Here is a 144,179-nt window from a genome sequence, read left to right on the forward strand (position 1 = left end):
TTGCTCTAGTCTACTATAGTCCACCCTAGTCTACCCTACTCAAACTTACTCTACCTTATTCCGTTCAAATCTATTCCATTGGTTCCGATTCAAAGCCATTCAATGTGATTGGACGGCATTTCATGGGAATCGACGGGATTTGACAGGTATCGAAGCGATTCAACACGATTTGACACGATTAGAGGCAATCCGACAGGATTCAACGTGATTCGACAAGATTCGACGGGATTCCATGCCATTCGACTTGATTCGACCCAATTCGACGGCACTCGACTTTCTTTGAAGGGATTCAGTGCAACATGACACAGATTGACACGATTCAACAAACTGAATGAGATGCGATGGGATGTGACAGGAATCGACCCGACCAGACGCCAATCGAAGCCATTTGATGCGATTCAATGGAATTCAACGGGTTTGGAACCGACTTGAAGCGATTCGATGCCATTGATGCAATTTGACAGGAATCGAAGCATTTCGACGTGTTGTGATGGAACTCAATACGATTTGACACGATTCAACAGGATTCGACAAGAATCGACAGGGTTCAATGGGGTTTGAAGAGATTCGTCGTGATTTGACGAAATTCAATGCGATTCAAAGGCGTGTGACGGGATTCGACGCGATTGGATGGAATTCGATGCGATTCGATGTGATTTGTTGGAATTTGTTGGGATTCGATGGCATTCAACGAGATTCGTTCGAGCTGATTCGATCCGGTTGGAATCGGATGGAACCGGTTGGATTCGCTTGGAATAGGAGGGATCAGGTTGGATCTGGTTGGATCCAGATGGAACCGATAGCAACCGGTTGGAACTGGATGGAACGGGATGGATCCAGTTGGAACCGGATGGACCCAATTGGAACCTGTTGGATCTGGATGGAAGTGTTTGGAGACAGATGGATACGGTTGGAGCTGGATGGATCCGGTTGGAAGCGTATGGATCCGGATGGAACCGGTGGGAAGCAGATAGTTCCAGAATGAACCGGTTGGAACCAGATGGATCCAGTTGGAACCGGTTGGATCCAGCTGGAAGCAGTTGAAACTTGATTGATCTGGCTGCATCCGGATGGGACCGGTTTGAACTGGATAGTTCCAGGAGGAACCGGTTGGAACTGGATGGATCCATTTGGAACCGGCTGGAACGGGTTGGATCCAGCTGGAACCAGTTGAAACCTGATTGATATGGCTGGATCTCGATGGATCCGGTTGGAAGCGGATGGATCTGGATGGAACCGGTTGGAACCGGATAGTCCCGGAAGGAACAGATTGGAGCCGGATGGATCCAGTTGGAACCGACTGGAACCGGTTGGATCCAGCTGGAACCAGTTGAAACCTGATTGCTCTGGCTGGATCTGGATGGATCCGGTTGGAAGCTGATTGATGCGGATGGAACAGGTTGGGACCAGATCGATCCAGATGGGACTGGTTGGAACCGGATAGTTCCGTAAGGATACGGATGGATTCAGTTCCAACAGGTTGGAACCGGTTGGATTCTGCTAGAACCAGTTCAAACCTGATGGATCCGGCTGGGTCCACAGGGAACCAGTTGGAACCGGACGGATCCGGTTCCAATCCGTTGGATCCGGTTGGAACCAGATGGGAAAGACTGGAACCGGATGGATCCGGTTGGAAGTGGTTGGGACTGGTTGGATCCAGGTGTATCTGTTTAGAACTGGTTGAATCCATTCGGATCTGACTGGATCCTTTTATGTCTGGCTGGATCCGGTTGTACTCGGCTGGATCTGCTTCTATCCACCTGCATTCGATTGGATCCACTTGGATCCATTAGGCCCGGTTGGATCTGGCTTGATGCGGTTGGGTCTAGTTCGACCTGGTTTGATCTGGTTATGCCCGGCTGCATCTGGTCATATCCAGCTTGGTCTGACTGGGTCCCGTTTGATCCTTGCCTTGCTTTGCTCCATTCAGGTCCTTTCGGCTCCATTCGGCTCGAATCGTGTGGATTCAGCTTGATTAGGCTCGATTCGGCTGGATTCGGCTCCATTCAGCTTGATTCGGCTCAGTTAGGCTCGATTTGACTCACGTTGGCTCTATTTGGCCTTATTCAGCCCTATTCCGCTCTATTTGGCTCTATTCGACTCTTTTCTACTCTGTTCGTATCTATTCCACTCCATTTGACTCCATTCCAAACAATTCCACTCTATTCTACACTATCCTACTCTATTCCTTTCTACCCTACCCTAACAAACTCTAATCGGTTCGATTCTATTTGACGCGATTTGTCTTATTTCCTATGCATTTGGATTGATTCGGCTCGATTCGGCTCTATCGGACTCTATTCTACTCTACACTACTCTATTCTACCCTGCTCTACTCTCCTTACCCTATTCTGTTTTATTCTGTTCCGTTGTATTCTCTTCTCTTCTACCCTAATCGACCCTACTCTATTCAATTCGATTTGTCGCATTGCAACACTCTTCGACGCGATTCGATGTGACTAGGCTCGAATCGGCTCCAACGGGGTCCATTCGGTTCAAATCGGTTTGATTTGGCTCAGTTCAGCTCGATTTGGCTCGATTTGGCTCTAATCAGCTCTATTCGACTCAACTTCTGTATTCGATGCCATTCGACTCCATTCAAAAACATTCAGCTCCACTCCAGCATTCTACTCCATTCTAATCTCTTCTACTCTATCCTATTGTAATCTGCTGTACCCTATCCTACTCTACTATAATCCATTCTAATAGATTTGATTCGATGCAACACGATTCAACACGAATTGCAGGGATTCGACGCCATTCAAAGTGATTCGACACCATACGATGAGATTGGGCACGATTTGTCTCCATTTGGTTCTATTCGTCTCTACTCGACTCGACTCTATTCTTTCTCTTTTGTTCTGTCCTCTTCTATTCTAGTCTACTCTACCCTACCTTAACCTACCCTACTCTAATCTATACAATTTGATTTGAGAGATTTTGACGCGATTCGGCACCATTCGGTTCAAATCAGCTCAGTTGGGTCAGTTCAGCTCGATTCGGCTCGATTTGGTGGAATTTGGCTCGATTCGGCCCTATTCTGCCCTATTTGGCTCTAGTCAACTCTTTTCTACTCCATTCATCATTATTCGACTCCACTCGATTCCATTCTACTCCATTCTGGTCTACTCTATTCTACCCTACCCTACCCTGCTCTAGTTCACTCGAATTGATTCTCTTCGACGCCATTCAAAGCAATTTGTCTCGTTTCATCTCCATTTGGCTCTATTCGCCTCTATTCAACTCTATTCTGCTTTACTCTATTCTACTCGACTCTATTCTATTGTATTCTTTCTGTTCAGTTCTATTTTACTCTATTCTATTTTTCTACCCTACTCTACTCCATTGGATTCGACTTGACACATTTCGACACGATTCGACGCGATTCAGCTCAAATACAATTCGATTTGATTCGATGCAATTCGACACGATTTGACGGGATGCGACACGATTCTCCGTGATACAATGCGATTAGGCGCAATTCGGCTCGATTTGTCTCGATTCATCTCGTTTCATCTTGATTCAGCTCAGTTCGGCTCCATTCGGCTCTAATCAGCTCTATTTGGCTCTTTTCGACTCTATTCAACTCCACTCTTCCCTATTCTACTCTCTGCTATGCTTTCTTTTGTGTTCTGTTCTATGCCATTCTATTCTACCCTCCCCTCCCCTACTCTGTCCAATTCTAATCTATTCGACTCTTTTCAATTGTATTCTCTTCTCTTCTATTCTTCTACTCTCTATTCCACCCTGTGCTACCCTACCCTACCCTAATCTATTCTATTCCATTCTATTTGACTCTACAGTACCCTACTCAATTCTACCCTGCCCTACCCTGTTCTGTTCCTTTCAGTTGTGTTCTATGCCGTTCTGGTCTATTCTGTTCCTTTCCAGTCTATCCTTCCCTACCCTACTCTAATCTATTCTATTCCATGTGATTTCATGCGATTCCACGAAATTTGATACAATTCGACTCTATTCTCTTTTATTCTATTCTATTCTCCCCATCCTAACCTACTGTACGCTAATCTATCCTTTTCTATTCTGCTCTGTTCTGTTCTATTCTAGTCTTCTATTCTCTCTATTCCAACCTACCCTACCCTAATCGATTCTATTCTATTCTGTTCTCTTCTACTCGATTCTACTCTGCACGACCCTACACTACCGTAATCTATACTATTCTATTCTGTTCTGTTGTATTGTATTCTATTCTACTCTTTCCTGTCCTAGTCTATTCTATCCTACACTACCCTGCTCTAATAGACTCTATTCAATGCGATTCGATATGATTTGATGATATTCGATGCAACTCGAGGCAATTCAACACAATTCAACTCTCTTCTCTTCTCTTCTCTTCTTCTACTGTCTCTATTCCACCCTTCGCTCCCCTACCCTACGCTATCCCACATTACCCTACTCTTGTCTACTCATCTAGGCTACTAGCCTAGGGTAATAGTCTAGACTACTAGTCTAGTTTGCTCTAGTCTACTATAGTCCACCCTAGTCTACCCTACTCAAACTTACTCTACCTTATTCCGTTCAAATCTATTCCATTGGTTCCGATTCAAAGCCATTCAATGTGATTGGACGGCATTTCATGGGAATCGACGGGATTTGACAGGTATCGAAGCGATTCAACACGATTTGACACGATTAGAGGCAATCCGACAGGATTCAACGTGATTCGACAAGATTCGACGGGATTCCATGCCATTCGACTTGATTCGACCCAATTCGACGGCACTCGACTTTCTTTGAAGGGATTCAGTGCAACATGACACAGATTGACACGATTCAACAAACTGAATGAGATGCGATGGGATGTGACAGGAATCGACCCGACCAGACGCCAATCGAAGCCATTTGATGCGATTCAATGGAATTCAACGGGTTTGGAACCGACTTGAAGCGATTCGATGCCATTGATGCAATTTGACAGGAATCGAAGCATTTCGACGTGTTGTGATGGAACTCAATACGATTTGACACGATTCAACAGGATTCGACAAGAATCGACAGGGTTCAATGGGGTTTGAAGAGATTCGTCGTGATTTGACGAAATTCAATGCGATTCAAAGGCGTGTGACGGGATTCGACGCGATTGGATGGAATTCGATGCGATTCGATGTGATTTGTTGGAATTTGTTGGGATTCGATGGCATTCAACGAGATTCGTTCGAGCTGATTCGATCCGGTTGGAATCGGATGGAACCGGTTGGATTCGCTTGGAATAGGAGGGATCAGGTTGGATCTGGTTGGATCCAGATGGAACCGATAGCAACCGGTTGGAACTGGATGGAACGGGATGGATCCAGTTGGAACCGGATGGACCCAATTGGAACCTGTTGGATCTGGATGGAAGTGTTTGGAGACAGATGGATACGGTTGGAGCTGGATGGATCCGGTTGGAAGCGTATGGATCCGGATGGAACCGGTGGGAAGCAGATAGTTCCAGAATGAACCGGTTGGAACCAGATGGATCCAGTTGGAACCGGTTGGATCCAGCTGGAAGCAGTTGAAACTTGATTGATCTGGCTGCATCCGGATGGGACCGGTTTGAACTGGATAGTTCCAGGAGGAACCGGTTGGAACTGGATGGATCCATTTGGAACCGGCTGGAACGGGTTGGATCCAGCTGGAACCAGTTGAAACCTGATTGATATGGCTGGATCTCGATGGATCCGGTTGGAAGCGGATGGATCTGGATGGAACCGGTTGGAACCGGATAGTCCCGGAAGGAACAGATTGGAGCCGGATGGATCCAGTTGGAACCGACTGGAACCGGTTGGATCCAGCTGGAACCAGTTGAAACCTGATTGCTCTGGCTGGATCTGGATGGATCCGGTTGGAAGCTGATTGATGCGGATGGAACAGGTTGGAACCAGATCGATCCAGATGGGACTGGTTGGAACCGGATAGTTCCGTAAGGATACGGATGGATTCAGTTCCAACAGGTTGGAACCGGTTGGATTCTGCTAGAACCAGTTCAAACCTGATGGATCCGGCTGGGTCCACAGGGAACCAGTTGGAACCGGACGGATCCGGTTCCAATCCGTTGGATCCGGTTGGAACCAGATGGGAAAGACTGGAACCGGATGGATCCGGTTGGAAGTGGTTGGGACTGGTTGGATCCAGGTGTATCTGTTTAGAACTGGTTGAATCCATTCGGATCTGACTGGATCCTTTTATGTCTGGCTGGATCCGGTTGTACTCGGCTGGATCTGCTTCTATCCACCTGCATTCGATTGGATCCACTTGGATCCATTAGGCCCGGTTGGATCTGGCTTGATGCGGTTGGGTCTAGTTCGACCTGGTTTGATCTGGTTATGCCCGGCTGCATCTGGTCATATCCAGCTTGGTCTGACTGGGTCCCGTTTGATCCTTGCCTTGCTTTGCTCCATTCAGGTCCTTTCGGCTCCATTCGGCTCGAATCGTGTGGATTCAGCTTGATTAGGCTCGATTCGGCTGGATTCGGCTCCATTCAGCTTGATTCGGCTCAGTTAGGCTCGATTTGACTCACGTTGGCTCTATTTGGCCTTATTCAGCCCTATTCCGCTCTATTTGGCTCTATTCGACTCTTTTCTACTCTGTTCGTATCTATTCCACTCCATTTGACTCCATTCCAAACAATTCCACTCTATTCTACACTATCCTACTCTATTCCTTTCTACCCTACCCTAACAAACTCTAATCGGTTCGATTCTATTTGACGCGATTTGTCTTATTTCCTATGCATTTGGATTGATTCGGCTCGATTCGGCTCTATCGGACTCTATTCTACTCTACACTACTCTATTCTACCCTGCTCTACTCTCCTTACCCTATTCTGTTTTATTCTGTTCCGTTGTATTCTCTTCTCTTCTACCCTAATCGACCCTACTCTATTCAATTCGATTTGTCGCATTGCAACACTCTTCGACGCGATTCGATGTGACTAGGCTCGAATCGGCTCCAACGGGGTCCATTCGGTTCAAATCGGTTTGATTTGGCTCAGTTCAGCTCGATTTGGCTCGATTTGGCTCTAATCAGCTCTATTCGACTCAACTTCTGTATTCGATGCCATTCGACTCCATTCAAAAACATTCAGCTCCACTCCAGCATTCTACTCCATTCTAATCTCTTCTACTCTATCCTATTGTAATCTGCTGTACCCTATCCTACTCTACTATAATCCATTCTAATAGATTTGATTCGATGCAACACGGTTCAACACGAATTGCAGGGATTCGACGCCATTCAAAGTGATTCGACACCATACGATGAGATTGGGCACGATTTGTCTCCATTTGGTTCTATTCATCTCTACTCGACTCGATTCTATTCTTTCTCTTTTGTTCTGTCCTCTTCTATTCTAGTCTACTCTACCCTACCTTAACCTACCCTACTCTAATCTATACAATTTGATTTGAGAGATTTTGACGCGATTCGGCACCATTCGGTTCAAATCAGCTCAGTTGGGTCAGTTCAGCTCGATTCGGCTCGATTTGGTGGAATTTGGCTCGATTCGGCCCTATTCTGCCCTATTTGGCTCTAGTCAACTCTTTTCTACTCCATTCATCATTATTCGACTCCACTCGATTCCATTCTACTCCATTCTGGTCTACTCTATTCTACCCTACCCTACCCTGCTCTAGTTCACTCGAATTGATTCTCTTCGACGCCATTCAAAGCAATTTGTCTCGTTTCATCTCCATTTGGCTCTATTCGCCTCTATTCAACTCTATTCTGCTTTACTCTATTCTACTCGACTCTATTCTATTGTATTCTTTCTGTTCAGTTCTATTTTACTCTATTCTATTTTTCTACCCTACTCTACTCCATTGGATTCGACTTGACACATTTCGACACGATTCGACGCGATTCAGCTCAAATACAATTCGATTTGATTCGATGCAATTCGACACGATTTGACGGGATGCGACACGATTCTCCGTGATACAATGCGATTAGGCGCAATTCGGCTCGATTTGTCTCGATTCATCTCGTTTCATCTTGATTCAGCTCAGTTCGGCTCCATTCGGCTCTAATCAGCTCTATTTGGCTCTTTTCGACTCTATTCAACTCCACTCTTCCCTATTCTACTCTCTGCTATGCTTTCTTTTGTGTTCTGTTCTATGCCATTCTATTCTACCCTCCCCTCCCCTACTCTGTCCAATTCTAATCTATTCGACTCTTTTCAATTGTATTCTCTTCTCTTCTATTCTTCTACTCTCTATTCCACCCTGTGCTACCCTACCCTACCCTAATCTATTCTATTCCATTCTATTTGACTCTACAGTACCCTACTCAATTCTACCCTGCCCTACCCTGTTCTGTTCCTTTCAGTTGTGTTCTATGCCGTTCTGGTCTATTCTGTTCCTTTCCAGTCTATCCTTCCCTACCCTACTCTAATCTATTCTATTCCATGTGATTTCATGCGATTCCACGAAATTTGATACAATTCGACTCTATTCTCTTTTATTCTATTCTATTCTCCCCATCCTAACCTACTGTACGCTAATCTATCCTTTTCTATTCTGCTCTGTTCTGTTCTATTCTAGTCTTCTATTCTCTCTATTCCAACCTACCCTACCCTAATCAATTCTATTCTGTTCTCTTCTACTCGATTCTACTCTGCACGACCCTACACTACCGTAATCTATACTATTCTATTCTGTTCTGTTGTATTGTATTCTATTCTACTCTTTCCTGTCCTAGTCTATTCTATCCTACACTACCCTGCTCTAATAGACTCTATTCAATGCGATTCGATATGATTTGATGATATTCGATGCAACTCGAGGCAATTCAACACAATTCAACTCTCTTCTCTTCTCTTCTCTTCTTCTACTGTCTCTATTCCACCCTTCGCTCCCCTACCCTACGCTATCCCACATTACCCTACTCTTGTCTACTCATCTAGGCTACTAGCCTAGGGTAATAGTCTAGACTACTAGTCTAGTTTGCTCTAGTCTACTATAGTCCACCCTAGTCTACCCTACTCAAACTTACTCTACCTTATTCCGTTCAAATCTATTCCATTGGTTCCGATTCAAAGCCATTCAATGTGATTGGACGGCATTTCATGGGAATCGACGGGATTTGACAGGTATCGACGCGATTCAACACGATTTGACACGATTAGAGGCAATCCGACAGGATTCAACGTGATTCGACAAGATTCGACGGGATTCCATGCCATTCGACTTGATTCGACCCAATTCGACGGCACTCGACTTTCTTTGAAGGGATTCAGTGCAACATGACACAGATTGACACGATTCAACAAACTGAATGAGATGCGAGGGGATGTGACAGGAATCGACCCGACCAGACGCCAATCGAAGCCATTTGATGCGATTCAATGGAATTCAACGGGTTTGGAACCGACTTGAAGCGATTCGATGCCATTGATGCAATTTGACAGGAATCGAAGCATTTCGACGTGTTGTGATGGAACTCAATACGATTTGACACGATTCAACAGGATTCGACAAGAATCGACAGGGTTCAATGGGGTTTGAAGAGATTCGTCGTGATTTGACGAAATTCAATGCGATTCAAAGGGGTGTGACGGGATTCGACGCGATTGGATGGAATTCGATGCGATTCGATGCGATTTGTTGGAATTTGTTGGGATTCGATGGCATTCAACGAGATTCGTTCGAGCTGATTCGATCCGGTTGGAATCGGATGGAACCGGTTGGATTCGCTTGGAATAGGAGGGATCAGGTTGGATCTGGTTGGATCCAGATGGAACCGATAGCAACCGGTTGGAACTGGATGGAACGGGATGGATCCAGTTGGAACCGGATGGACCCAATTGGAACCTGTTGGATCTGGATGGAAGTGTTTGGAGACAGATGGATACGGTTGGAGCTGGATGGATCCGGTTGGAAGCGTATGGATCCGGATGGAACCGGTGGGAAGCAGATAGTTCCAGAATGAACCGGTTGGAACCAGATGGATCCAGTTGGAACCGGTTGGATCCAGCTGGAAGCAGTTGAAACTTGATTGATCTGGCTGCATCCGGATGGGACCGGTTTGAACTGGATAGTTCCAGGAGGAACCGGTTGGAACTGGATGGATCCAGTTGGAAAAGGCTGGAACGGGTTGGATCCAGCTGGAACCAGTTGAAACCTGATTGATATGGCTGGATCTCGATGGATCCGGTTGGAAGCGGATGGATCTGGATGGAACCGGTTGGAACCGGATAGTCCCGGAAGGAACAGATTGGAGCCGGATGGATCCAGTTGGAACCGACTGGAACCGGTTGGATCCAGCTGGAACCAGTTGAAACCTGATTGCTCTGGCTGGATCTGGATGGATCCGGTTGGAAGCTGATTGATGCGGATGGAACAGGTTGGAACCAGATCGATCCAGATGGGACTGGTTGGAACCGGATAGTTCCGTAAGGATACGGATGGATTCAGTTCCAACAGGTTGGAACCGGTTGGATTCTGCTAGAACCAGTTCAAACCTGATGGATCCGGCTGGGTCCACAGGGAACCAGTTGGAACCGGATGGATCCGGTTCCAATCCGTTGGATCCGGTTGGAACCAGATGGGAAAGACTGGAACCGGATGGATCCGGTTGGAAGTGGTTGGGACTGGTTGGATCCAGGTGTATCTGTTTAGAACTGGTTGAATCCATTCGGATCTGACTGGATCCTTTTATGTCTGGCTGGATCCGGTTGTACTCGGCTGGATCTGCTTCTATCCACCTGCATTCGATTGGATCCACTTGGATCCATTAGGCCCGGTTGGATCTGGCTTGATGCGGTTGGGTCTAGTTCGACCTGGTTTGATCTGGTTATGCCCGGCTGCATCTGGTCATATCCAGCTTGGTCTGACTGGGTCCCGTTTGATCCTTGCCTTGCTTTGCTCCATTCAGGTCCTTTCGGCTCCATTCGGCTCGAATCGTGTGGATTCAGCTTGATTAGGCTCGATTCGGCTGGATTCGGCTCCATTCAGCTTGATTCGGCTCAGTTAGGCTCCATTCGACTCACGTTGGCTCTATTTGGCCTTATTCAGCCCTATTCCGCTCTATTTGGCTCTATTCGACTCTTTTCTACTCTGTTCGTATCTATTCCACTCCATTTGACTCCATTCCAAACAATTCCACTCTATTCTACACTATCCTACTCTATTCCTTTCTACCCTACCCTAACAAACTCTAATCGGTTCGATTCTATTTGACGCGATTTGTCTTATTTCCTATGCATTTGGATTGATTCGGCTCGATTCGGCTCTATCGGACTCTATTCTACTCTACACTACTCTATTCTACCCTGCTCTACTCTCCTTACCCTATTCTGTTTTATTCTGTTCCGTTGTATTCTCTTCTCTTCTACCCTAATCGACCCTACTCTATTCAATTCGATTTGTCGCATTGCAACACTCTTCGACGCGATTCGATGTGACTAGGCTCGAATCGGCTCCAACGGGGTCCATTCGGTTCAAATCGGTTTGATTTGGCTCAGTTCAGCTCGATTTGGCTCGATTTGGCTCGATTTGGCTCTAATCAGCTCTATTCGACTCAACTTCTGTATTCGATGCCATTCGACTCCATTCAAAAACATTCAGCTCCACTCCAGCATTCTACTCCATTCTAATCTCTTCTACTCTATCCTATTGTAATCTGCTGTACCCTATCCTACTCTACTATAATCCATTCTAATAGATTTGATTCGATGCAACACGGTTCAACACGAATTGCAGGGATTCGACGCCATTCAAAGTGATTCGACACCATACGATGAGATTGGGCACGATTTGTCTCCATTTGGTTCTATTCGTCTCTACTCGACTCGACTCTATTCTTTCTCTTTTGTTCTGTCCTCTTCTATTCTAGTCTACTCTACCCTACCTTAACCTACCCTACTCTAATCTATACAATTTGATTTGAGAGATTTTGACGCGATTCGGCACCATTCGGTTCAAATCAGCTCAGTTGGGTCAGTTCAGCTCGATTCGGCTCGATTTGGTGGAATTTGGCTCGATTCGGCCCTATTCTGCCCTATTTGGCTCTAGTCAACTCTTTTCTACTCCATTCATCATTATTCGACTCCATTCGATTCCATTCTACTCCATTCTGGTCTACTCTATTCTACCCTACCCTACCCTGCTCTAGTTCACTCGAATTGATTCTCTTCGACGCCATTCAAAGCAATTTGTCTCGTTTCATCTCCATTTGGCTCTATTCGCCTCTATTCAACTCTATTCTGCTTTACTCTATTCTACTCGACTCTATTCTATTGTATTCTTTCTGTTCAGTTCTATTTTACTCTATTCTATTTCTCTACCCTACTCTATTCCATTGGATTCGACTTGACACATTTCGACACGATTCGACGCGATTCAGCTCAAATACAATTCGATTTGATTCGATGCAATTCGACACGATTTGACGGGATGCGACACGATTCTCCGTGATACAATGCGATTAGGCGCAATTCGGCTCGATTTGTCTCGATTCATCTCGTTTCATCTTGATTCAGCTCAGTTCGGCTCCATTCGGCTCTAATCAGCTCTATTTGGCTCTTTTCGACTCTATTCAACTCCACTCTTCCCTATTCTACTCTCTGCTATGCTTTCTTTTGTGTTCTGTTCTATGCCATTCTATTCTACCCTCCCCTCCCCTACTCTGTCCAATTCTAATCTATTCGACTCTTTTCAATTGTATTCTCTTCTCTTCTATTCTTCTACTCTCTATTCCACCCTGTGCTACCCTACCCTACCCTAATCTATTCTATTCCATTCTATTTGACTCTACAGTACCCTACTCAATTCTACCCTGCCCTACCCTGTTCTGTTCCTTTCAGTTGTGTTCTATGCCGTTCTGGTCTATTCTGTTCCTTTCCAGTCTATCCTTCCCTACCCTACTCTAATCTATTCTATTCCATGTGATTTCATGCGATTCCACGAAATTTGATACAATTCGACTCTATTCTCTTTTATTCTATTCTATTCTCCCCATCCTAACCTACTGTACGCTAATCTATCCTTTTCTATTCTGCTCTGTTCTGTTCTATTCTAGTCTTCTATTCTCTCTATTCCAACCTACCCTACCCTAATCGATTCTATTCTGTTCTCTTCTACTCGATTCTACTCTGCACGACCCTACACTACCGTAATCTATACTATTCTATTCTGTTCTGTTGTATTGTATTCTATTCTACTCTTTCCTGTCCTAGTCTATTCTATCCTACACTACCCTGCTCTAATAGACTCTATTCAATGCGATTCGATATGATTTGATGATATTCGATGCAACTCGAGGCAATTCAACACAATTCAACTCTCTTCTCTTCTCTTCTCTTCTTCTACTGTCTCTATTCCACCCTTCGCTCCCCTACCCTACGCTATCCCACATTACCCTACTCTTGTCTACTCATCTAGGCTACTAGCCTAGGGTAATAGTCTAGACTACTAGTCTAGTTTGCTCTAGTCTACTATAGTCCACCCTAGTCTACCCTACTCAAACTTACTCTACCTTATTCCGTTCAAATCTATTCCATTGGTTCCGATTCAAAGCCATTCAATGTGATTGGACGGCATTTCATGGGAATCGACGGGATTTGACAGGTATCGACGCGATTCAACACGATTTGACACGATTAGAGGCAATCCGACAGGATTCAACGTGATTCGACAAGATTCGACGGGATTCCATGCCATTCGACTTGATTCGACCCAATTCGACGGCACTCGACTTTCTTTGAAGGGATTCAGTGCAACATGACACAGATTGACACGATTCAACAAACTGAATGAGATGCGAGGGGATGTGACAGGAATCGACCCGACCAGACGCCAATCGAAGCCATTTGATGCGATTCAATGGAATTCAACGGGTTTGGAACCGACTTGAAGCGATTCGATGCCATTGATGCAATTTGACAGGAATCGAAGCATTTCGACGTGTTGTGATGGAACTCAATACGATTTGACACGATTCAACAGGATTCGACAAGAATCGACAGGGTTCAATGGGGTTTGAAGAGATTCGTCGTGATTTGACGAAATTCAATGCGATTCAAAGGGGTGTGACGGGATTCGACGCGATTGGATGGAATTCGATGCGATTCGATGCGATTTGTTGGAATTTGTTGGGATTCGATGGCATTCAACGAGATTCGTTCGAGCTGATTCGATCCGGTTGGAATCGGATGGAACCGGTTGGATTCGCTTGGAATAGGAGGGATCAGGTTGGATCTGGTTGGATCCAGATGGAACCGATAGCAACCGGTTGGAACTGGATGGAACGGGATGGATCCAGTTGGAACCGGATGGACCCAATTGGAACCTGTTGGATCTGGATGGAAGTGTTTGGAGACAGATGGATACGGTTGGAGCTGGATGGATCCGGTTGGAAGCGTATGGATCCGGATGGAACCGGTGGGAAGCAGATAGTTCCAGAATGAACCGGTTGGAACCAGATGGATCCAGTTGGAACCGGTTGGATCCAGCTGGAAGCAGTTGAAACTTGATTGATCTGGCTGCATCCGGATGGGACCGGTTTGAACTGGATAGTTCCAGGAGGAACCGGTTGGAACTGGATGGATCCAGTTGGAAAAGGCTGGAACGGGTTGGATCCAGCTGGAACCAGTTGAAACCTGATTGATATGGCTGGATCTCGATGGATCCGGTTGGAAGCGGATGGATCTGGATGGAACCGGTTGGAACCGGATAGTCCCGGAAGGAACAGATTGGAGCCGGATGGATCCAGTTGGAACCGACTGGAACCGGTTGGATCCAGCTGGAACCAGTTGAAACCTGATTGCTCTGGCTGGATCTGGATGGATCCGGTTGGAAGCTGATTGATGCGGATGGAACAGGTTGGAACCAGATCGATCCAGATGGGACTGGTTGGAACCGGATAGTTCCGTAAGGATACGGATGGATTCAGTTCCAACAGGTTGGAACCGGTTGGATTCTGCTAGAACCAGTTCAAACCTGATGGATCCGGCTGGGTCCACAGGGAACCAGTTGGAACCGGATGGATCCGGTTCCAATCCGTTGGATCCGGTTGGAACCAGATGGGAAAGACTGGAACCGGATGGATCCGGTTGGAAGTGGTTGGGACTGGTTGGATCCAGGTGTATCTGTTTAGAACTGGTTGAATCCATTCGGATCTGACTGGATCCTTTTATGTCTGGCTGGATCCGGTTGTACTCGGCTGGATCTGCTTCTATCCACCTGCATTCGATTGGATCCACTTGGATCCATTAGGCCCGGTTGGATCTGGCTTGATGCGGTTGGGTCTAGTTCGACCTGGTTTGATCTGGTTATGCCCGGCTGCATCTGGTCATATCCAGCTTGGTCTGACTGGGTCCCGTTTGATCCTTGCCTTGCTTTGCTCCATTCAGGTCCTTTCGGCTCCATTCGGCTCGAATCGTGTGGATTCAGCTTGATTAGGCTCGATTCGGCTGGATTCGGCTCCATTCAGCTTGATTCGGCTCAGTTAGGCTCCATTCGACTCACGTTGGCTCTATTTGGCCTTATTCAGCCCTATTCCGCTCTATTTGGCTCTATTCGACTCTTTTCTACTCTGTTCGTATCTATTCCACTCCATTTGACTCCATTCCAAACAATTCCACTCTATTCTACACTATCCTACTCTATTCCTTTCTACCCTACCCTAACAAACTCTAATCGGTTCGATTCTATTTGACGCGATTTGTCTTATTTCCTATGCATTTGGATTGATTCGGCTCGATTCGGCTCTATCGGACTCTATTCTACTCTACACTACTCTATTCTACCCTGCTCTACTCTCCTTACCCTATTCTGTTTTATTCTGTTCCGTTGTATTCTCTTCTCTTCTACCCTAATCGACCCTACTCTATTCAATTCGATTTGTCGCATTGCAACACTCTTCGACGCGATTCGATGTGACTAGGCTCGAATCGGCTCCAACGGGGTCCATTCGGTTCAAATCGGTTTGATTTGGCTCAGTTCAGCTCGATTTGGCTCGATTTGGCTCGATTTGGCTCTAATCAGCTCTATTCGACTCAACTTCTGTATTCGATGCCATTCGACTCCATTCAAAAACATTCAGCTCCACTCCAGCATTCTACTCCATTCTAATCTCTTCTACTCTATCCTATTGTAATCTGCTGTACCCTATCCTACTCTACTATAATCCATTCTAATAGATTTGATTCGATGCAACACGGTTCAACACGAATTGCAGGGATTCGACGCCATTCAAAGTGATTCGACACCATACGATGAGATTGGGCACGATTTGTCTCCATTTGGTTCTATTCGTCTCTACTCGACTCGACTCTATTCTTTCTCTTTTGTTCTGTCCTCTTCTATTCTAGTCTACTCTACCCTACCTTAACCTACCCTACTCTAATCTATACAATTTGATTTGAGAGATTTTGACGCGATTCGGCACCATTCGGTTCAAATCAGCTCAGTTGGGTCAGTTCAGCTCGATTCGGCTCGATTTGGTGGAATTTGGCTCGATTCGGCCCTATTCTGCCCTATTTGGCTCTAGTCAACTCTTTTCTACTCCATTCATCATTATTCGACTCCATTCGATTCCATTCTACTCCATTCTGGTCTACTCTATTCTACCCTACCCTACCCTGCTCTAGTTCACTCGAATTGATTCTCTTCGACGCCATTCAAAGCAATTTGTCTCGTTTCATCTCCATTTGGCTCTATTCGCCTCTATTCAACTCTATTCTGCTTTACTCTATTCTACTCGACTCTATTCTATTGTATTCTTTCTGTTCAGTTCTATTTTACTCTATTCTATTTCTCTACCCTACTCTATTCCATTGGATTCGACTTGACACATTTCGACACGATTCGACGCGATTCAGCTCAAATACAATTCGATTTGATTCGATGCAATTCGACACGATTTGACGGGATGCGACACGATTCTCCGTGATACAATGCGATTAGGCGCAATTCGGCTCGATTTGTCTCGATTCATCTCGTTTCATCTTGATTCAGCTCAGTTCGGCTCCATTCGGCTCTAATCAGCTCTATTTGGCTCTTTTCGACTCTATTCAACTCCACTCTTCCCTATTCTACTCTCTGCTATGCTTTCTTTTGTGTTCTGTTCTATGCCATTCTATTCTACCCTCCCCTCCCCTACTCTGTCCAATTCTAATCTATTCGACTCTTTTCAATTGTATTCTCTTCTCTTCTATTCTTCTACTCTCTATTCCACCCTGTGCTACCCTACCCTACCCTAATCTATTCTATTCCATTCTATTTGACTCTACAGTACCCTACTCAATTCTACCCTGCCCTACCCTGTTCTGTTCCTTTCAGTTGTGTTCTATGCCGTTCTGGTCTATTCTGTTCCTTTCCAGTCTATCCTTCCCTACCCTACTCTAATCTATTCTATTCCATGTGATTTCATGCGATTCCACGAAATTTGATACAATTCGACTCTATTCTCTTTTATTCTATTCTATTCTCCCCATCCTAACCTACTGTACGCTAATCTATCCTTTTCTATTCTGCTCTGTTCTGTTTTATTCTAGTCTTCTATTCTCTCTATTCCAACCTACCCTACCCTAATCGATTCTATTCTGTTCTCTTCTACTCGATTCTACTCTGCACGACCCTACACTACCGTAATCTATACTATTCTATTCTGTTCTGCTGTATTGTATTCTATTCTACTCTTTCCTGTCCTAGTCTATTCTATCCTACACTACCCTGCTCTAATAGACTCTATTCAATGCGATTCGATATGATTTGATGATATTCGATGCAACTCGAGGCAATTCAACACAATTCAACTCTCTTCTCTTCTCTTCTCTTCTTCTACTGTCTCTATTCCACCCTTCGCTCCCCTACCCTACGCTATCCCACATTACCCTACTCTTGTCTACTCATCTAGGCTACTAGCCTAGGGTAATAGTCTAGACTACTAGTCTAGTTTGCTCTAGTCTACTATAGTCCACCCTAGTCTACCCTACTCAAACTTACTCTACCTTATTCCGTTCAAATCTCTTCCATTGGTTCCGATTCAAAGCCATTCAATGTGATTGGACGGCATTTCATGGGAATCGACGGGATTTGACAGGTATCGACGCGATTCAACACGATTTGACACGATTAGAGGCAATCCGACAGGATTCAACGTGATTCGACAAGATTCGACGGGATTCCATGCCATTCGACTTGATTCGACCCAATTCGACGGCACTCGACTTTCTTTGAAGGGATTCAGTGCAACATGACACAGATTGACACGATTCAACAAACTGAATGAGATGCGAGGGGATGTGACAGGAATCGACCCGACCAGACGCCAATCGAAGCCATTTGATGCGATTCAATGGAATTCAACGGGTTTGGAACCGACTTGAAGCGATTCGATGCCATTGATGCAATTTGACAGGAATCGAAGCATTTCGACGTGTTGTGATGGAACTCAATACGATTTGACACGATTCAACAGGATTCGACAAGACTCGACAGGGTTCAATGGGGTTTGAAGAGATTCGTCGTGATTTGACGAAATTCAATGCGATTCAAAGGGGTGTGACGGGATTCGACGCGATTGGATGGAATTCGATGCGATTCGATGCGATTTGTTGGAATTTGTTGGGATTCGATGGCATTCAACGAGATTCGTTCGAGCTGATTCGATCCGGTTGGAATCGGATGGAACCGGTTGGATTCGCTTGGAATAGGAGGGATCAGGTTGGATCTGGTTGGATCCAGATGGAACCGATAGCAACCGGTTGGAACTGGATGGAACGGGATGGATCCAGTTGGAACCGGATGGACCCAATTGGAACCTGTTGGATCTGGATGGAAGTGTTTGGAGACAGATGGATACGGTTGGAGCTGGATGGATCCGGTTGGAAGCGTATGGATCCGGATGGAACCGGTGGGAAGCAGATAGTTCCAGAATGAACCGGTTGGAACCAGATGGATCCAGTTGGAACCGGTTGGATCCAGCTGGAAGCAGTTGAAACTTGATTGATCTGGCTGCATCCGGATGGGACCGGTTTGAACTGGATAGTTCCAGGAGGAACCGGTTGGAACTGGATGGATCCAGTTGGAAAAGGCTGGAACGGGTTGGATCCAGCTGGAACCAGTTGAAACCTGATTGATATGGCTGGATCTCGATGGATCCGGTTGGAAGCGGATGGATCTGGATGGAACCGGTTGGAACCGGATAGTCCCGGAAGGAACAGATTGGAGCCGGATGGATCCAGTTGGAACCGACTGGAACCGGTTGGATCCAGCTGGAACCAGTTGAAACCTGATTGCTCTGGCTGGATCTGGATGGATCCGGTTGGAAGCTGATTGATGCGGATGGAACAGGTTGGAACCAGATCGATCCAGATGGGACTGGTTGGAACCGGATAGTTCCGTAAGGATACGGATGGATTCAGTTCCAACAGGTTGGAACCGGTTGGATTCTGCTAGAACCAGTTCAAACCTGATGGATCCGGCTGGGTCCACAGGGAACCAGTTGGAACCGGACGGATCCGGTTCCAATCCGTTGGATCCGGTTGGAACCAGATGGGAAAGACTGGAACCGGATGGATCCGGTTGGAAGTGGTTGGGACTGGTTGGATCCAGGTGTATCTGTTTAGAACTGGTTGAATCCATTCGGATCTGACTGGATCCTTTTATGTCTGGCTGGATCCGGTTGTACTCGGCTGGATCTGCTTCTATCCACCTGCATTCGATTGGATCCACTTGGATCCATTAGGCCCGGTTGGATCTGGCTTGATGCGGTTGGGTCTAGTTCGACCTGGTTTGATCTGGTTATGCCCGGCTGCATCTGGTCATATCCAGCTTGGTCTGACTGGGTCCCGTTTGATCCTTGCCTTGCTTTGCTCCATTCAGGTCCTTTCGGCTCCATTCGGCTCGAATCGTGTGGATTCAGCTTGATTAGGCTCGATTCGGCTGGATTCGGCTCCATTCAGCTTGATTCGGCTCAGTTAGGCTCCATTCGACTCACGTTGGCTCTATTTGGCCTTATTCAGCCCTATTCCGCTCTATTTGGCTCTATTCGACTCTTTTCTACTCTGTTCGTATCTATTCCACTCCATTTGACTCCATTCCAAACAATTCCACTCTATTCTACACTATCCTACTCTATTCCTTTCTACCCTACCCTAACAAACTCTAATCGGTTCGATTCTATTTGACGCGATTTGTCTTATTTCCTATGCATTTGGATTGATTCGGCTCGATTCGGCTCTATCGGACTCTATTCTACTCTACACTACTCTATTCTACCCTGCTCTACTCTCCTTACCCTATTCTGTTTTATTCTGTTCCGTTGTATTCTCTTCTCTTCTACCCTAATCGACCCTACTCTATTCAATTCGATTTGTCGCATTGCAACACTCTTCGACGCGATTCGATGTGACTAGGCTCGAATCGGCTCCAACGGGGTCCATTCGGTTCAAATCGGTTTGATTTGGCTCAGTTCAGCTCGATTTGGCTCGATTTGGCTCGATTTGGCTCTAATCAGCTCTATTCGACTCAACTTCTGTATTCGATGCCATTCGACTCCATTCAAAAACATTCAGCTCCACTCCAGCATTCTACTCCATTCTAATCTCTTCTACTCTATCCTATTGTAATCTGCTGTACCCTATCCTACTCTACTATAATCCATTCTAATAGATTTGATTCGATGCAACACGGTTCAACACGAATTGCAGGGATTCGACGCCATTCAAAGTGATTCGACACCATACGATGAGATTGGGCACGATTTGTCTCCATTTGGTTCTATTCGTCTCTACTCGACTCGACTCTATTCTTTCTCTTTTGTTCTGTCCTCTTCTATTCTAGTCTACTCTACCCTACCTTAACCTACCCTACTCTAATCTATACAATTTGATTTGAGAGATTTTGACGCGATTCGGCACCATTCGGTTCAAATCAGCTCAGTTGGGTCAGTTCAGCTCGATTCGGCTCGATTTGGTGGAATTTGGCTCGATTCGGCCCTATTCTGCCCTGTTTGGCTCTAGTCAACTCTTTTCTACTCCATTCATCATTATTCGACTCCATTCGATTCCATTCTACTCCATTCTGGTCTACTCTATTCTACCCTACCCTACCCTGCTCTAGTTCACTCGAATTGATTCTCTTCGACGCCATTCAAAGCAATTTGTCTCGTTTCATCTCCATTTGGCTCTATTCGCCTCTATTCAACTCTATTCTGCTTTACTCTATTCTACTCGACTCTATTCTATTGTATTCTTTCTGTTCAGTTCTATTTTACTCTATTCTATTTCTCTACCCTACTCTATTCCATTGGATTCGACTTGACACATTTCGACACGATTCGACGCGATTCAGCTCAAATACAATTCGATTTGATTCGATGCAATTCGACACGATTTGACGGGATGCGACACGATTCTCCGTGATACAATGCGATTAGGCGCAATTCGGCTCGATTTGTCTCGATTCATCTCGTTTCATCTTGATTCAGCTCAGTTCGGCTCCATTCGGCTCTAATCAGCTCTATTTGGCTCTTTTCGACTCTATTCAACTCCACTCTTCCCTATTCTACTCTCTGCTATGCTTTCTTTTGTGTTCTGTTCTATGCCATTCTATTCTACCCTCCCCTCCCCTACTCTGTCCAATTCTAATCTATTCGACTCTTTTCAATTGTATTCTCTTCTCTTCTATTCTTCTACTCTCTATTCCACCCTGTGCTACCCTACCCTACCCTAATCTATTCTATTCCATTCTATTTGACTCTACAGTACCCTACTCAATTCTACCCTGCCCTACCCTGTTCTGTTCCTTTCAGTTGTGTTCTATGCCGTTCTGGTCTATTCTGTTCCTTTCCAGTCTATCCTTCCCTACCCTACTCTAATCTATTCTATTCCATGTGATTTCATGCGATTCCACGAAATTTGATACAATTCGACTCTATTCTCTTTTATTCTATTCTATTCTCCCCATCCTAACCTACTGTACGCTAATCTATCCTTTTCTATTCTGCTCTGTTCTGTTTTATTCTAGTCTTCTATTCTCTCTATTCCAACCTACCCTACCCTAATCGATTCTATTCTGTTCTCTTCTACTCGATTCTACTCTGCACGACCCTACACTACCGTAATCTATACTATTCTATTCTGTTCTGCTGTATTGTATTCTATTCTACTCTTTCCTGTCCTAGTCTATTCTATCCTACACTACCCTGCTCTAATAGACTCTATTCAATGCGATTCGATATGATTTGATGATATTCGATGCAACTCGAGGCAATTCAACACAATTCAACTCTCTTCTCTTCTCTTCTCTTCTTCTACTGTCTCTATTCCACCCTTCGCTCCCCTACCCTACGCTATCCCACATTACCCTACTCTTGTCTACTCATCTAGGCTACTAGCCTAGGGTAATAGTCTAGACTACTAGTCTAGTTTGCTCTAGTCTACTATAGTCCACCCTAGTCTACCCTACTCAAACTTACTCTACCTTATTCCGTTCAAATCTCTTCCATTGGTTCCGATTCAAAGCCATTCAATGTGATTGGACGGCATTTCATGGGAATCGACGGGATTTGACAGGTATCGACGCGATTCAACACGATTTGACACGATTAGAGGCAATCCGACAGGATTCAACGTGATTCGACAAGATTCGACGGGATTCCATGCCATTCGACTTGATTCGACCCAATTCGACGGCACTCGACTTTCTTTGAAGGGATTCAGTGCAACATGACACAGATTGACACGATTCAACAAACTGAATGAGATGCGAGGGGATGTGACAGGAATCGACCCGACCAGACGCCAATCGAAGCCATTTGATGCGATTCAATGGAATTCAACGGGTTTGGAACCGACTTGAAGCGATTCGATGCCATTGATGCAATTTGACAGGAATCGAAGCATTTCGACGTGTTGTGATGGAACTCAATACGATTTGACACGATTCAACAGGATTCGACAAGAATCGACAGGGTTCAATGGGGTTTGAAGAGATTCGTCGTGATTTGACGAAATTCAATGCGATTCAAAGGGGTGTGACGGGATTCGACGCGATTGGATGGAATTCGATGCGATTCGATGCGATTTGTTGGAATTTGTTGGGATTCGATGGCATTCAACGAGATTCGTTCGAGCTGATTCGATCCGGTTGGAATCGGATGGAACCGGTTGGATTCGCTTGGAATAGGAGGGATCAGGTTGGATCTGGTTGGATCCAGATGGAACCGATAGCAACCGGTTGGAACTGGATGGAACGGGATGGATCCAGTTGGAACCGGATGGACCCAATTGGAACCTGTTGGATCTGGATGGAAGTGTTTGGAGACAGATGGATACGGTTGGAGCTGGATGGATCCGGTTGGAAGCGTATGGATCCGGATGGAACCGGTGGGAAGCAGATAGTTCCAGAATGAACCGGTTGGAACCAGATGGATCCAGTTGGAACCGGTTGGATCCAGCTGGAAGCAGTTGAAACTTGATTGATCTGGCTGCATCCGGATGGGACCGGTTTGAACTGGATAGTTCCAGGAGGAACCGGTTGGAACTGGATGGATCCAGTTGGAAAAGGCTGGAACGGGTTGGATCCAGCTGGAACCAGTTGAAACCTGATTGATATGGCTGGATCTCGATGGATCCGGTTGGAAGCGGATGGATCTGGATGGAACCGGTTGGAACCGGATAGTCCCGGAAGGAACAGATTGGAGCCGGATGGATCCAGTTGGAACCGACTGGAACCGGTTGGATCCAGCTGGAACCAGTTGAAACCTGATTGCTCTGGCTGGATCTGGATGGATCCGGTTGGAAGCTGATTGATGCGGATGGAACAGGTTGGAACCAGATCGATCCAGATGGGACTGGTTGGAACCGGATAGTTCCGTAAGGATACGGATGGATTCAGTTCCAACAGGTTGGAACCGGTTGGATTCTGCTAGAACCAGTTCAAACCTGATGGATCCGGCTGGGTCCACAGGGAACCAGTTGGAACCGGACGGATCCGGTTCCAATCCGTTGGATCCGGTTGGAACCAGATGGGAAAGACTGGAACCGGATGGATCCGGTTGGAAGTGGTTGGGACTGGTTGGATCCAGGTGTATCTGTTTAGAACTGGTTGAATCCATTCGGATCTGACTGGATCCTTTTATGTCTGGCTGGATCCGGTTGTACTCGGCTGGATCTGCTTCTATCCACCTGCATTCGATTGGATCCACTTGGATCCATTAGGCCCGGTTGGATCTGGCTTGATGCGGTTGGGTCTAGTTCGACCTGGTTTGATCTGGTTATGCCCGGCTGCATCTGGTCATATCCAGCTTGGTCTGACTGGGTCCCGTTTGATCCTTGCCTTGCTTTGCTCCATTCAGGTCCTTTCGGCTCCATTCGGCTCGAATCGTGTGGATTCAGCTTGATTAGGCTCGATTCGGCTGGATTCGGCTCCATTCAGCTTGATTCGGCTCAGTTAGGCTCCATTCGACTCACGTTGGCTCTATTTGGCCTTATTCAGCCCTATTCCGCTCTATTTGGCTCTATTCGACTCTTTTCTACTCTGTTCGTATCTATTCCACTCCATTTGACTCCATTCCAAACAATTCCACTCTATTCTACACTATCCTACTCTATTCCTTTCTACCCTACCCTAACAAACTCTAATCGGTTCGATTCTATTTGACGCGATTTGTCTTATTTCCTATGCATTTGGATTGATTCGGCTCGATTCGGCTCTATCGGACTCTATTCTACTCTACACTACTCTATTCTACCCTGCTCTACTCTCCTTACCCTATTCTGTTTTATTCTGTTCCGTTGTATTCTCTTCTCTTCTACCCTAATCGACCCTACTCTATTCAATTCGATTTGTCGCATTGCAACACTCTTCGACGCGATTCGATGTGACTAGGCTCGAATCGGCTCCAACGGGGTCCATTCGGTTCAAATCGGTTTGATTTGGCTCAGTTCAGCTCGATTTGGCTCGATTTGGCTCGATTTGGCTCTAATCAGCTCTATTCGACTCAACTTCTGTATTCGATGCCATTCGACTCCATTCAAAAACATTCAGCTCCACTCCAGCATTCTACTCCATTCTAATCTCTTCTACTCTATCCTATTGTAATCTGCTGTACCCTATCCTACTCTACTATAATCCATTCTAATAGATTTGATTCGATGCAACACGGTTCAACACGAATTGCAGGGATTCGACGCCATTCAAAGTGATTCGACACCATACGATGAGATTGGGCACGATTTGTCTCCATTTGGTTCTATTCGTCTCTACTCGACTCGACTCTATTCTTTCTCTTTTGTTCTGTCCTCTTCTATTCTAGTCTACTCTACCCTACCTTAACCTACCCTACTCTAATCTATACAATTTGATTTGAGAGATTTTGACGCGATTCGGCACCATTCGGTTCAAATCAGCTCAGTTGGGTCAGTTCAGCTCGATTCGGCTCGATTTGGTGGAATTTGGCTCGATTCGGCCCTATTCTGCCCTGTTTGGCTCTAGTCAACTCTTTTCTACTCCATTCATCATTATTCGACTCCATTCGATTCCATTCTACTCCATTCTGGTCTACTCTATTCTACCCTACCCTACCCTGCTCTAGTTCACTCGAATTGATTCTCTTCGACGCCATTCAAAGCAATTTGTCTCGTTTCATCTCCATTTGGCTCTATTCGCCTCTATTCAACTCTATTCTGCTTTACTCTATTCTACTCGACTCTATTCTATTGTATTCTTTCTGTTCAGTTCTATTTTACTCTATTCTATTTCTCTACCCTACTCTATTCCATTGGATTCGACTTGACACATTTCGACACGATTCGACGCGATTCAGCTCAAATACAATTCGATTTGATTCGATGCAATTCGACACGATTTGACGGGATGCGACACGATTCTCCGTGATACAATGCGATTAGGCGCAATTCGGCTCGATTTGTCTCGATTCATCTCGTTTCATCTTGATTCAGCTCAGTTCGGCTCCATTCGGCTCTAATCAGCTCTATTTGGCTCTTTTCGACTCTATTCAACTCCACTCTTCCCTATTCTACTCTCTGCTATGCTTTCTTTTGTGTTCTGTTCTATGCCATTCTATTCTACCCTCCCCTCCCCTACTCTGTCCAATTCTAATCTATTCGACTCTTTTCAATTGTATTCTCTTCTCTTCTATTCTTCTACTCTCTATTCCACCCTGTGCTACCCTACCCTACCCTAATCTATTCTATTCCATTCTATTTGACTCTACAGTACCCTACTCAATTCTACCCTGCCCTACCCTGTTCTGTTCCTTTCAGTTGTGTTCTATGCCGTTCTGGTCTATTCTGTTCCTTTCCAGTCTATCCTTCCCTACCCTACTCTAATCTATTCTATTCCATGTGATTTCATGCGATTCCACGAAATTTGATACAATTCGACTCTATTCTCTTTTATTCTATTCTATTCTCCCCATCCTAACCTACTGTACGCTAATCTATCCTTTTCTATTCTGCTCTGTTCTGTTTTATTCTAGTCTTCTATTCTCTCTATTCCAACCTACCCTACCCTAATCGATTCTATTCTGTTCTCTTCTACTCGATTCTACTCTGCACGACCCTACACTACCGTAATCTATACTATTCTATTCTGTTCTGCTGTATTGTATTCTATTCTACTCTTTCCTGTCCTAGTCTATTCTATCCTACACTACCCTGCTCTAATAGACTCTATTCAATGCGATTCGATATGATTTGATGATATTCGATGCAACTCGAGGCAATTCAACACAATTCAACTCTCTTCTCTTCTCTTCTCTTCTTCTACTGTCTCTATTCCACCCTTCGCTCCCCTACCCTACGCTATCCCACATTACCCTACTCTTGTCTACTCATCTAGGCTACTAGCCTAGGGTAATAGTCTAGACTACTAGTCTAGTTTGCTCTAGTCTACTATAGTCCACCCTAGTCTACCCTACTCAAACTTACTCTACCTTATTCCGTTCAAATCTCTTCCATTGGTTCCGATTCAAAGCCATTCAATGTGATTGGACGGCATTTCATGGGAATCGACGGGATTTGACAGGTATCGACGCGATTCAACACGATTTGACACGATTAGAGGCAATCCGACAGGATTCAACGTGATTCGACAAGATTCGACGGGATTCCATGCCATTCGACTTGATTCGACCCAATTCGACGGCACTCGACTTTCTTTGAAGGGATTCAGTGCAACATGACACAGATTGACACGATTCAACAAACTGAATGAGATGCGAGGGGATGTGACAGGAATCGACCCGACCAGACGCCAATCGAAGCCATTTGATGCGATTCAATGGAATTCAACGGGTTTGGAACCGACTTGAAGCGATTCGATGCCATTGATGCAATTTGACAGGAATCGAAGCATTTCGACGTGTTGTGATGGAACTCAATACGATTTGACACGATTCAACAGGATTCGACAAGAATCGACAGGGTTCAATGGGGTTTGAAGAGATTCGTCGTGATTTGACGAAATTCAATGCGATTCAAAGGGGTGTGACGGGATTCGACGCGATTGGATGGAATTCGATGCGATTCGATGCGATTTGTTGGAATTTGTTGGGATTCGATGGCATTCAACGAGATTCGTTCGAGCTGATTCGATCCGGTTGGAATCGGATGGAACCGGTTGGATTCGCTTGGAATAGGAGGGATCAGGTTGGATCTGGTTGGATCCAGATGGAACCGATAGCAACCGGTTGGAACTGGATGGAACGGGATGGATCCAGTTGGAACCGGATGGACCCAATTGGAACCTGTTGGATCTGGATGGAAGTGTTTGGAGACAGATGGATACGGTTGGAGCTGGATGGATCCGGTTGGAAGCGTATGGATCCGGATGGAACCGGTGGGAAGCAGATAGTTCCAGAATGAACCGGTTGGAACCAGATGGATCCAGTTGGAACCGGTTGGATCCAGCTGGAAGCAGTTGAAACTTGATTGATCTGGCTGCATCCGGATGGGACCGGTTTGAACTGGATAGTTCCAGGAGGAACCGGTTGGAACTGGATGGATCCAGTTGGAAAAGGCTGGAACGGGTTGGATCCAGCTGGAACCAGTTGAAACCTGATTGATATGGCTGGATCTCGATGGATCCGGTTGGAAGCGGATGGATCTGGATGGAACCGGTTGGAACCGGATAGTCCCGGAAGGAACAGATTGGAGCCGGATGGATCCAGTTGGAACCGACTGGAACCGGTTGGATCCAGCTGGAACCAGTTGAAACCTGATTGCTCTGGCTGGATCTGGATGGATCCGGTTGGAAGCTGATTGATGCGGATGGAACAGGTTGGAACCAGATCGATCCAGATGGGACTGGTTGGAACCGGATAGTTCCGTAAGGATACGGATGGATTCAGTTCCAACAGGTTGGAACCGGTTGGATTCTGCTAGAACCAGTTCAAACCTGATGGATCCGGCTGGGTCCACAGGGAACCAGTTGGAACCGGACGGATCCGGTTCCAATCCGTTGGATCCGGTTGGAACCAGATGGGAAAGACTGGAACCGGATGGATCCGGTTGGAAGTGGTTGGGACTGGTTGGATCCAGGTGTATCTGTTTAGAACTGGTTGAATCCATTCGGATCTGACTGGATCCTTTTATGTCTGGCTGGATCCGGTTGTACTCGGCTGGATCTGCTTCTATCCACCTGCATTCGATTGGATCCACTTGGATCCATTAGGCCCGGTTGGATCTGGCTTGATGCGGTTGGGTCTAGTTCGACCTGGTTTGATCTGGTTATGCCCGGCTGCATCTGGTCATATCCAGCTTGGTCTGACTGGGTCCCGTTTGATCCTTGCCTTGCTTTGCTCCATTCAGGTCCTTTCGGCTCCATTCGGCTCGAATCGTGTGGATTCAGCTTGATTAGGCTCGATTCGGCTGGATTCGGCTCCATTCAGCTTGATTCGGCTCAGTTAGGCTCCATTCGACTCACGTTGGCTCTATTTGGCCTTATTCAGCCCTATTCCGCTCTATTTGGCTCTATTCGACTCTTTTCTACTCTGTTCGTATCTATTCCACTCCATTTGACTCCATTCCAAACAATTCCACTCTATTCTACACTATCCTACTCTATTCCTTTCTACCCTACCCTAACAAACTCTAATCGGTTCGATTCTATTTGACGCGATTTGTCTTATTTCCTATGCATTTGGATTGATTCGGCTCGATTCGGCTCTATCGGACTCTATTCTACTCTACACTACTCTATTCTACCCTGCTCTACTCTCCTTACCCTATTCTGTTTTATTCTGTTCCGTTGTATTCTCTTCTCTTCTACCCTAATCGACCCTACTCTATTCAATTCGATTTGTCGCATTGCAACACTCTTCGACGCGATTCGATGTGACTAGGCTCGAATCGGCTCCAACGGGGTCCATTCGGTTCAAATCGGTTTGATTTGGCTCAGTTCAGCTCGATTTGGCTCGATTTGGCTCGATTTGGCTCTAATCAGCTCTATTCGACTCAACTTCTGTATTCGATGCCATTCGACTCCATTCAAAAACATTCAGCTCCACTCCAGCATTCTACTCCATTCTAATCTCTTCTACTCTATCCTATTGTAATCTGCTGTACCCTATCCTACTCTACTATAATCCATTCTAATAGATTTGATTCGATGCAACACGGTTCAACACGAATTGCAGGGATTCGACGCCATTCAAAGTGATTCGACACCATACGATGAGATTGGGCACGATTTGTCTCCATTTGGTTCTATTCGTCTCTACTCGACTCGACTCTATTCTTTCTCTTTTGTTCTGTCCTCTTCTATTCTAGTCTACTCTACCCTACCTTAACCTACCCTACTCTAATCTATACAATTTGATTTGAGAGATTTTGACGCGATTCGGCACCATTCGGTTCAAATCAGCTCAGTTGGGTCAGTTCAGCTCGATTCGGCTCGATTTGGTGGAATTTGGCTCGATTCGGCCCTATTCTGCCCTGTTTGGCTCTAGTCAACTCTTTTCTACTCCATTCATCATTATTCGACTCCATTCGATTCCATTCTACTCCATTCTGGTCTACTCTATTCTACCCTACCCTACCCTGCTCTAGTTCACTCGAATTGATTCTCTTCGACGCCATTCAAAGCAATTTGTCTCGTTTCATCTCCATTTGGCTCTATTCGCCTCTATTCAACTCTATTCTGCTTTACTCTATTCTACTCGACTCTATTCTATTGTATTCTTTCTGTTCAGTTCTATTTTACTCTATTCTATTTTTCTACCCTACTCTATTCCATTGGATTCGACTTGACACATTTCGACACGATTCGACGCGATTCAGCTCAAATACAATTCGATTTGATTCGATGCAATTCGACACGATTTGACGGGATGCGACACGATTCTCCGTGATACAATGCGATTAGGCGCAATTCGGCTCGATTTGTCTCGATTCATCTCGTTTCATCTTGATTCAGCTCAGTTCGGCTCCATTCGGCTCTAATCAGCTCTATTTGGCTCTTTTCGACTCTATTCAACTCCACTCTTCCCTATTCTACTCTCTGCTATGCTTTCTTTTGTGTTCTGTTCTATGCCATTCTATTCTACCCTCCCCTCCCCTACTCTGTCCAATTCTAATCTATTCGACTCTTTTCAATTGTATTCTCTTCTCTTCTATTCTTCTACTCTCTATTCCACCCTGTGCTACCCTACCCTACCCTAATCTATTCTATTCCATTCTATTTGACTCTACAGTACCCTACTCAATTCTACCCTGCCCTACCCTGTTCTGTTCCTTTCAGTTGTGTTCTATGCCGTTCTGGTCTATTCTGTTCCTTTCCAGTCTATCCTTCCCTACCCTACTCTAATCTATTCTATTCCATGTGATTTCATGCGATTCCACGAAATTTGATACAATTCGACTCTATTCTCTTTTATTCTATTCTATTCTCCCCATCCTAACCTACTGTACGCTAATCTATCCTTTTCTATTCTGCTCTGTTCTGTTTTATTCTAGTCTTCTATTCTCTCTATTCCAACCTACCCTACCCTAATCGATTCTATTCTGTTCTCTTCTACTCGATTCTACTCTGCACGACCCTACACTACCGTAATCTATACTATTCTATTCTGTTCTGCTGTATTGTATTCTATTCTACTCTTTCCTGTCCTAGTCTATTCTATCCTACACTACCCTGCTCTAATAGACTCTATTCAATGCGATTCGATATGATTTGATGATATTCGATGCAACTCGAGGCAATTCAACACAATTCAACTCTCTTCTCTTCTCTTCTCTTCTTCTACTGTCTCTATTCCACCCTTCGCTCCCCTACCCTACGCTATCCCACATTACCCTACTCTTGTCTACTCATCTAGGCTACTAGCCTAGGGTAATAGTCTAGACTACTAGTCTAGTTTGCTCTAGTCTACTATAGTCCACCCTAGTCTACCCTACTCAAACTTACTCTACCTTATTCCGTTCAAATCTCTTCCATTGGTTCCGATTCAAAGCCATTCAATGTGATTGGACGGCATTTCATGGGAATCGACGGGATTTGACAGGTATCGACGCGATTCAACACGATTTGACACGATTAGAGGCAATCCGACAGGATTCAACGTGATTCGACAAGATTCGACGGGATTCCATGCCATTCGACTTGATTCGACCCAATTCGACGGCACTCGACTTTCTTTGAAGGGATTCAGTGCAACATGACACAGATTGACACGATTCAACAAACTGAATGAGATGCGAGGGGATGTGACAGGAATCGACCCGACCAGACGCCAATCGAAGCCATTTGATGCGATTCAATGGAATTCAACGGGTTTGGAACCGACTTGAAGCGATTCGATGCCATTGATGCAATTTGACAGGAATCGAAGCATTTCGACGTGTTGTGATGGAACTCAATACGATTTGACACGATTCAACAGGATTCGACAAGAATCGACAGGGTTCAATGGGGTTTGAAGAGATTCGTCGTGATTTGACGAAATTCAATGCGATTCAAAGGGGTGTGACGGGATTCGACGCGATTGGATGGAATTCGATGCGATTCGATGCGATTTGTTGGAATTTGTTGGGATTCGATGGCATTCAACGAGATTCGTTCGAGCTGATTCGATCCGGTTGGAATCGGATGGAACCGGTTGGATTCGCTTGGAATAGGAGGGATCAGGTTGGATCTGGTTGGATCCAGATGGAACCGATAGCAACCGGTTGGAACTGGATGGAACGGGATGGATCCAGTTGGAACCGGATGGACCCAATTGGAACCTGTTGGATCTGGATGGAAGTGTTTGGAGACAGATGGATACGGTTGGAGCTGGATGGATCCGGTTGGAAGCGTATGGATCCGGATGGAACCGGTGGGAAGCAGATAGTTCCAGAATGAACCGGTTGGAACCAGATGGATCCAGTTGGAACCGGTTGGATCCAGCTGGAAGCAGTTGAAACTTGATTGATCTGGCTGCATCCGGATGGGACCGGTTTGAACTGGATAGTTCCAGGAGGAACCGGTTGGAACTGGATGGATCCAGTTGGAAAAGGCTGGAACGGGTTGGATCCAGCTGGAACCAGTTGAAACCTGATTGATATGGCTGGATCTCGATGGATCCGGTTGGAAGCGGATGGATCTGGATGGAACCGGTTGGAACCGGATAGTCCCGGAAGGAACAGATTGGAGCCGGATGGATCCAGTTGGAACCGACTGGAACCGGTTGGATCCAGCTGGAACCAGTTGAAACCTGATTGCTCTGGCTGGATCTGGATGGATCCGGTTGGAAGCTGATTGATGCGGATGGAACAGGTTGGAACCAGATCGATCCAGATGGGACTGGTTGGAACCGGATAGTTCCGTAAGGATACGGATGGATTCAGTTCCAACAGGTTGGAACCGGTTGGATTCTGCTAGAACCAGTTCAAACCTGATGGATCCGGCTGGGTCCACAGGGAACCAGTTGGAACCGGACGGATCCGGTTCCAATCCATTGGATCCGGTTGGAACCAGATGGGAAAGACTGGAACCAGATGGATCCGGTTGGAAGTGGTTGGGACTGGTTGGATCCAGGTGTATCTGTTTAGAACTGGTTGAATCCATTCGGATCTGACTGGATCCTTTTATGTCTGGCTGGATCCGGTTGTACTCGGCTGGATCTGCTTCTATCCACCTGCATTCGATTGGATCCACTTGGATCCATTAGGCCCGGTTGGATCTGGCTTGATGCGGTTGGGTCTAGTTCGACCTGGTTTGATCTGGTTATGCCCGGCTGCATCTGGTCATATCCAGCTTGGTCTGACTGGGTCCCGTTTGATCCTTGCCTTGCTTTGCTCCATTCAGGTCCTTTCGGCTCCATTCGGCTCGAATCGTGTGGATTCAGCTTGATTAGGCTCGATTCGGCTGGATTCGGCTCCATTCAGCTTGATTCGGCTCAGTTAGGCTCCATTCGACTCACGTTGGCTCTATTTGGCCTTATTCAGCCCTATTCCGCTCTATTTGGCTCTATTCGACTCTTTTCTACTCTGTTCGTATCTATTCCACTCCATTTGACTCCATTCCAAACAATTCCACTCTATTCTACACTATCCTACTCTATTCCTTTCTACCCTACCCTAACAAACTCTAATCGGTTCGATTCTATTTGACGCGATTTGTCTTATTTCCTATGCATTTGGATTGATTCGGCTCGATTCGGCTCTATCGGACTCTATTCTACTCTACACTACTCTATTCTACCCTGCTCTACTCTCCTTACCCTATTCTGTTTTATTCTGTTCCGTTGTATTCTCTTCTCTTCTACCCTAATCGACCCTACTCTATTCAATTCGATTTGTCGCATTGCAACACTCTTCGACGCGATTCGATGTGACTAGGCTCGAATCGGCTCCAACGGGGTCCATTCGGTTCAAATCGGTTTGATTTGGCTCAGTTCAGCTCGATTTGGCTCGATTTGGCTCGATTTGGCTCTAATCAGCTCTATTCGACTCAACTTCTGTATTCGATGCCATTCGACTCCATTCAAAAACATTCAGCTCCACTCCAGCATTCTACTCCATTCTAATCTCTTCTACTCTATCCTATTGTAATCTGCTGTACCCTATCCTACTCTACTATAATCCATTCTAATAGATTTGATTCGATGCAACACGGTTCAACACGAATTGCAGGGATTCGACGCCATTCAAAGTGATTCGACACCATACGATGAGATTGGGCACGATTTGTCTCCATTTGGTTCTATTCGTCTCTACTCGACTCGACTCTATTCTTTCTCTTTTGTTCTGTCCTCTTCTATTCTAGTCTACTCTACCCTACCTTAACCTACCCTACTCTAATCTATACAATTTGATTTGAGAGATTTTGACGCGATTCGGCACCATTCGGTTCAAATCAGCTCAGTTGGGTCAGTTCAGCTCGATTCGGCTCGATTTGGTGGAATTTGGCTCGATTCGGCCCTATTCTGCCCTGTTTGGCTCTAGTCAACTCTTTTCTACTCCATTCATCATTATTCGACTCCATTCGATTCCATTCTACTCCATTCTGGTCTACTCTATTCTACCCTACCCTACCCTGCTCTAGTTCACTCGAATTGATTCTCTTCGACGCCATTCAAAGCAATTTGTCTCGTTTCATCTCCATTTGGCTCTATTCGCCTCTATTCAACTCTATTCTGCTTTACTCTATTCTACTCGACTCTATTCTATTGTATTCTTTCTGTTCAGTTCTATTTTACTCTATTCTATTTTTCTACCCTACTCTATTCCATTGGATTCGACTTGACACATTTCGACACGATTCGACGCGATTCAGCTCAAATACAATTCGATTTGATTCGATGCAATTCGACACGATTTGACGGGATGCGACACGATTCTCCGTGATACAATGCGATTAGGCGCAATTCGGCTCGATTTGTCTCGATTCATCTCGTTTCATCTTGATTCAGCTCAGTTCGGCTCCATTCGGCTCTAATCAGCTCTATTTGGCTCTTTTCGACTCTATTCAACTCCACTCTTCCCTATTCTACTCTCTGCTATGCTTTCTTTTGTGTTCTGTTCTATGCCATTCTATTCTACCCTCCCCTCCCCTACTCTGTCCAATTCTAATCTATTCGACTCTTTTCAATTGTATTCTCTTCTCTTCTATTCTTCTACTCTCTATTCCACCCTGTGCTACCCTACCCTACCCTAATCTATTCTATTCCATTCTATTTGACTCTACAGTACCCTACTCAATTCTACCCTGCCCTACCCTGTTCTGTTCCTTTCAGTTGTGTTCTATGCCGTTCTGGTCTATTCTGTTCCTTTCCAGTCTATCCTTCCCTACCCTACTCTAATCTATTCTATTCCATGTGATTTCATGCGATTCCACGAAATTTGATACAATTCGACTCTATTCTCTTTTATTCTATTCTATTCTCCCCATCCTAACCTACTGTACGCTAATCTATCCTTTTCTATTCTGCTCTGTTCTGTTTTATTCTAGTCTTCTATTCTCTCTATTCCAACCTACCCTACCCTAATCGATTCTATTCTGTTCTCTTCTACTCGATTCTACTCTGCACGACCCTACACTACCGTAATCTATACTATTCTATTCTGTTCTGCTGTATTGTATTCTATTCTACTCTTTCCTGTCCTAGTCTATTCTATCCTACACTACCCTGCTCTAATAGACTCTATTCAATGCGATTCGATATGATTTGATGATATTCGATGCAACTCGAGGCAATTCAACACAATTCAACTCTCTTCTCTTCTCTTCTCTTCTTCTACTGTCTCTATTCCACCCTTCGCTCCCCTACCCTACGCTATCCCACATTACCCTACTCTTGTCTACTCATCTAGGCTACTAGCCTAGGGTAATAGTCTAGACTACTAGTCTAGTTTGCTCTAGTCTACTATAGTCCACCCTAGTCTACCCTACTCAAACTTACTCTACCTTATTCCGTTCAAATCTCTTCCATTGGTTCCGATTCAAAGCCATTCAATGTGATTGGACGGCATTTCATGGGAATCGACGGGATTTGACAGGTATCGACGCGATTCAACACGATTTGACACGATTAGAGGCAATCCGACAGGATTCAACGTGATTCGACAAGATTCGACGGGATTCCATGCCATTCGACTTGATTCGACCCAATTCGACGGCACTCGACTTTCTTTGAAGGGATTCAGTGCAACATGACACAGATTGACACGATTCAACAAACTGAATGAGATGCGAGGGGATGTGACAGGAATCGACCCGACCAGACGCCAATCGAAGCCATTTGATGCGATTCAATGGAATTCAACGGGTTTGGAACCGACTTGAAGCGATTCGATGCCATTGATGCAATTTGACAGGAATCGAAGCATTTCGACGTGTTGTGATGGAACTCAATACGATTTGACACGATTCAACAGGATTCGACAAGAATCGACAGGGTTCAATGGGGTTTGAAGAGATTCGTCGTGATTTGATGAAATTCAATGCGATTCAAAGGGGTGTGACGGGATTCGACGCGATTGGATGGAATTCGATGCGATTCGATGCGATTTGTTGGAATTTGTTGGGATTCGATGGCATTCAACGAGATTCGTTCGAGCTGATTCGATCCGGTTGGAATCGGATGGAACCGGTTGGATTCGCTTGGAATAGGAGGGATCAGGTTGGATCTGGTTGGATCCAGATGGAACCGATAGCAACCGGTTGGAACTGGATGGAACGGGATGGATCCAGTTGGAACCGGATGGACCCAATTGGAACCTGTTGGATCTGGATGGAAGTGTTTGGAGACAGATGGATACGGTTGGAGCTGGATGGATCCGGTTGGAAGCGTATGGATCCGGATGGAACCGGTGGGAAGCAGATAGTTCCAGAATGAACCGGTTGGAACCAGATGGATCCAGTTGGAACCGGTTGGATCCAGCTGGAAGCAGTTGAAACTTGATTGATCTGGCTGCATCCGGATGGGACCGGTTTGAACTGGATAGTTCCAGGAGGAACCGGTTGGAACTGGATGGATCCATTTGGAACCGGCTGGAACGGGTTGGATCCAGCTGGAACCAGTTGAAACCTGATTGATATGGCTGGATCTCGATGGATCCGGTTGGAAGCGGATGGATCTGGATGGAACCGGTTGGAACCGGATAGTCCCGGAAGGAACAGATTGGAGCCGGATGGATCCAGTTGGAACCGACTGGAACCGGTTGGATCCAGCTGGAACCAGTTGAAACCTGATTGCTCTGGCTGGATCTGGATGGATCCGGTTGGAAGCTGATTGATGCGGATGGAACAGGTTGGAACCAGATCGATCCAGATGGGACTGGTTGGAACCGGATAGTTCCGTAAGGATACGGATGGATTCAGTTCCAACAGGTTGGAACCGGTTGGATTCTGCTAGAACCAGTTCAAACCTGATGGATCCGGCTGGGTCCACAGGGAACCAGTTGGAACCGGACGGATCCGGTTCCAATCCGTTGGATCCGGTTGGAACCAGATGGGAAAGACTGGAACCGGATGGATCCGGTTGGAAGTGGTTGGGACTGGTTGGATCCAGGTGTATCTGTTTAGAACTGGTTGAATCCATTCGGATCTGACTGGATCCTTTTATGTCTGGCTGGATCCGGTTGTACTCGGCTGGATCTGCTTCTATCCACCTGCATTCGATTGGATCCACTTGGATCCATTAGGCCCGGTTGGATCTGGCTTGATGCGGTTGGGTCTAGTTCGACCTGGTTTGATCTGGTTATGCCCGGCTGCATCTGGTCATATCCAGCTTGGTCTGACTGGGTCCCGTTTGATCCTTGCCTTGCTTTGCTCCATTCAGGTCCTTTCGGCTCCATTCGGCTCGAATCGTGTGGATTCAGCTTGATTAGGCTCGATTCGGCTGGATTCGGCTCCATTCAGCTTGATTCGGCTCAGTTAGGCTCCATTCGACTCACGTTGGCTCTATTTGGCCTTATTCAGCCCTATTCCGCTCTATTTGGCTCTATTCGACTCTTTTCTACTCTGTTCGTATCTATTCCACTCCATTTGACTCCATTCCAAACAATTCCACTCTATTCTACACTATCCTACTCTATTCCTTTCTACCCTACCCTAACAAACTCTAATCGGTTCGATTCTATTTGACGCGATTTGTCTTATTTCCTATGCATTTGGATTGATTCGGCTCGATTCGGCTCTATCGGACTCTATTCTACTCTACACTACTCTATTCTGCCCTGCTCTACTCTCCTTACCCTATTCTGTTTTATTCTGTTCCGTTGTATTCTCTTCTCTTCTACCCTAATCGACCCTACTCTATTCAATTCGATTTGTCGCATTGCAACACTCTTCGACGCGATTCGATGTGACTAGGCTCGAATCGGCTCCAACGGGGTCCATTCGGTTCAAATCGGTTTGATTTGGCTCAGTTCAGCTCGATTTGGCTCGATTTGGCTCGATTTGGCTCTAATCAGCTCTATTCAACTCAACTTCTGTATTCGATGCCATTCGACTCCATTCAAAAACATTCAGCTCCACTCCAGCATTCTACTCCATTCTAATCTCTTCTACTCTATCCTATTGTAATCTGCTGTACCCTATCCTACTCTACTATAATCCATTCTAATAGATTTGATTCGATGCAACACGATTCAACACGAATTGCAGGGATTCGACGCCATTCAAAGTGATTCGACACCATACGATGAGATTGGGCACGATTTGTCTCCATTTGGTTCTATTCGTCTCTACTCGACTCGACTCTATTCTTTCTCTTTTGTTCTGTCCTCTTCTATTCTAGTCTACTCTACCCTACCTTAACCTACCCTACTCTAATCTATACAATTTGATTTGAGAGATTTTGACGCGATTCGGCACCATTCGGTTCAAATCAGCTCAGTTGGGTCAGTTCAGCTCGATTCGGCTCGATTTGGTGGAATTTGGCTCGATTCGGCCCTATTCTGCCCTGTTTGGCTCTAGTCAACTCTTTTCTACTCCATTCATCATTATTCGACTCCATTCGATTCCATTCTACTCCATTCTGGTCTACTCTATTCTACCCTACCCTACCCTGCTCTAGTTCACTCGAATTGATTCTCTTCGACGCCATTCAAAGCAATTTGTCTCGTTTCATCTCCATTTGGCTCTATTCGCCTCTATTCAACTCTATTCTGCTTTACTCTATTCTACTCGACTCTATTCTATTGTATTCTTTCTGTTCAGTTCTATTTTACTCTATTCTATTTTTCTACCCTACTCTATTCCATTGGATTCGACTTGACACATTTCGACACGATTCGACGCGATTCAGCTCAAATACAATTCGATTTGATTCGATGCAATTCGACACGATTTGACGGGATGCGACACGATTCTCCGTGATACAATGCGATTAGGCGCAATTCGGCTCGATTTGTCTCGATTCATCTCGTTTCATCTTGATTCAGCTCAGTTCGGCTCCATTCGGCTCTAATCAGCTCTATTTGGCTCTTTTCGACTCTATTCAACTCCACTCTTCCCTATTCTACTCTCTGCTATGCTTTCTTTTGTGTTCTGTTCTATGCCATTCTATTCTACCCTCCCCTCCCCTACTCTGTCCAATTCTAATCTATTCGACTCTTTTCAATTGTATTCTCTTCTCTTCTATTCTTCTACTCTCTATTCCACCCTGTGCTACCCTACCCTACCCTAATCTATTCTATTCCATTCTATTTGACTCTACAGTACCCTACTCAATTCTACCCTGCCCTACCCTGTTCTGTTCCTTTCAGTTGTGTTCTATGCCGTTCTGGTCTATTCTGTTCCTTTCCAGTCTATCCTTCCCTACCCTACTCTAATCTATTCTATTCCATGTGATTTCATGCGATTCCACGAAATTTGATACAATTCGACTCTATTCTCTTTTATTCTATTCTATTCTCCCCATCCTAACCTACTGTACGCTAATCTATCCTTTTCTATTCTGCTCTGTTCTGTTTTATTCTAGTCTTCTATTCTCTCTATTCCAACCTACCCTACCCTAATCGATTCTATTCTGTTCTCTTCTACTCGATTCTACTCTGCACGACCCTACACTACCGTAATCTATACTATTCTATTCTGTTCTGCTGTATTGTATTCTATTCTACTCTTTCCTGTCCTAGTCTATTCTATCCTACACTACCCTGCTCTAATAGACTCTATTCAATGCGATTCGATATGATTTGATGATATTCGATGCAACTCGAGGCAATTCAACACAATTCAACTCTCTTCTCTTCTCTTCTCTTCTTCTACTGTCTCTATTCCACCCTTCGCTCCCCTACCCTACGCTATCCCACATTACCCTACTCTTGTCTACTCATCTAGGCTACTAGCCTAGGGTAATAGTCTAGACTACTAGTCTAGTTTGCTCTAGTCTACTATAGTCCACCCTAGTCTACCCTACTCAAACTTACTCTACCTTATTCCGTTCAAATCTCTTCCATTGGTTCCGATTCAAAGCCATTCAATGTGATTGGACGGCATTTCATGGGAATCGACGGGATTTGACAGGTATCGACGCGATTCAACACGATTTGACACGATTAGAGGCAATCCGACAGGATTCAACGTGATTCGACAAGATTCGACGGGATTCCATGCCATTCGACTTGATTCGACCCAATTCGACGGCACTCGACTTTCTTTGAAGGGATTCAGTGCAACATGACACAGATTGACACGATTCAACAAACTGAATGAGATGCGAGGGGATGTGACAGGAATCGACCCGACCAGACGCCAATCGAAGCCATTTGATGCGATTCAATGGAATTCAACGGGTTTGGAACCGACTTGAAGCGATTCGATGCCATTGATGCAATTTGACAGGAATCGAAGCATTTCGACGTGTTGTGATGGAACTCAATACGATTTGACACGATTCAACAGGATTCGACAAGAATCGACAGGGTTCAATGGGGTTTGAAGAGATTCGTCGTGATTTGATGAAATTCAATGCGATTCAAAGGGGTGTGACGGGATTCGACGCGATTGGATGGAATTCGATGCGATTCGATGCGATTTGTTGGAATTTGTTGGGATTCGATGGCATTCAACGAGATTCGTTCGAGCTGATTCGATCCGGTTGGAATCGGATGGAACCGGTTGGATTCGCTTGGAATAGGAGGGATCAGGTTGGATCTGGTTGGATCCAGATGGAACCGATAGCAACCGGTTGGAACTGGATGGAACGGGATGGATCCAGTTGGAACCGGATGGACCCAATTGGAACCTGTTGGATCTGGATGGAAGTGTTTGGAGACAGATGGATACGGTTGGAGCTGGATGGATCCGGTTGGAAGCGTATGGATCCGGATGGAACCGGTGGGAAGCAGATAGTTCCAGAATGAACCGGTTGGAACCAGATGGATCCAGTTGGAACCGGTTGGATCCAGCTGGAAGCAGTTGAAACTTGATTGATCTGGCTGCATCCGGATGGGACCGGTTTGAACTGGATCGTTCCAGGAGGAACCGGTTGGAACTGGATGGATCCATTTGGAACCGGCTGGAACGGGTTGGATCCAGCTGGAACCAGTTGAAACCTGATTGATATGGCTGGATCTCGATGGATCCGGTTGGAAGCGGATGGATCTGGATGGAACCGGTTGGAACCGGATAGTCCCGGAAGGAACAGATTGGAGCCGGATGGATCCAGTTGGAACCGACTGGAACCGGTTGGATCCAGCTGGAACCAGTTGAAACCTGATTGCTCTGGCTGGATCTGGATGGATCCGGTTGGAAGCTGATTGATGCGGATGGAACAGGTTGGAACCAGATCGATCCAGATGGGACTGGTTGGAACCGGATAGTTCCGTAAGGATACGGATGGATTCAGTTCCAACAGGTTGGAACCGGTTGGATTCTGCTAGAACCAGTTCAAACCTGATGGATCCGGCTGGGTCCACAGGGAACCAGTTGGAACCGGACGGATCCGGTTCCAATCCGTTGGATCCGGTTGGAACCAGATGGGAAAGACTGGAACCGGATGGATCCGGTTGGAAGTGGTTGGGACTGGTTGGATCCAGGTGTATCTGTTTAGAACTGGTTGAATCCATTCGGATCTGACTGGATCCTTTTATGTCTGGCTGGATCCGGTTGTACTCGGCTGGATCTGCTTCTATCCACCTGCATTCGATTGGATCCACTTGGATCCATTAGGCCCGGTTGGATCTGGCTTGATGCGGTTGGGTCTAGTTCGACCTGGTTTGATCTGGTTATGCCCGGCTGCATCTGGTCATATCCAGCTTGGTCTGACTGGGTCCCGTTTGATCCTTGCCTTGCTTTGCTCCATTCAGGTCCTTTCGGCTCCATTCGGCTCGAATCGTGTGGATTCAGCTTGATTAGGCTCGATTCGGCTGGATTCGGCTCCATTCAGCTTGATTCGGCTCAGTTAGGCTCCATTCGACTCACGTTGGCTCTATTTGGCCTTATTCAGCCCTATTCCGCTCTATTTGGCTCTATTCGACTCTTTTCTACTCTGTTCGTATCTATTCCACTCCATTTGACTCCATTCCAAACAATTCCACTCTATTCTACACTATCCTACTCTATTCCTTTCTACCCTACCCTAACAAACTCTAATCGGTTCGATTCTATTTGACGCGATTTGTCTTATTTCCTATGCATTTGGATTGATTCGGCTCGATTCGGCTCTATCGGACTCTATTCTACTCTACACTACTCTATTCTGCCCTGCTCTACTCTCCTTACCCTATTCTGTTTTATTCTGTTCCGTTGTATTCTCTTCTCTTCTACCCTAATCGACCCTACTCTATTCAATTCGATTTGTCGCATTGCAACACTCTTCGACGCGATTCGATGTGACTAGGCTCGAATCGGCTCCAACGGGGTCCATTCGGTTCAAATCGGTTTGATTTGGCTCAGTTCAGCTCGATTTGGCTCGATTTGGCTCGATTTGGCTCTAATCAGCTCTATTCAACTCAACTTCTGTATTCGATGCCATTCGACTCCATTCAAAAACATTCAGCTCCACTCCAGCATTCTACTCCATTCTAATCTCTTCTACTCTATCCTATTGTAATCTGCTGTACCCTATCCTACTCTACTATAATCCATTCTAATAGATTTGATTCGATGCAACACGATTCAACACGAATTGCAGGGATTCGACGCCATTCAAAGTGATTCGACACCATACGATGAGATTGGGCACGATTTGTCTCCATTTGGTTCTATTCGTCTCTACTCGACTCGACTCTATTCTTTCTCTTTTGTTCTGTCCTCTTCTATTCTAGTCTACTCTACCCTACCTTAACCTACCCTACTCTAATCTATACAATTTGATTTGAGAGATTTTGACGCGATTCGGCACCATTCGGTTCAAATCAGCTCAGTTGGGTCAGTTCAGCTCGATTCGGCTCGATTTGGTGGAATTTGGCTCGATTCGGCCCTATTCTGCCCTATTTGGCTCTAGTCAACTCTTTTCTACTCCATTCATCATTATTCGACTCCATTCGATTCCATTCTACTCCATTCTGGTCTACTCTATTCTACCCTACCCTACCCTGCTCTAGTTCACTCGAATTGATTCTCTTCGATGCCATTCAAAGCAATTTGTCTCGTTTCATCTCCATTTGGCTCTATTCGCCTCTATTCAACTCTATTCTGCTTTACTCTATTCTACTCGACTCTATTCTATTGTATTCTTTCTGTTCAGTTCTATTTTACTCTATTCTATTTTTCTACCCTACTCTATTCCATTGGATTCGACTTGACACATTTCGACACGATTCGACGCGATTCAGCTCAAATACAATTCGATTTGATTCGATGCAATTCGACACGATTTGACGGGATGCGACACGATTCTCCGTGATACAATGCGATTAGGCGCAATTCGGCTCGATTTGTCTCGATTCATCTCGTTTCATCTTGATTCAGCTCAGTTCGGCTCCATTCGGCTCTAATCAGCTCTATTTGGCTCTTTTCGACTCTATTCAACTCCACTCTTCCCTATTCTACTCTCTGCTATGCTTTCTTTTGTGTTCTGTTCTATGCCATTCTATTCTACCCTCCCCTCCCCTACTCTGTCCAACTCTAATCTATTCGACTCTTTTCAATTGTATTCTCTTCTCTTCTATTCTTCTACTCTCTATTCCACCCTGTGCTACCCTACCCTACCCTAATCTATTCTATTCCATTCTATTTGACTCTACAGTACCCTACTCAATTCTACCCTGCCCTACCCTGTTCTGTTCCTTTCAGTTGTGTTCTATGCCGTTCTGGTCTATTCTGTTCCTTTCCAGTCTATCCTTCCCTACCCTACTCTAATCTATTCTATTCCATGTGATTTCATGCGATTCCACGAAATTTGATACAATTCGACTCTATTCTCTTTTATTCTATTCTATTCTCCCCATCCTAACCTACTGTACGCTAATCTATCCTTTTCTATTCTGCTCTGTTCTGTTTTATTCTAGTCTTCTATTCTCTCTATTCCAACCTACCCTACCCTAATCGATTCTATTCTGTTCTCTTCTACTCGATTCTACTCTGCACGACCCTACACTACCGTAATCTATACTATTCTATTCTGTTCTGCTGTATTGTATTCTATTCTACTCTTTCCTGTCCTAGTCTATTCTATCCTACACTACCCTGCTCTAATAGACTCTATTCAATGCGATTCGATATGATTTGATGATATTCGATGCAACTCGAGGCAATTCAACACAATTCAACTCTCTTCTCTTCTCTTCTCTTCTTCTACTGTCTCTATTCCACCCTTCGCTCCCCTACCCTACGCTATCCCACATTACCCTACTCTTGTCTACTCATCTAGGCTACTAGCCTAGGGTAATAGTCTAGACTACTAGTCTAGTTTGCTCTAGTCTACTATAGTCCACCCTAGTCTACCCTGCTCAAACTTACTCTACCTTATTCCGTTCAAATCTCTTCCATTGGTTCCGATTCAAAGCCATTCAATGTGATTGGACGGCATTTCATGGGAATCGACGGGATTTGACAGGTATCGACGCGATTCAACACGATTTGACACGATTAGAGGCAATCCGACAGGATTCAACGTGATTCGACAAGATTCGACGGGATTCCATGCCATTCGACTTGATTCGACCCAATTCGACGGCACTCGACTTTCTTTGAAGGGATTCAGTGCAACATGACACAGATTGACACGATTCAACAAACTGAATGAGATGCGAGGGGATGTGACAGGAATCGACCCGACCAGACGCCAATCGAAGCCATTTGATGCGATTCAATGGAATTCAACGGGTTTGGAACCGACTTGAAGCGATTCGATGCCATTGATGCAATTTGACAGGAATCGAAGCATTTCGACGTGTTGTGATGGAACTCAATACGATTTGACACGATTCAACAGGATTCGACAAGAATCGACAGGGTTCAATGGGGTTTGAAGAGATTCGTCGTGATTTGATGAAATTCAATGCGATTCAAAGGGGTGTGACGGGATTCGACGCGATTGGATGGAATTCGATGCGATTCGATGCGATTTGTTGGAATTTGTTGGGATTCGATGGCATTCAACGAGATTCGTTCGAGCTGATTCGATCCGGTTGGAATCGGATGGAACCGGTTGGATTCGCTTGGAATAGGAGGGATCAGGTTGGATCTGGTTGGATCCAGATGGAACCGATAGCAACCGGTTGGAACTGGATGGAACGGGATGGATCCAGTTGGAACCGGATGGACCCAATTGGAACCTGTTGGATCTGGATGGAAGTGTTTGGAGACAGATGGATACGGTTGGAGCTGGATGGATCCGGTTGGAAGCGTATGGATCCGGATGGAACCGGTGGGAAGCAGATAGTTCCAGAATGAACCGGTTGGAACCAGATGGATCCAGTTGGAACCGGTTGGATCCAGCTGGAAGCAGTTGAAACTTGATTGATCTGGCTGCATCCGGATGGGACCGGTTTGAACTGGATAGTTCCAGGAGGAACCGGTTGGAACTGGATGGATCCATTTGGAACCGGCTGGAACGGGTTGGATCCAGCTGGAACCAGTTGAAACCTGATTGATATGGCTGGATCTCGATGGATCCGGTTGGAAGCGGATGGATCTGGATGGAACCGGTTGGAACCGGATAGTCCCGGAAGGAACAGATTGGAGCCGGATGGATCCAGTTGGAACCGACTGGAACCGGTTGGATCCAGCTGGAACCAGTTGAAACCTGATTGCTCTGGCTGGATCTGGATGGATCCGGTTGGAAGCTGATTGATGCGGATGGAACAGGTTGGAACCAGATCGATCCAGATGGGACTGGTTGGAACCGGATAGTTCCGTAAGGATACGGATGGATTCAGTTCCAACAGGTTGGAACCGGTTGGATTCTGCTAGAACCAGTTCAAACCTGATGGATCCGGCTGGGTCCACAGGGAACCAGTTGGAACCGGACGGATCCGGTTCCAATCCGTTGGATCCGGTTGGAACCAGATGGGAAAGACTGGAACCGGATGGATCCGGTTGGAAGTGGTTGGGACTGGTTGGATCCAGGTGTATCTGTTTAGAACTGGTTGAATCCATTCGGATCTGACTGGATCCTTTTATGTCTGGCTGGATCCGGTTGTACTCGGCTGGATCTGCTTCTATCCACCTGCATTCGATTGGATCCACTTGGATCCATTAGGCCCGGTTGGATCTGGCTTGATGCGGTTGGGTCTAGTTCGACCTGGTTTGATCTGGTTATGCCCGGCTGCATCTGGTCATATCCAGCTTGGTCTGACTGGGTCCCGTTTGATCCTTGCCTTGCTTTGCTCCATTCAGGTCCTTTCGGCTCCATTCGGCTCGAATCGTGTGGATTCAGCTTGATTAGGCTCGATTCGGCTGGATTCGGCTCCATTCAGCTTGATTCGGCTCAGTTAGGCTCCATTCGACTCACGTTGGCTCTATTTGGCCTTATTCAGCCCTATTCCGCTCTATTTGGCTCTATTCGACTCTTTTCTACTCTGTTCGTATCTATTCCACTCCATTTGACTCCATTCCAAACAATTCCACTCTATTCTACACTATCCTACTCTATTCCTTTCTACCCTACCCTAACAAACTCTAATCGGTTCGATTCTATTTGACGCGATTTGTCTTATTTCCTATGCATTTGGATTGATTCGGCTCGATTCGGCTCTATCGGACTCTATTCTACTCTACACTACTCTATTCTGCCCTGCTCTACTCTCCTTACCCTATTCTGTTTTATTCTGTTCCGTTGTATTCTCTTCTCTTCTACCCTAATCGACCCTACTCTATTCAATTCGATTTGTCGCATTGCAACACTCTTCGACGCGATTCGATGTGACTAGGCTCGAATCGGCTCCAACGGGGTCCATTCGGTTCAAATCGGTTTGATTTGGCTCAGTTCAGCTCGATTTGGCTCGATTTGGCTCGATTTGGCTCTAATCAGCTCTATTCAACTCAACTTCTGTATTCGATGCCATTCGACTCCATTCAAAAACATTCAGCTCCACTCCAGCATTCTACTCCATTCTAATCTCTTCTACTCTATCCTATTGTAATCTGCTGTACCCTATCCTACTCTACTATAATCCATTCTAATAGATTTGATTCGATGCAACACGATTCAACACGAATTGCAGGGATTCGACGCCATTCAAAGTGATTCGACACCATACGATGAGATTGGGCACGATTTGTCTCCATTTGGTTCTATTCGTCTCTACTCGACTCGACTCTATTCTTTCTCTTTTGTTCTGTCCTCTTCTATTCTAGTCTACTCTACCCTACCTTAACCTACCCTACTCTAATCTATACAATTTGATTTGAGAGATTTTGACGCGATTCGGCACCATTCGGTTCAAATCAGCTCAGTTGGGTCAGTTCAGCTCGATTCGGCTCGATTTGGTGGAATTTGGCTCGATTCGGCCCTATTCTGCCCTATTTGGCTCTAGTCAACTCTTTTCTACTCCATTCATCATTATTCGACTCCATTCGATTCCATTCTACTCCATTCTGGTCTACTCTATTCTACCCTACCCTACCCTGCTCTAGTTCACTCGAATTGATTCTCTTCGACGCCATTCAAAGCAATTTGTCTCGTTTCATCTCCATTTGGCTCTATTCGCCTCTATTCAACTCTATTCTGCTTTACTCTATTCTACTCGACTCTATTCTATTGTATTCTTTCTGTTCAGTTCTATTTTACTCTATTCTATTTTTCTACCCTACTCTATTCCATTGGATTCGACTTGACACATTTCGACACGATTCGACGCGATTCAGCTCAAATACAATTCGATTTGATTCGATGCAATTCGACACGATTTGACGGGATGCGACACGATTCTCCGTGATACAATGCGATTAGGCGCAATTCGGCTCGATTTGTCTCGATTCATCTCGTTTCATCTTGATTCAGCTCAGTTCGGCTCCATTCGGCTCTAATCAGCTCTATTTGGCTCTTTTCGACTCTATTCAACTCCACTCTTCCCTATTCTACTCTCTGCTATGCTTTCTTTTGTGTTCTGTTCTATGCCATTCTATTCTACCCTCCCCTCCCCTACTCTGTCCAACTCTAATCTATTCGACTCTTTTCAATTGTATTCTCTTCTCTTCTATTCTTCTACTCTCTATTCCACCCTGTGCTACCCTACCCTACCCTAATCTATTCTATTCCATTCTATTTGACTCTACAGTACCCTACTCAATTCTACCCTGCCCTACCCTGTTCTGTTCCTTTCAGTTGTGTTCTATGCCGTTCTGGTCTATTCTGTTCCTTTCCAGTCTATCCTTCCCTACCCTACTCTAATCTATTCTATTCCATGTGATTTCATGCGATTCCACGAAATTTGATACAATTCGACTCTATTCTCTTTTATTCTATTCTATTCTCCCCATCCTAACCTACTGTACGCTAATCTATCCTTTTCTATTCTGCTCTGTTCTGTTTTATTCTAGTCTTCTATTCTCTCTATTCCAACCTACCCTACCCTAATCGATTCTATTCTGTTCTCTTCTACTCGATTCTACTCTGCACGACCCTACACTACCGTAATCTATACTATTCTATTCTGTTCTGCTGTATTGTATTCTATTCTACTCTTTCCTGTCCTAGTCTATTCTATCCTACACTACCCTGCTCTAATAGACTCTATTCAATGCGATTCGATATGATTTGATGATATTCGATGCAACTCGAGGCAATTCAACACAATTCAACTCTCTTCTCTTCTCTTCTCTTCTTCTACTGTCTCTATTCCACCCTTCGCTCCCCTACCCTACGCTATCCCACATTACCCTACTCTTGTCTACTCATCTAGGCTACTAGCCTAGGGTAATAGTCTAGACTACTAGTCTAGTTTGCTCTAGTCTACTATAGTCCACCCTAGTCTACCCTACTCAAACTTACTCTACCTTATTCCGTTCAAATCTATTCCATTGGCTCCGATTCAAAGCCATTCAATGTGATTGGACGGCATTTCATGGGAATCGACGGGATTTGACAGGTATCGACGCGATTCAACACGATTTGACACGATTAGAGGCAATCCGACAGGATTCAACGTGATTCGACAAGATTCGACGGGATTCCATGCCATTCGACTTGATTCGACCCAATTCGACGGCACTCGACTTTCTTTGAAGGGATTCAGTGCAACATGACACAGATTGACACGATTCAACAAACTGAATGAGATGCGAGGGGATGTGACAGGAATCGACCCGACCAGACGCCAATCGAAGCCATTTGATGCGATTCAATGGAATTCAACGGGTTTGGAACCGACTTGAAGCGATTCGATGCCATTGATGCAATTTGACAGGAATCGAAGCATTTCGACGTGTTGTGATGGAACTCAATACGATTTGACACGATTCAACAGGATTCGACAAGAATCGACAGGGTTCAATGGGGTTTGAAGAGATTCGTCGTGATTTGACGAAATTCAATGCGATTCAAAGGGGTGTGACGGGATTCGACGCGATTGGATGGAATTCGATGCGATTCGATGCGATTTGTTGGAATTTGTTGGGATTCGATGGCATTCAACGAGATTCGTTCGAGCTGATTCGATCCGGTTGGAATCGGATGGAACCGGTTGGATTCGCTTGGAATAGGAGGGATCAGGTTGGATCTGGTTGGATCCAGATGGAACCGATAGCAACCGGTTGGAACTGGATGGAACGGGATGGATCCAGTTGGAACCGGATGGACCCAATTGGAACCTGTTGGATCTGGATGGAAGTGTTTGGAGACAGATGGATACGGTTGGAGCTGGATGGATCCGGTTGGAAGCGTATGGATCCGGATGGAACCGGTGGGAAGCAGATAGTTCCAGAATGAACCGGTTGGAACCAGATGGATCCAGTTGGAACCGGTTGGATCCAGCTGGAAGCAGTTGAAACTTGATTGATCTGGCTGCATCCGGATGGGACCGGTTTGAACTGGATAGTTCCAGGAGGAACCGGTTGGAACTGGATGGATCCAGTTGGAAAAGGCTGGAACGGGTTGGATCCAGCTGGAACCAGTTGAAACCTGATTGATATGGCTGGATCTCGATGGATCCGGTTGGAAGCGGATGGATCTGGATGGAACCGGTTGGAACCGGATAGTCCCGGAAGGAACAGATTGGAGCCGGATGGATCCAGTTGGAACCGACTGGAACCGGTTGGATCCAGCTGGAACCAGTTGAAACCTGATTGCTCTGGCTGGATCTGGATGGATCCGGTTGGAAGCTGATTGATGCGGATGGAACAGGTTGGAACCAGATCGATCCAGATGGGACTGGTTGGAACCGGATAGTTCCGTAAGGATACGGATGGATTCAGTTCCAACAGGTTGGAACCGGTTGGATTCTGCTAGAACCAGTTCAAACCTGATGGATCCGGCTGGGTCCACAGGGAACCAGTTGGAACCGGACGGATCCGGTTCCAATCCGTTGGATCCGGTTGGAACCAGATGGGAAAGACTGGAACCGGATGGATCCGGTTGGAAGTGGTTGGGACTGGTTGGATCCAGGTGTATCTGTTTAGAACTGGTTGAATCCATTCGGATCTGACTGGATCCTTTTATGTCTGGCTGGATCCGGTTGTACTCGGCTGGATCTGCTTCTATCCACCTGCATTCGATTGGATCCACTTGGATCCATTAGGCCCGGTTGGATCTGGCTTGATGCGGTTGGGTCTAGTTCGACCTGGTTTGATCTGGTTATGCCCGGCTGCATCTGGTCATATCCAGCTTGGTCTGACTGGGTCCCGTTTGATCCTTGCCTTGCTTTGCTCCATTCAGGTCCTTTCGGCTCCATTCGGCTCGAATCGTGTGGATTCAGCTTGATTAGGCTCGATTCGGCTGGATTCGGCTCCATTCAGCTTGATTCGGCTCAGTTAGGCTCCATTCGACTCACGTTGGCTCTATTTGGCCTTATTCAGCCCTATTCCGCTCTATTTGGCTCTATTCGACTCTTTTCTACTCTGTTCGTATCTATTCCACTCCATTTGACTCCATTCCAAACAATTCCACTCTATTCTACACTATCCTACTCTATTCCTTTCTACCCTACCCTAACAAACTCTAATCGGTTCGATTCTATTTGACGCGATTTGTCTTATTTCCTATGCATTTGGATTGATTCGGCTCGATTCGGCTCTATCGGACTCTATTCTACTCTACACTACTCTATTCTACCCTGCTCTACTCTCCTTACCCTATTCTGTTTTATTCTGTTCCGTTGTATTCTCTTCTCTTCTACCCTAATCGACCCTACTCTATTCAATTCGATTTGTCGCATTGCAACACTCTTCGACGCGATTCGATGTGACTAGGCTCGAATCGGCTCCAACGGGGTCCATTCAGTTCAAATCGGTTTGATTTGGCTCAGTTCAGCTCGATTTGGCTCGATTTGGCTCGATTTGGCTCTAATCAGCTCTATTCGACTCAACTTCTGTATTCGATGCCATTCGACTCCATTCAAAAACATTCAGCTCCACTCCAGCATTCTACTCCATTCTAATCTCTTCTACTCTATCCTATTGTAATCTGCTGTACCCTATCCTACTCTACTATAATCCATTCTAATAGATTTGATTCGATGCAACACGGTTCAACACGAATTGCAGGGATTCGACGCCATTCAAAGTGATTCGACACCATACGATGAGATTGGGCACGATTTGTCTCCATTTGGTTCTATTCGTCTCTACTCGACTCGACTCTATTCTTTCTCTTTTGTTCTGTCCTCTTCTATTCTAGTCTACTCTACCCTACCTTAACCTACCCTACTCTAATCTATACAATTTGATTTGAGAGATTTTGACGCGATTCGGCACCATTCGGTTCAAATCAGCTCAGTTGGGTCAGTTCAGCTCGATTCGGCTCGATTTGGTGGAATTTGGCTCGATTCGGCCCTATTCTGCCCTGTTTGGCTCTAGTCAACTCTTTTCTACTCCATTCATCATTATTCGACTCCATTCGATTCCATTCTACTCCATTCTGGTCTACTCTATTCTACCCTACCCTACCCTGCTCTAGTTCACTCGAATTGATTCTCTTCGACGCCATTCAAAGCAATTTGTCTCGTTTCATCTCCATTTGGCTCTATTCGCCTCTATTCAACTCTATTCTGCTTTACTCTATTCTACTCGACTCTATTCTATTGTATTCTTTCTGTTCAGTTCTATTTTACTCTATTCTATTTTTCTACCCTACTCTATTCCATTGGATTCGACTTGACACATTTCGACACGATTCGACGCGATTCAGCTCAAATACAATTCGATTTGATTCGATGCAATTCGACACGATTTGACGGGATGCGACACGATTCTCCGTGATACAATGCGATTAGGCGCAATTCGGCTCGATTTGTCTCGATTCATCTCGTTTCATCTTGATTCAGCTCAGTTCGGCTCCATTCGGCTCTAATCAGCTCTATTTGGCTCTTTTCGACTCTATTCAACTCCACTCTTCCCTATTCTACTCTCTGCTATGCTTTCTTTTGTGTTCTGTTCTATGCCATTCTATTCTACCCTCCCCTCCCCTACTCTGTCCAACTCTAATCTATTCGACTCTTTTCAATTGTATTCTCTTCTCTTCTATTCTTCTACTCTCTATTCCACCCTGTGCTACCCTACCCTACCCTAATCTATTCTATTCCATTCTATTTGACTCTACAGTACCCTACTCAATTCTACCCTGCCCTACCCTGTTCTGTTCCTTTCAGTTGTGTTCTATGCCGTTCTGGTCTATTCTGTTCCTTTCCAGTCTATCCTTCCCTACCCTACTCTAATCTATTCTATTCCATGTGATTTCATGCGATTCCACGAAATTTGATACAATTCGACTCTATTCTCTTTTATTCTATTCTATTCTCCCCATCCTAACCTACTGTACGCTAATCTATCCTTTTCTATTCTGCTCTGTTCTGTTTTATTCTAGTCTTCTATTCTCTCTATTCCAACCTACCCTACCCTAATCGATTCTATTCTGTTCTCTTCTACTCGATTCTACTCTGCACGACCCTACACTACCGTAATCTATACTATTCTATTCTGTTCTGCTGTATTGTATTCTATTCTACTCTTTCCTGTCCTAGTCTATTCTATCCTACACTACCCTGCTCTAATAGACTCTATTCAATGCGATTCGATATGATTTGATGATATTCGATGCAACTCGAGGCAATTCAACACAATTCAACTCTCTTCTCTTCTCTTCTCTTCTTCTACTGTCTCTATTCCACCCTTCGCTCCCCTACCCTACGCTATCCCACATTACCCTACTCTTGTCTACTCATCTAGGCTACTAGCCTAGGGTAATAGTCTAGACTACTAGTCTAGTTTGCTCTAGTCTACTATAGTCCACCCTAGTCTACCCTACTCAAACTTACTCTACCTTATTCCGTTCAAATCTCTTCCATTGGTTCCGATTCAAAGCCATTCAATGTGATTGGACGGCATTTCATGGGAATCGACGGGATTTGACAGGTATCGACGCGATTCAACACGATTTGACACGATTAGAGGCAATCCGACAGGATTCAACGTGATTCGACAAGATTCGACGGGATTCCATGCCATTCGACTTGATTCGACCCAATTCGACGGCACTCGACTTTCTTTGAAGGGATTCAGTGCAACATGACACAGATTGACACGATTCAACAAACTGAATGAGATGCGAGGGGATGTGACAGGAATCGACCCGACCAGACGCCAATCGAAGCCATTTGATGCGATTCAATGGAATTCAACGGGTTTGGAACCGACTTGAAGCGATTCGATGCCATTGATGCAATTTGACAGGAATCGAAGCATTTCGACGTGTTGTGATGGAACTCAATACGATTTGACACGATTCAACAGGATTCGACAAGAATCGACAGGGTTCAATGGGGTTTGAAGAGATTCGTCGTGATTTGACGAAATTCAATGCGATTCAAAGGGGTGTGACGGGATTCGACGCGATTGGATGGAATTCGATGCGATTCGATGCGATTTGTTGGAATTTGTTGGGATTCGATGGCATTCAACGAGATTCGTTCGAGCTGATTCGATCCGGTTGGAATCGGATGGAACCGGTTGGATTCGCTTGGAATAGGAGGGATCAGGTTGGATCTGGTTGGATCCAGATGGAACCGATAGCAACCGGTTGGAACTGGATGGAACGGGATGGATCCAGTTGGAACCGGATGGACCCAATTGGAACCTGTTGGATCTGAATGGAAGTGTTTGGAGACAGATGGATACGGTTGGAGCTGGATGGATCCGGTTGGAAGCGTATGGATCCGGATGGAACCGGTGGGAAGCAGATAGTTCCAGAATGAACCGGTTGGAACCAGATGGATCCAGTTGGAACCGGTTGGATCCAGCTGGAAGCAGTTGAAACTTGATTGATCTGGCTGCATCCGGATGGGACCGGTTTGAACTGGATAGTTCCAGGAGGAACCGGTTGGAACTGGATGGATCCAGTTGGAAAAGGCTGGAACGGGTTGGATCCAGCTGGAACCAGTTGAAACCTGATTGATATGGCTGGATCTCGATGGATCCGGTTGGAAGCGGATGGATCTGGATGGAACCGGTTGGAACCGGATAGTCCCGGAAGGAACAGATTGGAGCCGGATGGATCCAGTTGGAACCGACTGGAACCGGTTGGATCCAGCTGGAACCAGTTGAAACCTGATTGCTCTGGCTGGATCTGGATGGATCCGGTTGGAAGCTGATTGATGCGGATGGAACAGGTTGGAACCAGATCGATCCAGATGGGACTGGTTGGAACCGGATAGTTCCGTAAGGATACGGATGGATTCAGTTCCAACAGGTTGGAACCGGTTGGATTCTGCTAGAACCAGTTCAAACCTGATGGATCCGGCTGGGTCCACAGGGAACCAGTTGGAACCGGACGGATCCGGTTCCAATCCATTGGATCCGGTTGGAACCAGATGGGAAAGACTGGAACCAGATGGATCCGGTTGGAAGTGGTTGGGACTGGTTGGATCCAGGTGTATCTGTTTAGAACTGGTTGAATCCATTCGGATCTGACTGGATCCTTTTATGTCTGGCTGGATCCGGTTGTACTCGGCTGGATCTGCTTCTATCCACCTGCATTCGATTGGATCCACTTGGATCCATTAGGCCCGGCTGGATCTGGCTTGATGCGGTTGGGTCTAGTTCGACCTGGTTTGATCTGGTTATGCCCGGCTGCATCTGGTCATATCCAGCTTGGTCTGACTGGGTCCCGTTTGATCCTTGCCTTGCTTTGCTCCATTCAGGTCCTTTCGGCTCCATTCGGCTCGAATCGTGTGGATTCAGCTTGATTAGGCTCGATTCGGCTGGATTCGGCTCCATTCAGCTTGATTCGGCTCAGTTAGGCTCCATTCGACTCACGTTGGCTCTATTTGGCCTTATTCAGCCCTATTCCGCTCTATTTGGCTCTATTCGACTCTTTTCTACTCTGTTCGTATCTATTCCACTCCATTTGACTCCATTCCAAACAATTCCACTCTATTCTACACTATCCTACTCTATTCCTTTCTACCCTACCCTAACAAACTCTAATCGGTTCGATTCTATTTGACGCGATTTGTCTTATTTCCTATGCATTTGGATTGATTCGGCTCGATTCGGCTCTATCGGACTCTATTCTACTCTACACTACTCTATTCTACCCTGCTCTACTCTCCTTACCCTATTCTGTTTTATTCTGTTCCGTTGTATTCTCTTCTCTTCTACCCTAATCGACCCTACTCTATTCAATTCGATTTGTCGTATTGCAACCCTCTTCGACGCGATTCGATGTGACTAGGCTCGAATCGGCTCCAACGGGGTCCATTCGGTTCAAATCGGTTTGATTTGGCTCAGTTCAGCTCGATTTGGCTCGATTTGGCTCGATTTGGCTCTAATCAGCTCTATTCGACTCAACTTCTGTATTCGATGCCATTCGACTCCATTCAAAAACATTCAGCTCCACTCCAGCATTCTACTCCATTCTAATCTCTTCTACTCTATCCTATTGTAATCTGCTGTACCCTATCCTACTCTACTATAATCCATTCTAATAGATTTGATTCGATGCAACACGGTTCAACACGAATTGCAGGGATTCGACGCCATTCAAAGTGATTCGACACCATACGATGAGATTGGGCACGATTTGTCTCCATTTGGTTCTATTCGTCTCTACTCGACTCGACTCTATTCTTTCTCTTTTGTTCTGTCCTCTTCTATTCTAGTCTACTCTACCCTACCTTAACCTACCCTACTCTAATCTATACAATTTGATTTGAGAGATTTTGACGCGATTCGGCACCATTCGGTTCAAATCAGCTCAGTTGGGTCAGTTCAGCTCGATTCGGCTCGATTTGGTGGAATTTGGCTCGATTCGGCCCTATTCTGCCCTGTTTGGCTCTAGTCAACTCTTTTCTACTCCATTCATCATTATTCGACTCCATTCGATTCCATTCTACTCCATTCTGGTCTACTCTATTCTACCCTACCCTACCCTGCTCTAGTTCACTCGAATTGATTCTCTTCGACGCCATTCAAAGCAATTTGTCTCGTTTCATCTCCATTTGGCTCTATTCGCCTCTATTCAACTCTATTCTGCTTTACTCTATTCTACTCGACTCTATTCTATTGTATTCTTTCTGTTCAGTTCTATTTTACTCTATTCTATTTTTCTACCCTACTCTATTCCATTGGATTCGACTTGACACATTTCGACACGATTCGACGCGATTCAGCTCAAATACAATTCGATTTGATTCGATGCAATTCGACACGATTTGACGGGATGCGACACGATTCTCCGTGATACAATGCGATTAGGCGCAATTCGGCTCGATTTGTCTCGATTCATCTCGTTTCATCTTGATTCAGCTCAGTTCGGCTCCATTCGGCTCTAATCAGCTCTATTTGGCTCTTTTCGACTCTATTCAACTCCACTCTTCCCTATTCTACTCTCTGCTATGCTTTCTTTTGTGTTCTGTTCTATGCCATTCTATTCTACCCTCCCCTCCCCTACTCTGTCCAATTCTAATCTATTCGACTCTTTTCAATTGTATTCTCTTCTCTTCTATTCTTCTACTCTCTATTCCACCCTGTGCTACCCTACCCTACCCTAATCTATTCTATTCCATTCTATTTGACTCTACAGTACCCTACTCAATTCTACCCTGCCCTACCCTGTTCTGTTCCTTTCAGTTGTGTTCTATGCCGTTCTGGTCTATTCTGTTCCTTTCCAGTCTATCCTTCCCTACCCTACTCTAATCTATTCTATTCCATGTGATTTCATGCGATTCCACGAAATTTGATACAATTCGACTCTATTCTCTTTTATTCTATTCTATTCTCCCCATCCTAACCTACTGTACGCTAATCTATCCTTTTCTATTCTGCTCTGTTCTGTTTTATTCTAGTCTTCTATTCTCTCTATTCCAACCTACCCTACCCTAATCGATTCTATTCTGTTCTCTTCTACTCGATTCTACTCTGCACGACCCTACACTACCGTAATCTATACTATTCTATTCTGTTCTGCTGTATTGTATTCTATTCTACTCTTTCCTGTCCTAGTCTATTCTATCCTACACTACCCTGCTCTAATAGACTCTATTCAATGCGATTCGATATGATTTGATGATATTCGATGCAACTCGAGGCAATTCAACACAATTCAACTCTCTTCTCTTCTCTTCTCTTCTTCTACTGTCTCTATTCCACCCTTCGCTCCCCTACCCTACGCTATCCCACATTACCCTACTCTTGTCTACTCATCTAGGCTACTAGCCTAGGGTAATAGTCTAGACTACTAGTCTAGTTTGCTCTAGTCTACTATAGTCCACCCTAGTCTACCCTACTCAAACTTACTCTACCTTATTCCGTTCAAATCTCTTCCATTGGTTCCGATTCAAAGCCATTCAATGTGATTGGACGGCATTTCATGGGAATCGACGGGATTTGACAGGTATCGACGCGATTCAACACGATTTGACACGATTAGAGGCAATCCGACAGGATTCAACGTGATTCGACAAGATTCGACGGGATTCCATGCCATTCGACTTGATTCGACCCAATTCGACGGCACTCGACTTTCTTTGAAGGGATTCAGTGCAACATGACACAGATTGACACGATTCAACAAACTGAATGAGATGCGAGGGGATGTGACAGGAATCGACCCGACCAGACGCCAATCGAAGCCATTTGATGCGATTCAATGGAATTCAACGGGTTTGGAACCGACTTGAAGCGATTCGATGCCATTGATGCAATTTGACAGGAATCGAAGCATTTCGACGTGTTGTGATGGAACTCAATACGATTTGACACGATTCAACAGGATTCGACAAGAATCGACAGGGTTCAATGGGGTTTGAAGAGATTCGTCGTGATTTGACGAAATTCAATGCGATTCAAAGGGGTGTGACGGGATTCGACGCGATTGGATGGAATTCGATGCGATTCGATGCGATTTGTTGGAATTTGTTGGGATTCGATGGCATTCAACGAGATTCGTTCGAGCTGATTCGATCCGGTTGGAATCGGATGGAACCGGTTGGATTCGCTTGGAATAGGAGGGATCAGGTTGGATCTGGTTGGATCCAGATGGAACCGATAGCAACCGGTTGGAACTGGATGGAACGGGATGGATCCAGTTGGAACCGGATGGACCCAATTGGAACCTGTTGGATCTGGATGGAAGTGTTTGGAGACAGATGGATACGGTTGGAGCTGGATGGATCCGGTTGGAAGCGTATGGATCCGGATGGAACCGGTGGGAAGCAGATAGTTCCAGAATGAACCGGTTGGAACCAGATGGATCCAGTTGGAACCGGTTGGATCCAGCTGGAAGCAGTTGAAACTTGATTGATCTGGCTGCATCCGGATGGGACCGGTTTGAACTGGATAGTTCCAGGAGGAACCGGTTGGAACTGGATGGATCCATTTGGAACCGGCTGGAACGGGTTGGATCCAGCTGGAACCAGTTGAAACCTGGTTGATATGGCTGGATCTCGATGGATCCGGTTGGAAGCGGATGGATCTGGATGGAACCGGTTGGAACCGGATAGTCCCGGAAGGAACAGATTGGAGCCGGATGGATCCAGTTGGAACCGACTGGAACCGGTTGGATCCAGCTGGAACCAGTTGAAACCTGATTGCTCTGGCTGGATCTGGATGGATCCGGTTGGAAGCTGATTGATGCGGATGGAACAGGTTGGAACCAGATCGATCCAGATGGGACTGGTTGGAACCGGATAGTTCCGTAAGGATACGGATGGATTCAGTTCCAACAGGTTGGAACCGGTTGGATTCTGCTAGAACCAGTTCAAACCTGATGGATCCGGCTGGGTCCACAGGGAACCAGTTGGAACCGGACGGATCCGGTTCCAATCCGTTGGATCCGGTTGGAACCAGATGGGAAAGACTGGAACCGGATGGATCCGGTTGGAAGTGGTTGGGACTGGTTGGATCCAGGTGTATCTGTTTAGAACTGGTTGAATCCATTCGGATCTGACTGGATCCTTTTATGTCTGGCTGGATCCGGTTGTACTCGGCTGGATCTGCTTCTATCCACCTGCATTCGATTGGATCCACTTGGATCCATTAGGCCCGGTTGGATCTGGCTTGATGCGGTTGGGTCTAGTTCGACCTGGTTTGATCTGGTTATGCCCGGCTGCATCTGGTCATATCCAGCTTGGTCTGACTGGGTCCCGTTTGATCCTTGCCTTGCTTTGCTCCATTCAGGTCCTTTCGGCTCCATTCGGCTCGAATCGTGTGGATTCAGCTTGATTAGGCTCGATTCGGCTGGATTCGGCTCCATTCAGCTTGATTCGGCTCAGTTAGGCTCCATTCGACTCACGTTGGCTCTATTTGGCCTTATTCAGCCCTATTCCGCTCTATTTGGCTCTATTCGACTCTTTTCTACTCTGTTCGTATCTATTCCACTCCATTTGACTCCATTCCAAACAATTCCACTCTATTCTACACTATCCTACTCTATTCCTTTCTACCCTACCCTAACAAACTCTAATCGGTTCGATTCTATTTGACGCGATTTGTCTTATTTCCTATGCATTTGGATTGATTCGGCTCGATTCGGCTCTATCGGACTCTATTCTACTCTACACTACTCTATTCTGCCCTGCTCTACTCTCCTTACCCTATTCTGTTTTATTCTGTTCCGTTGTATTCTCTTCTCTTCTACCCTAATCGACCCTACTCTATTCAATTCGATTTGTCGCATTGCAACACTCTTCGACGCGATTCGATGTGACTAGGCTCGAATCGGCTCCAACGGGGTCCATTCGGTTCAAATCGGTTTGATTTGGCTCAGTTCAGCTCGATTTGGCTCGATTTGGCTCGATTTGGCTCTAATCAGCTCTATTCGACTCAACTTCTGTATTCGATGCCATTCGACTCCATTCAAAAACATTCAGCTCCACTCCAGCATTCTACTCCATTCTAATCTCTTCTACTCTATCCTATTGTAATCTGCTGTACCCTATCCTACTCTACTATAATCCATTCTAATAGATTTGATTCGATGCAACACGGTTCAACACGAATTGCAGGGATTCGACGCCATTCAAAGTGATTCGACACCATACGATGAGATTGGGCACGATTTGTCTCCATTTGGTTCTATTCGTCTCTACTCGACTCGACTCTATTCTTTCTCTTTTGTTCTGTCCTCTTCTATTCTAGTCTACTCTACCCTACCTTAACCTACCCTACTCTAATCTATACAATTTGATTTGAGAGATTTTGACGCGATTCGGCACCATTCGGTTCAAATCAGCTCAGTTGGGTCAGTTCAGCTCGATTCGGCTCGATTTGGTGGAATTTGGCTCGATTCGGCCCTATTCTGCCCTATTTGGCTCTAGTCAACTCTTTTCTACTCCATTCATCATTATTCGACTCCATTCGATTCCATTCTACTCCATTCTGGTCTACTCTATTCTACCCTACCCTACCCTGCTCTAGTTCACTCGAATTGATTCTCTTCGACGCCATTCAAAGCAATTTGTCTCGTTTCATCTCCATTTGGCTCTATTCGCCTCTATTCAACTCTATTCTGCTTTACTCTATTCTACTCGACTCTATTCTATTGTATTCTTTCTGTTCAGTTCTATTTTACTCTATTCTATTTTTCTACCCTACTCTATTCCATTGGATTCGACTTGACACATTTCGACACGATTCGACGCGATTCAGCTCAAATACAATTCGATTTGATTCGATGCAATTCGACACGATTTGACGGGATGCGACACGATTCTCCGTGATACAATGCGATTAGGCGCAATTCGGCTCGATTTGTCTCGATTCATCTCGTTTCATCTTGATTCAGCTCAGTTCGGCTCCATTCGGCTCTAATCAGCTCTATTTGGCTCTTTTCGACTCTATTCAACTCCACTCTTCCCTATTCTACTCTCTGCTATGCTTTCTTTTGTGTTCTGTTCTATGCCATTCTATTCTACCCTCCCCTCCCCTACTCTGTCCAATTCTAATCTATTCGACTCTTTTCAATTGTATTCTCTTCTCTTCTATTCTTCTACTCTCTATTCCACCCTGTGCTACCCTACCCTACCCTAATCTATTCTATTCCATTCTATTTGACTCTACAGTACCCTACTCAATTCTACCCTGCCCTACCCTGTTCTGTTCCTTTCAGTTGTGTTCTATGCCGTTCTGGTCTATTCTGTTCCTTTCCAGTCTATCCTTCCCTACCCTACTCTAATCTATTCTATTCCATGTGATTTCATGCGATTCCACGAAATTTGATACAATTCGACTCTATTCTCTTTTATTCTATTCTATTCTCCCCATCCTAACCTACTGTACGCTAATCTATCCTTTTCTATTCTGCTCTGTTCTGTTTTATTCTAGTCTTCTATTCTCTCTATTCCAATCTACCCTACCCTAATCGATTCTATTCTGTTCTCTTCTACTCGATTCTACTCTGCACGACCCTACACTACCGTAATCTATACTATTCTATTCTGTTCTGCTGTATTGTATTCTATTCTACTCTTTCCTGTCCTAGTCTATTCTATCCTACACTACCCTGCTCTAATAGACTCTATTCAATGCGATTCGATATGATTTGATGATATTCGATGCAACTCGAGGCAATTCAACACAATTCAACTCTCTTCTCTTCTCTTCTCTTCTTCTACTGTCTCTATTCCACCCTTCGCTCCCCTACCCTACGCTATCCCACATTACCCTACTCTTGTCTACTCATCTAGGCTACTAGCCTAGGGTAATAGTCTAGACTACTAGTCTAGTTTGCTCTAGTCTACTATAGTCCACCCTAGTCTACCCTACTCAAACTTACTCTACCTTATTCCGTTCAAATCTCTTCCATTGGTTCCGATTCAAAGCCATTCAATGTGATTGGACGGCATTTCATGGGAATCGACGGGATTTGACAGGTATCGACGCGATTCAACACGATTTGACACGATTAGAGGCAATCCGACAGGATTCAACGTGATTCGACAAGATTCGACGGGATTCCATGCCATTCGACTTGATTCGACCCAATTCGACGGCACTCGACTTTCTTTGAAGGGATTCAGTGCAACATGACACAGATTGACACGATTCAACAAACTGAATGAGATGCGAGGGGATGTGACAGGAATCGACCCGACCAGACGCCAATCGAAGCCATTTGATGCGATTCAATGGAATTCAATGGGTTTGGAACCGACTTGAAGCGATTCGATGCCATTGATGCAATTTGACAGGAATCGAAGCATTTCGACGTGTTGTGATGGAACTCAATACGATTTGACACGATTCAACAGGATTCGACAAGAATCGACAGGGTTCAATGGGGTTTGAAGAGATTCGTCGTGATTTGACGAAATTCAATGCGATTCAAAGGGGTGTGACGGGATTCGACGCGATTGGATGGAATTCGATGCGATTCGATGCGATTTGTTGGAATTTGTTGGGATTCGATGGCATTCAACGAGATTCGTTCGAGCTGATTCGATCCGGTTGGAATCGGATGGAACCGGTTGGATTCGCTTGGAATAGGAGGGATCAGGTTGGATCTGGTTGGATCCAGATGGAACCGATAGCAACCGGTTGGAACTGGATGGAACGGGATGGATCCAGTTGGAACCGGATGGACCCAATTGGAACCTGTTGGATCTGGATGGAAGTGTTTGGAGACAGATGGATACGGTTGGAGCTGGATGGATCCGGTTGGAAGCGTATGGATCCGGATGGAACCGGTGGGAAGCAGATAGTTCCAGAATGAACCGGTTGGAACCAGATGGATCCAGTTGGAACCGGTTGGATCCAGCTGGAAGCAGTTGAAACCTGATGGATCCTGCTGGATCTGGTTGGAGGCGGAGGGATCCGGTTGGAACCGGTTGGAACCGGTTGGATCCAGCTGGAACCAGTTGAAACTTGATTGATCTGGCTGCATCCGGATGGGACCGGTTTGAACTGGATAGTTCCAGGAGGAACCGGTTGGAACCGGATGGATCCATTTGGAACCGGCTGGAACGGGTTGGATCCAGCCGGAACCAGTTGAAACCTGATTGATATGGCTGGATCTCGATGGATCCGGTTGGAAGCGGATGGATCTGGATGGAACCGGTTGGAACCGGATAGTCCCGGAAGGAACAGATTGGAGCCGGATGGATCCAGTTGGAACCGACTGGAACCGGTTGGATCCAGCTGGAACCAGTTGAAACCTGATTGCTCTGGCTGGATCTGGATGGATCCGGTTGGAAGCTGATTGATGCGGATGGAACAGGTTGGAACCAGATCGATCCAGATGGGACTGGTTGGAACCGGATAGTTCCGTAAGGATACGGATGGATTCAGTTCCAACAGGTTGGAACCGGTTGGATTCTGCTAGAACCAGTTCAAACCTGATGGATCCGGCTGGGTCCACAGGGAACCAGTTGGAACCGGACGGATCCGGTTCCAATCCGTTGGATCCGGTTGGAACCAGATGGGAAAGACTGGAACCGGATGGATCCGGTTGGAAGTGGTTGGGACTGGTTGGATCCAGGTGTATCTGTTTAGAACTGGTTGAATCCATTCGGATCTGACTGGATCCTTTTATGTCTGGCTGGATCCGGTTGTACTCGGCTGGATCTGCTTCTATCCACCTGCATTCGATTGGATCCACTTGGATCCATTAGGCCCGGTTGGATCTGGCTTGATGCGGTTGGGTCTAGTTCGACCTGGTTTGATCTGGTTATGCCCGGCTGCATCTGGTCATATCCAGCTTGGTCTGACTGGGTCCCGTTTGATCCTTGCCTTGCTTTGCTCCATTCAGGTCCTTTCGGCTCCATTCGGCTCGAATCGTGTGGATTCAGCTTGATTAGGCTCGATTCGGCTGGATTCGGCTCCATTCAGCTTGATTCGGCTCAGTTAGGCTCCATTCGACTCACGTTGGCTCTATTTGGCCTTATTCAGCCCTATTCCGCTCTATTTGGCTCTATTCGACTCTTTTCTACTCTGTTCGTATCTATTCCACTCCATTTGACTCCATTCCAAACAATTCCACTCTATTCTACACTATCCTACTCTATTCCTTTCTACCCTACCCTAACAAACTCTAATCGGTTCGATTCTATTTGACGCGATTTGTCTTATTTCCTATGCATTTGGATTGATTCGGCTCGATTCGGCTCTATCGGACTCTATTCTACTCTACACTACTCTATTCTACCCTGCTCTACTCTCCTTACCCTATTCTGTTTTATTCTGTTCCGTTGTATTCTCTTCTCTTCTACCCTAATCGACCCTACTCTATTCAATTCGATTTGTCGCATTGCAACACTCTTCGACGCGATTCGATGTGACTAGGCTCGAATCGGCTCCAACGGGGTCCATTCGGTTCAAATCGGTTTGATTTGGCTCAGTTCAGCTCGATTTGGCTCGATTTGGCTCTAATCAGCTCTATTCGACTCAACTTCTGTATTCGATGCCATTCGACTCCATTCAAAAACATTCAGCTCCACTCCAGCATTCTACTCCATTCTAATCTCTTCTACTCTATCCTATTGTAATCTGCTGTACCCTATCCTACTCTACTATAATCCATTCTAATAGATTTGATTCGATGCAACACGGTTCAACACGAATTGCAGGGATTCGACGCCATTCAAAGTGATTCGACACCATACGATGAGATTGGGCACGATTTGTCTCCATTTGGTTCTATTCGTCTCTACTCGACTCGACTCTATTCTTTCTCTTTTGTTCTGTCCTCTTCTATTCTAGTCTACTCTACCCTACCTTAACCTACCCTACTCTAATCTATACAATTTGATTTGAGAGATTTTGACGCGATTCGGCACCATTCGGTTCAAATCAGCTCAGTTGGGTCAGTTCAGCTCGATTCGGCTCGATTTGGTGGAATTTGGCTCGATTCGGCCCTATTCTGCCCTATTTGGCTCTAGTCAACTCTTTTCTACTCTATTCATCATTATTCGACTCCATTCGATTCCATTCTACTCCATTCTGGTCTACTCTATTCTACCCTACCCTACCCTGCTCTAGTTCACTCGAATTGATTCTCTTCGACGCCATTCAAAGCAATTTGTCTCGTTTCATCTCCATTTGGCTCTATTCGCCTCTATTCAACTCTATTCTGCTTTACTCTATTCTACTCGACTCTATTCTATTGTATTCTTTCTGTTCAGTTCTATTTTACTCTATTCTATTTTTCTACCCTACTCTATTCCATTGGATTCGACTTGACACATTTCGACACGATTCGACGCGATTCAGCTCAAATACAATTCGATTTGATTCGATGCAATTCGACACGATTTGACGGGATGCGACACGATTCTCCGTGATACAATGCGATTAGGCGCAATTCGGCTCGATTTGTCTCGATTCATCTCGTTTCATCTTGATTCAGCTCAGTTCGGCTCCATTCGGCTCTAATCAGCTCTATTTGGCTCTTTTCGACTCTATTCAACTCCACTCTTCCCTATTCTACTCTCTGCTATGCTTTCTTTTGTGTTCTGTTCTATGCCATTCTATTCTACCCTCCCCTCCCCTACTCTGTCCAATTCTAATCTATTCGACTCTTTTCAATTGTATTCTCTTCTCTTCTATTCTTCTACTCTCTATTCCACCCTGTGCTACCCTACCCTACCCTAATCTATTCTATTCCATTCTATTTGACTCTACAGTACCCTACTCAATTCTACCCTGCCCTACCCTGTTCTGTTCCTTTCAGTTGTGTTCTATGCCGTTCTGGTCTATTCTGTTCCTTTCCAGTCTATCCTTCCCTACCCTACTCTAATCTATTCTATTCCATGTGATTTCATGCGATTCCACGAAATTTGATACAATTCGACTCTATTCTCTTTTATTCTATTCTATTCTCCCCATCCTAACCTACTGTACGCTAATCTATCCTTTTCTATTCTGCTCTGTTCTGTTTTATTCTAGTCTTCTATTCTCTCTATTCCAACCTACCCTACCCTAATCGATTCTATTCTGTTCTCTTCTACTCGATTCTACTCTGCACGACCCTACACTACCGTAATCTATACTATTCTATTCTGTTCTGCTGTATTGTATTCTATTCTACTCTTTCCTGTCCTAGTCTATTCTATCCTACACTACCCTGCTCTAATAGACTCTATTCAATGCGATTCGATATGATTTGATGATATTCGATGCAACTCGAGGCAATTCAACACAATTCAACTCTCTTCTCTTCTCTTCTCTTCTTCTACTGTCTCTATTCCACCCTTCGCTCCCCTACCCTACGCTATCCCACATTACCCTACTCTTGTCTACTCATCTAGGCTACTAGCCTAGGGTAATAGTCTAGACTACTAGTCTAGTTTGCTCTAGTCTACTATAGTCCACCCTAGTCTACCCTACTCAAACTTACTCTACCTTATTCCGTTCAAATCTCTTCCATTGGTTCCGATTCAAAGCCATTCAATGTGATTGGACGGCATTTCATGGGAATCGACGGGATTTGACAGGTATCGACGCGATTCAACACGATTTGACACGATTAGAGGCAATCCGACAGGATTCAACGTGATTCGACAAGATTCGACGGGATTCCATGCCATTCGACTTGATTCGACCCAATTCGACGGCACTCGACTTTCTTTGAAGGGATTCAGTGCAACATGACACAGATTGACACGATTCAACAAACTGAATGAGATGCGAGGGGATGTGACAGGAATCGACCCGACCAGACGCCAATCGAAGCCATTTGATGCGATTCAATGGAATTCAATGGGTTTGGAACCGACTTGAAGCGATTCGATGCCATTGATGCAATTTGACAGGAATCGAAGCATTTCGACGTGTTGTGATGGAACTCAATACGATTTGACACGATTCAACAGGATTCGACAAGAATCGACAGGGTTCAATGGGGTTTGAAGAGATTCGTCGTGATTTGACGAAATTCAATGCGATTCAAAGGGGTGTGACGGGATTCGACGCGATTGGATGGAATTCGATGCGATTCGATGCGATTTGTTGGAATTTGTTGGGATTCGATGGCATTCAACGAGATTCGTTCGAGCTGATTCGATCCGGTTGGAATCGGATGGAACCGGTTGGATTCGCTTGGAATAGGAGGGATCAGGTTGGATCTGGTTGGATCCAGATGGAACCGATAGCAACCGGTTGGAACTGGATGGAACGGGATGGATCCAGTTGGAACCGGATGGACCCAATTGGAACCTGTTGGATCTGGATGGAAGTGTTTGGAGACAGATGGATACGGTTGGAGCTGGATGGATCCGGTTGGAAGCGTATGGATCCGGATGGAACCGGTGGGAAGCAGATAGTTCCAGAATGAACCGGTTGGAACCAGATGGATCCAGTTGGAACCGGTTGGATCCAGCTGGAAGCAGTTGAAACTTGATTGATCTGGCTGCATCCGGATGGGACCGGTTTGAACTGGATAGTTCCAGGAGGAACCGGTTGGAACTGGATGGATCCATTTGGAACCGGCTGGAACGGGTTGGATCCAGCTGGAACCAGTTGAAACCTGATTGATATGGCTGGATCTCGATGGATCCGGTTGGAAGCGGATGGATCTGGATGGAACCGGTTGGAACCGGATAGTCCCGGAAGGAACAGATTGGAGCCGGATGGATCCAGTTGGAACCGACTGGAACCGGTTGGATCCAGCTGGAACCAGTTGAAACCTGATTGCTCTGGCTGGATCTGGATGGATCCGGTTGGAAGCTGATTGATGCGGATGGAACAGGTTGGAACCAGATCGATCCAGATGGGACTGGTTGGAACCGGATAGTTCCGTAAGGATACGGATGGATTCAGTTCCAACAGGTTGGAACCGGTTGGATTCTGCTAGAACCAGTTCAAACCTGATGGATCCGGCTGGGTCCACAGGGAACCAGTTGGAACCGGACGGATCCGGTTCCAATCCGTTGGATCGGTTGGAACCCGATGGGAAAGACTGGAACCGGATGGATCCTGTTGGAAGTGGTTGGGACTGGTTGGATCCAGGTGTATCTGTTTAGAACTGGTTGAATCCATTCGGATCTGACTGGATCCTTTTATGTCTGGCTGGATCCGGTTGTACTCGGCTGGATCTGCTTCTATCCACCTGCATTCGATTGGATCCACTTGGATCCATTAGGCCCGGTTGGATCTGGCTTGATGCGGTTGGGTCTAGTTCGACCTGGTTTGATCTGGTTATGCCCGGCTGCATCTGGTCATATCCAGCTTGGTCTGACTGGGTCCCGTTTGATCCTTGCCTTGCTTTGCTCCATTCAGGTCCTTTCGGCTCCATTCGGCTCGAATCGTGTGGATTCAGCTTGATTAGGCTCGATTCGGCTGGATTCGGCTCCATTCAGCTTGATTCGGCTCAGTTAGGCTCCATTCGACTCACGTTGGCTCTATTTGGCCTTATTCAGCCCTATTCCGCTCTATTTGGCTCTATTCGACTCTTTTCTACTCTGTTCGTATCTATTCCACTCCATTTGACTCCATTCCAAACAATTCCACTCTATTCTACACTATCCTACTCTATTCCTTTCTACCCTACCCTAACAAACTCTAATCGGTTCGATTCTATTTGACGCGATTTGTCTTATTTCCTATGCATTTGGATTGATTCGGCTCGATTCGGCTCTATCGGACTCTATTCTACTCTACACTACTCTATTCTACCCTGCTCTACTCTCCTTACCCTATTCTGTTTTATTCTGTTCCGTTGTATTCTCTCCTCTTCTACCCTAATCGACCCTACTCTATTCAATTCGATTTGTCGCATTGCAACACTCTTCGACGCGATTCGATGTGACTAGGCTCGAATCGGCTCCAACGGGGTCCATTCGGTTCAAATCGGTTTGATTTGGCTCAGTTCAGCTCGATTTGGCTCGATTTGGCTCGATTTGGCTCTAATCAGCTCTATTCGACTCAACTTCTGTATTCGATGCCATTCGACTCCATTCAAAAACATTCAGCTCCACTCCAGCATTCTACTCCATTCTAATCTCTTCTACTCTATCCTATTGTAATCTGCTGTACCCTATCCTACTCTACTATAATCCATTCTAATAGATTTGATTCGATGCAACACGGTTCAACACGAATTGCAGGGATTCGACGCCATTCAAAGTGATTCGACACCATACGATGAGATTGGGCACGATTTGTCTCCATTTGGTTCTATTCGTCTCTACTCGACTCGACTCTATTCTTTCTCTTTTGTTCTGTCCTCTTCTATTCTAGTCTACTCTACCCTACCTTAACCTACCCTACTCTAATCTATACAATTTGATTTGAGAGATTTTGACGCGATTCGGCACCATTCGGTTCAAATCAGCTCAGTTGGGTCAGTTCAGCTCGATTCGGCTCGATTTGGTGGAATTTGGCTCGATTCGGCCCTATTCTGCCCTATTTGGCTCTAGTCAACTCTTTTCTACTCCATTCATCATTATTCGACTCCATTCGATTCCATTCTACTCCATTCTGGTCTACTCTATTCTACCCTACCCTACCCTGCTCTAGTTCACTCGAATTGATTCTCTTCGACGCCATTCAAAGCAATTTGTCTCGTTTCATCTCCATTTGGCTCTATTCGCCTCTATTCAACTCTATTCTGCTTTACTCTATTCTACTCGACTCTATTCTATTGTATTCTTTCTGTTCAGTTCTATTTTACTCTATTCTATTTCTCTACCCTACTCTATTCCATTGGATTCGACTTGACACATTTCGACACGATTCGACGCGATTCAGCTCAAATACAATTCGATTTGATTCGATGCAATTCGACACGATTTGACGGGATGCGACACGATTCTCCGTGATACAATGCGATTAGGCGCAATTCGGCTCGATTTGTCTCGATTCATCTCGTTTCATCTTGATTCAGCTCAGTTCGGCTCCATTCGGCTCTAATCAGCTCTATTTGGCTCTTTTCGACTCTATTCAACTCCACTCTTCCCTATTCTACTCTCTGCTATGCTTTCTTTTGTGTTCTGTTCTATGCCATTCTATTCTACCCTCCCCTCCCCTACTCTGTCCAATTCTAATCTATTCGACTCTTTTCAATTGTATTCTCTTCTCTTCTATTCTTCTACTCTCTATTCCACCCTGTGCTACCCTACCCTACCCTAATCTATTCTATTCCATTCTATTTGACTCTACAGTACCCTACTCAATTCTACCCTGCCCTACCCTGTTCTGTTCCTTTCAGTTGTGTTCTATGCCGTTCTGGTCTATTCTGTTCCTTTCCAGTCTATCCTTCCCTACCCTACTCTAATCTATTCTATTCCATGTGATTTCATGCGATTCCACGAAATTTGATACAATTCGACTCTATTCTCTTTTATTCTATTCTATTCTCCCCATCCTAACCTACTGTACGCTAATCTATCCTTTTCTATTCTGCTCTGTTCTGTTCTATTCTAGTCTTCTATTCTCTCTATTCCAACCTACCCTACCCTAATCGATTCTATTCTATTCTGTTCTCTTCTACTCGATTCTACTCTGCACGACCCTACACTACCGTAATCTATACTATTCTATTCTGTTCTGTTGTATTGTATTCTATTCTACTCTTTCCTGTCCTAGTCTATTCTATCCTACACTACCCTGCTCTAATAGACTCTATTCAATGCGATTCGATATGATTTGATGATATTCGATGCAACTCGAGGCAATTCAACACAATTCAACTCTCTTCTCTTCTCTTCTTCTACTGTCTCTATTCCACCCTTCGCTCCCCTACCCTACGCTATCCCACATTACCCTACTCTTGTCTACTCATCTAGGCTACTAGCCTAGGGTAATAGTCTAGACTACTAGTCTAGTTTGCTCTAGTCTACTATAGTCCACCCTAGTCTACCCTACTCAAACTTACTCTACCTTATTCCGTTCAAATCTATTCCATTGGCTCCGATTCAAAGCCATTCAATGTGATTGGACGGCATTTCATGGGAATCGACGGGATTCGACAGGTATCGAAGCGATTCAACACGATTTGACACGATTAGAGGCAATCCGACAGGATTCAACGTGATTCGACAAGATTCGACGGGATTCCATGCCATTCGACTTGATTCGACCCAATTCGACGGCACTCGACTTTCTTTGAAGGGATTCAGTGCAACATGACACAGATTGACACGATTCAACAAACTGAATGAGATGTGAGGGGATGTGACAGGAATCGACCCGACCAGACGCCAATCGAAGCCATTTGATGCGATTCAATGGAATTCAACGGGTTTGGAACCGACTTGAAGCGATTCGATGCCATTGATGCAATTTGACAGGAATCGAAGCATTTCGACGTGTTGTGATGGAACTCAATACGATTTGACACGATTCAACAGGATTCGACAAGAATCGACAGGGTTCAATGGGGTTTGAAGAGATTCGTCGTGATTTGACGAAATTCAATGCGATTCAAAGGGGTGTGACGGGATTCGACGCGATTGGATGGAATTCGATGCGATTCGATGCGATTTGTTGGAATTTGTTGGGATTCGATGGCATTCAACGAGATTCGTTCGAGCTGATTCGATCCGGTTGGAATCGGATGGAACCGGTTGGATTCGCTTGGAATAGGAGGGATCAGGTTGGATCTGGTTGGATCCAGATGGAACCGATAGCAACCGGTTGGAACTGGATGGAACGGGATGGATCCAGTTGGAACCGGATGGACCCAATTGGAACCTGTTGGATCTGGATGGAAGTGTTTGGAGACAGATGGATACGGTTGGAGCTGGATGGATCCGGTTGGAAGCGTATGGATCCGGATGGAACCGGTGGGAAGCAGATAGTTCCAGAATGAACCGGTTGGAACCAGATGGATCCAGTTGGAACCGGTTGGATCCAGCTGGAAGCAGTTGAAACCTGATGGATCTGGCTGGATCTGGTTGGAGGCGGAGGGATCCGGTTGGAACCGGTTGAAACTTGATTGATCTGGCTGGATCCGGATGGGACCGGTTTGAAGTGGATAGTTCCAGGAGGAACCGGTTGGAACCGGATGGATCCATTTGGAACCGGCTGGAACGGGTTGGATCCAGCCGGAACCAGTTGAAACCTGATTGATATGGCTGGATCTCGATGGATCCGGTTGGAAGCGGATGGATCTGGATGGAACCGGTTGGAACCGGATAGTCCCGGAAGGAACAGATTGGAGCCGGATGGATCCAGTTGGAACCGACTGGAACCGGTTGGATCCAGCTGGAACCAGTTGAAACCTGATTGCTCTGGCTGGATCTGGATGGATCCGGTTGGAAGCTGATTGATGCGGATGGAACAGGTTGGAACCAGATCGATCCAGATGGGACTGGTTGGAACCGGATAGTTCCGTAAGGATACGGATGGATGCAGTTCCAACAGGTTGGAACCGGTTGGATTCTGCTAGAACCAGTTCAAACCTGATGGATCCGGCTGGGTCCACAGGGAACCAGTTGGAACCGGACGGATCCGGTTCCAATCCGTTGGATCCGGTTGGAACCAGATGGGAAAGACTGGAACCGGATGGATCCGGTTGGAAGTGGTTGGGACTGGTTGGATCCAGGTGTATCTGTTTAGAACTGGTTGAATCCATTCGGATCTGACTGGATCCTTTTATGTCTGGCTGGATCCGGTTGTACTCGGCTGGATCTGCTTCTATCCACCTGCATTCGATTGGATCCACTTGGATCCATTAGGCCCGGTTGGATCTGGCTTGATGCGGTTGGGTCTAGTTCGACCTGGTTTGATCTGGTTATGCCCGGCTGCATCTGGTCATATCCAGCTTGGTCTGACTGGGTCCCGTTTGATCCTTGCCTTGCTTTGCTCCATTCAGGTCCTTTCGGCTCCATTCGGCTCGAATCGTGTGGATTCAGCTTGATTAGGCTCGATTCGGCTGGATTCGGCTCCATTCAGCTTGATTCGGCTCAGTTAGGCTCCATTCGACTCACGTTGGCTCTATTTGGCCTTATTCAGCCCTATTCCGCTCTATTTGGCTCTATTCGACTCTTTTCTACTCTGTTCGTATCTATTCCACTCCATTTGACTCCATTCCAAACAATTCCACTCTATTCTACACTATCCTACTCTATTCCTTTCTACCCTACCCTAACAAACTCTAATCGGTTCGATTCTATTTGACGCGATTTGTCTTATTTCCTATGCATTTGGATTGATTCGGCTCGATTCGGCTCTATCGGACTCTATTCTACTCTACACTACTCTATTCTACCCTGCTCTACTCTCCTTACCCTATTCTGTTTTATTCTGTTCCGTTGTATTCTCTTCTCTTCTACCCTAATCGACCCTACTCTATTCAATTCGATTTGTCGCATCGCAACACTCTTCGACGCGATTCGATGTGACTAGGCTCGAATCGGCTCCAACGGGGTCCATTCGGTTCAAATCGGTTTGATTTGGCTCAGTTCAGCTCGATTTGGCTCGATTTGGCTCGATTTGGCTCTAATCAGCTCTATTCAACTCAACTTCTGTATTCGATGCCATTCGACTCCATTCAAAAACATTCAGCTCCACTCCAGCATTCTACTCCATTCTAATCTCTTCTACTCTATCCTATTGTAATCTGCTGTACCCTATCCTACTCTACTATAATCCATTCTAATAGATTTGATTCGATGCAACACGATTCAACACGAATTGCAGGGATTCGACGCCATTCAAAGTGATTCGACACCATACGATGAGATTGGGCACGATTTGTCTCCATTTGGTTCTATTCGTCTCTACTCGACTCGACTCTATTCTTTCTCTTTTGTTCTGTCCTCTTCTATTCTAGTCTACTCTACCCTACCTTAACCTACCCTACTCTAATCTATACAATTTGATTTGAGAGATTTTGACGCGATTCGGCACCATTCGGTTCAAATCAGCTCAGTTGGGTCAGTTCAGCTCGATTCGGCTCGATTTGGTGGAATTTGGCTCGATTCGGCCCTATTCTGCCCTATTTGGCTCTAGTCAACTCTTTTCTACTCCATTCATCATTATTCGACTCCACTCGATTCCATTCTACTCCATTCTGGTCTACTCTATTCTACCCTACCCTACCCTGCTCTAGTTCACTCGAATTGATTCTCTTCGACGCCATTCAAAGCAATTTGTCTCGTTTCATCTCCATTTGGCTCTATTCGCCTCTATTCAACTCTATTCTGCTTTACTCTATTCTACTCGACTCTATTCTATTGTATTCTTTCTGTTCAGTTCTATTTTACTCTATTCTATTTTTCTACCCTACTCTACTCCATTGGATTCGAGTTGACACATTTCGACACGATTCGACGCGATTCAGCTCAAATACAATTCGATTTGATTCGATGCAATTCGACACGATTTGACGGGATGCGACACGATTCTCCGTGATACAATGCGATTAGGCGCAATTCGGCTCGATTTGTCTCGATTCATCTCGTTTCATCTTGATTCAGCTCAGTTCGGCTCCATTCGGCTCTAATCAGCTCTATTTGGCTCTTTTCGACTCTATTCAACTCCACTCTTCCCTATTCTACTCTCTGCTATGCTTTCTTTTGTGTTCTGTTCTATGCCATTCTATTCTACCCTCCCCTCCCCTACTCTGTCCAATTCTAATCTATTCGACTCTTTTCAATTGTATTCTCTTCTCTTCTATTCTTCTACTCTCTATTCCACCCTGTGCTACCCTACCCTACCCTAATCTATTCTATTCCATTCTATTTGACTCTACAGTACCCTACTCAATTCTACCCTGCCCTACCCTGTTCTGTTCCTTTCAGTTGTGTTCTATGCCGTTCTGGTCTATTCTGTTCCTTTCCAGTCTATCCTTCCCTACCCTACTCTAATCTATTCTATTCCATGTGATTTCATGCGATTCCACGAAATTTGATACAATTCGACTCTATTCTCTTTTATTCTATTCTATTCTCCCCATCCTAACCTACTGTACGCTAATCTATCCTTTTCTATTCTGCTCTGTTCTGTTTTATTCTAGTCTTCTATTCTCTCTATTCCAACCTACCCTACCCTAATCGATTCTATTCTGTTCTCTTCTACTCGATTCTACTCTGCACGACCCTACACTACCGTAATCTATACTATTCTATTCTGTTCTGCTGTATTGTATTCTATTCTACTCTTTCCTGTCCTAGTCTATTCTATCCTACACTACCCTGCTCTAATAGACTCTATTCAATGCGATTCGATATGATTTGATGATATTCGATGCAACTCGAGGCAATTCAACACAATTCAACTCTCTTCTCTTCTCTTCTCTTCTTCTACTGTCTCTATTCCACCCTTCGCTCCCCTACCCTACGCTATCCCACATTCCCCTACTCTTGTCTACTCATCTAGGCTACTAGCCTAGGGTAATAGTCTAGACTACTAGTCTAGTTTGCTCTAGTCTACTATAGTCCACCCTAGTCTACCCTACTCAAACTTACTCTACCTTATTCCGTTCAAATCTATTCCATTGGCTCCGATTCAAAGCCATTCAATGTGATTGGACGGCATTTCATGGGAATCGACGGGATTCGACAGGTATCGAAGCGATTCAACACGATTTGACACGATTAGAGGCAATCCGACAGGATTCAACGTGATTCGACAAGATTCGACGGGATTCCATGCCATTCGACTTGATTCGACCCAATTCGACGGCACTCGACTTTCTTTGAAGGGATTCAGTGCAACATGACACAGATTGACACGATTCAACAAACTGAATGAGATGCGATGGGATGTGACAGGAATCGACCCGACCAGACGCCAATCGAAGCCATTTGATGCGATTCAATGGAATTCAACGGGTTTGGAACCGACTTGAAGCGATTCGATGCCATTGATGCAATTTGACAGGAATCGAAGCATTTCGACGTGTTGTGATGGAACTCAATACGATTTGACACGATTCAACAGGATTCGACAAGAATCGACAGGGTTCAATGGGGTTTGAAGAGATTCGTCGTGATTTGACGAAATTCAATGCGATTCAAAGGGGTGTGACGGGATTCGACGCGATTGGATGGAATTCGATGCGATTCGATGCGATTTGTTGGAATTTGTTGGGATTCGATGGCATTCAACGAGATTCGTTCGAGCTGATTCGATCCGGTTGGAATCGGATGGAACCGGTTGGATTCGCTTGGAATAGGAGGGATCAGGTTGGATCTGGTTGGATCCAGATGGAACCGATAGCAACCGGTTGGAACTGGATGGAACGGGATGGATCCAGTTGGAACCGGATGGACCCAATTGGAACCTGTTGGATCTGGATGGAAGTGTTTGGAGACAGATGGATACGGTTGGAGCTGGATGGATCCGGTTGGAAGCGTATGGATCCGGATGGAACCGGTGGGAAGCAGATAGTTCCAGAATGAACCGGTTGGAACCAGATGGATCCAGTTGGAACCGGTTGGATCCAGCTGGAAGCAGTTGAAACCTGATGGATCCTGCTGGATCTGGTTGGAGGCGGAGGGATCCGGTTGGAACCGGTTGGAACCGGTTGGATCCAGCTGGAAGCAGTTGAAACTTGATTGATCTGGCTGCATCCGGATGGGACCGGTTTGAACTGGATAGTTCCAGGAGGAACCGGTTGGAACCGGATGGATCCATTTGGAACCGGCTGGAACGGGTTGGATCCAGCCGGAACCAGTTGAAACCTGATTGATATGGCTGGATCTCGATGGATCCGGTTGGAAGCGGATGGATCTGGATGGAACCGGTTGGAACCGGATAGTCCCGGAAGGAACAGATTGGAGCCGGATGGATCCAGTTGGAACCGACTGGAACCGGTTGGATCCAGCTGGAACCAGTTGAAACCTGATTGCTCTGGCTGGATCTGGATGGATCCGGTTGGAAGCTGATTGATGCGGATGGAACAGGTTGGAACCAGATCGATCCAGATGGGACTGGTTGGAACCGGATAGTTCCGTAAGGATACGGATGGATTCAGTTCCAACAGGTTGGAACCGGTTGGATTCTGCTAGAACCAGTTCAAACCTGATGGATCCGGCTGGGTCCACAGGGAACCAGTTGGAACCGGACGGATCCGGTTCCAATCCGTTGGATCCGGTTGGAACCAGATGGGAAAGACTGGAACCGGATGGATCCGGTTGGAAGTGGTTGGGACTGGTTGGATCCAGGTGTATCTGTTTAGAACTGGTTGAATCCATTCGGATCTGACTGGATCCTTTTATGTCTGGCTGGATCCGGTTGTACTCGGCTGGATCTGCTTCTATCCACCTGCATTCGATTGGATCCACTTGGATCCATTAGGCCCGGTTGGATCTGGCTTGATGCGGTTGGGTCTAGTTCGACCTGGTTTGATCTGGTTATGCCCGGCTGCATCTGGTCATATCCAGCTTGGTCTGACTGGGTCCCGTTTGATCCTTGCCTTGCTTTGCTCCATTCAGGTCCTTTCGGCTCCATTCGGCTCGAATCGTGTGGATTCAGCTTGATTAGGCTCGATTCGGCTGGATTCGGCTCCATTCAGCTTGATTCGGCTCAGTTAGGCTCGATTCGACTCACGTTGGCTCTATTTGGCCTTATTCAGCCCTATTCCGCTCTATTTGGCTCTATTCGACTCTTTTCTACTCTGTTCGTATCTATTCCACTCCATTTGACTCCATTCCAAACAATTCCACTCTATTCTACACTATCCTACTCTATTCCTTTCTACCCTACCCTAACAAACTCTAATCGGTTCGATTCTATTTGACGCGATTTGTCTTATTTCCTATGCATTTGGATTGATTCGGCTCGATTCGGCTCTATCGGACTCTATTCTACTCTACACTACTCTATTCTACCCTGCTCTACTCTCCTTACCCTATTCTGTTTTATTCTGTTCCGTTGTATTCTCTTCTCTTCTACCCTAATCGACCCTACTCTATTCAATTCGATTTGTCGCATTGCAACACTCTTCGACGCGATTCGATGTGACTAGGCTCGAATCGGCTCCAACGGGGTCCATTCGGTTCAAATCGGTTTGATTTGGCTCAGTTCAGCTCGATTTGGCTCGATTTGGCTCTAATCAGCTCTATTCGACTCAACTTCTGTATTCGATGCCATTCGACTCCATTCAAAAACATTCAGCTCCACTCCAGCATTCTACTCCATTCTAATCTCTTCTACTCTATCCTATTGTAATCTGCTGTACCCTATCCTACTCTACTATAATCCATTCTAATAGATTTGATTCGATGCAACACGGTTCAACACGAATTGCAGGGATTCGACGCCATTCAAAGTGATTCGACACCATACGATGAGATTGGGCACGATTTGTCTCCATTTGGTTCTATTCGTCTCTACTCGACTCGACTCTATTCTTTCTCTTTTGTTCTGTCCTCTTCTATTCTAGTCTACTCTACCCTACCTTAACCTACCCTACTCTAATCTATACAATTTGATTTGAGAGATTTTGACGCGATTCGGCACCATTCGGTTCAAATCAGCTCAGTTGGGTCAGTTCAGCTCGATTCGGCTCGATTTGGTGGAATTTGGCTCGATTCGGCCCTATTCTGCCCTATTTGGCTCTAGTCAACTCTTTTCTACTCCATTCATCATTATTCGACTCCATTCGATTCCATTCTACTCCATTCTGGTCTACTCTATTCTACCCTACCCTACCCTGCTCTAGTTCACTCGAATTGATTCTCTTCGACGCCATTCAAAGCAATTTGTCTCGTTTCATCTCCATTTGGCTCTATTCGCCTCTATTCAACTCTATTCTGCTTTACTCTATTCTACTCGACTCTATTCTATTGTATTCTTTCTGTTCAGTTCTATTTTACTCTATTCTATTTTTCTACCCTACTCTATTCCATTGGATTCGACTTGACACATTTCGACACGATTCGACGCGATTCAGCTCAAATACAATTCGATTTGATTCGATGCAATTCGACACGATTTGACGGGATGCGACACGATTCTCCGTGATACAATGCGATTAGGCGCAATTCGGCTCGATTTGTCTCGATTCATCTCGTTTCATCTTGATTCAGCTCAGTTCGGCTCCATTCGGCTCTAATCAGCTCTATTTGGCTCTTTTCGACTCTATTCAACTCCACTCTTCCCTATTCTACTCTCTGCTATGCTTTCTTTTGTGTTCTGTTCTATGCCATTCTATTCTACCCTCCCCTCCCCTACTCTGTCCAATTCTAATCTATTCGACTCTTTTCAATTGTATTCTCTTCTCTTCTATTCTTCTACTCTCTATTCCACCCTGTGCTACCCTACCCTACCCAACCCTAATCTATTCTATTCCATTCTATTTGACTCTACAGTACCCTACTCAATTCTACCCTGCCCTACCCTGTTCTGTTCCTTTCAGTTGTGTTCTATGCCGTTCTGGTCTATTCTGTTCCTTTCCAGTCTATCCTTCCCTACCCTACTCTAATCTATTCTATTCCATGTGATTTCATGCGATTCCACGAAATTTGATACAATTCGACTCTATTCTCTTTTATTCTATTCTATTCTCCCCATCCTAACCTACTGTACGCTAATCTATCCTTTTCTATTCTGCTCTGTTCTGTTTTATTCTAGTCTTCTATTCTCTCTATTCCAACCTACCCTACCCTAATCGATTCTATTCTGTTCTCTTCTACTCGATTCTACTCTGCACGACCCTACACTACCGTAATCTATACTATTCTATTCTGTTCTGCTGTATTGTATTCTATTCTACTCTTTCCTGTCCTAGTCTATTCTATCCTACACTACCCTGCTCTAATAGACTCTATTCAATGCGATTCGATATGATTTGATGATATTCGATGCAACTCGAGGCAATTCAACACAATTCAACTCTCTTCTCTTCTCTTCTTCTACTGTCTCTATTCCACCCTTCGCTCCCCTACCCTACGCTATCCCACATTCCCCTACTCTTGTCTACTCATCTAGGCTACTAGCCTAGGGTAATAGTCTAGACTACTAGTCTAGTTTGCTCTAGTCTACTATAGTCCACCCTAGTCTACCCTACTCAAACTTACTCTACCTTATTCCGTTCAAATCTATTCCATTGGCTCCGATTCAAAGCCATTCAATGTGATTGGACGGCATTTCATGGGAATCGACGGGATTCGACAGGTATCGAAGCGATTCAACACGATTTGACACGATTAGAGGCAATCCGACAGGATTCAACGTGATTCGACAAGATTCGACGGGATTCCATGCCATTCGACTTGATTCGACCCAATTCGACGGCACTCGACTTTCTTTGAAGGGATTCAGTGCAACATGACACAGATTGACACGATTCAACAAACTGAATGAGATGCGATGGGATGTGACAGGAATCGACCCGACCAGACGCCAATCGAAGCCATTTGATGCGATTCAATGGAATTCAACGGGTTTGGAACCGACTTGAAGCGATTCGATGCCATTGATGCAATTTGACAGGAATCGAAGCATTTCGACGTGTTGTGATGGAACTCAATACGATTTGACACGATTCAACAGGATTCGACAAGAATCGACAGGGTTCAATGGGGTTTGAAGAGATTCGTCGTGATTTGACGAAATTCAATGCGATTCAAAGGGGTGTGACGGGATTCGACGCGATTGGATGGAATTCGATGCGATTCGATGCGATTTGTTGGAATTTGTTGGGATTCGATGGCATTCAACGAGATTCGTTCGAGCTGATTCGATCCGGTTGGAATCGGATGGAACCGGTTGGATTCGCTTGGAATAGGAGGGATCAGGTTGGATCTGGTTGGATCCAGATGGAACCGATAGCAACCGGTTGGAACTGGATGGAACGGGATGGATCCAGTTGGAACCGGATGGACCCAATTGGAACCTGTTGGATCTGGATGGAAGTGTTTGGAGACAGATGGATACGGTTGGAGCTGGATGGATCCGGTTGGAAGCGTATGGATCCGGATGGAACCGGTGGGAAGCAGATAGTTCCAGAATGAACCGGTTGGAACCAGATGGATCCAGTTGGAACCGGTTGGATCCAGCTGGAAGCAGTTGAAACCTGATGGATCCTGCTGGATCTGGTTGGAGGCGGAGGGATCCGGTTGGAACCGGTTGGAACCGGTTGGATCCAGCTGGAACCAGTTGAAACTTGATTGATCTGGCTGCATCCGGATGGGACCGGTTTGAACTGGATAGTTCCAGGAGGAACCGGTTGGAACCGGATGGATCCATTTGGAACCGGCTGGAACGGGTTGGATCCAGCCGGAACCAGTTGAAACCTGATTGATATGGCTGGATCTCGATGGATCCGGTTGGAAGCGGATGGATCTGGATGGAACCGGTTGGAACCGGATAGTCCCGGAAGGAACAGATTGGAGCCGGATGGATCCAGTTGGAACCGACTGGAACCGGTTGGATCCAGCTGGAACCAGTTGAAACCTGATTGCTCTGGCTGGATCTGGATGGATCCGGTTGGAAGCTGATTGATGCGGATGGAACAGGTTGGAACCAGATCGATCCAGATGGGACTGGTTGGAACCGGATAGTTCCGTAAGGATACGGATGGATGCAGTTCCAACAGGTTGGAACCGGTTGGATTCTGCTAGAACCAGTTCAAACCTGATGGATCCGGCTGGGTCCACAGGGAACCAGTTGGAACCGGACGGATCCGGTTCCAATCCGTTGGATCCGGTTGGAACCAGATGGGAAAGACTGGAACCGGATGGATCCGGTTGGAAGTGGTTGGGACTGGTTGGATCCAGGTGTATCTGTTTAGAACTGGTTGAATCCATTCGGATCTGACTGGATCCTTTTATGTCTGGCTGGATCCGGTTGTACTCGGCTGGATCTGCTTCTATCCACCTGCATTCGATTGGATCCACTTGGATCCATTAGGCCCGGTTGGATCTGGCTTGATGCGGTTGGGTCTAGTTCGACCTGGTTTGATCTGGTTATGCCCGGCTGCATCTGGTCATATCCAGCTTGGTCTGACTGGGTCCCGTTTGATCCTTGCCTTGCTTTGCTCCATTCAGGTCCTTTCGGCTCCATTCGGCTCGAATCGTGTGGATTCAGCTTGATTAGGCTCGATTCGGCTGGATTCGGCTCCATTCAGCTTGATTCGGCTCAGTTAGGCTCCATTCGACTCACGTTGGCTCTATTTGGCCTTATTCAGCCCTATTCCGCTCTATTTGGCTCTATTCGACTCTTTTCTACTCTGTTCGTATCTATTCCACTCCATTTGACTCCATTCCAAACAATTCCACTCTATTCTACACTATCCTACTCTATTCCTTTCTACCCTACCCTAACAAACTCTAATCGGTTCGATTCTATTTGACGCGATTTGTCTTATTTCCTATGCATTTGGATTGATTCGGCTCGATTCGGCTCTATCGGACTCTATTCTACTCTACACTACTCTATTCTACCCTGCTCTACTCTCCTTACCCTATTCTGTTTTATTCTGTTCCGTTGTATTCTCTTCTCTTCTACCCTAATCGACCCTACTCTATTCAATTCGATTTGTCGCATTGCAACACTCTTCGACGCGATTCGATGTGACTAGGCTCGAATCGGCTCCAACGGGGTCCATTCGGTTCAAATCGGTTTGATTTGGCTCAGTTCAGCTCGATTTGGCTCGATTTGGCTCGATTTGGCTCTAATCAGCTCTATTCGACTCAACTTCTGTATTCGATGCCATTCGACTCCATTCAAAAACATTCAGCTCCACTCCAGCATTCTACTCCATTCTAATCTCTTCTACTCTATCCTATTGTAATCTGCTGTACCCTATCCTACTCTACTATAATCCATTCTAATAGATTTGATTCGATGCAACACGGTTCAACACGAATTGCAGGGATTCGACGCCATTCAAAGTGATTCGACACCATACGATGAGATTGGGCACGATTTGTCTCCATTTGGTTCTATTCGTCTCTACTCGACTCGACTCTATTCTTTCTCTTTTGTTCTGTCCTCTTCTATTCTAGTCTACTCTACCCTACCTTAACCTACCCTACTCTAATCTATACAATTTGATTTGAGAGATTTTGACGCGATTCGGCACCATTCGGTTCAAATCAGCTCAGTTGGGTCAGTTCAGCTCGATTCGGCTCGATTTGGTGGAATTTGGCTCGATTCGGCCCTATTCTGCCCTATTTGGCTCTAGTCAACTCTTTTCTACTCCATTCATCATTATTCGACTCCATTCGATTCCATTCTACTCCATTCTGGTCTACTCTATTCTACCCTACCCTACCCTGCTCTAGTTCACTCGAATTGATTCTCTTCGACGCCATTCAAAGCAATTTGTCTCGTTTCATCTCCATTTGGCTCTATTCGCCTCTATTCAACTCTATTCTGCTTTACTCTATTCTACTCGACTCTATTCTATTGTATTCTTTCTGTTCAGTTCTATTTTACTCTATTCTATTTTTCTACCCTACTCTATTCCATTGGATTCGACTTGACACATTTCGACACGATTCGACGCGATTCAGCTCAAATACAATTCGATTTGATTCGATGCAATTCGACACGATTTGACGGGATGCGACACGATTCTCCGTGATACAATGCGATTAGGCGCAATTCGGCTCGATTTGTCTCGATTCATCTCGTTTCATCTTGATTCAGCTCAGTTCGGCTCCATTCGGCTCTAATCAGCTCTATTTGGCTCTTTTCGACTCTATTCAACTCCACTCTTCCCTATTCTACTCTCTGCTATGCTTTCTTTTGTGTTCTGTTCTATGCCATTCTATTCTACCCTCCCCTCCCCTACTCTGTCCAATTCTAATCTATTCGACTCTTTTCAATTGTATTCTCTTCTCTTCTATTCTTCTACTCTCTATTCCACCCTGTGCTACCCTACCCTACCCAACCCTAATCTATTCTATTCCATTCTATTTGACTCTACAGTACCCTACTCAATTCTACCCTGCCCTACCCTGTTCTGTTCCTTTCAGTTGTGTTCTATGCCGTTCTGGTCTATTCTGTTCCTTTCCAGTCTATCCTTCCCTACCCTACTCTAATCTATTCTATTCCATGTGATTTCATGCGATTCCACGAAATTTGATACAATTCGACTCTATTCTCTTTTATTCTATTCTATTCTCCCCATCCTAACCTACTGTACGCTAATCTATCCTTTTCTATTCTGCTCTGTTCTGTTTTATTCTAGTCTTCTATTCTCTCTATTCCAACCTACCCTACCCTAATCGATTCTATTCTGTTCTCTTCTACTCGATTCTACTCTGCACGACCCTACACTACCGTAATCTATACTATTCTATTCTGTTCTGCTGTATTGTATTCTATTCTACTCTTTCCTGTCCTAGTCTATTCTATCCTACACTACCCTGCTCTAATAGACTCTATTCAATGCGATTCGATATGATTTGATGATATTCGATGCAACTCGAGGCAATTCAACACAATTCAACTCTCTTCTCTTCTCTTCTCTTCTTCTACTGTCTCTATTCCACCCTTCGCTCCCCTACCCTACGCTATCCCACATTCCCCTACTCTTGTCTACTCATCTAGGCTACTAGCCTAGGGTAATAGTCTAGACTACTAGTCTAGTTTGCTCTAGTCTACTATAGTCCACCCTAGTCTACCCTACTCAAACTTACTCTACCTTATTCCGTTCAAATCTATTCCATTGGCTCCGATTCAAAGCCATTCAATGTGATTGGACGGCATTTCATGGGAATCGACGGGATTCGACAGGTATCGAAGCGATTCAACACGATTTGACACGATTAGAGGCAATCCGACAGGATTCAACGTGATTCGACAAGATTCGACGGGATTCCATGCCATTCGACTTGATTCGACCCAATTCGACGGCACTCGACTTTCTTTGAAGGGATTCAGTGCAACATGACACAGATTGACACGATTCAACAAACTGAATGAGATGCGATGGGATGTGACAGGAATCGACCCGACCAGACGCCAATCGAAGCCATTTGATGCGATTCAATGGAATTCAACGGGTTTGGAACCGACTTGAAGCGATTCGATGCCATTGATGCAATTTGACAGGAATCGAAGCATTTCGACGTGTTGTGATGGAACTCAATACGATTTGACACGATTCAACAGGATTCGACAAGAATCGACAGGGTTCAATGGGGTTTGAAGAGATTCGTCGTGATTTGACGAAATTCAATGCGATTCAAAGGGGTGTGACGGGATTCGACGCGATTGGATGGAATTCGATGCGATTCGATGCGATTTGTTGGAATTTGTTGGGATTCGATGGCATTCAACGAGATTCGTTCGAGCTGATTCGATCCGGTTGGAATCGGATGGAACCGGTTGGATTCGCTTGGAATAGGAGGGATCAGGTTGGATCTGGTTGGATCCAGATGGAACCGATAGCAACCGGTTGGAACTGGATGGAACGGGATGGATCCAGTTGGAACCGGATGGACCCAATTGGAACCTGTTGGATCTGGATGGAAGTGTTTGGAGACAGATGGATACGGTTGGAGCTGGATGGATCCGGTTGGAAGCGTATGGATCCGGATGGAACCGGTGGGAAGCAGATAGTTCCAGAATGAACCGGTTGGAACCAGATGGATCCAGTTGGAACCGGTTGGATCCAGCTGGAAGCAGTTGAAACCTGATGGATCCTGCTGGATCTGGTTGGAGGCGGAGGGATCCGGTTGGAACCGGTTGGAACCGGTTGGATCCAGCTGGAACCAGTTGAAACTTGATTGATCTGGCTGCATCCGGATGGGACCGGTTTGAACTGGATAGTTCCAGGAGGAACCGGTTGGAACCGGATGGATCCATTTGGAACCGGCTGGAACGGGTTGGATCCAGCCGGAACCAGTTGAAACCTGATTGATATGGCTGGATCTCGATGGATCCGGTTGGAAGCGGATGGATCTGGATGGAACCGGTTGGAACCGGATAGTCCCGGAAGGAACAGATTGGAGCCGGATGGATCCAGTTGGAACCGACTGGAACCGGTTGGATCCAGCTGGAACCAGTTGAAACCTGATTGCTCTGGCTGGATCTGGATGGATCCGGTTGGAAGCTGATTGATGCGGATGGAACAGGTTGGAACCAGATCGATCCAGATGGGACTGGTTGGAACCGGATAGTTCCGTAAGGATACGGATGGATGCAGTTCGAACAGGTTGGAACCGGTTGGATTCTGCTAGAACCAGTTCAAACCTGATGGATCCGGCTGGGTCCACAGGGAACCAGTTGGAACCGGACGGATCCGGTTCCAATCCGTTGGATCCGGTTGGAACCAGATGGGAAAGACTGGAAGCGGATGGATCCGGTTGGAAGTGGTTGGGACTGGTTGGATCCAGGTGTATCTGTTTAGAACTGGTTGAATCCATTCGGATCTGACTGGATCCTTTTATGTCTGGCTGGATCCGGTTGTACTCGGCTGGATCTGCTTCTATCCACCTGCATTCGATTGGATCCACTTGGATCCATTAGGCCCGGTTGGATCTGGCTTGATGCGGTTGGGTCTAGTTCGACCTGGTTTGATCTGGTTATGCCCGGCTGCATCTGGTCATATCCAGCTTGGTCTGACTGGGTCCCGTTTGATCCTTGCCTTGCTTTGCTCCATTCAGGTCCTTTCGGCTCCATTCGGCTCGAATCGTGTGGATTCAGCTTGATTAGGCTCGATTCGGCTGGATTCGGCTCCATTCAGCTTGATTCGGCTCAGTTAGGCTCCATTCGACTCACGTTGGCTCTATTTGGCCTTATTCAGCCCTATTCCGCTCTATTTGGCTCTATTCGACTCTTTTCTACTCTGTTCGTATCTATTCCACTCCATTTGACTCCATTCCAAACAATTCCACTCTATTCTACACTATCCTACTCTATTCCTTTCTACCCTACCCTAACAAACTCTAATCGGTTCGATTCTATTTGACGCGATTTGTCTTATTTCCTATGCATTTGGATTGATTCGGCTCGATTCGGCTCTATCGGACTCTATTCTACTCTACACTACTCTATTCTACCCTGCTCTACTCTCCTTACCCTATTCTGTTTTATTCTGTTCCGTTGTATTCTCTTCTCTTCTACCCTAATCGACCCTACTCTATTCAATTCGATTTGTCGCATTGCAACACTCTTTGACGCGATTCGATGTGACTAGGCTCGAATCGGCTCCAACGGGGTCCATTCGGTTCAAATCGGTTTGATTTGGCTCAGTTCAGCTCGATTTGGCTCGATTTGGCTCTAATCAGCTCTATTCGACTCAACTTCTGTATTCGATGCCATTCGACTCCATTCAAAAACATTCAGCTCCACTCCAGCATTCTACTCCATTCTAATCTCTTCTACTCTATCCTATTGTAATCTGCTGTACCCTATCCTACTCTACTATAATCCATTCTAATAGATTTGATTCGATGCAACACGGTTCAACACGAATTGCAGGGATTCGACGCCATTCAAAGTGATTCGACACCATACGATGAGATTGGGCACGATTTGTCTCCATTTGGTTCTATTCGTCTCTACTCGACTCGACTCTATTCTTTCTCTTTTGTTCTGTCCTCTTCTATTCTAGTCTACTCTACCCTACCTTAACCTACCCTACTCTATACAATTTGATTTGAGAGATTTTGACGCGATTCGGCACCATTCGGTTCAAATCAGCTCAGTTGGGTCAGTTCAGCTCGATTCGGCTCGATTTGGTGGAATTTGGCTCGATTCGGCCCTATTCTGCCCTATTTGGCTCTAGTCAACTCTTTTCTACTCCATTCATCATTATTCGACTCCATTCGATTCCATTCTACTCCATTCTGGTCTACTCTATTCTACCCTACCCTACCCTGCTCTAGTTCACTCGAATTGATTCTCTTCGACGCCATTCAAAGCAATTTGTCTCGTTTCATCTCCATTTGGCTCTATTCGCCTCTATTCAACTCTATTCTGCTTTACTCTATTCTACTCGACTCTATTCTATTGTATTCTTTCTGTTCAGTTCTATTTTACTCTATTCTATTTTTCTACCCTACTCTATTCCATTGGATTCGACTTGACACATTTCGACACGATTCGACGCGATTCAGCTCAAATACAATTCGATTTGATTCGATGCAATTCGACACGATTTGACGGGATGCGACACGATTCTCCGTGATACAATGCGATTAGGCGCAATTCGGCTCGATTTGTCTCGATTCATCTCGTTTCATCTTGATTCAGCTCAGTTCGGCTCCATTCGGCTCTAATCAGCTCTATTTGGCTCTTTTCGACTCTATTCAACTCCACTCTTCCCTATTCTACTCTCTGCTATGCTTTCTTTTGTGTTCTGTTCTATGCCATTCTATTCTACCCTCCCCTCCCCTACTCTGTCCAATTCTAATCTATTCGACTCTTTTCAATTGTATTCTCTTCTCTTCTATTCTTCTACTCTCTATTCCACCCTGTGCTACCCTACCCTACCCTAATCTATTCTATTCCATTCTATTTGACTCTACAGTACCCTACTCAATTCTACCCTGCCCTACCCTGTTCTGTTCCTTTCAGTTGTGTTCTATGCCGTTCTGGTCTATTCTGTTCCTTTCCAGTCTATCCTTCCCTACCCTACTCTAATCTATTCTATTCCATGTGATTTCATGCGATTCCACGAAATTTGATACAATTCGACTCTATTCTCTTTTATTCTATTCTATTCTCCCCATCCTAACCTACTGTACGCTAATCTATCCTTTTCTATTCTGCTCTGTTCTGTTCTATTCTAGTCTTCTATTCTCTCTATTCCAACCTACCCTACCCTAATCGATTCTATTCTATTCTGTTCTCTTCTACTCGATTCTACTCTGCACGACCCTACACTACCGTAATCTATACTATTCTATTCTGTTCTGTTGTATTGTATTCTATTCTACTCTTTCCTGTCCTAGTCTATTCTATCCTACACTACCCTGCTCTAATAGACTCTATTCAATGCGATTCGATATGATTTGATGATATTCGATGCAACTCGAGGCAATTCAACACAATTCAACTCTCTTCTCTTCTCTTCTCTTCTTCTACTGTCTCTATTCCACCCTTCGCTCCCCTACCCTACGCTATCCCACATTCCCCTACTCTTGTCTACTCATCTAGGCTACTAGCCTAGGGTAATAGTCTAGACTACTAGTCTAGTTTGCTCTAGTCTACTATAGTCCACCCTAGTCTACCCTACTCAAACTTACTCTACCTTATTCCGTTCAAATCTATTCCATTGGCTCCGATTCAAAGCCATTCAATGTGATTGGACGGCATTTCATGGGAATCGACGGGATTCGACAGGTATCGAAGCGATTCAACACGATTTGACACGATTAGAGGCAATCCGACAGGATTCAACGTGATTCGACAAGATTCGACGGGATTCCATGCCATTCGACTTGATTCGACCCAATTCGACGGCACTCGACTTTCTTTGAAGGGATTCAGTGCAACATGACACAGATTGACACGATTCAACAAACTGAATGAGATGTGAGGGGATGTGACAGGAATCGACCCGACCAGACGCCAATCGAAGCCATTTGATGCGATTCAATGGAATTCAACGGGTTTGGAACCGACTTGAAGCGATTCGATGCCATTGATGCAATTTGACAGGAATCGAAGCATTTCGACGTGTTGTGATGGAACTCAATACGATTTGACACGATTCAACAGGATTCGACAAGAATCGACAGGGTTCAATGGGGTTTGAAGAGATTCGTCGTGATTTGACGAAATTCAATGCGATTCAAAGGGGTGTGACGGGATTCGACGCGATTGGATGGAATTCGATGCGATTCGATGCGATTTGTTGGAATTTGTTGGGATTCGATGGCATTCAACGAGATTCGTTCGAGCTGATTCGATCCGGTTGGAATCGGATGGAACCGGTTGGATTCGCTTGGAATAGGAGGGATCAGGTTGGATCTGGTTGGATGCAGATGGAACCGATAGCAACCGGTTGGAACTGGATGGAACGGGATGGATCCAGTTGGAACCGGATGGACCCAATTGGAACCTGTTGGATCTGGATGGAAGTGTTTGGAGACAGATGGATACGGTTGGAGCTGGATGGATCCGGTTGGAAGCGTATGGATCCGGATGGAACCGGTGGGAAGCAGATAGTTCCAGAATGAACCGGTTGGAACCAGATGGATCCAGTTGGAACCGGTTGGATCCAGCTGGAAGCAGTTGAAACCTGATGGATCCGGCTGGATCTGGTTGGAGGCGGAGGGATCCGGTTGGAACCGGTTGAAACTTGATTGATCTGGCTGGATCCGGATGGGACCGGTTTGAACTGGATAGTTCCAGGAGGAACCGGTTGGAACCGGATGGATCCATTTGGAACCGGCTGGAACGGGTTGGATCCAGCCGGAACCAGTTGAAACCTGATTGATATGGCTGGATCTCGATGGATCCGGTTGGAAGCGGATGGATCTGGATGGAACCGGTTGGAACCGGATAGTCCCGGAAGGAACAGATTGGAGCCGGATGGATCCAGTTGGAACCGACTGGAACCGGTTGGATCCAGCTGGAACCAGTTGAAACCTGATTGCTCTGGCTGGATCTGGATGGATCCGGTTGGAAGCTGATTGATGCGGATGGAACAGGTTGGAACCAGATCGATCCAGATGGGACTGGTTGGAACCGGATAGTTCCGTAAGGATACGGATGGATGCAGTTCCAACAGGTTGGAACCGGTTGGATTCTGCTAGAACCAGTTCAAACCTGATGGATCCGGCTGGGTCCACAGGGAACCAGTTGGAACCGGACGGATCCGGTTCCAATCCGTTGGATCCGGTTGGAACCAGATGGGAAAGACTGGAACCGGATGGATCCGGTTGGAAGTGGTTGGGACTGGTTGGATCCAGGTGTATCTGTTTAGAACTGGTTGAATCCATTCGGATCTGACTGGATCCTTTTATGTCTGGCTGGTTCCGGTTGTACTCGGCTGGATCTGCTTCTATCCACCTGCATTCGATTGGATCCACTTGGATCCATTAGGCCCGGTTGGATCTGGCTTGATGCGGTTGGGTCTAGTTCGACCTGGTTTGATCTGGTTATGCCCGGCTGCATCTGGTCATATCCAGCTTGGTCTGACTGGGTCCCGTTTGATCCTTGCCTTGCTTTGCTCCATTCAGGTCCTTTCGGCTCCATTCGGCTCGAATCGTGTGGATTCAGCTTGATTAGGCTCGATTCGGCTGGATTCGGCTCCATTCAGCTTGATTCGGCTCAGTTAGGCTCCATTCGACTCACGTTGGCTCTATTTGGCCTTATTCAGCCCTATTCCGCTCTATTTGGCTCTATTCGACTCTTTTCTACTCTGTTCGTATCTATTCCACTCCATTTGACTCCATTCCAAACAATTCCACTCTATTCTACACTATCCTACTCTATTCCTTTCTACCCTACCCTAACAAACTCTAATCGGTTCGATTCTATTTGACGCGATTTGTCTTATTTCCTATGCATTTGGATTGATTCGGCTCGATTCGGCTCTATCGGACTCTATTCTACTCTACACTACTCTATTCTACCCTGCTCTACTCTCCTTACCCTATTCTGTTTTATTCTGTTCCGTTGTATTCTCTTCTCTTCTACCCTAATCGACCCTACTCTATTCAATTCGATTTGTCGCATTGCAACACTCTTCGACGCGATTCGATGTGACTAGGCTCGAATCGGCTCCAACGGGGTCCATTCGGTTCAAATCGGTTTGATTTGGCTCAGTTCAGCTCGATTTGGCTCGATTTGGCTCGATTTGGCTCTAATCAGCTCTATTCAACTCAACTTCTGTATTCGATGCCATTCGACTCCATTCAAAAACATTCAGCTCCACTCCAGCATTCTACTCCATTCTAATCTCTTCTACTCTATCCTATTGTAATCTGCTGTACCCTATCCTACTCTACTATAATCCATTCTAATAGATTTGATTCGATGCAACACGGTTCAACACGAATTGCAGGGATTCGACGCCATTCAAAGTGATTCGACACCATACGATGAGATTGGGCACGATTTGTCTCCATTTGGTTCTATTCGTCTCTACTCGACTCGACTCTATTCTTTCTCTTTTGTTCTGTCCTCTTCTATTCTAGTCTACTCTACCCTACCTTAACCTACCCTACTCTAATCTATACAATTTGATTTGAGAGATTTTGACGCGATTCGGCACCATTCGGTTCAAATCAGCTCAGTTGGGTCAGTTCAGCTCGATTCGGCTCGATTTGGTGGAATTTGGCTCGATTCGGCCCTATTCTGCCCTATTTGGCTCTAGTCAACTCTTTTCTACTCCATTCATCATTATTCGACTCCATTCGATTCCATTCTACTCCATTCTGGTCTACTCTATTCTACCCTACCCTACCCTGCTCTAGTTCACTCGAATTGATTCTCTTCGACGCCATTCAAAGCAATTTGTCTCGTTTCATCTCCATTTGGCTCTATTCGCCTCTATTCAACTCTATTCTGCTTTACTCTATTCTACTCGACTCTATTCTATTGTATTCTTTCTGTTCAGTTCTATTTTACTCTATTCTATTTTTCTACCCTACTCTATTCCATTGGATTCGACTTGACACATTTCGACACGATTCGACGCGATTCAGCTCAAATACAATTCGATTTGATTCGATGCAATTCGACACGATTTGACGGGATGCGACACGATTCTCCGTGATACAATGCGATTAGGCGCAATTCGGCTCGATTTGTCTCGATTCATCTCGTTTCATCTTGATTCAGCTCAGTTCGGCTCCATTCGGCTCTAATCAGCTCTATTTGGCTCTTTTCGACTCTATTCAACTCCACTCTTCCCTATTCTACTCTCTGCTATGCTTTCTTTTGTGTTCTGTTCTATGCCATTCTATTCTACCCTCCCCTCCCCTACTCTGTCCAACTCTAATCTATTCGACTCTTTTCAATTGTATTCTCTTCTCTTCTATTCTTCTACTCTCTATTCCACCCTGTGCTACCCTACCCTACCCTAATCTATTCTATTCCATTCTATTTGACTCTACAGTACCCTACTCAATTCTACCCTGCCCTACCCTGTTCTGTTCCTTTCAGTTGTGTTCTATGCCGTTCTGGTCTATTCTGTTCCTTTCCAGTCTATCCTTCCCTACCCTACTCTAATCTATTCTATTCCATGTGATTTCATGCGATTCCACGAAATTTGATACAATTCGACTCTATTCTCTTTTATTCTATTCTATTCTCCCCATCCTAACCTACTGTACGCTAATCTATCCTTTTCTATTCTGCTCTGTTCTGTTCTATTCTAGTCTTCTATTCTCTCTATTCCAACCTACCCTACCCTAATCGATTCTATTCTATTCTGTTCTCTTCTACTCGATTCTACTCTGCACGACCCTACACTACCGTAATCTATACTATTCTATTCTGTTCTGTTGTATTGTATTCTATTCTACTCTTTCCTGTCCTAGTCTATTCTATCCTACACTACCCTGCTCTAATAGACTCTATTCAATGCGATTCGATATGATTTGATGATATTCGATGCAACTCGAGGCAATTCAACACAATTCAACTCTCTTCTCTTCTCTTCTCTTCTTCTACTGTCTCTATTCCACCCTTCGCTCCCCTACCCTACGCTATCCCACATTACCCTACTCTTGTCTACTCATCTAGGCTACTAGCCTAGGGTAATAGTCTAGACTACTAGTCTAGTTTGCTCTAGTCTACTATAGTCCACCCTAGTCTACCCTACTCAAACTTACTCTACCTTATTCCGTTCAAATCTATTCCATTGGCTCCGATTCAAAGCCATTCAATGTGATTGGACGGCATTTCATGGGAATCGACGGGATTCGACAGGTATCGAAGCGATTCAACACGATTTGACACGATTAGAGGCAATCCGACAGGATTCAACGTGATTCGACAAGATTCGACGGGATTCCATGCCATTCGACTTGATTCGACCCAATTCGACGGCACTCGACTTTCTTTGAAGGGATTCAGTGCAACATGACACAGATTGACACGATTCAACAAACTGAATGAGATGTGAGGGGATGTGACAGGAATCGACCCGACCAGACGCCAATCGAAGCCATTTGATGCGATTCAATGGAATTCAACGGGTTTGGAACCGACTTGAAGCGATTCGATGCCATTGATGCAATTTGACAGGAATCGAAGCATTTCGACGTGTTGTGATGGAACTCAATACGATTTGACACGATTCAACAGGATTCGACAAGAATCGACAGGGTTCAATGGGGTTTGAAGAGATTCGTCGTGATTTGACGAAATTCAATGCGATTCAAAGGGGTGTGACGGGATTCGACGCGATTGGATGGAATTCGATGCGATTCGATGCGATTTGTTGGAATTTGTTGGGATTCGATGGCATTCAACGAGATTCGTTCGAGCTGATTCGATCCGGTTGGAATCGGATGGAACCGGTTGGATTCGCTTGGAATAGGAGGGATCAGGTTGGATCTGGTTGGATCCAGATGGAACCGATAGCAACCGGTTGGAACTGGATGGAACGGGATGGATCCAGTTGGAACCGGATGGACCCAATTGGAACCTGTTGGATCTGGATGGAAGTGTTTGGAGACAGATGGATACGGTTGGAGCTGGATGGATCCGGTTGGAAGCGTATGGATCCGGATGGAACCGGTGGGAAGCAGATAGTTCCAGAATGAACCGGTTGGAACCAGATGGATCCAGTTGGAACCGGTTGGATCCAGCTGGAAGCAGTTGAAACCTGATGGATCCGGCTGGATCTGGTTGGAGGCGGAGGGATCCGGTTGGAACCGGTTGAAACTTGATTGATCTGGCTGGATCCGGATGGGACCGGTTTGAACTGGATAGTTCCAGGAGGAACCGGTTGGAACCGGATGGATCCATTTGGAACCGGCTGGAACGGGTTGGATCCAGCCGGAACCAGTTGAAACCTGATTGATATGGCTGGATCTCGATGGATCCGGTTGGAAGCGGATGGATCTGGATGGAACCGGTTGGAACCGGATAGTCCCGGAAGGAACAGATTGGAGCCGGATGGATCCAGTTGGAACCGACTGGAACCGGTTGGATCCAGCTGGAACCAGTTGAAACCTGATTGCTCTGGCTGGATCTGGATGGATCCGGTTGGAAGCTGATTGATGCGGATGGAACAGGTTGGAACCAGATCGATCCAGATGGGACTGGTTGGAACCGGATAGTTCCGTAAGGATACGGATGGATGCAGTTCCAACAGGTTGGAACCGGTTGGATTCTGCTAGAACCAGTTCAAACCTGATGGATCCGGCTGGGTCCACAGGGAACCAGTTGGAACCGGACGGATCCGGTTCCAATCCGTTGGATCCGGTTGGAACCAGATGGGAAAGACTGGAACCGGATGGATCCGGTTGGAAGTGGTTGGGACTGGTTGGATCCAGGTGTATCTGTTTAGAACTGGTTGAATCCATTCGGATCTGACTGGATCCTTTTATGTCTGGCTGGTTCCGGTTGTACTCGGCTGGATCTGCTTCTATCCACCTGCATTCGATTGGATCCACTTGGATCCATTAGGCCCGGTTGGATCTGGCTTGATGCGGTTGGGTCTAGTTCGACCTGGTTTGATCTGGTTATGCCCGGCTGCATCTGGTCATATCCAGCTTGGTCTGACTGGGTCCCGTTTGATCCTTGCCTTGCTTTGCTCCATTCAGGTCCTTTCGGCTCCATTCGGCTCGAATCGTGTGGATTCAGCTTGATTAGGCTCGATTCGGCTGGATTCGGCTCCATTCAGCTTGATTCGGCTCAGTTAGGCTCCATTCGACTCACGTTGGCTCTATTTGGCCTTATTCAGCCCTATTCCGCTCTATTTGGCTCTATTCGACTCTTTTCTACTCTGTTCGTATCTATTCCACTCCATTTGACTCCATTCCAAACAATTCCACTCTATTCTACACTATCCTACTCTATTCCTTTCTACCCTACCCTAACAAACTCTAATCGGTTCGATTCTATTTGACGCGATTTGTCTTATTTCCTATGCATTTGGATTGATTCGGCTCGATTCGGCTCTATCGGACTCTATTCTACTCTACACTACTCTATTCTACCCTGCTCTACTCTCCTTACCCTATTCTGTTTTATTCTGTTCCGTTGTATTCTCTTCTCTTCTACCCTAATCGACCCTACTCTATTCAATTCGATTTGTCGCATTGCAACACTCTTCGACGCGATTCGATGTGACTAGGCTCGAATCGGCTCCAACGGGGTCCATTCGGTTCAAATCGGTTTGATTTGGCTCAGTTCAGCTCGATTTGGCTCGATTTGGCTCTAATCAGCTCTATTCAACTCAACTTCTGTATTCGATGCCATTCGACTCCATTCAAAAACATTCAGCTCCACTCCAGCATTCTACTCCATTCTAATCTCTTCTACTCTATCCTATTGTAATCTGCTGTACCCTATCCTACTCTACTATAATCCATTCTAATAGATTTGATTCGATGCAACACGGTTCAACACGAATTGCAGGGATTCGACGCCATTCAAAGTGATTCGACACCATACGATGAGATTGGGCACGATTTGTCTCCATTTGGTTCTATTCGTCTCTACTCGACTCGACTCTATTCTTTCTCTTTTGTTCTGTCCTCTTCTATTCTAGTCTACTCTACCCTACCTTAACCTACCCTACTCTAATCTATACAATTTGATTTGAGAGATTTTGACGCGATTCGGCACCATTCGGTTCAAATCAGCTCAGTTGGGTCAGTTCAGCTCGATTCGGCTCGATTTGGTGGAATTTGGCTCGATTCGGCCCTATTCTGCCCTATTTGGCTCTAGTCAACTCTTTTCTACTCCATTCATCATTATTCGACTCCATTCGATTCCATTCTACTCCATTCTGGTCTACTCTATTCTACCCTACCCTACCCTGCTCTAGTTCACTCGAATTGATTCTCTTCGACGCCATTCAAAGCAATTTGTCTCGTTTCATCTCCATTTGGCTCTATTCGCCTCTATTCAACTCTATTCTGCTTTACTCTATTCTACTCGACTCTATTCTATTGTATTCTTTCTGTTCAGTTCTATTTTACTCTATTCTATTTTTCTACCCTACTCTATTCCATTGGATTCGACTTGACACATTTCGACACGATTCGACGCGATTCAGCTCAAATACAATTCGATTTGATTCGATGCAATTCGACACGATTTGACGGGATGCGACACGATTCTCCGTGATACAATGCGATTAGGCGCAATTCGGCTCGATTTGTCTCGATTCATCTCGTTTCATCTTGATTCAGCTCAGTTCGGCTCCATTCGGCTCTAATCAGCTCTATTTGGCTCTTTTCGACTCTATTCAACTCCACTCTTCCCTATTCTACTCTCTGCTATGCTTTCTTTTGTGTTCTGTTCTATGCCATTCTATTCTACCCTCCCCTCCCCTACTCTGTCCAATTCTAATCTATTCGACTCTTTTCAATTGTATTCTCTTCTCTTCTATTCTTCTACTCTCTATTCCACCCTGTGCTACCCTACCCTACCCTAATCTATTCTATTCCATTCTATTTGACTCTACAGTACCCTACTCAATTCTACCCTGCCCTACCCTGTTCTGTTCCTTTCAGTTGTGTTCTATGCCGTTCTGGTCTATTCTGTTCCTTTCCAGTCTATCCTTCCCTACCCTACTCTAATCTATTCTATTCCATGTGATTTCATGCGATTCCACGAAATTTGATACAATTCGACTCTATTCTCTTTTATTCTATTCTATTCTCCCCATCCTAACCTACTGTACGCTAATCTATCCTTTTCTATTCTGCTCTGTTCTGTTCTATTCTAGTCTTCTATTCTCTCTATTCCAACCTACCCTACCCTAATCGATTCTATTCTATTCTGTTCTCTTCTAGTCGATTCTACTCTGCACGACCCTACACTACCGTAATCTATACTATTCTATTCTGTTCTGTTGTATTGTATTCTATTCTACTCTTTCCTGTCCTAGTCTATTCTATCCTACACTACCCTGCTCTAATAGACTCTATTCAATGCGATTCGATATGATTTGATGATATTCGATGCAACTCGAGGCAATTCAACACAATTCAACTCTCTTCTCTTCTCTTCTCTTCTTCTACTGTCTCTATTCCACCCTTCGCTCCCCTACCCTACGCTATCCCACATTACCCTACTCTTGTCTACTCATCTAGGCTACTAGCCTAGGGTAATAGTCTAGACTACTAGTCTAGTTTGCTCTAGTCTACTATAGTCCACCCTAGTCTACCCTACTCAAACTTACTCTACCTTATTCCGTTCAAATCTATTCCATTGGCTCCGATTCAAAGCCATTCAATGTGATTGGACGGCATTTCATGGGAATCGACGGGATTCGACAGGTATCGAAGCGATTCAACACGATTTGACACGATTAGAGGCAATCCGACAGGATTCAACGTGATTCGACAAGATTCGACGGGATTCCATGCCATTCGACGTGATTCGACCCAATTCGACGGCACTCGACTTTCTTTGAAGGGATTCAGTGCAACATGACACAGATTGACACGATTCAACAAACTGAATGAGATGTGAGGGGATGTGACAGGAATCGACCCGACCAGACGCCAATCGAAGCCATTTGATGCGATTCAATGGAATTCAACGGGTTTGGAACCGACTTGAAGCGATTCGATGCCATTGATGCAATTTGACAGGAATCGAAGCATTTCGACGTGTTGTGATGGAACTCAATACGATTTGACACGATTCAACAGGATTCGACAAGAATCGACAGGGTTCAATGGGGTTTGAAGAGATTCGTCGTGATTTGACGAAATTCAATGCGATTCAAAGGGGTGTGACGGGATTCGACGCGATTGGATGGAATTCGATGCGATTCGATGCGATTTGTTGGAATTTGTTGGGATTCGATGGCATTCAACGAGATTCGTTCGAGCTGATTCGATCCGGTTGGAATCGGATGGAACCGGTTGGATTCGCTTGGAATAGGAGGGATCAGGTTGGATCTGGTTGGATCCAGATGGAACCGATAGCAACCGGTTGGAACTGGATGGAACGGGATGGATCCAGTTGGAACCGGATGGACCCAATTGGAACCTGTTGGATCTGGATGGAAGTGTTTGGAGACAGATGGATACGGTTGGAGCTGGATGGATCCGGTTGGAAGCGTATGGATCCGGATGGAACCGGTGGGAAGCAGATAGTTCCAGAATGAACCGGTTGGAACCAGATGGATCCAGTTGGAACCGGTTGGATCCAGCTGGAAGCAGTTGAAACCTGATGGATCCTGCTGGATCTGGTTGGAGGCGGAGGGATCCGGTTGGAACCGGTTGAAACTTGATTGATCTGGCTGGATCCGGATGGGACCGGTTTGAACTGGATAGTTCCAGGAGGAACCGGTTGGAACCGGATGGATCCATTTGGAACCGGCTGGAACGGGTTGGATCCAGCCGGAACCAGTTGAAACCTGATTGATATGGCTGGATCTCGATGGATCCGGTTGGAAGCGGATGGATCTGGATGGAACCGGTTGGAACCGGATAGTCCCGGAAGGAACAGATTGGAGCCGGATGGATCCAGTTGGAACCGACTGGAACCGGTTGGATCCAGCTGGAACCAGTTGAAACCTGATTGCTCTGGCTGGATCTGGATGGATCCGGTTGGAAGCTGATTGATGCGGATGGAACAGGTTGGAACCAGATCGATCCAGATGGGACTGGTTGGAACCGGATAGTTCCGTAAGGATACGGATGGATGCAGTTCCAACAGGTTGGAACCGGTTGGATTCTGCTAGAACCAGTTCAAACCTGATGGATCCGGCTGGGTCCACAGGGAACCAGTTGGAACCGGACGGATCCGGTTCCAATCCGTTGGATCCGGTTGGAACCAGATGGGAAAGACTGGAACCGGATGGATCCGGTTGGAAGTGGTTGGGACTGGTTGGATCCAGGTGTATCTGTTTAGAACTGGTTGAATCCATTCGGATCTGACTGGATCCTTTTATGTCTGGCTGGTTCCGGTTGTACTCGGCTGGATCTGCTTCTATCCACCTGCATTCGATTGGATCCACTTGGATCCATTAGGCCCGGTTGGATCTGGCTTGATGCGGTTGGGTCTAGTTCGACCTGGTTTGATCTGGTTATGCCCGGCTGCATCTGGTCATATCCAGCTTGGTCTGACTGGGTCCCGTTTGATCCTTGCCTTGCTTTGCTCCATTCAGGTCCTTTCGGCTCCATTCGGCTCGAATCGTGTGGATTCAGCTTGATTAGGCTCGATTCGGCTGGATTCGGCTCCATTCAGCTTGATTCGGCTCAGTTAGGCTCCATTCGACTCACGTTGGCTCTATTTGGCCTTATTCAGCCCTATTCCGCTCTATTTGGCTCTATTCGACTCTTTTCTACTCTGTTCGTATCTATTCCACTCCATTTGACTCCATTCCAAACAATTCCACTCTATTCTACACTATCCTACTCTATTCCTTTCTACCCTACCCTAACAAACTCTAATCGGTTCGATTCTATTTGACGCGATTTGTCTTATTTCCTATGCATTTGGATTGATTCGGCTCGATTCGGCTCTATCGGACTCTATTCTACTCTACACTACTCTATTCTACCCTGCTCTACTCTCCTTACCCTATTCTGTTTTATTCTGTTCCGTTGTATTCTCTTCTCTTCTACCCTAATCGACCCTACTCTATTCAATTCGATTTGTCGCATTGCAACACTCTTCGACGCGATTCGATGTGACTAGGCTCGAATCGGCTCCAACGGGGTCCATTCGGTTCAAATCGGTTTGATTTGGCTCAGTTCAGCTCGATTTGGCTCGATTTGGCTCGATTTGGCTCTAATCAGCTCTATTCAACTCAACTTCTGTATTCGATGCCATTCGACTCCATTCAAAATCATTCAGCTCCACTCCAGCATTCTACTCCATTCTAATCTCTTCTACTCTATCCTATTGTAATCTGCTGTACCCTATCCTACTCTACTATAATCCATTCTAATAGATTTGATTCGATGCAACACGATTCAACACGAATTGCAGGGATTCGACGCCATTCAAAGTGATTCGACACCATACGATGAGATTGGGCACGATTTGTCTCCATTTGGTTCTATTCGTCTCTACTCGACTCGACTCTATTCTTTCTCTTTTGTTCTGTCCTCTTCTATTCTAGTCTACTCTACCCTACCTTAACCTACCCTACTCTAATCTATACAATTTGATTTGAGAGATTTTGACGCGATTCGGCACCATTCGGTTCAAATCAGCTCAGTTGGGTCAGTTCAGCTCGATTCGGCTCGATTTGGTGGAATTTGGCTCGATTCGGCCCTATTCTGCCCTATTTGGCTCTAGTCAACTCTTTTCTACTCCATTCATCATTATTCGACTCCATTCGATTCCATTCTACTCCATTCTGGTCTACTCTATTCTACCCTACCCTACCCTGCTCTAGTTCACTCGAATTGATTCTCTTCGACGCCATTCAAAGCAATTTGTCTCGTTTCATCTCCATTTGGCTCTATTCGCCTCTATTCAACTCTATTCTGCTTTACTCTATTCTACTCGACTCTATTCTATTGTATTCTTTCTGTTCAGTTCTATTTTACTCTATTCTATTTTTCTACCCTACTCTATTCCATTGGATTCGACTTGACACATTTCGACACGATTCGACGCGATTCAGCTCAAATACAATTCGATTTGATTCGATGTAATTCGACACGATTTGACGGGATGCGACACGATTCTCCGTGATACAATGCGATTAGGCGCAATTCGGCTCGATTTGTCTCGATTCATCTCGTTTCATCTTGATTCAGCTCAGTTCGGCTCCATTCGGCTCTAATCAGCTCTATTTGGCTCTTTTCGACTCTATTCAACTCCACTCTTCCCTATTCTACTCTCTGCTATGCTTTCTTTTGTGTTCTGTTCTATGCCATTCTATTCTACCCTCCCCTCCCCTACTCTGTCCAACTCTAATCTATTCGACTCTTTTCAATTGTATTCTCTTCTCTTCTATTCTTCTACTCTCTATTCCACCCTGTGCTACCCTACCCTACCCTAATCTATTCTATTCCATTCTATTTGACTCTACAGTACCCTACTCAATTCTACCCTGCCCTACCCTGTTCTGTTCCTTTCAGTTGTGTTCTATGCCGTTCTGGTCTATTCTGTTCCTTTCCAGTCTATCCTTCCCTACCCTACTCTAATCTATTCTATTCCATGTGATTTCATGCGATTCCACGAAATTTGATACAATTCGACTCTATTCTCTTTTATTCTATTCTATTCTCCCCATCCTAACCTACTGTACGCTAATCTATCCTTTTCTATTCTGCTCTGTTCTGTTTTATTCTAGTCTTCTATTCTCTCTATTCCAACCTACCCTACCCTAATCGATTCTATTCTGTTCTCTTCTACTCGATTCTACTCTGCACGACCCTACACTACCGTAATCTATACTATTCTATTCTGTTCTGCTGTATTGTATTCTATTCTACTCTTTCCTGTCCTAGTCTATTCTATCCTACACTACCCTGCTCTAATAGACTCTATTCAATGCGATTCGATATGATTTGATGATATTCGATGCAACTCGAGGCAATTCAACACAATTCAACTCTCTTCTCTTCTCTTCTCTTCTTCTACTGTCTCTATTCCACCCTTCGCTCCCCTACCCTACGCTATCCCACATTACCCTACTCTTGTCTACTCATCTAGGCTACTAGCCTAGGGTAATAGTCTAGACTACTAGTCTAGTTTGCTCTAGTCTACTATAGTCCACCCTAGTCTACCCTACTCAAACTTACTCTACCTTATTCCGTTCAAATCTCTTCCATTGGTTCTGATTCAAAGCCATTCAATGTGATTGGACGGCATTTCATGGGAATCGACGGGATTTGACAGGTATCGAAGCGATTCAACACGATTTGACACGATTAGAGGCAATCCGACAGGATTCAACGTGATTCGACAAGATTCGACGGGATTCCATGCCATTCGACTTGATTCGACCCAATTCGACGGCACTCGACTTTCTTTGAAGGGATTCAGTGCAACATGACACAGATTGACACGATTCAACAAACTGAATGAGATGCGATGGGATGTGACAGGAATCGACCCGACCAGACGCCAATCGAAGCCATTTGATGCGATTCAATGGAATTCAACGGGTTTGGAACCGACTTGAAGCGATTCGATGCCATTGATGCAATTTGACAGGAATCGAAGCATTTCGACGTGTTGTGATGGAACTCAATACGATTTGACACGATTCAACAGGATTCGACAAGAATCGACAGGGTTCAATGGGGTTTGAAGAGATTCGTCGTGATTTGATGAAATTCAATGCGATTCAAAGGGGTGTGACGGGATTCGACGCGATTGGATGGAATTCGATGCGATTCGATGCGATTTGTTGGAATTTGTTGGGATTCGATGGCATTCAACGAGATTCGTTCGAGCTGATTCGATCCGGTTGGAATCGGATGGAACCGGTTGGATTCGCTTGGAATAGGAGGGATCAGGTTGGATCTGGTTGGATCCAGATGGAACCGATAGCAACCGGTTGGAACTGGATGGAACGGGATGGATCCAGTTGGAACCGGATGGACCCAATTGGAACCTGTTGGATCTGGATGGAAGTGTTTGGAGACAGATGGATACGGTTGGAGCTGGATGGATCCGGTTGGAAGCGTATGGATCCGGATGGAACCGGTGGGAAGCAGATAGTTCCAGAATGAACCGGTTGGAACCAGATGGATCCAGTTGGAACCGGTTGGATCCAGCTGGAAGCAGTTGAAACTTGATTGATCTGGCTGCATCCGGATGGGACCGGTTTGAACTGGATAGTTCCAGGAGGAACCGGTTGGAACTGGATGGATCCAGTTGGAAAAGGCTGGAACGGGTTGGATCCAGCTGGAACCAGTTGAAACCTGATTGATATGGCTGGATCTCGATGGATCCGGTTGGAAGCGGATGGATCTGGATGGAACCGGTTGGAACCGGATAGTCCCGGAAGGAACAGATTGGAGCCGGATGGATCCAGTTGGAACCGACTGGAACCGGTTGGATCCAGCTGGAACCAGTTGAAACCTGATTGCTCTGGCTGGATCTGGATGGATCCGGTTGGAAGCTGATTGATGCGGATGGAACAGGTTGGAACCAGATCGATCCAGATGGGACTGGTTGGAACCGGATAGTTCCGTAAGGATACGGATGGATTCAGTTCCAACAGGTTGGAACCGGTTGGATTCTGCTAGAACCAGTTCAAACCTGATGGATCCGGCTGGGTCCACAGGGAACCAGTTGGAACCGGACGGATCCGGTTCCAATCCGTTGGATCCGGTTGGAACCAGATGGGAAAGACTGGAACCGGATGGATCCGGTTGGAAGTGGTTGGGACTGGTTGGATCCAGGTGTATCTGTTTAGAACTGGTTGAATCCATTCGGATCTGACTGGATCCTTTTATGTCTGGCTGGTTCCGGTTGTACTCGGCTGGATCTGCTTCTATCCACCTGCATTCGATTGGATCCACTTGGATCCATTAGGCCCGGTTGGATCTGGCTTGATGCGGTTGGGTCTAGTTCGACCTGGTTTGATCTGGTTATGCCCGGCTGCATCTGGTCATATCCAGCTTGGTCTGACTGGGTCCCGTTTGATCCCTGCCTTGCTTTGCTCCATTCAGGTCCTTTCGGCTCCATTCGGCTCGAATCGTGTGGATTCAGCTTGATTAGGCTCGATTCGGCTGGATTCGGCTCCATTCAGCTTGATTCGGCTCAGTTAGGCTCCATTCGACTCACGTTGGCTCTATTTGGCCTTATTCAGCCCTATTCCGCTCTATTTGGCTCTATTCGACTCTTTTCTACTCTGTTCGTATCTATTCCACTCCATTTGACTCCATTCCAAACAATTCCACTCTATTCTACACTATCCTACTCTATTCCTTTCTACCCTACCCTAACAAACTCTAATCGGTTCGATTCTATTTGACGCGATTTGTCTTATTTCCTATGCATTTGGATTGATTCGGCTCGATTCGGCTCTATCGGACTCTATTCTACTCTACACTACTCTATTCTACCCTGCTCTACTCTCCTTACCCTATTCTGTTTTATTCTGTTCCGTTGTATTCTCTTCTCTTCTACCCTAATCGACCCTACTCTATTCAATTCGATTTGTCGCATTGCAACACTCTTCGACGCGATTCGATGTGACTAGGCTCGAATCGGCTCCAACGGGGTCCATTCGGTTCAAATCGGTTTGATTTGGCTCAGTTCAGCTCGATTTGGCTCGATTTGGCTCGATTTGGCTCTAATCAGCTCTATTCGACTCAACTTCTGTATTCGATGCCATTCGACTCCATTCAAAAACATTCAGCTCCACTCCAGCATTCTACTCCATTCTAATCTCTTCTACTCTATCCTATTGTAATCTGCTGTACCCTATCCTACTCTACTATAATCCATTCTAATAGATTTGATTCGATGCAACACGGTTCAACACGAATTGCAGGGATTCGACGCCATTCAAAGTGATTCGACACCATACGATGAGATTGGGCACGATTTGTCTCCATTTGGTTCTATTCGTCTCTACTCGACTCGACTCTATTCTTTCTCTTTTGTTCTGTCCTCTTCTATTCTAGTCTACTCTACCCTACCTTAACCTACCCTACTCTAATCTATACAATTTGATTTGAGAGATTTTGACGTGATTCGGCACCATTCGGTTCAAATCAGCTCAGTTGGGTCAGTTCAGCTCGATTCGGCTCGATTTGGTGGAATTTGGCTCGATTCGGCCCTATTCTGCCCTATTTGGCTCTAGTCAACTCTTTTCTACTCCATTCATCATTATTCGACTCCATTCGATTCCATTCTACTCCATTCTGGTCTACTCTATTCTACCCTACCCTACCCTGCTCTAGTTCACTCGAATTGATTCTCTTCGACGCCATTCAAAGCAATTTGTCTCGTTTCATCTCCATTTGGCTCTATTCGCCTCTATTCAACTCTATTCTGCTTTACTCTATTCTACTCGACTCTATTCTATTGTATTCTTTCTGTTCAGTTCTATTTTACTCTATTCTATTTTTCTACCCTACTCTATTCCATTGGATTCGACTTGACACATTTCGACACGATTCGACGCGATTCAGCTCAAATACAATTCGATTTGATTCGATGTAATTCGACACGATTTGACGGGATGCGACACGATTCTCCGTGATACAATGCGATTAGGCGCAATTCGGCTCGATTTGTCTCGATTCATCTCGTTTCATCTTGATTCAGCTCAGTTCGGCTCCATTCGGCTCTAATCAGCTCTATTTGGCTCTTTTCGACTCTATTCAACTCCACTCTTCCCTATTCTACTCTCTGCTATGCTTTCTTTTGTGTTCTGTTCTATGCCATTCTATTCTACCCTCCCCTCCCCTACTCTGTCCAACTCTAATCTATTCGACTCTTTTCAATTGTATTCTCTTCTCTTCTATTCTTCTACTCTCTATTCCACCCTGTGCTACCCTACCCTACCCTAATCTATTCTATTCCATTCTATTTGACTCTACAGTACCCTACTCAATTCTACCCTGCCCTACCCTGTTCTGTTCCTTTCAGTTGTGTTCTATGCCGTTCTGGTCTATTCTGTTCCTTTCCAGTCTATCCTTCCCTACCCTACTCTAATCTATTCTATTCCATGTGATTTCATGCGATTCCACGAAATTTGATACAATTCGACTCTATTCTCTTTTATTCTATTCTATTCTCCCCATCCTAACCTACTGTACGCTAATCTATCCTTTTCTATTCTGCTCTGTTCTGTTTTATTCTAGTCTTCTATTCTCTCTATTCCAATCTACCCTACCCTAATCGATTCTATTCTATTCTGTTCTCTTCTACTCGATTCTACTCTGCACGACCCTACACTACCGTAATCTATACTATTCTATTCTGTTCTGCTGTATTGTATTCTATTCTACTCTTTCCTGTCCTAGTCTATTCTATCCTACACTACCCTGCTCTAATAGACTCTATTCAATGCGATTCGATATGATTTGATGATATTCGATGCAACTCGAGGCAATTCAACACAATTCAACTCTCTTCTCTTCTCTTCTTCTACTGTCTCTATTCCACCCTTCGCTCCCCTACCCTACGCTATCCCACATTACCCTACTCTTGTCTACTCATCTAGGCTACTAGCCTAGGGTAATAGTCTAGACTACTAGTCTAGTTTGCTCTAGTCTACTATAGTCCACCCTAGTCTACCCTACTCAAACTTACTCTACCTTATTCCGTTCAAATCTATTCCATTGGCTCCGATTCAAAGCCATTCAATGTGATTGGACGGCATTTCATGGGAATCGACGGGATTCGACAGGTATCGAAGCGATTCAACACGATTTGACACGATTAGAGGCAATCCGACAGGATTCAACGTGATTCGACAAGATTCGACGGGATTCCATGCCATTCGACTTGATTCGACCCAATTCGATGGCACTCGACTTTCTTTGAAGGGATTCAGTGCAACATGACACAGATTGACACGATTCAACAAACTGAATGAGATGCGATGGGATGTGACAGGAATCGACCCGACCAGACGCCAATCGAAGCCATTTGATGCGATTCAATGGAATTCAATGGGTTTGGAACCGACTTGAAGCGATTCGATGCCATTGATGCAATTTGACAGGAATCGAAGCATTTCGACGTGTTGTGATGGAACTCAATACGATTTGACACGATTCAACAGGATTCGACAAGAATCGACAGGGTTCAATGGGGTTTGAAGAGATTCGTCGTGATTTGACGAAATTCAATGCGATTCAAAGGGGTGTGACGGGATTCGACGCGATTGGATGGAATTCGATGCGATTCGATGCGATTTGTTGGAATTTGTTGGGATTCGATGGCATTCAACGAGATTCGTTCGAGCTGATTCGATCCGGTTGGAATCGGATGGAACCGGTTGGATTCGCTTGGAATAGGAGGGATCAGGTTGGATCTGGTTGGATCCAGATGGAACCGATAGCAACCGGTTGGAACTGGATGGAACGGGATGGATCCAGTTGGAACCGGATGGACCCAATTGGAACCTGTTGGATCTGGATGGAAGTGTTTGGAGACAGATGGATACGGTTGGAGCTGGATGGATCCGGTTGGAAGCGTATGGATCCGGATGGAACCGGTGGGAAGCAGATAGTTCCAGAATGAACCGGTTGGAACCAGATGGATCCAGTTGGAACCGGTTGGATCCAGCTGGAAGCAGTTGAAACCTGATGGATCCTGCTGGATCTGGTTGGAGGCGGAGGGATCCGGTTGGAACCGGTTGAAACTTGATTGATCTGGCTGGATCCGGATGGGACCGGTTTGAAGTGGATAGTTCCAGGAGGAACCGGTTGGAACCGGATGGATCCATTTGGAACCGGCTGGAACGGGTTGGATCCAGCCGGAACCAGTTGAAACCTGATTGATATGGCTGGATCTCGATGGATCCGGTTGGAAGCGGATGGATCTGGATGGAACCGGTTGGAACCGGATAGTCCCGGAAGGAACAGATTGGAGCCGGATGGATCCAGTTGGAACCGACTGGAACCGGTTGGATCCAGCTGGAACCAGTTGAAACCTGATTGCTCTGGCTGGATCTGGATGGATCCGGTTGGAAGCTGATTGATGCGGATGGAACAGGTTGGAACCAGATCGATCCAGATGGGACTGGTTGGAACCGGATAGTTCCGTAAGGATACGGATGGATGCAGTTCGAACAGGTTGGAACCGGTTGGATTCTGCTAGAACCAGTTCAAACCTGATGGATCCGGCTGGGTCCACAGGGAACCAGTTGGAACCGGACGGATCCGGTTCCAATCCGTTGGATCCGGTTGGAACCAGATGGGAAAGACTGGAACCGGATGGATCCGGTTGGAAGTGGTTGGGACTGGTTGGATCCAGGTGTATCTGTTTAGAACTGGTTGAATCCATTCGGATCTGACTGGATCCTTTTATGTCTGGCTGGATCCGGTTGTACTCGGCTGGATCTGCTTCTATCCACCTGCATTCGATTGGATCCACTTGGATCCATTAGGCCCGGTTGGATCTGGCTTGATGCGGTTGGGTCTAGTTCGACCTGGTTTGATCTGGTTATGCCCGGCTGCATCTGGTCATATCCAGCTTGGTCTGACTGGGTCCCGTTTGATCCTTGCCTTGCTTTGCTCCATTCAGGTCCTTTCGGCTCCATTCGGCTCGAATCGTGTGGATTCAGCTTGATTAGGCTCGATTCGGCTGGATTCGGCTCCATTCAGCTTGATTCGGCTCAGTTAGGCTCCATTCGACTCACGTTGGCTCTATTTGGCCTTATTCAGCCCTATTCCGCTCTATTTGGCTCTATTCGACTCTTTTCTACTCTGTTCGTATCTATTCCACTCCATTTGACTCCATTCCAAACAATTCCACTCTATTCTACACTATCCTACTCTATTCCTTTCTACCCTACCCTAACAAACTCTAATCGGTTCGATTCTATTTGACGCGATTTGTCTTATTTCCTATGCATTTGGATTGATTCGGCTCGATTCGGCTCTATCGGACTCTATTCTACTCTACACTACTCTATTCTACCCTGCTCTACTCTCCTTACCCTATTCTGTTTTATTCTGTTCCGTTGTATTCTCTTCTCTTCTACCCTAATCGACCCTACTCTATTCAATTCGATTTGTCGCATTGCAACACTCTTCGACGCGATTCGATGTGACTAGGCTCGAATCGGCTCCAACGGGGTCCATTCGGTTCAAATCGGTTTGATTTGGCTCAGTTCAGCTCGATTTGGCTCGATTTGGCTCGATTTGGCTCTAATCAGCTCTATTCGACTCAACTTCTGTATTCGATGCCATTCGACTCCATTCAAAAACATTCAGCTCCACTCCAGCATTCTACTCCATTCTAATCTCTTCTACTCTATCCTATTGTAATCTGCTGTACCCTATCCTACTCTACTATAATCCATTCTAATAGATTTGATTCGATGCAACACGGTTCAACACGAATTGCAGGGATTCGACGCCATTCAAAGTGATTCGACACCATACGATGAGATTGGGCACGATTTGTCTCCATTTGGTTCTATTCGTCTCTACTCGACTCGACTCTATTCTTTCTCTTTTGTTCTGTCCTCTTCTATTCTAGTCTACTCTACCCTACCTTAACCTACCCTACTCTAATCTATACAATTTGATTTGAGAGATTTTGACGTGATTCGGCACCATTCGGTTCAAATCAGCTCAGTTGGGTCAGTTCAGCTCGATTCGGCTCGATTTGGTGGAATTTGGCTCGATTCGGCCCTATTCTGCCCTATTTGGCTCTAGTCAACTCTTTTCTACTCCATTCATCATTATTCGACTCCATTCGATTCCATTCTACTCCATTCTGGTCTACTCTATTCTACCCTACCCTACCCTGCTCTAGTTCACTCGAATTGATTCTCTTCGACGCCATTCAAAGCAATTTGTCTCGTTTCATCTCCATTTGGCTCTATTCGCCTCTATTCAACTCTATTCTGCTTTACTCTATTCTACTCGACTCTATTCTATTGTATTCTTTCTGTTCAGTTCTATTTTACTCTATTCTATTTTTCTACCCTACTCTATTCCATTGGATTCGACTTGACACATTTCGACACGATTCGACGCGATTCAGCTCAAATACAATTCGATTTGATTCGATGTAATTCGACACGATTTGACGGGATGCGACACGATTCTCCGTGATACAATGCGATTAGGCGCAATTCGGCTCGATTTGTCTCGATTCATCTCGTTTCATCTTGATTCAGCTCAGTTCGGCTCCATTCGGCTCTAATCAGCTCTATTTGGCTCTTTTCGACTCTATTCAACTCCACTCTTCCCTATTCTACTCTCTGCTATGCTTTCTTTTGTGTTCTGTTCTATGCCATTCTATTCTACCCTCCCCTCCCCTACTCTGTCCAACTCTAATCTATTCGACTCTTTTCAATTGTATTCTCTTCTCTTCTATTCTTCTACTCTCTATTCCACCCTGTGCTACCCTACCCTACCCTAATCTATTCTATTCCATTCTATTTGACTCTACAGTACCCTACTCAATTCTACCCTGCCCTACCCTGTTCTGTTCCTTTCAGTTGTGTTCTATGCCGTTCTGGTCTATTCTGTTCCTTTCCAGTCTATCCTTCCCTACCCTACTCTAATCTATTCTATTCCATGTGATTTCATGCGATTCCACGAAATTTGATACAATTCGACTCTATTCTCTTTTATTCTATTCTATTCTCCCCATCCTAACCTACTGTACGCTAATCTATCCTTTTCTATTCTGCTCTGTTCTGTTTTATTCTAGTCTTCTATTCTCTCTATTCCAACCTACCCTACCCTAATCGATTCTATTCTGTTCTCTTCTACTCGATTCTACTCTGCACGACCCTACACTACCGTAATCTATACTATTCTATTCTGTTCTGCTGTATTGTATTCTATTCTACTCTTTCCTGTCCTAGTCTATTCTATCCTACACTACCCTGCTCTAATAGACTCTATTCAATGCGATTCGATATGATTTGATGATATTCGATGCAACTCGAGGCAATTCAACACAATTCAACTCTCTTCTCTTCTCTTCTCTTCTTCTACTGTCTCTATTCCACCCTTCGCTCCCCTACCCTACGCTATCCCACATTACCCTACTCTTGTCTACTCATCTAGGCTACTAGCCTAGGGTAATAGTCTAGACTACTAGTCTAGTTTGCTCTAGTCTACTATAGTCCACCCTAGTCTACCCTACTCAAACTTACTCTACCTTATTCCGTTCAAATCTCTTCCATTGGTTCCGATTCAAAGCCATTCAATGTGATTGGACGGCATTTCATGGGAATCGACGGGATTTGACAGGTATCGAAGCGATTCAACACGATTTGACACGATTAGAGGCAATCTGACAGGATTCAACGTGATTCGACAAGATTCGACGGGATTCCATGCCATTCGACTTGATTCGACCCAATTCGACGGCACTCGACTTTCTTTGAAGGGATTCAGTGCAACATGACACAGATTGACACGATTCAACAAACTGAATGAGACGCGATGGGATGTGACAGGAATCGACCCGACCAGACGCCAATCGAAGCCATTTGATGCGATTCAATGGAATTCAACGGGTTTGGAACCGACTTGAAGCGATTCGATGCCATTGATGCAATTTGACAGGAATCGAAGCATTTCGACGTGTTGTGATGGAACTCAATACGATTTGACACGATTCAACAGGATTCGACAAGAATCGACAGGGTTCAATGGGGTTTGAAGAGATTCGTCGTGATTTGACGAAATTCAATGCGATTCAAAGGGGTGTGACGGGATTCGACGCGATTGGATGGAATTCGATGCGATTCGATGTGATTTGTTGGAATTTGTTGGGATTCGATGGCATTCAATGAGATTCGTTCGAGCTGATTCGATCCGGTTGGAATCGGATGGAACCGGTTGGATTCGCTTGGAATAGGAGGGATCAGGTTGGATCTGGTTGGATCCAGATGGAACCGATAGCAACCGGTTGGAACTGGATGGAACGGGATGGATCCAGTTGGAACCGGATGGACCCAATTGGAACCTGTTGGATCTGGATGGAAGTGTTTGGAGACAGATGGATACGGTTGGAGCTGGATGGATCCGGTTGGAAGCGTATGGATCCGGATGGAACCGGTGGGAAGCAGATAGTTCCAGAATGAACCGGTTGGAACCAGATGGATCCAGTTGGAACCGGTTGGATCCAGCTGGAAGCAGTTGAAACTTGATTGATCTGGCTGCATCCGGATGGGACCGGTTTGAACTGGATTGTTCCAGGAGGAACCGGTTGGAACTGGATGGATCCATTTGGAACCGGCTGGAACGGGTTGGATCCAGCTGGAACCAGTTGAAACCTGATTGATATGGCTGGATCTCGATGGATCCGGTTGGAAGCGGATGGATCTGGATGGAACCGGTTGGAACCGGATAGTCCCGGAAGGAACAGATTGGAGCCGGATGGATCCAGTTGGAACCGACTGGAACCGGTTGGATCCAGCTGGAACCAGTTGAAACCTGATTGCTCTGGCTGGATCTGGATGGATCCGGTTGGAAGCTGATTGATGCGGATGGAACAGGTTGGAACCAGATCGATCCAGATGGGACTGGTTGGAACCGGATAGTTCCGTAAGGATACGGATGGATTCAGTTCCAACAGGTTGGAACCGGTTGGATTCTGCTAGAACCAGTTCAAACCTGATGGATCCGGCTGGGTCCACAGGGAACCAGTTGGAACCGGACGGATCCGGTTCCAATCCGTTGGATCCGGTTGGAACCAGATGGGAAAGACTGGAACCGGATGGATCCGGTTGGAAGTGGTTGGGACTGGTTGGATCCAGGTGTATCTGTTTAGAACTGGTTGAATCCATTCGGATCTGACTGGATCCTTTTATGTCTGGCTGGTTCCGGTTGTACTCGGCTGGATCTGCTTCTATCCACCTGCATTCGATTGGATCCACTTGGATCCATTAGGCCCGGTTGGATCTGGCTTGATGCGGTTGGGTCTAGTTCGACCTGGTTTGATCTGGTTATGCCCGGCTGCATCTGGTCATATCCAGCTTGGTCTGACTGGGTCCCGTTTGATCCTTGCCTTGCTTTGCTCCATTCAGGTCCTTTCGGCTCCATTCGGCTCGAATCGTGTGGATTCAGCTTGATTAGGCTCGATTCGGCTGGATTCGGCTCCATTCAGCTTGATTCGGCTCAGTTAGGCTCCATTCGACTCACGTTGGCTCTATTTGGCCTTATTCAGCCCTATTCCGCTCTATTTGGCTCTATTCGACTCTTTTCTACTCTGTTCGTATCTATTCCACTCCATTTGACTCCATTCCAAACAATTCCACTCTATTCTACACTATCCTACTCTATTCCTTTCTACCCTACCCTAACAAACTCTAATCGGTTCGATTCTATTTGACGCGATTTGTCTTATTTCCTATGCATTTGGATTGATTCGGCTCGATTCGGCTCTATCGGACTCTATTCTACTCTACACTACTCTATTCTACCCTGCTCTACTCTCCTTACCCTATTCTGTTTTATTCTGTTCCGTTGTATTCTCTTCTCTTCTACCCTAATCGACCCTACTCTATTCAATTCGATTTGTCGCATTGCAACACTCTTCGACGCGATTCGATGTGACTAGGCTCGAATCGGCTCCAACGGGGTCCATTCGGTTCAAATCGGTTTGATTTGGCTCAGTTCAGCTCGATTTGGCTCGATTTGGCTCGATTTGGCTCTAATCAGCTCTATTCGACTCAACTTCTGTATTCGATGCCATTCGACTCCATTCAAAAACATTCAGCTCCACTCCAGCATTCTACTCCATTCTAATCTCTTCTACTCTATCCTATTGTAATCTGCTGTACCCTATCCTACTCTACTATAATCCATTCTAATAGATTTGATTCGATGCAACACGGTTCAACACGAATTGCAGGGATTCGACGCCATTCAAAGTGATTCGACACCATACGATGAGATTGGGCACGATTTGTCTCCATTTGGTTCTATTCGTCTCTACTCGACTCGACTCTATTCTTTCTCTTTTGTTCTGTCCTCTTCTATTCTAGTCTACTCTACCCTACCTTAACCTACCCTACTCTAATCTATACAATTTGATTTGAGAGATTTTGACGTGATTCGGCACCATTCGGTTCAAATCAGCTCAGTTGGGTCAGTTCAGCTCGATTCGGCTCGATTTGGTGGAATTTGGCTCGATTCGGCCCTATTCTGCCCTATTTGGCTCTAGTCAACTCTTTTCTACTCCATTCATCATTATTCGACTCCATTCGATTCCATTCTACTCCATTCTGGTCTACTCTATTCTACCCTACCCTACCCTGCTCTAGTTCACTCGAATTGATTCTCTTCGACGCCATTCAAAGCAATTTGTCTCGTTTCATCTCCATTTGGCTCTATTCGCCTCTATTCAACTCTATTCTGCTTTACTCTATTCTACTCGACTCTATTCTATTGTATTCTTTCTGTTCAGTTCTATTTTACTCTATTCTATTTTTCTACCCTACTCTATTCCATTGGATTCGACTTGACACATTTCGACACGATTCGACGCGATTCAGCTCAAATACAATTCGATTTGATTCGATGTAATTCGACACGATTTGACGGGATGCGACACGATTCTCCGTGATACAATGCGATTAGGCGCAATTCGGCTCGATTTGTCTCGATTCATCTCGTTTCATCTTGATTCAGCTCAGTTCGGCTCCATTCGGCTCTAATCAGCTCTATTTGGCTCTTTTCGACTCTATTCAACTCCACTCTTCCCTATTCTACTCTCTGCTATGCTTTCTTTTGTGTTCTGTTCTATGCCATTCTATTCTACCCTCCCCTCCCCTACTCTGTCCAACTCTAATCTATTCGACTCTTTTCAATTGTATTCTCTTCTCTTCTATTCTTCTACTCTCTATTCCACCCTGTGCTACCCTACCCTACCCTAATCTATTCTATTCCATTCTATTTGACTCTACAGTACCCTACTCAATTCTACCCTGCCCTACCCTGTTCTGTTCCTTTCAGTTGTGTTCTATGCCGTTCTGGTCTATTCTGTTCCTTTCCAGTCTATCCTTCCCTACCCTACTCTAATCTATTCTATTCCATGTGATTTCATGCGATTCCACGAAATTTGATACAATTCGACTCTATTCTCTTTTATTCTATTCTATTCTCCCCATCCTAACCTACTGTACGCTAATCTATCCTTTTCTATTCTGCTCTGTTCTGTTTTATTCTAGTCTTCTATTCTCTCTATTCCAATCTACCCTACCCTAATCGATTCTATTCTATTCTGTTCTCTTCTACTCGATTCTACTCTGCACGACCCTACACTACCGTAATCTATACTATTCTATTCTGTTCTGCTGTATTGTATTCTATTCTACTCTTTCCTGTCCTAGTCTATTCTATCCTACACTACCCTGCTCTAATAGACTCTATTCAATGCGATTCGATATGATTTGATGATATTCGATGCAACTCGAGGCAATTCAACACAATTCAACTCTCTTCTCTTCTCTTCTTCTACTGTCTCTATTCCACCCTTCGCTCCCCTACCCTACGCTATCCCACATTACCCTACTCTTGTCTACTCATCTAGGCTACTAGCCTAGGGTAATAGTCTAGACTACTAGTCTAGTTTGCTCTAGTCTACTATAGTCCACCCTAGTCTACCCTACTCAAACTTACTCTACCTTATTCCGTTCAAATCTATTCCATTGGCTCCGATTCAAAGCCATTCAATGTGATTGGACGGCATTTCATGGGAATCGACGGGATTCGACAGGTATCGAAGCGATTCAACACGATTTGACACGATTAGAGGCAATCCGACAGGATTCAACGTGATTCGACAAGATTCGACGGGATTCCATGCCATTCGACTTGATTCGACACAATTCGATGGCACTCGACTTTCTTTGAAGGGATTCAGTGCAACATGACACAGATTGACACGATTCAACAAACTGAATGAGATGCGATGGGATGTGACAGGAATCGACCCGACCAGACGCCAATCGAAGCCATTTGATGCGATTCAATGGAATTCAATGGGTTTGGAACCGACTTGAAGCGATTCGATGCCATTGATGCAATTTGACAGGAATCGAAGCATTTCGACGTGTTGTGATGGAACTCAATACGATTTGACACGATTCAACAGGATTCGACAAGAATCGACAGGGTTCAATGGGGTTTGAAGAGATTCGTCGTGATTTGACGAAATTCAATGCGATTCAAAGGGGTGTGACGGGATTCGACGCGATTGGATGGAATTCGATGCGATTCGATGCGATTTGTTGGAATTTGTTGGGATTCGATGGCATTCAACGAGATTCGTTCGAGCTGATTCGATCCGGTTGGAATCGGATGGAACCGGTTGGATTCGCTTGGAATAGGAGGGATCAGGTTGGATCTGGTTGGATCCAGATGGAACCGATAGCAACCGGTTGGAACTGGATGGAACGGGATGGATCCAGTTGGAACCGGATGGACCCAATTGGAACCTGTTGGATCTGGATGGAAGTGTTTGGAGACAGATGGATACGGTTGGAGCTGGATGGATCCGGTTGGAAGCGTATGGATCCGGATGGAACCGGTGGGAAGCAGATAGTTCCAGAATGAACCGGTTGGAACCAGATGGATCCAGTTGGAACCGGTTGGATCCAGCTGGAAGCAGTTGAAACCTGATGGATCCTGCTGGATCTGGTTGGAGGCGGAGGGATCCGGTTGGAACCGGTTGAAACTTGATTGATCTGGCTGGATCCGGATGGGACCGGTTTGAAGTGGATAGTTCCAGGAGGAACCGGTTGGAACCGGATGGATCCATTTGGAACCGGCTGGAACGGGTTGGATCCAGCCGGAACCAGTTGAAACCTGATTGATATGGCTGGATCTCGATGGATCCGGTTGGAAGCGGATGGATCTGGATGGAACCGGTTGGAACCGGATAGTCCCGGAAGGAACAGATTGGAGCCGGATGGATCCAGTTGGAACCGACTGGAACCGGTTGGATCCAGCTGGAACCAGTTGAAACCTGATTGCTCTGGCTGGATCTGGATGGATCCGGTTGGAAGCTGATTGATGCGGATGGAACAGGTTGGAACCAGATCGATCCAGATGGGACTGGTTGGAACCGGATAGTTCCGTAAGGATACGGATGGATGCAGTTCGAACAGGTTGGAACCGGTTGGATTCTGCTAGAACCAGTTCAAACCTGATGGATCCGGCTGGGTCCACAGGGAACCAGTTGGAACCGGACGGATCCGGTTCCAATCCGTTGGATCCGGTTGGAACCAGATGGGAAAGACTGGAACCGGATGGATCCGGTTGGAAGTGGTTGGGACTGGTTGGATCCAGGTGTATCTGTTTAGAACTGGTTGAATCCATTCGGATCTGACTGGATCCTTTTATGTCTGGCTGGATCCGGTTGTACTCGGCTGGATCTGCTTCTATCCACCTGCATTCGATTGGATCCACTTGGATCCATTAGGCCCGGTTGGATCTGGCTTGATGCGGTTGGGTCTAGTTCGACCTGGTTTGATCTGGTTATGCCCGGCTGCATCTGGTCATATCCAGCTTGGTCTGACTGGGTCCCGTTTGATCCTTGCCTTGCTTTGCTCCATTCAGGTCCTTTCGGCTCCATTCGGCTCGAATCGTGTGGATTCAGCTTGATTAGGCTCGATTCGGCTGGATTCGGCTCCATTCAGCTTGATTCGGCTCAGTTAGGCTCCATTCGACTCACGTTGGCTCTATTTGGCCTTATTCAGCCCTATTCCGCTCTATTTGGCTCTATTCGACTCTTTTCTACTCTGTTCGTATCTATTCCACTCCATTTGACTCCATTCCAAACAATTCCACTCTATTCTACACTATCCTACTCTATTCCTTTCTACCCTACCCTAACAAACTCTAATCGGTTCGATTCTATTTGACGCGATTTGTCTTATTTCCTATGCATTTGGATTGATTCGGCTCGATTCGGCTCTATCGGACTCTATTCTACTCTACACTACTCTATTCTACCCTGCTCTACTCTCCTTACCCTATTCTGTTTTATTCTGTTCCGTTGTATTCTCTTCTCTTCTACCCTAATCGACCCTACTCTATTCAATTCGATTTGTCGCATTGCAACACTCTTCGACGCGATTCGATGTGACTAGGCTCGAATCGGCTCCAACGGGGTCCATTCGGTTCAAATCGGTTTGATTTGGCTCAGTTCAGCTCGATTTGGCTCGATTTGGCTCGATTTGGCTCTAATCAGCTCTATTCAACTCAACTTCTGTATTCGATGCCATTCGACTCCATTCAAAAACATTCAGCTCCACTCCAGCATTCTACTCCATTCTAATCTCTTCTACTCTATCCTATTGTAATCTGCTGTACCCTATCCTACTCTACTATAATCCATTCTAATAGATTTGATTCGATGCAACACGATTCAACACGAATTGCAGGGATTCGACGCCATTCAAAGTGATTCGACACCATACGATGAGATTGGGCACGATTTGTCTCCATTTGGTTCTATTCGTCTCTACTCGACTCGACTCTATTCTTTCTCTTTTGTTCTGTCCTCTTCTATTCTAGTCTACTCTACCCTACCTTAACCTACCCTACTCTAATCTATACAATTTGATTTGAGAGATTTTGACGCGATTCGGCACCATTCGGTTCAAATCAGCTCAGTTGGGTCAGTTCAGCTCGATTCGGCTCGATTTAGTGGAATTTGGCTCGATTCGGCCCTATTCTGCCCTATTTGGCTCTAGTCAACTCTTTTCTACTCCATTCATCATTATTCGACTCCATTCGATTCCATTCTACTCCATTCTGGTCTACTCTATTCTACCCTACCCTACCCTGCTCTAGTTCACTCGAATTGATTCTCTTCGACGCCATTCAAAGCAATTTGTCTCGTTTCATCTCCATTTGGCTCTATTCGCCTCTATTCAACTCTATTCTGCTTTACTCTATTCTACTCGACTCTATTCTATTGTATTCTTTCTGTTCAGTTCTATTTTACTCTATTCTATTTTTCTACCCTACTCTATTCCATTGGATTCGACTTGACACATTTCGACACGATTCGACGCGATTCAGCTCAAATACAATTCGATTTGATTCGATGTAATTCGACACGATTTGACGGGATGCGACACGATTCTCCGTGATACAATGCGATTAGGCGCAATTCGGCTCGATTTGTCTCGATTCATCTCGTTTCATCTTGATTCAGCTCAGTTCAGCTCCATTCGGCTCTAATCAGCTCTATTTGGCTCTTTTCGACTCTATTCAACTCCACTCTTCCCTATTCTACTCTCTGCTATGCTTTCTTTTGTGTTCTGTTCTATGCCATTCTATTCTACCCTCCCCTCCCCTACTCTGTCCAACTCTAATCTATTCGACTCTTTTCAATTGTATTCTCTTCTCTTCTATTCTTCTACTCTCTATTCCACCCTGTGCTACCCTACCCTACCCTAATCTATTCTATTCCATTCTATTTGACTCTACAGTACCCTACTCAATTCTACCCTGCCCTACCCTGTTCTGTTCCTTTCAGTTGTGTTCTATGCCGTTCTGGTCTATTCTGTTCCTTTCCAGTCTATCCTTCCCTACCCTACTCTAATCTATTCTATTCCATGTGATTTCATGCGATTCCACGAAATTTGATACAATTCGACTCTATTCTCTTTTATTCTATTCTATTCTCCCCATCCTAACCTACTGTACGCTAATCTATCCTTTTCTATTCTGCTCTGTTCTGTTTTATTCTAGTCTTCTATTCTCTCTATTCCAACCTACCCTACCCTAATCGATTCTATTCTGTTCTCTTCTACTCGATTCTACTCTGCACGACCCTACACTACCGTAATCTATACTATTCTATTCTGTTCTGCTGTATTGTATTCTATTCTACTCTTTCCTGTCCTAGTCTATTCTATCCTACACTACCCTGCTCTAATAGACTCTATTCAATGCGATTCGATATGATTTGATGATATTCGATGCAACTCGAGGCAATTCAACACAATTCAACTCTCTTCTCTTCTCTTCTCTTCTTCTACTGTCTCTATTCCACCCTTCGCTCCCCTACCCTACGCTATCCCACATTACCCTACTCTTGTCTACTCATCTAGGCTACTAGCCTAGGGTAATAGTCTAGACTACTAGTCTAGTTTGCTCTAGTCTACTATAGTCCACCCTAGTCTACCCTACTCAAACTTACTCTACCTTATTCCGTTCAAATCTCTTCCATTGGTTCCGATTCAAAGCCATTCAATGTGATTGGACGGCATTTCATGGGAATCGACGGGATTTGACAGGTATCGAAGCGATTCAACACGATTTGACACGATTAGAGGCAATCTGACAGGATTCAACGTGATTCGACAAGATTCGACGGGATTCCATGCCATTCGACTTGATTCGACCCAATTCGACGGCACTCGACTTTCTTTGAAGGGATTCAGTGCAACATGACACAGATTGACACGATTCAACAAACTGAATGAGACGCGATGGGATGTGACAGGAATCGACCCGACCAGACGCCAATCGAAGCCATTTGATGCGATTCAATGGAATTCAACGGGTTTGGAACCGACTTGAAGCGATTCGATGCCATTGATGCAATTTGACAGGAATCGAAGCATTTCGACGTGTTGTGATGGAACTCAATACGATTTGACACGATTCAACAGGATTCGACAAGAATCGACAGGGTTCAATGGGGTTTGAAGAGATTCGTCGTGATTTGACGAAATTCAATGCGATTCAAAGGGGTGTGACGGGATTCGACGCGATTGGATGGAATTCGATGCGATTCGATGTGATTTGTTGGAATTTGTTGGGATTCGATGGCATTCAACGAGATTCGTTCGAGCTGATTCGATCCGGTTGGAATCGGATGGAACCGGTTGGATTCGCTTGGAATAGGAGGGATCAGGTTGGATCTGGTTGGATCCAGATGGAACCGATAGCAACCGGTTGGAACTGGATGGAACGGGATGGATCCAGTTGGAACCGGATGGACCCAATTGGAACCTGTTGGATCTGGATGGAAGTGTTTGGAGACAGATGGATACGGTTGGAGCTGGATGGATCCGGTTGGAAGCGTATGGATCCGGATGGAACTGGTGGGAAGCAGATAGTTCCAGAATGAACCGGTTGGAACCAGATGGATCCAGTTGGAACCGGTTGGATCCAGCTGGAAGCAGTTGAAACTTGATTGATCTGGCTGCATCCGGATGGGACCGGTTTGAACTGGATAGTTCCAGGAGGAACCGGTTGGAACTGGATGGATCCATTTGGAACCGGCTGGAACGGGTTGGATCCAGCTGGAACCAGTTGAAACCTGATTGATATGGCTGGATCTCGATGGATCCGGTTGGAAGCGGATGGATCTGGATGGAACCGGTTGGAACCGGATAGTCCCGGAAGGAACAGATTGGAGCCGGATGGATCCAGTTGGAACCGACTGGAACCGGTTGGATCCAGCTGGAACCAGTTGAAACCTGATTGCTCTGGCTGGATCTGGATGGATCCGGTTGGAAGCTGATTGATGCGGATGGAACAGGTTGGAACCAGATCGATCCAGATGGGACTGGTTGGAACCGGATAGTTCCGTAAGGATACGGATGGATTCAGTTCCAACAGGTTGGAACCGGTTGGATTCTGCTAGAACCAGTTCAAACCTGATGGATCCGGCTGGGTCCACAGGGAACCAGTTGGAACCGGACGGATCCGGTTCCAATCCGTTGGATCCGGTTGGAACCAGATGGGAAAGACTGGAACCGGATGGATCCGGTTGGAAGTGGTTGGGACTGGTTGGATCCAGGTGTATCTGTTTAGAACTGGTTGAATCCATTCGGATCTGACTGGATCCTTTTATGTCTGGCTGGATCCGGTTGTACTCGGCTGGATCTGCTTCTATCCACCTGCATTCGATTGGATCCACTTGGATCCATTAGGCCCGGTTGGATCTGGCTTGATGCGGTTGGGTCTAGTTCGACCTGGTTTGATCTGGTTATGCCCGGCTGCATCTGGTCATATCCAGCTTGGTCTGACTGGGTCCCGTTTGATCCTTGCCTTGCTTTGCTCCATTCAGGTCCTTTCGGCTCCATTCGGCTCGAATCGTGTGGATTCAGCTTGATTAGGCTCGATTCGGCTGGATTCGGCTCCATTCAGCTTGATTCGGCTCAGTTAGGCTCCATTCGACTCACGTTGGCTCTATTTGGCCTTATTCAGCCCTATTCCGCTCTATTTGGCTCTATTCGACTCTTTTCTACTCTGTTCGTATCTATTCCACTCCATTTGACTCCATTCCAAACAATTCCACTCTATTCTACACTATCCTACTCTATTCCTTTCTACCCTACCCTAACAAACTCTAATCGGTTCGATTCTATTTGACGCGATTTGTCTTATTTCCTATGCATTTGGATTGATTCGGCTCGATTCGGCTCTATCGGACTCTATTCTACTCTACACTACTCTATTCTGCCCTGCTCTACTCTCCTTACCCTATTCTGTTTTATTCTGTTCTGTTGTATTCTCTTCTCTTCTACCCTAATCGACCCTACTCTATTCAATTCGATTTGTCGCATTGCAACACTCTTCGACGCGATTCGATGTGACTAGGCTCGAATCGGCTCCAACGGGGTCCATTCGGTTCAAATCGGTTTGATTTGGCTCAGTTCAGCTCGATTTGGCTCGATTTGGCTCTAATCAGCTCTATTCAACTCAACTTCTGTATTCGATGCCATTCGACTCCATTCAAAAACATTCAGCTCCACTCCAGCATTCTACTCCATTCTAATCTCTTCTACTCTATCCTATTGTAATCTGCTGTACCCTATCCTTCTCTACTATAATCCATTCTAATAGATTTGATTCGATGCAACACGATTCAACACGAATTGCAGGGATTCGACGCCATTCAAAGTGATTCGACACCATACGATGAGATTGGGCACCATTTGTCTCCATTTGGTTCTATTCGTCTCTACTCAACTCGACTCTATTCTTTCTCTTTTGTTCTGTCCTCTTCTATTCTAGTCTACTCTACCCTACCTTAACCTGCCCTACTCTAATCTATACAATTTGATTTGAGAGATTTTGACGCGATTCGGCACCATTCGGTTCAAATCAGCTCAGTTGGGTCAGTTCAGCTCGATTCGGCGCGATTTGGTGGAATTTGGCTCGATTCGGCCCTATTCTGCCCTATTTGGCTCTAGTCAACTCTTTTCTACTCCATTCATCATTATTCGACTCCACTCGATTCCATTCTACTCCATTCTGGTCTACTCTATTCTACCCTACCCTACCCTGCTCTAGTTCACTCGAATTGATTCTCTTCGACGCCATTCAAAGCAATTTGTCTCGTTTCATCTCCATTTGGCTCTATTCGCCTCTATTCAACTCTATTCCGCTTTACTCTATTCTACTCGACTCTATTCTATTGTATTCTTTCTGTTCAGTTCTATTTTACTCTATTCTATTTTTCTACCCTACTCTACTCCATTGGATTCGACTTGACACATTTCGACACGATTCGACGCGATTCAGCTCAAATACAATTCGATTTGATTCGATGCAATTCGACACGATTTGACGGGATGCGACACGATTCTCCGTGATACAATGCGATTAGGCGCAATTCGGCTCAATTTGTCTCGATTCATCTCGTTTCATCTTGATTCAGCTCAGTTCGGCTCCATTCGGCTCTAATCAGCTCTATTTGGCTCTTTTCGACTCTATTCAACTCCACTCTTCCCTATTCTACTCTCTGCTATGCTTTCTTTTGTGTTCTGTTCTATGCCATTCTATTCTACCCTCCCCTCCCCTACTCTGTCCAACTCTAATCTATTCGACTCTTTTCAATTGTATTCTCTTCTCTTCTATTCTTCTACTCTCTATTCCACCCTATGCTACCCTACCCTACCCTAATCTATTCTATTCCATTCTATTTGACTCTTCAGTACCCTACTCAATTCTACCCTGCCCTACCCTATTCTGTTCCTTTCAGTTGTGTTCTATGCCGTTCTGGTCTATTCTGTTCCTTTCCAGTCTATCCTTCCCTACCCTACTCTAATCTATTCTATTCCATGTGATTTCATGCGATTCCACGAAATTTGATACAATTCGACTCTATTCTCTTTTATTCTATTCTATTCTCCCCATCCTAACCTACTGTACGCTAATCTATCCTTTTCTATTCTGCTCTGTTCTGTTTTATTCTAGTCTTCTATTCTCTCTATTCCAACCTACCCTACCCTAATCGATTCTATTCTGTTCTCTTCTACTCGATTCTACTCTGCACGACCCTACACTACCGTAATCTATACTATTCTATTCTGTTCTGCTGTATTGTATTCTATTCTACTCTTTCCTGTCCTAGTCTATTCTATCCTACACTACCCTGCTCTAATAGACTCTATTCAATGCGATTCGATATGATTTGATGATATTCGATGCAACTCGAGGCAATTCAACACAATTCAACTCTCTTCTCTTCTCTTCTCTTCTTCTACTGTCTCTATTCCACCCTTCGCTCCCCTACCCTACGCTATCCCACATTACCCTACTCTTGTCTACTCATCTAGGCTACTAGCCTAGGGTAATAGTCTAGACTACTAGTCTAGTTTGCTCTAGTCTACTATAGTCCACCCTAGTCTACCCTACTCAAACTTACTCTACCTTATTCCGTTCAAATCTCTTCCATTGGTTCCGATTCAAAGCCATTCAATGTGATTGGACGGCATTTCATGGGAATCGACGGGATTTGACAGGTATCGAAGCGATTCAACACGATTTGACACGATTAGAGGCAATCTGACAGGATTCAACGTGATTCGACAAGATTCGACGGGATTCCATGCCATTCGACTTGATTCGACCCAATTCGACGGCACTCGACTTTCTTTGAAGGGATTCAGTGCAACATGACACAGATTGACACGATTCAACAAACTGAATGAGACGCGATGGGATGTGACAGGAATCGACCCGACCAGACGCCAATCGAAGCCATTTGATGCGATTCAATGGAATTCAACGGGTTTGGAACCGACTTGAAGCGATTCGATGCCATTGATGCAATTTGACAGGAATCGAAGCATTTCGACGTGTTGTGATGGAACTCAATACGATTTGACACGATTCAACAGGATTCGACAAGAATCGACAGGGTTCAATGGGGTTTGAAGAGATTCGTCGTGATTTGACGAAATTCAATGCGATTCAAAGGGGTGTGACGGGATTCGACGCGATTGGATGGAATTCGATGCGATTCGATGTGATTTGTTGGAATTTGTTGGGATTCGATGGCATTCAACGAGATTCGTTCGAGCTGATTCGATCCGGTTGGAATCGGATGGAACCGGTTGGATTCGCTTGGAATAGGAGGGATCAGGTTGGATCTGGTTGGATCCAGATGGAACCGATAGCAACCGGTTGGAACTGGATGGAACGGGATGGATCCAGTTGGAACCGGATGGACCCAATTGGAACCTGTTGGATCTGGATGGAAGTGTTTGGAGACAGATGGATACGGTTGGAGCTGGATGGATCCGGTTGGAAGCGTATGGATCCGGATGGAACTGGTGGGAAGCAGATAGTTCCAGAATGAACCGGTTGGAACCAGATGGATCCAGTTGGAACCGGTTGGATCCAGCTGGAAGCAGTTGAAACTTGATTGATCTGGCTGCATCCGGATGGGACCGGTTTGAACTGGATAGTTCCAGGAGGAACCGGTTGGAACTGGATGGATCCATTTGGAACCGGCTGGAACGGGTTGGATCCAGCTGGAACCAGTTGAAACCTGATTGATATGGCTGGATCTCGATGGATCCGGTTGGAAGCGGATGGATCTGGATGGAACCGGTTGGAACCGGATAGTCCCGGAAGGAACAGATTGGAGCCAGATGGATCCAGTTGGAACCGACTGGAACCGGTTGGATCCAGCTGGAACCAGTTGAAACCTGATTGCTCTGGCTGGATCTGGATGGATCCGGTTGGAAGCTGATTGATGCGGATGGAACAGGTTGGAACCAGATCGATCCAGATGGGACTGGTTGGAACCGGATAGTTCCGTAAGGATACGGATGGATTCAGTTCCAACAGGTTGGAACCGGTTGGATTCTGCTAGAACCAGTTCAAACCTGATGGATCCGGCTGGGTCCACAGGGAACCAGTTGGAACCGGACGGATCCGGTTCCAATCCGTTGGATCCGGTTGGAACCAGATGGGAAAGACTGGAACCGGATGGATCCGGTTGGAAGTGGTTGGGACTGGTTGGATCCAGGTGTATCTGTTTAGAACTGGTTGAATCCATTCGGATCTGACTGGATCCTTTTATGTCTGGCTGGATCCGGTTGTACTCGGCTGGATCTGCTTCTATCCACCTGCATTCGATTGGATCCACTTGGATCCATTAGGCCCGGTTGGATCTGGCTTGATGCGGTTGGGTCTAGTTCGACCTGGTTTGATCTGGTTATGCCCGGCTGCATCTGGTCATATCCAGCTTGGTCTGACTGGGTCCCGTTTGATCCTTGCCTTGCTTTGCTCCATTCAGGTCCTTTCGGCTCCATTCGGCTCGAATCGTGTGGATTCAGCTTGATTAGGCTCGATTCGGCTGGATTCGGCTCCATTCAGCTTGATTCGGCTCAGTTAGGCTCCATTCGACTCACGTTGGCTCTATTTGGCCTTATTCAGCCCTATTCCGCTCTATTTGGCTCTATTCGACTCTTTTCTACTCTGTTCGTATCTATTCCACTCCATTTGACTCCATTCCAAACAATTCCACTCTATTCTACACTATCCTACTCTATTCCTTTCTACCCTACCCTAACAAACTCTAATCGGTTCGATTCTATTTGACGCGATTTGTCTTATTTCCTATGCATTTGGATTGATTCGGCTCGATTCGGCTCTATCGGACTCTATTCTACTCTACACTACTCTATTCTGCCCTGCTCTACTCTCCTTACCCTATTCTGTTTTATTCTGTTCTGTTGTATTCTCTTCTCTTCTACCCTAATCGACCCTACTCTATTCAATTCGATTTGTCGCATTGCAACACTCTTCGACGCGATTCGATGTGACTAGGCTCGAATCGGCTCCAACGGGGTCCATTCGGTTCAAATCGGTTTGATTTGGCTCAGTTCAGCTCGATTTGGCTCGATTTGGCTCTAATCAGCTCTATTCGACTCAACTTCTGTATTCGATGCCATTCGACTCCATTCAAAAACATTCAGCTCCACTCCAGCATTCTACTCCATTCTAATCTCTTCTACTCTATCCTATTGTAATCTGCTGTACCCTATCCTTCTCTACTATAATCCATTCTAATAGATTTGATTCGATGCAACACGATTCAACACGAATTGCAGGGATTCGACGCCATTCAAAGTGATTCGACACCATACGATGAGATTGGGCACCATTTGTCTCCATTTGGTTCTATTCGTCTCTACTCAACTCGACTCTATTCTTTCTCTTTTGTTCTGTCCTCTTCTATTCTAGTCTACTCTACCCTACCTTAACCTGCCCTACTCTAATCTATACAATTTGATTTGAGAGATTTTGACGCGATTCGGCACCATTCGGTTCAAATCAGCTCAGTTGGGTCAGTTCAGCTCGATTCGGCGCGATTTGGTGGAATTTGGCTCGATTCGGCCCTATTCTGCCCTATTTGGCTCTAGTCAACTCTTTTCTACTCCATTCATCATTATTCGACTCCACTCGATTCCATTCTACTCCATTCTGGTCTACTCTATTCTACCCTACCCTACCCTGCTCTAGTTCACTCGAATTGATTCTCTTCGACGCCATTCAAAGCAATTTGTCTCGTTTCATCTCCATTTGGCTCTATTCGCCTCTATTCAACTCTATTCCGCTTTACTCTATTCTACTCGACTCTATTCTATTGTATTCTTTCTGTTCAGTTCTATTTTACTCTATTCTATTTTTCTACCCTACTCTACTCCATTGGATTCGACTTGACACATTTCGACACGATTCGACGCGATTCAGCTCAAATACAATTCGATTTGATTCGATGCAATTCGACACGATTTGACGGGATGCGACACGATTCTCCGTGATACAATGCGATTAGGCGCAATTCGGCTCAATTTGTCTCGATTCATCTCGTTTCATCTTGATTCAGCTCAGTTCGGCTCCATTCGGCTCTAATCAGCTCTATTTGGCTCTTTTCGACTCTATTCAACTCCACTCTTCCCTATTCTACTCTCTGCTATGCTTTCTTTTGTGTTCTGTTCTATGCCATTCTATTCTACCCTCCCCTCCCCTACTCTGTCCAACTCTAATCTATTCGACTCTTTTCAATTGTATTCTCTTCTCTTCTATTCTTCTACTCTCTATTCCACCCTATGCTACCCTACCCTACCCTAATCTATTCTATTCCATTCTATTTGACTCTTCAGTACCCTACTCAATTCTACCCTGCCCTACCCTATTCTGTTCCTTTCAGTTGTGTTCTATGCCGTTCTGGTCTATTCTGTTCCTTTCCAGTCTATCCTTCCCTACCCTACTCTAATCTATTCTATTCCATGTGATTTCATGCGATTCCACGAAATTTGATACAATTCGACTCTATTCTCTTTTATTCTATTCTATTCTCCCCATCCTAACCTACTGTACGCTAATCTAATCTTTTCTATTCTGCTCTGTTCTGTTCTATTCTAGTCTTCTATTCTCTCTATTCCAACCTACCCTACCCTAATCGATTCTATTCTATTCTGTTCTCTTCTACTCAATTCTACTCTGCACGACCCTACACTACCGTAATCTATACTATTCTATTCTGTTCTGTTGTATTGTATTCTATTCTACTCTTTCCTGTCCTAGTCTATTCTATCCTACACTACCCTGCTCTAATAGACTCTATTCAATGCGATTCGATATGATTTGATGATATTCGATGCAACTCGAGGCAATTCAACACAATTCAACTCTCTTCTCTTCTCTTCTTCTACTGTCTCTATTCCACCCTTCGCTCCCCTACCCTACGCTATCCCACATTCCCCTACTCTTGTCTACTCATCTAGGCTACTAGCCTAGGGTAATAGTCTAGACTACTAGTCTAGTTTGCTCTAGTCTACTATAGTCCACCCTAGTCTACCCTACTCAAACTTACTCTACCTTATTCCGTTCAAATCTATTCCATTGGCTCCGATTCAAAGCCATTCAATGTGATTGGACGGCATTTCATGGGAATCGACGGGATTCGACAGGTATCGAAGCGATTCAACACGATTTGACACGATTAGAGGCAATCCGACAGGATTCAACGTGATTCGACAAGATTCGACGGGATTCCATGCCATTCGACTTGATTCGACCCAATTCGACGGCACTCGACTTTCTTTGAAGGGATTCAGTGCAACATGACACAGATTGACACGATTCAACAAACTGAATGAGATGCGATGGGATGTGACAGGAATCGACCCGACCAGACGCCAATCGAAGCCATTTGATGCGATTCAATGGAATTCAATGGGTTTGGAACCGACTTGAAGCGATTCGATGCCATTGATGCAATTTGACAGGAATCGAAGCATTTCGACGTGTTGTGATGGAACTCAATACGATTTGACACGATTCAACAGGATTCGACAAGAATCGACAGGGTTCAATGGGGTTTGAAGAGATTCGTCGTGATTTGACGAAATTCAATGCGATTCAAAGGGGTGTGACGGGATTCGACGCGATTGGATGGAATTCGATGCGATTCGATGCGATTTGTTGGAATTTGTTGGGATTCGATGGCATTCAACGAGATTCGTTCGAGCTGATTCGATCCGGCTGGAATCGGATGGAACCAGTTGGATTCGCTTGGAATAGGAGGGATCAGGTTGGATCTGGTTGGATCCAGATGGAACCGATAGCAACCGGTTGGAACTGGATGGAACGGGATGGATCCAGTTGGAACCGGATGGACCCAATTGGAACCTGTTGGATCTGGATGGAAGTGTTTGGAGACAGATGGATACGGTTGGAGCTGGTTGGATCCGGTTGGAAGCGTATGGATCCGGATGGAACCGGTGGGAAGCAGATAGTTCCAGAATGAACCGGTTGGAACCAGATGGATCCAGTTGGAACCGGTTGGATCCAGCTGGAAGCAGTTGAAACCTGATGGATCCGGCTGGATCTGGTTGGAGGCGGAGGGATCCGGTTGGAACCGGTTGAAACTTGATTGATCTGGCTGGATCCGGATGGGACCGGTTTGAACTGGATAGTTCCAGGAGGAACCGGTTGGAACCGGATGGATCCATTTGGAACCGGCTGGAACGGGTTGGATCCAGCCGGAACCAGTTGAAACCTGATTGATATGGCTGGATCTCGATGGATCCGGTTGGAAGCGGATGGATCTGGATGGAACCGGTTGGAACCGGATAGTCCCGGAAGGAACAGATTGGAGCCAGATGGATCCAGTTGGAACCGACTGGAACCGGTTGGATCCAGCTGGAACCAGTTGAAACCTGATTGCTCTGGCTGGATCTGGATGGATCCGGTTGGAAGCTGATTGATGCGGATGGAACAGGTTGGAACCAGATCGATCCAGATGGGACTGGTTGGAACCGGATAGTTCCGTAAGGATACGGATGGATTCAGTTCCAACAGGTTGGAACCGGTTGGATTCTGCTAGAACCAGTTCAAACCTGATGGATCCGGCTGGGTCCACAGGGAACCAGTTGGAACCGGACGGATCCGGTTCCAATCCGTTGGATCCGGTTGGAACCAGATGGGAAAGACTGGAACCGGATGGATCCGGTTGGAAGTGGTTGGGACTGGTTGGATCCAGGTGTATCTGTTTAGAACTGGTTGAATCCATTCGGATCTGACTGGATCCTTTTATGTCTGGCTGGATCCGGTTGTACTCGGCTGGATCTGCTTCTATCCACCTGCATTCGATTGGATCCACTTGGATCCATTAGGCCCGGTTGGATCTGGCTTGATGCGGTTGGGTCTAGTTCGACCTGGTTTGATCTGGTTATGCCCGGCTGCATCTGGTCATATCCAGCTTGGTCTGACTGGGTCCCGTTTGATCCTTGCCTTGCTTTGCTCCATTCAGGTCCTTTCGGCTCCATTCGGCTCGAATCGTGTGGATTCAGCTTGATTAGGCTCGATTCGGCTGGATTCGGCTCCATTCAGCTTGATTCGGCTCAGTTAGGCTCCATTCGACTCACGTTGGCTCTATTTGGCCTTATTCAGCCCTATTCCGCTCTATTTGGCTCTATTCGACTCTTTTCTACTCTGTTCGTATCTATTCCACTCCATTTGACTCCATTCCAAACAATTCCACTCTATTCTACACTATCCTACTCTATTCCTTTCTACCCTACCCTAACAAACTCTAATCGGTTCGATTCTATTTGACGCGATTTGTCTTATTTCCTATGCATTTGGATTGATTCGGCTCGATTCGGCTCTATCGGACTCTATTCTACTCTACACTACTCTATTCTACCCTGCTCTACTCTCCTTACACTTTTCTGTTTTGTTCTGTTCCGTTGTATTCTCTTCTCTTCTACCCTAATCGACCCTACTCTATTCAATTCGATTTGTCGCATTGCAACACTCTTCGACGCGATTCGATGTGACTAGGCTCGAATCGGCTCCAACGGGGTCCATTCGGTTCAAATCGGTTTGATTTGGCTCAGTTCAGCTCGATTTGGCTCGATTTGGCTCGATTTGGCTCTAATCAGCTCTATTCAACTCAACTTCTGTATTCGATGCCATTCGACTCCATTCAAAAACATTCAGCTCCACTCCAGCATTCTACTCCATTCTAATCTCTTCTACTCTATCCTATTGTAATCTGCTGTACCCTATCCTACTCTACTATAATCCATTCTAATAGATTTGATTCGATGCAACACGATTCAACACGAATTGCAGGGATTCGACGCCATTCAAAGTGATTCGACACCATACGATGAGATTGGGCACGATTTGTCTCCATTTGGTTCTATTCGTCTCTACTCGACTCGACTCTATTCTTTCTCTTTTGTTCTGTCCTCTTCTATTCTAGTCTACTCTACCCTACCTTAACCTACCCTACTCTAATCTATACAATTTGATTTGAGAGATTTTGACGCGATTCGGCACCATTCGGTTCAAATCAGCTCAGTTGGGTCAGTTCAGCTCGATTCGGCTCGATTTAGTGGAATTTGGCTCGATTCGGCCCTATTCTGCCCTATTTGGCTCTAGTCAACTCTTTTCTACTCCATTCATCATTATTCGACTCCATTCGATTCCATTCTACTCCATTCTGGTCTACTCTATTCTACCCTACCCTACCCTGCTCTAGTTCACTCGAATTGATTCTCTTCGACGCCATTCAAAGCAATTTGTCTCGTTTCATCTCCATTTGGCTCTATTCGCCTCTATTCAACTCTATTCTGCTTTACTCTATTCTACTCGACTCTATTCTATTGTATTCTTTCTGTTCAGTTCTATTTTACTCTATTCTATTTTTCTACCCTACTCTATTCCATTGGATTCGACTTGACACATTTCGACACGATTCGACGCGATTCAGCTCAAATACAATTCGATTTGATTCGATGTAATTCGACACGATTTGACGGGATGCGACACGATTCTCCGTGATACAATGCGATTAGGCGCAATTCGGCTCGATTTGTCTCGATTCATCTCGTTTCATCTTGATTCAGCTCAGTTCGGCTCCATTCGGCTCTAATCAGCTCTATTTGGCTCTTTTCGACTCTATTCAACTCCACTCTTCCCTATTCTACTCTCTGCTATGCTTTCTTTTGTGTTCTGTTCTATGCCATTCTATTCTACCCTCCCCTCCCCTACTCTGTCCAACTCTAATCTATTCGACTCTTTTCAATTGTATTCTCTTCTCTTCTATTCTTCTACTCTCTATTCCACCCTGTGCTACCCTACCCTACCCTAATCTATTCTATTCCATTCTATTTGACTCTACAGTACCCTACTCAATTCTACCCTGCCCTACCCTGTTCTGTTCCTTTCAGTTGTGTTCTATGCCGTTCTGGTCTATTCTGTTCCTTTCCAGTCTATCCTTCCCTACCCTACTCTAATCTATTCTATTCCATGTGATTTCATGCGATTCCACGAAATTTGATACAATTCGACTCTATTCTCTTTTATTCTATTCTATTCTCCCCATCCTAACCTACTGTACGCTAATCTATCCTTTTCTATTCTGCTCTGTTCTGTTTTATTCTAGTCTTCTATTCTCTCTATTCCAACCTACCCTACCCTAATCGATTCTATTCTGTTCTCTTCTACTCGATTCTACTCTGCACGACCCTACACTACCGTAATCTATACTATTCTATTCTGTTCTGCTGTATTGTATTCTATTCTACTCTTTCCTGTCCTAGTCTATTCTATCCTACACTACCCTGCTCTAATAGACTCTATTCAATGCGATTCGATATGATTTGATGATATTCGATGCAACTCGAGGCAATTCAACACAATTCAACTCTCTTCTCTTCTCTTCTCTTCTTCTACTGTCTCTATTCCACCCTTCGCTCCCCTACCCTACGCTATCCCACATTACCCTACTCTTGTCTACTCATCTAGGCTACTAGCCTAGGGTAATAGTCTAGACTACTAGTCTAGTTTGCTCTAGTCTACTATAGTCCACCCTAGTCTACCCTACTCAAACTTACTCTACCTTATTCCGTTCAAATCTCTTCCATTGGTTCCGATTCAAAGCCATTCAATGTGATTGGACGGCATTTCATGGGAATCGACGGGATTTGACAGGTATCGAAGCGATTCAACACGATTTGACACGATTAGAGGCAATCTGACAGGATTCAACGTGATTCGACAAGATTCGACGGGATTCCATGCCATTCGACTTGATTCGACCCAATTCGACGGCACTCGACTTTCTTTGAAGGGATTCAGTGCAACATGACACAGATTGACACGATTCAACAAACTGAATGAGACGCGATGGGATGTGACAGGAATCGACCCGACCAGACGCCAATCGAAGCCATTTGATGCGATTCAATGGAATTCAACGGGTTTGGAACCGACTTGAAGCGATTCGATGCCATTGATGCAATTTGACAGGAATCGAAGCATTTCGACGTGTTGTGATGGAACTCAATACGATTTGACACGATTCAACAGGATTCGACAAGAATCGACAGGGTTCAATGGGGTTTGAAGAGATTCGTCGTGATTTGACGAAATTCAATGCGATTCAAAGGGGTGTGACGGGATTCGACGCGATTGGATGGAATTCGATGCGATTCGATGCGATTTGTTGGAATTTGTTGGGATTCGATGGCATTCAACGAGATTCGTTCGAGCTGATTCGATCCGGTTGGAATCGGATGGAACCGGTTGGATTCGCTTGGAATAGGAGGGATCAGGTTGGATCTGGTTGGATCCAGATGGAACCGATAGCAACCGGTTGGAACTGGATGGAACGGGATGGATCCAGTTGGAACCGGATGGACCCAATTGGAACCTGTTGGATCTGGATGGAAGTGTTTGGAGACAGATGGATACGGTTGGAGCTGGATGGATCCGGTTGGAAGCGTATGGATCCGGATGGAACTGGTGGGAAGCAGATAGTTCCAGAATGAACCGGTTGGAACCAGATGGATCCAGTTGGAACCGGTTGGATCCAGCTGGAAGCAGTTGAAACTTGATTGATCTGGCTGCATCCGGATGGGACCGGTTTGAACTGGATAGTTCCAGGAGGAACCGGTTGGAACTGGATGGATCCATTTGGAACCGGCTGGAACGGGTTGGATCCAGCTGGAACCAGTTGAAACCTGATTGATATGGCTGGATCTCGATGGATCCGGTTGGAAGCGGATGGATCTGGATGGAACCGGTTGGAACCGGATAGTCCCGGAAGGAACAGATTGGAGCCAGATGGATCCAGTTGGAACCGACTGGAACCGGTTGGATCCAGCTGGAACCAGTTGAAACCTGATTGCTCTGGCTGGATCTGGATGGATCCGGTTGGAAGCTGATTGATGCGGATGGAACAGGTTGGAACCAGATCGATCCAGATGGGACTGGTTGGAACCGGATAGTTCCGTAAGGATACGGATGGATTCAGTTCGAACAGGTTGGAACCGGTTGGATTCTGCTAGAACCAGTTCAAACCTGATGGATCCGGCTGGGTCCACAGGGAACCAGTTGGAACCGGACGGATCCGGTTCCAATCCGTTGGATCCGGTTGGAACCAGATGGGAAAGACTGGAACCGGATGGATCCGGTTGGAAGTGGTTGGGACTGGTTGGATCCAGGTGTATCTGTTTAGAACTGGTTGAATCCATTCGGATCTGACTGGATCCTTTTATGTCTGGCTGGATCCGGTTGTACTCGGCTGGATCTGCTTCTATCCACCTGCATTCGATTGGATCCACTTGGATCCATTAGGCCCGGTTGGATCTGGCTTGATGCGGTTGGGTCTAGTTCGACCTGGTTTGATCTGGTTATGCCCGGCTGCATCTGGTCATATCCAGCTTGGTCTGACTGGGTCCCGTTTGATCCTTGCCTTGCTTTGCTCCATTCAGGTCCTTTCGGCTCCATTCGGCTCGAATCGTGTGGATTCAGCTTGATTAGGCTCGATTCGGCTGGATTCGGCTCCATTCAGCTTGATTCGGCTCAGTTAGGCTCGATTCGACTCACGTTGGCTCTATTTGGCCTTATTCAGCCCTATTCCGCTCTATTTGGCTCTATTCGACTCTTTTCTACTCTGTTCGTATCTATTCCACTCCATTTGACTCCATTCCAAACAATTCCACTCTATTCTACACTATCCTACTCTATTCCTTTCTACCCTACCCTAACAAACTCTAATCGGTTCGATTCTATTTGACGCGATTTGTCTTATTTCCTATGCATTTGGATTGATTCGGCTCGATTCGGCTCTATCGGACTCTATTCTACTCTACACTACTCTATTCTGCCCTGCTCTACTCTCCTTACCCTATTCTGTTTTATTCTGTTCTGTTGTATTCTCTTCTCTTCTACCCTAATCGACCCTACTCTATTCAATTCGATTTGTCGCATTGCAACACTCTTCGACGCGATTCGATGTGACTAGGCTCGAATCGGCTCCAACGGGGTCCATTCGGTTCAAATCGGTTTGATTTGGCTCAGTTCAGCTCGATTTGGCTCGATTTGGCTCTAATCAGCTCTATTCGACTCAACTTCTGTATTCGATGCCATTCGACTCCATTCAAAAACATTCAGCTCCACTCCAGCATTCTACTCCATTCTAATCTCTTCTACTCTATCCTATTGTAATCTGCTGTACCCTATCCTTCTCTACTATAATCCATTCTAATAGATTTGATTCGATGCAACACGATTCAACACGAATTGCAGGGATTCGACGCCATTCAAAGTGATTCGACACCATACGATGAGATTGGGCACCATTTGTCTCCATTTGGTTCTATTCGTCTCTACTCAACTCGACTCTATTCTTTCTCTTTTGTTCTGTCCTCTTCTATTCTAGTCTACTCTACCCTACCTTAACCTGCCCTACTCTAATCTATACAATTTGATTTGAGAGATTTTGACGCGATTCGGCACCATTCGGTTCAAATCAGCTCAGTTGGGTCAGTTCAGCTCGATTCGGCGCGATTTGGTGGAATTTGGCTCGATTCGGCCCTATTCTGCCCTATTTGGCTCTAGTCAACTCTTTTCTACTCCATTCATCATTATTCGACTCCACTCGATTCCATTCTACTCCATTCTGGTCTACTCTATTCTACCCTACCCTACCCTGCTCTAGTTCACTCGAATTGATTCTCTTCGACGCCATTCAAAGCAATTTGTCTCGTTTCATCTCCATTTGGCTCTATTCGCCTCTATTCAACTCTATTCCGCTTTACTCTATTCTACTCGACTCTATTCTATTGTATTCTTTCTGTTCAGTTCTATTTTACTCTATTCTATTTTTCTACCCTACTCTACTCCATTGGATTCGACTTGACACATTTCGACACGATTCGACGCGATTCAGCTCAAATACAATTCGATTTGATTCGATGCAATTCGACACGATTTGACGGGATGCGACACGATTCTCCGTGATACAATGCGATTAGGCGCAATTCGGCTCAATTTGTCTCGATTCATCTCGTTTCATCTTGATTCAGCTCAGTTCGGCTCCATTCGGCTCTAATCAGCTCTATTTGGCTCTTTTCGACTCTATTCAACTCCACTCTTCCCTATTCTACTCTCTGCTATGCTTTCTTTTGTGTTCTGTTCTATGCCATTCTATTCTACCCTCCCCTCCCCTACTCTGTCCAACTCTAATCTATTCGACTCTTTTCAATTGTATTCTCTTCTCTTCTATTCTTCTACTCTCTATTCCACCCTATGCTACCCTACCCTACCCTAATCTATTCTATTCCATTCTATTTGACTCTTCAGTACCCTACTCAATTCTACCCTGCCCTACCCTATTCTGTTCCTTTCAGTTGTGTTCTATGCCGTTCTGGTCTATTCTGTTCCTTTCCAGTCTATCCTTCCCTACCCTACTCTAATCTATTCTATTCCATGTGATTTCATGCGATTCCACGAAATTTGATACAATTCGACTCTATTCTCTTTTATTCTATTCTATTCTCCCCATCCTAACCTACTGTACGCTAATCTAATCTTTTCTATTCTGCTCTGTTCTGTTCTATTCTAGTCTTCTATTCTCTCTATTCCAACCTACCCTACCCTAATCGATTCTATTCTATTCTGTTCTCTTCTACTCAATTCTACTCTGCACGACCCTACACTACCGTAATCTATACTATTCTATTCTGTTCTGTTGTATTGTATTCTATTCTACTCTTTCCTGTCCTAGTCTATTCTATCCTACACTACCCTGCTCTAATAGACTCTATTCAATGCGATTCGATATGATTTGATGATATTCGATGCAACTCGAGGCAATTCAACACAATTCAACTCTCTTCTCTTCTCTTCTTCTACTGTCTCTATTCCACCCTTCGCTCCCCTACCCTACGCTATCCCACATTACCCTACTCTTGTCTACTCATCTAGGCTACTAGCCTAGGGTAATAGTCTAGACTACTAGTCTAGTTTGCTCTAGTCTACTATAGTCCACCCTAGTCTACCCTACTCAAACTTACTCTACCTTATTCCGTTCAAATCTATTCCATTGGCTCCGATTCAAAGCCATTCAATGTGATTGGACGGCATTTCATGGGAATCGACGGGATTCGACAGGTATCGAAGCGATTCAACACGATTTGACACGATTAGAGGCAATCCGACAGGATTCAACGTGATTCGACAAGATTCGACGGGATTCCATGCCATTCGACTTGATTCGACCCAATTCGACGGCACTCGACTTTCTTTGAAGGGATTCAGTGCAACATGACACAGATTGACACGATTCAACAAACTGAATGAGATGCGATGGGATGTGACAGGAATCGACCCGACCAGACGCCAATCGAAGCCATTTGATGCGATTCAATGGAATTCAATGGGTTTGGAACCGACTTGAAGCGATTCGATGCCATTGATGCAATTTGACAGGAATCGAAGCATTTCGACGTGTTGTGATGGAACTCAATACGATTTGACACGATTCAACAGGATTCGACAAGAATCGACAGGGTTCAATGGGGTTTGAAGAGATTCGTCGTGATTTGACGAAATTCAATGCGATTCAAAGGGGTGTGACGGGATTCGACGCGATTGGATGGAATTCGATGCGATTCGATGCGATTTGTTGGAATTTGTTGGGATTCGATGGCATTCAACGAGATTCGTTCGAGCTGATTCGATCCGGCTGGAATCGGATGGAACCAGTTGGATTCGCTTGGAATAGGAGGGATCAGGTTGGATCTGGTTGGATCCAGATGGAACCGATAGCAACCGGTTGGAACTGGATGGAACGGGATGGATCCAGTTGGAACCGGATGGACCCAATTGGAACCTGTTGGATCTGGATGGAAGTGTTTGGAGACAGATGGATACGGTTGGAGCTGGTTGGATCCGGTTGGAAGCGTATGGATCCGGATGGAACCGGTGGGAAGCAGATAGTTCCAGAATGAACCGGTTGGAACCAGATGGATCCAGTTGGAACCGGTTGGATCCAGCTGGAAGCAGTTGAAACCTGATGGATCCGGCTGGATCTGGTTGGAGGCGGAGGGATCCGGTTGGAACCGGTTGAAACTTGATTGATCTGGCTGGATCCGGATGGGACCGGTTTGAACTGGATAGTTCCAGGAGGAACCGGTTGGAACCGGATGGATCCATTTGGAACCGGCTGGAACGGGTTGGATCCAGCCGGAACCAGTTGAAACCTGATTGATATGGCTGGATCTCGATGGATCCGGTTGGAAGCGGATGGATCTGGATGGAACCGGTTGGAACCGGATAGTCCCGGAAGGAACAGATTGGAGCCAGATGGATCCAGTTGGAACCGACTGGAACCGGTTGGATCCAGCTGGAACCAGTTGAAACCTGATTGCTCTGGCTGGATCTGGATGGATCCGGTTGGAAGCTGATTGATGCGGATGGAACAGGTTGGAACCAGATCGATCCAGATGGGACTGGTTGGAACCGGATAGTTCCGTAAGGATACGGATGGATTCAGTTCGAACAGGTTGGAACCGGTTGGATTCTGCTAGAACCAGTTCAAACCTGATGGATCCGGCTGGGTCCACAGGGAACCAGTTGGAACCGGACGGATCCGGTTCCAATCCGTTGGATCCGGTTGGAACCAGATGGGAAAGACTGGAACCGGATGGATCCGGTTGGAAGTGGTTGGGACTGGTTGGATCCAGGTGTATCTGTTTAGAACTGGTTGAATCCATTCGGATCTGACTGGATCCTTTTATGTCTGGCTGGATCCGGTTGTACTCGGCTGGATCTGCTTCTATCCACCTGCATTCGATTGGATCCACTTGGATCCATTAGGCCCGGTTGGATCTGGCTTGATGCGGTTGGGTCTAGTTCGACCTGGTTTGATCTGGTTATGCCCGGCTGCATCTGGTCATATCCAGCTTGGTCTGACTGGGTCCCGTTTGATCCTTGCCTTGCTTTGCTCCATTCAGGTCCTTTCGGCTCCATTCGGCTCGAATCGTGTGGATTCAGCTTGATTAGGCTCGATTCGGCTGGATTCGGCTCCATTCAGCTTGATTCGGCTCAGTTAGGCTCCATTCGACTCACGTTGGCTCTATTTGGCCTTATTCAGCCCTATTCCGCTCTATTTGGCTCTATTCGACTCTTTTCTACTCTGTTCGTATCTATTCCACTCCATTTGACTCCATTCCAAACAATTCCACTCTATTCTACACTATCCTACTCTATTCCTTTCTACCCTACCCTAACAAACTCTAATCGGTTCGATTCTATTTGACGCGATTTGTCTTATTTCCTATGCATTTGGATTGATTCGGCTCGATTCGGCTCTATCGGACTCTATTCTACTCTACACTACTCTATTCTACCCTGCTCTACTCTCCTTACACTTTTCTGTTTTGTTCTGTTCCGTTGTATTCTCTTCTCTTCTACCCTAATCGACCCTACTCTATTCAATTCGATTTGTCGCATTGCAACACTCTTCGACGCGATTCGATGTGACTAGGCTCGAATCGGCTCCAACGGGGTCCATTCGGTTCAAATCGGTTTGATTTGGCTCAGTTCAGCTCGATTTGGCTCGATTTGGCTCGATTTGGCTCTAATCAGCTCTATTCAACTCAACTTCTGTATTCGATGCCATTCGACTCCATTCAAAAACATTCAGCTCCACTCCAGCATTCTACTCCATTCTAATCTCTTCTACTCTATCCTATTGTAATCTGCTGTACCCTATCCTACTCTACTATAATCCATTCTAATAGATTTGATTCGATGCAACACGATTCAACACGAATTGCAGGGATTCGACGCCATTCAAAGTGATTCGACACCATACGATGAGATTGGGCACGATTTGTCTCCATTTGGTTCTATTCGTCTCTACTCGACTCGACTCTATTCTTTCTCTTTTGTTCTGTCCTCTTCTATTCTAGTCTACTCTACCCTACCTTAACCTACCCTACTCTAATCTATACAATTTGATTTGAGAGATTTTGACGCGATTCGGCACCATTCGGTTCAAATCAGCTCAGTTGGGTCAGTTCAGCTCGATTCGGCTCGATTTAGTGGAATTTGGCTCGATTCGGCCCTATTCTGCCCTATTTGGCTCTAGTCAACTCTTTTCTACTCCATTCATCATTATTCGACTCCATTCGATTCCATTCTACTCCATTCTGGTCTACTCTATTCTACCCTACCCTACCCTGCTCTAGTTCACTCGAATTGATTCTCTTCGACGCCATTCAAAGCAATTTGTCTCGTTTCATCTCCATTTGGCTCTATTCGCCTCTATTCAACTCTATTCTGCTTTACTCTATTCTACTCGACTCTATTCTATTGTATTCTTTCTGTTCAGTTCTATTTTACTCTATTCTATTTTTCTACCCTACTCTATTCCATTGGATTCGACTTGACACATTTCGACACGATTCGACGCGATTCAGCTCAAATACAATTCGATTTGATTCGATGTAATTCGACACGATTTGACGGGATGCGACACGATTCTCCGTGATACAATGCGATTAGGCGCAATTCGGCTCGATTTGTCTCGATTCATCTCGTTTCATCTTGATTCAGCTCAGTTCGGCTCCATTCGGCTCTAATCAGCTCTATTTGGCTCTTTTCGACTCTATTCAACTCCACTCTTCCCTATTCTACTCTCTGCTATGCTTTCTTTTGTGTTCTGTTCTATGCCATTCTATTCTACCCTCCCCTCCCCTACTCTGTCCAACTCTAATCTATTCGACTCTTTTCAATTGTATTCTCTTCTCTTCTATTCTTCTACTCTCTATTCCACCCTGTGCTACCCTACCCTACCCTAATCTATTCTATTCCATTCTATTTGACTCTACAGTACCCTACTCAATTCTACCCTGCCCTACCCTGTTCTGTTCCTTTCAGTTGTGTTCTATGCCGTTCTGGTCTATTCTGTTCCTTTCCAGTCTATCCTTCCCTACCCTACTCTAATCTATTCTATTCCATGTGATTTCATGCGATTCCACGAAATTTGATACAATTCGACTCTATTCTCTTTTATTCTATTCTATTCTCCCCATCCTAACCTACTGTACGCTAATCTATCCTTTTCTATTCTGCTCTGTTCTGTTTTATTCTAGTCTTCTATTCTCTCTATTCCAACCTACCCTACCCTAATCGATTCTATTCTGTTCTCTTCTACTCGATTCTACTCTGCACGACCCTACACTACCGTAATCTATACTATTCTATTCTGTTCTGCTGTATTGTATTCTATTCTACTCTTTCCTGTCCTAGTCTATTCTATCCTACACTACCCTGCTCTAATAGACTCTATTCAATGCGATTCGATATGATTTGATGATATTCGATGCAACTCGAGGCAATTCAACACAATTCAACTCTCTTCTCTTCTCTTCTCTTCTTCTACTGTCTCTATTCCACCCTTCGCTCCCCTACCCTACGCTATCCCACATTACCCTACTCTTGTCTACTCATCTAGGCTACTAGCCTAGGGTAATAGTCTAGACTACTAGTCTAGTTTGCTCTAGTCTACTATAGTCCACCCTAGTCTACCCTACTCAAACTTACTCTACCTTATTCCGTTCAAATCTCTTCCATTGGTTCCGATTCAAAGCCATTCAATGTGATTGGACGGCATTTCATGGGAATCGACGGGATTTGACAG

The sequence above is a fragment of the Elephas maximus genome, chromosome 12 (assembly GCF_024166365.1).
Source record: "Elephas maximus indicus isolate mEleMax1 chromosome 12, mEleMax1 primary haplotype, whole genome shotgun sequence".
Taxonomy (NCBI): Eukaryota; Metazoa; Chordata; class Mammalia; order Proboscidea; family Elephantidae; genus Elephas; species Elephas maximus.